This window comes from Sphaerodactylus townsendi, linkage group LG02 (genome assembly GCF_021028975.2).
Source record: "Sphaerodactylus townsendi isolate TG3544 linkage group LG02, MPM_Stown_v2.3, whole genome shotgun sequence".
Taxonomy (NCBI): domain Eukaryota; kingdom Metazoa; phylum Chordata; class Lepidosauria; order Squamata; family Sphaerodactylidae; genus Sphaerodactylus; species Sphaerodactylus townsendi.
In genome coordinates, this window is record NC_059426.1 from 161,570,156 (window position 1) to 161,689,459 (window position 119,304).

Sequence of the window (119,304 nt, forward strand, 5' to 3'; positions counted from 1 at the left end):
CCCCCCCCCACCCCCCCCCCCCCCCACCCCCCCCCCCCCCCACCCCCCCCCCCCCCCACCCCCCCCCCCCCCCACCCCCCCCCCCCCCCACCCCCCCCCCCCCCCACCCCCCCCCCCCCCCACCCCCCCCCCCCCCCACCCCCCCCCCCCCCCACCCCCCCCCCCCCCCACCCCCCCCCCCCCCCACCCCCCCCCCCCCCCACCCCCCCCCCCCCCCACCCCCCCCCCCCCCCACCCCCCCCCCCCCCCACCCCCCCCCCCCCCCACCCCCCCCCCCCCCCACCCCCCCCCCCCCCCACCCCCCCCCCCCCCCACCCCCCCCCCCCCCCACCCCCCCCCCCCCCCACCCCCCCCCCCCCCCACCCCCCCCCCCCCCCACCCCCCCCCCCCCCCACCCCCCCCCCCCCCCACCCCCCCCCCCCCCCACCCCCCCCCCCCCCCACCCCCCCCCCCCCCCACCCCCCCCCCCCCCCACCCCCCCCCCCCCCCACCCCCCCCCCCCCCCACCCCCCCCCCCCCCCACCCCCCCCCCCCCCCACCCCCCCCCCCCCCCACCCCCCCCCCCCCCCACCCCCCCCCCCCCCCACCCCCCCCCCCCCCCACCCCCCCCCCCCCCCACCCCCCCCCCCCCCCACCCCCCCCCCCCCCCACCCCCCCCCCCCCCCACCCCCCCCCCCCCCCACCCCCCCCCCCCCCCACCCCCCCCCCCCCCCACCCCCCCCCCCCCCCACCCCCCCCCCCCCCCACCCCCCCCCCCCCCCACCCCCCCCCCCCCCCACCCCCCCCCCCCCCCACCCCCCCCCCCCCCCACCCCCCCCCCCCCCCACCCCCCCCCCCCCCCACCCCCCCCCCCCCCCACCCCCCCCCCCCCCCACCCCCCCCCCCCCCCACCCCCCCCCCCCCCCACCCCCCCCCCCCCCCACCCCCCCCCCCCCCCACCCCCCCCCCCCCCCACCCCCCCCCCCCCCCACCCCCCCCCCCCCCCACCCCCCCCCCCCCCCACCCCCCCCCCCCCCCACCCCCCCCCCCCCCCACCCCCCCCCCCCCCCACCCCCCCCCCCCCCCACCCCCCCCCCCCCCCACCCCCCCCCCCCCCCACCCCCCCCCCCCCCCACCCCCCCCCCCCCCCACCCCCCCCCCCCCCCACCCCCCCCCCCCCCCACCCCCCCCCCCCCCCACCCCCCCCCCCCCCCACCCCCCCCCCCCCCCACCCCCCCCCCCCCCCACCCCCCCCCCCCCCCACCCCCCCCCCCCCCCACCCCCCCCCCCCCCCACCCCCCCCCCCCCCCACCCCCCCCCCCCCCCACCCCCCCCCCCCCCCACCCCCCCCCCCCCCCACCCCCCCCCCCCCCCACCCCCCCCCCCCCCCACCCCCCCCCCCCCCCACCCCCCCCCCCCCCCACCCCCCCCCCCCCCCACCCCCCCCCCCCCCCACCCCCCCCCCCCCCCACCCCCCCCCCCCCCCACCCCCCCCCCCCCCCACCCCCCCCCCCCCCCACCCCCCCCCCCCCCCACCCCCCCCCCCCCCCACCCCCCCCCCCCCCCACCCCCCCCCCCCCCCACCCCCCCCCCCCCCCACCCCCCCCCCCCCCCACCCCCCCCCCCCCCCACCCCCCCCCCCCCCCACCCCCCCCCCCCCCCACCCCCCCCCCCCCCCACCCCCCCCCCCCCCCACCCCCCCCCCCCCCCACCCCCCCCCCCCCCCACCCCCCCCCCCCCCCACCCCCCCCCCCCCCCACCCCCCCCCCCCCCCACCCCCCCCCCCCCCCACCCCCCCCCCCCCCCACCCCCCCCCCCCCCCACCCCCCCCCCCCCCCACCCCCCCCCCCCCCCACCCCCCCCCCCCCCCACCCCCCCCCCCCCCCACCCCCCCCCCCCCCCACCCCCCCCCCCCCCCACCCCCCCCCCCCCCCACCCCCCCCCCCCCCCACCCCCCCCCCCCCCCACCCCCCCCCCCCCCCACCCCCCCCCCCCCCCACCCCCCCCCCCCCCCACCCCCCCCCCCCCCCACCCCCCCCCCCCCCCACCCCCCCCCCCCCCCACCCCCCCCCCCCCCCACCCCCCCCCCCCCCCACCCCCCCCCCCCCCCACCCCCCCCCCCCCCCACCCCCCCCCCCCCCCACCCCCCCCCCCCCCCACCCCCCCCCCCCCCCACCCCCCCCCCCCCCCACCCCCCCCCCCCCCCACCCCCCCCCCCCCCCACCCCCCCCCCCCCCCACCCCCCCCCCCCCCCACCCCCCCCCCCCCCCACCCCCCCCCCCCCCCACCCCCCCCCCCCCCCACCCCCCCCCCCCCCCACCCCCCCCCCCCCCCACCCCCCCCCCCCCCCACCCCCCCCCCCCCCCACCCCCCCCCCCCCCCACCCCCCCCCCCCCCCACCCCCCCCCCCCCCCACCCCCCCCCCCCCCCACCCCCCCCCCCCCCCACCCCCCCCCCCCCCCACCCCCCCCCCCCCCCACCCCCCCCCCCCCCCACCCCCCCCCCCCCCCACCCCCCCCCCCCCCCACCCCCCCCCCCCCCCACCCCCCCCCCCCCCCACCCCCCCCCCCCCCCACCCCCCCCCCCCCCCACCCCCCCCCCCCCCCACCCCCCCCCCCCCCCACCCCCCCCCCCCCCCACCCCCCCCCCCCCCCACCCCCCCCCCCCCCCACCCCCCCCCCCCCCCACCCCCCCCCCCCCCCACCCCCCCCCCCCCCCACCCCCCCCCCCCCCCACCCCCCCCCCCCCCCACCCCCCCCCCCCCCCACCCCCCCCCCCCCCCACCCCCCCCCCCCCCCACCCCCCCCCCCCCCCACCCCCCCCCCCCCCCACCCCCCCCCCCCCCCACCCCCCCCCCCCCCCACCCCCCCCCCCCCCCACCCCCCCCCCCCCCCACCCCCCCCCCCCCCCACCCCCCCCCCCCCCCACCCCCCCCCCCCCCCACCCCCCCCCCCCCCCACCCCCCCCCCCCCCCACCCCCCCCCCCCCCCACCCCCCCCCCCCCCCACCCCCCCCCCCCCCCACCCCCCCCCCCCCCCACCCCCCCCCCCCCCCACCCCCCCCCCCCCCCACCCCCCCCCCCCCCCACCCCCCCCCCCCCCCACCCCCCCCCCCCCCCACCCCCCCCCCCCCCCACCCCCCCCCCCCCCCACCCCCCCCCCCCCCCACCCCCCCCCCCCCCCACCCCCCCCCCCCCCCACCCCCCCCCCCCCCCACCCCCCCCCCCCCCCACCCCCCCCCCCCCCCACCCCCCCCCCCCCCCACCCCCCCCCCCCCCCACCCCCCCCCCCCCCCACCCCCCCCCCCCCCCACCCCCCCCCCCCCCCACCCCCCCCCCCCCCCACCCCCCCCCCCCCCCACCCCCCCCCCCCCCCACCCCCCCCCCCCCCCACCCCCCCCCCCCCCCACCCCCCCCCCCCCCCACCCCCCCCCCCCCCCACCCCCCCCCCCCCCCACCCCCCCCCCCCCCCACCCCCCCCCCCCCCCACCCCCCCCCCCCCCCACCCCCCCCCCCCCCCACCCCCCCCCCCCCCCACCCCCCCCCCCCCCCACCCCCCCCCCCCCCCACCCCCCCCCCCCCCCACCCCCCCCCCCCCCCACCCCCCCCCCCCCCCACCCCCCCCCCCCCCCACCCCCCCCCCCCCCCACCCCCCCCCCCCCCCACCCCCCCCCCCCCCCACCCCCCCCCCCCCCCACCCCCCCCCCCCCCCACCCCCCCCCCCCCCCACCCCCCCCCCCCCCCACCCCCCCCCCCCCCCACCCCCCCCCCCCCCCACCCCCCCCCCCCCCCACCCCCCCCCCCCCCCACCCCCCCCCCCCCCCACCCCCCCCCCCCCCCACCCCCCCCCCCCCCCACCCCCCCCCCCCCCCACCCCCCCCCCCCCCCACCCCCCCCCCCCCCCACCCCCCCCCCCCCCCACCCCCCCCCCCCCCCACCCCCCCCCCCCCCCACCCCCCCCCCCCCCCACCCCCCCCCCCCCCCACCCCCCCCCCCCCCCACCCCCCCCCCCCCCCACCCCCCCCCCCCCCCACCCCCCCCCCCCCCCACCCCCCCCCCCCCCCACCCCCCCCCCCCCCCACCCCCCCCCCCCCCCACCCCCCCCCCCCCCCACCCCCCCCCCCCCCCACCCCCCCCCCCCCCCACCCCCCCCCCCCCCCACCCCCCCCCCCCCCCACCCCCCCCCCCCCCCACCCCCCCCCCCCCCCACCCCCCCCCCCCCCCACCCCCCCCCCCCCCCACCCCCCCCCCCCCCCACCCCCCCCCCCCCCCACCCCCCCCCCCCCCCACCCCCCCCCCCCCCCACCCCCCCCCCCCCCCACCCCCCCCCCCCCCCACCCCCCCCCCCCCCCACCCCCCCCCCCCCCCACCCCCCCCCCCCCCCACCCCCCCCCCCCCCCACCCCCCCCCCCCCCCACCCCCCCCCCCCCCCACCCCCCCCCCCCCCCACCCCCCCCCCCCCCCACCCCCCCCCCCCCCCACCCCCCCCCCCCCCCACCCCCCCCCCCCCCCACCCCCCCCCCCCCCCACCCCCCCCCCCCCCCACCCCCCCCCCCCCCCACCCCCCCCCCCCCCCACCCCCCCCCCCCCCCACCCCCCCCCCCCCCCACCCCCCCCCCCCCCCACCCCCCCCCCCCCCCACCCCCCCCCCCCCCCACCCCCCCCCCCCCCCACCCCCCCCCCCCCCCACCCCCCCCCCCCCCCACCCCCCCCCCCCCCCACCCCCCCCCCCCCCCACCCCCCCCCCCCCCCACCCCCCCCCCCCCCCACCCCCCCCCCCCCCCACCCCCCCCCCCCCCCACCCCCCCCCCCCCCCACCCCCCCCCCCCCCCACCCCCCCCCCCCCCCACCCCCCCCCCCCCCCACCCCCCCCCCCCCCCACCCCCCCCCCCCCCCACCCCCCCCCCCCCCCACCCCCCCCCCCCCCCACCCCCCCCCCCCCCCACCCCCCCCCCCCCCCACCCCCCCCCCCCCCCACCCCCCCCCCCCCCCACCCCCCCCCCCCCCCACCCCCCCCCCCCCCCACCCCCCCCCCCCCCCACCCCCCCCCCCCCCCACCCCCCCCCCCCCCCACCCCCCCCCCCCCCCACCCCCCCCCCCCCCCACCCCCCCCCCCCCCCACCCCCCCCCCCCCCCACCCCCCCCCCCCCCCACCCCCCCCCCCCCCCACCCCCCCCCCCCCCCACCCCCCCCCCCCCCCACCCCCCCCCCCCCCCACCCCCCCCCCCCCCCACCCCCCCCCCCCCCCACCCCCCCCCCCCCCCACCCCCCCCCCCCCCCACCCCCCCCCCCCCCCACCCCCCCCCCCCCCCACCCCCCCCCCCCCCCACCCCCCCCCCCCCCCACCCCCCCCCCCCCCCACCCCCCCCCCCCCCCACCCCCCCCCCCCCCCACCCCCCCCCCCCCCCACCCCCCCCCCCCCCCACCCCCCCCCCCCCCCACCCCCCCCCCCCCCCACCCCCCCCCCCCCCCACCCCCCCCCCCCCCCACCCCCCCCCCCCCCCACCCCCCCCCCCCCCCACCCCCCCCCCCCCCCACCCCCCCCCCCCCCCACCCCCCCCCCCCCCCACCCCCCCCCCCCCCCACCCCCCCCCCCCCCCACCCCCCCCCCCCCCCACCCCCCCCCCCCCCCACCCCCCCCCCCCCCCACCCCCCCCCCCCCCCACCCCCCCCCCCCCCCACCCCCCCCCCCCCCCACCCCCCCCCCCCCCCACCCCCCCCCCCCCCCACCCCCCCCCCCCCCCACCCCCCCCCCCCCCCACCCCCCCCCCCCCCCACCCCCCCCCCCCCCCACCCCCCCCCCCCCCCACCCCCCCCCCCCCCCACCCCCCCCCCCCCCCACCCCCCCCCCCCCCCACCCCCCCCCCCCCCCACCCCCCCCCCCCCCCACCCCCCCCCCCCCCCACCCCCCCCCCCCCCCACCCCCCCCCCCCCCCACCCCCCCCCCCCCCCACCCCCCCCCCCCCCCACCCCCCCCCCCCCCCACCCCCCCCCCCCCCCACCCCCCCCCCCCCCCACCCCCCCCCCCCCCCACCCCCCCCCCCCCCCACCCCCCCCCCCCCCCACCCCCCCCCCCCCCCACCCCCCCCCCCCCCCACCCCCCCCCCCCCCCACCCCCCCCCCCCCCCACCCCCCCCCCCCCCCACCCCCCCCCCCCCCCACCCCCCCCCCCCCCCACCCCCCCCCCCCCCCACCCCCCCCCCCCCCCACCCCCCCCCCCCCCCACCCCCCCCCCCCCCCACCCCCCCCCCCCCCCACCCCCCCCCCCCCCCACCCCCCCCCCCCCCCACCCCCCCCCCCCCCCACCCCCCCCCCCCCCCACCCCCCCCCCCCCCCACCCCCCCCCCCCCCCACCCCCCCCCCCCCCCACCCCCCCCCCCCCCCACCCCCCCCCCCCCCCACCCCCCCCCCCCCCCACCCCCCCCCCCCCCCACCCCCCCCCCCCCCCACCCCCCCCCCCCCCCACCCCCCCCCCCCCCCACCCCCCCCCCCCCCCACCCCCCCCCCCCCCCACCCCCCCCCCCCCCCACCCCCCCCCCCCCCCACCCCCCCCCCCCCCCACCCCCCCCCCCCCCCACCCCCCCCCCCCCCCACCCCCCCCCCCCCCCACCCCCCCCCCCCCCCACCCCCCCCCCCCCCCACCCCCCCCCCCCCCCACCCCCCCCCCCCCCCACCCCCCCCCCCCCCCACCCCCCCCCCCCCCCACCCCCCCCCCCCCCCACCCCCCCCCCCCCCCACCCCCCCCCCCCCCCACCCCCCCCCCCCCCCACCCCCCCCCCCCCCCACCCCCCCCCCCCCCCACCCCCCCCCCCCCCCACCCCCCCCCCCCCCCACCCCCCCCCCCCCCCACCCCCCCCCCCCCCCACCCCCCCCCCCCCCCACCCCCCCCCCCCCCCACCCCCCCCCCCCCCCACCCCCCCCCCCCCCCACCCCCCCCCCCCCCCACCCCCCCCCCCCCCCACCCCCCCCCCCCCCCACCCCCCCCCCCCCCCACCCCCCCCCCCCCCCACCCCCCCCCCCCCCCACCCCCCCCCCCCCCCACCCCCCCCCCCCCCCACCCCCCCCCCCCCCCACCCCCCCCCCCCCCCACCCCCCCCCCCCCCCACCCCCCCCCCCCCCCACCCCCCCCCCCCCCCACCCCCCCCCCCCCCCACCCCCCCCCCCCCCCACCCCCCCCCCCCCCCACCCCCCCCCCCCCCCACCCCCCCCCCCCCCCACCCCCCCCCCCCCCCACCCCCCCCCCCCCCCACCCCCCCCCCCCCCCACCCCCCCCCCCCCCCACCCCCCCCCCCCCCCACCCCCCCCCCCCCCCACCCCCCCCCCCCCCCACCCCCCCCCCCCCCCACCCCCCCCCCCCCCCACCCCCCCCCCCCCCCACCCCCCCCCCCCCCCACCCCCCCCCCCCCCCACCCCCCCCCCCCCCCACCCCCCCCCCCCCCCACCCCCCCCCCCCCCCACCCCCCCCCCCCCCCACCCCCCCCCCCCCCCACCCCCCCCCCCCCCCACCCCCCCCCCCCCCCACCCCCCCCCCCCCCCACCCCCCCCCCCCCCCACCCCCCCCCCCCCCCACCCCCCCCCCCCCCCACCCCCCCCCCCCCCCACCCCCCCCCCCCCCCACCCCCCCCCCCCCCCACCCCCCCCCCCCCCCACCCCCCCCCCCCCCCACCCCCCCCCCCCCCCACCCCCCCCCCCCCCCACCCCCCCCCCCCCCCACCCCCCCCCCCCCCCACCCCCCCCCCCCCCCACCCCCCCCCCCCCCCACCCCCCCCCCCCCCCACCCCCCCCCCCCCCCACCCCCCCCCCCCCCCACCCCCCCCCCCCCCCACCCCCCCCCCCCCCCACCCCCCCCCCCCCCCACCCCCCCCCCCCCCCACCCCCCCCCCCCCCCACCCCCCCCCCCCCCCACCCCCCCCCCCCCCCACCCCCCCCCCCCCCCACCCCCCCCCCCCCCCACCCCCCCCCCCCCCCACCCCCCCCCCCCCCCACCCCCCCCCCCCCCCACCCCCCCCCCCCCCCACCCCCCCCCCCCCCCACCCCCCCCCCCCCCCACCCCCCCCCCCCCCCACCCCCCCCCCCCCCCACCCCCCCCCCCCCCCACCCCCCCCCCCCCCCACCCCCCCCCCCCCCCACCCCCCCCCCCCCCCACCCCCCCCCCCCCCCACCCCCCCCCCCCCCCACCCCCCCCCCCCCCCACCCCCCCCCCCCCCCACCCCCCCCCCCCCCCACCCCCCCCCCCCCCCACCCCCCCCCCCCCCCACCCCCCCCCCCCCCCACCCCCCCCCCCCCCCACCCCCCCCCCCCCCCACCCCCCCCCCCCCCCACCCCCCCCCCCCCCCACCCCCCCCCCCCCCCACCCCCCCCCCCCCCCACCCCCCCCCCCCCCCACCCCCCCCCCCCCCCACCCCCCCCCCCCCCCACCCCCCCCCCCCCCCACCCCCCCCCCCCCCCACCCCCCCCCCCCCCCACCCCCCCCCCCCCCCACCCCCCCCCCCCCCCACCCCCCCCCCCCCCCACCCCCCCCCCCCCCCACCCCCCCCCCCCCCCACCCCCCCCCCCCCCCACCCCCCCCCCCCCCCACCCCCCCCCCCCCCCACCCCCCCCCCCCCCCACCCCCCCCCCCCCCCACCCCCCCCCCCCCCCACCCCCCCCCCCCCCCACCCCCCCCCCCCCCCACCCCCCCCCCCCCCCACCCCCCCCCCCCCCCACCCCCCCCCCCCCCCACCCCCCCCCCCCCCCACCCCCCCCCCCCCCCACCCCCCCCCCCCCCCACCCCCCCCCCCCCCCACCCCCCCCCCCCCCCACCCCCCCCCCCCCCCACCCCCCCCCCCCCCCACCCCCCCCCCCCCCCACCCCCCCCCCCCCCCACCCCCCCCCCCCCCCACCCCCCCCCCCCCCCACCCCCCCCCCCCCCCACCCCCCCCCCCCCCCACCCCCCCCCCCCCCCACCCCCCCCCCCCCCCACCCCCCCCCCCCCCCACCCCCCCCCCCCCCCACCCCCCCCCCCCCCCACCCCCCCCCCCCCCCACCCCCCCCCCCCCCCACCCCCCCCCCCCCCCACCCCCCCCCCCCCCCACCCCCCCCCCCCCCCACCCCCCCCCCCCCCCACCCCCCCCCCCCCCCACCCCCCCCCCCCCCCACCCCCCCCCCCCCCCACCCCCCCCCCCCCCCACCCCCCCCCCCCCCCACCCCCCCCCCCCCCCACCCCCCCCCCCCCCCACCCCCCCCCCCCCCCACCCCCCCCCCCCCCCACCCCCCCCCCCCCCCACCCCCCCCCCCCCCCACCCCCCCCCCCCCCCACCCCCCCCCCCCCCCACCCCCCCCCCCCCCCACCCCCCCCCCCCCCCACCCCCCCCCCCCCCCACCCCCCCCCCCCCCCACCCCCCCCCCCCCCCACCCCCCCCCCCCCCCACCCCCCCCCCCCCCCACCCCCCCCCCCCCCCACCCCCCCCCCCCCCCACCCCCCCCCCCCCCCACCCCCCCCCCCCCCCACCCCCCCCCCCCCCCACCCCCCCCCCCCCCCACCCCCCCCCCCCCCCACCCCCCCCCCCCCCCACCCCCCCCCCCCCCCACCCCCCCCCCCCCCCACCCCCCCCCCCCCCCACCCCCCCCCCCCCCCACCCCCCCCCCCCCCCACCCCCCCCCCCCCCCACCCCCCCCCCCCCCCACCCCCCCCCCCCCCCACCCCCCCCCCCCCCCACCCCCCCCCCCCCCCACCCCCCCCCCCCCCCACCCCCCCCCCCCCCCACCCCCCCCCCCCCCCACCCCCCCCCCCCCCCACCCCCCCCCCCCCCCACCCCCCCCCCCCCCCACCCCCCCCCCCCCCCACCCCCCCCCCCCCCCACCCCCCCCCCCCCCCACCCCCCCCCCCCCCCACCCCCCCCCCCCCCCACCCCCCCCCCCCCCCACCCCCCCCCCCCCCCACCCCCCCCCCCCCCCACCCCCCCCCCCCCCCACCCCCCCCCCCCCCCACCCCCCCCCCCCCCCACCCCCCCCCCCCCCCACCCCCCCCCCCCCCCACCCCCCCCCCCCCCCACCCCCCCCCCCCCCCACCCCCCCCCCCCCCCACCCCCCCCCCCCCCCACCCCCCCCCCCCCCCACCCCCCCCCCCCCCCACCCCCCCCCCCCCCCACCCCCCCCCCCCCCCACCCCCCCCCCCCCCCACCCCCCCCCCCCCCCACCCCCCCCCCCCCCCACCCCCCCCCCCCCCCACCCCCCCCCCCCCCCACCCCCCCCCCCCCCCACCCCCCCCCCCCCCCACCCCCCCCCCCCCCCACCCCCCCCCCCCCCCACCCCCCCCCCCCCCCACCCCCCCCCCCCCCCACCCCCCCCCCCCCCCACCCCCCCCCCCCCCCACCCCCCCCCCCCCCCACCCCCCCCCCCCCCCACCCCCCCCCCCCCCCACCCCCCCCCCCCCCCACCCCCCCCCCCCCCCACCCCCCCCCCCCCCCACCCCCCCCCCCCCCCACCCCCCCCCCCCCCCACCCCCCCCCCCCCCCACCCCCCCCCCCCCCCACCCCCCCCCCCCCCCACCCCCCCCCCCCCCCACCCCCCCCCCCCCCCACCCCCCCCCCCCCCCACCCCCCCCCCCCCCCACCCCCCCCCCCCCCCACCCCCCCCCCCCCCCACCCCCCCCCCCCCCCACCCCCCCCCCCCCCCACCCCCCCCCCCCCCCACCCCCCCCCCCCCCCACCCCCCCCCCCCCCCACCCCCCCCCCCCCCCACCCCCCCCCCCCCCCACCCCCCCCCCCCCCCACCCCCCCCCCCCCCCACCCCCCCCCCCCCCCACCCCCCCCCCCCCCCACCCCCCCCCCCCCCCACCCCCCCCCCCCCCCACCCCCCCCCCCCCCCACCCCCCCCCCCCCCCACCCCCCCCCCCCCCCACCCCCCCCCCCCCCCACCCCCCCCCCCCCCCACCCCCCCCCCCCCCCACCCCCCCCCCCCCCCACCCCCCCCCCCCCCCACCCCCCCCCCCCCCCACCCCCCCCCCCCCCCACCCCCCCCCCCCCCCACCCCCCCCCCCCCCCACCCCCCCCCCCCCCCACCCCCCCCCCCCCCCACCCCCCCCCCCCCCCACCCCCCCCCCCCCCCACCCCCCCCCCCCCCCACCCCCCCCCCCCCCCACCCCCCCCCCCCCCCACCCCCCCCCCCCCCCACCCCCCCCCCCCCCCACCCCCCCCCCCCCCCACCCCCCCCCCCCCCCACCCCCCCCCCCCCCCACCCCCCCCCCCCCCCACCCCCCCCCCCCCCCACCCCCCCCCCCCCCCACCCCCCCCCCCCCCCACCCCCCCCCCCCCCCACCCCCCCCCCCCCCCACCCCCCCCCCCCCCCACCCCCCCCCCCCCCCACCCCCCCCCCCCCCCACCCCCCCCCCCCCCCACCCCCCCCCCCCCCCACCCCCCCCCCCCCCCACCCCCCCCCCCCCCCACCCCCCCCCCCCCCCACCCCCCCCCCCCCCCACCCCCCCCCCCCCCCACCCCCCCCCCCCCCCACCCCCCCCCCCCCCCACCCCCCCCCCCCCCCACCCCCCCCCCCCCCCACCCCCCCCCCCCCCCACCCCCCCCCCCCCCCACCCCCCCCCCCCCCCACCCCCCCCCCCCCCCACCCCCCCCCCCCCCCACCCCCCCCCCCCCCCACCCCCCCCCCCCCCCACCCCCCCCCCCCCCCACCCCCCCCCCCCCCCACCCCCCCCCCCCCCCACCCCCCCCCCCCCCCACCCCCCCCCCCCCCCACCCCCCCCCCCCCCCACCCCCCCCCCCCCCCACCCCCCCCCCCCCCCACCCCCCCCCCCCCCCACCCCCCCCCCCCCCCACCCCCCCCCCCCCCCACCCCCCCCCCCCCCCACCCCCCCCCCCCCCCACCCCCCCCCCCCCCCACCCCCCCCCCCCCCCACCCCCCCCCCCCCCCACCCCCCCCCCCCCCCACCCCCCCCCCCCCCCACCCCCCCCCCCCCCCACCCCCCCCCCCCCCCACCCCCCCCCCCCCCCACCCCCCCCCCCCCCCACCCCCCCCCCCCCCCACCCCCCCCCCCCCCCACCCCCCCCCCCCCCCACCCCCCCCCCCCCCCACCCCCCCCCCCCCCCACCCCCCCCCCCCCCCACCCCCCCCCCCCCCCACCCCCCCCCCCCCCCACCCCCCCCCCCCCCCACCCCCCCCCCCCCCCACCCCCCCCCCCCCCCACCCCCCCCCCCCCCCACCCCCCCCCCCCCCCACCCCCCCCCCCCCCCACCCCCCCCCCCCCCCACCCCCCCCCCCCCCCACCCCCCCCCCCCCCCACCCCCCCCCCCCCCCACCCCCCCCCCCCCCCACCCCCCCCCCCCCCCACCCCCCCCCCCCCCCACCCCCCCCCCCCCCCACCCCCCCCCCCCCCCACCCCCCCCCCCCCCCACCCCCCCCCCCCCCCACCCCCCCCCCCCCCCACCCCCCCCCCCCCCCACCCCCCCCCCCCCCCACCCCCCCCCCCCCCCACCCCCCCCCCCCCCCACCCCCCCCCCCCCCCACCCCCCCCCCCCCCCACCCCCCCCCCCCCCCACCCCCCCCCCCCCCCACCCCCCCCCCCCCCCACCCCCCCCCCCCCCCACCCCCCCCCCCCCCCACCCCCCCCCCCCCCCACCCCCCCCCCCCCCCACCCCCCCCCCCCCCCACCCCCCCCCCCCCCCACCCCCCCCCCCCCCCACCCCCCCCCCCCCCCACCCCCCCCCCCCCCCACCCCCCCCCCCCCCCACCCCCCCCCCCCCCCACCCCCCCCCCCCCCCACCCCCCCCCCCCCCCACCCCCCCCCCCCCCCACCCCCCCCCCCCCCCACCCCCCCCCCCCCCCACCCCCCCCCCCCCCCACCCCCCCCCCCCCCCACCCCCCCCCCCCCCCACCCCCCCCCCCCCCCACCCCCCCCCCCCCCCACCCCCCCCCCCCCCCACCCCCCCCCCCCCCCACCCCCCCCCCCCCCCACCCCCCCCCCCCCCCACCCCCCCCCCCCCCCACCCCCCCCCCCCCCCACCCCCCCCCCCCCCCACCCCCCCCCCCCCCCACCCCCCCCCCCCCCCACCCCCCCCCCCCCCCACCCCCCCCCCCCCCCACCCCCCCCCCCCCCCACCCCCCCCCCCCCCCACCCCCCCCCCCCCCCACCCCCCCCCCCCCCCACCCCCCCCCCCCCCCACCCCCCCCCCCCCCCACCCCCCCCCCCCCCCACCCCCCCCCCCCCCCACCCCCCCCCCCCCCCACCCCCCCCCCCCCCCACCCCCCCCCCCCCCCACCCCCCCCCCCCCCCACCCCCCCCCCCCCCCACCCCCCCCCCCCCCCACCCCCCCCCCCCCCCACCCCCCCCCCCCCCCACCCCCCCCCCCCCCCACCCCCCCCCCCCCCCACCCCCCCCCCCCCCCACCCCCCCCCCCCCCCACCCCCCCCCCCCCCCACCCCCCCCCCCCCCCACCCCCCCCCCCCCCCACCCCCCCCCCCCCCCACCCCCCCCCCCCCCCACCCCCCCCCCCCCCCACCCCCCCCCCCCCCCACCCCCCCCCCCCCCCACCCCCCCCCCCCCCCACCCCCCCCCCCCCCCACCCCCCCCCCCCCCCACCCCCCCCCCCCCCCACCCCCCCCCCCCCCCACCCCCCCCCCCCCCCACCCCCCCCCCCCCCCACCCCCCCCCCCCCCCACCCCCCCCCCCCCCCACCCCCCCCCCCCCCCACCCCCCCCCCCCCCCACCCCCCCCCCCCCCCACCCCCCCCCCCCCCCACCCCCCCCCCCCCCCACCCCCCCCCCCCCCCACCCCCCCCCCCCCCCACCCCCCCCCCCCCCCACCCCCCCCCCCCCCCACCCCCCCCCCCCCCCACCCCCCCCCCCCCCCACCCCCCCCCCCCCCCACCCCCCCCCCCCCCCACCCCCCCCCCCCCCCACCCCCCCCCCCCCCCACCCCCCCCCCCCCCCACCCCCCCCCCCCCCCACCCCCCCCCCCCCCCACCCCCCCCCCCCCCCACCCCCCCCCCCCCCCACCCCCCCCCCCCCCCACCCCCCCCCCCCCCCACCCCCCCCCCCCCCCACCCCCCCCCCCCCCCACCCCCCCCCCCCCCCACCCCCCCCCCCCCCCACCCCCCCCCCCCCCCACCCCCCCCCCCCCCCACCCCCCCCCCCCCCCACCCCCCCCCCCCCCCACCCCCCCCCCCCCCCACCCCCCCCCCCCCCCACCCCCCCCCCCCCCCACCCCCCCCCCCCCCCACCCCCCCCCCCCCCCACCCCCCCCCCCCCCCACCCCCCCCCCCCCCCACCCCCCCCCCCCCCCACCCCCCCCCCCCCCCACCCCCCCCCCCCCCCACCCCCCCCCCCCCCCACCCCCCCCCCCCCCCACCCCCCCCCCCCCCCACCCCCCCCCCCCCCCACCCCCCCCCCCCCCCACCCCCCCCCCCCCCCACCCCCCCCCCCCCCCACCCCCCCCCCCCCCCACCCCCCCCCCCCCCCACCCCCCCCCCCCCCCACCCCCCCCCCCCCCCACCCCCCCCCCCCCCCACCCCCCCCCCCCCCCACCCCCCCCCCCCCCCACCCCCCCCCCCCCCCACCCCCCCCCCCCCCCACCCCCCCCCCCCCCCACCCCCCCCCCCCCCCACCCCCCCCCCCCCCCACCCCCCCCCCCCCCCACCCCCCCCCCCCCCCACCCCCCCCCCCCCCCACCCCCCCCCCCCCCCACCCCCCCCCCCCCCCACCCCCCCCCCCCCCCACCCCCCCCCCCCCCCACCCCCCCCCCCCCCCACCCCCCCCCCCCCCCACCCCCCCCCCCCCCCACCCCCCCCCCCCCCCACCCCCCCCCCCCCCCACCCCCCCCCCCCCCCACCCCCCCCCCCCCCCACCCCCCCCCCCCCCCACCCCCCCCCCCCCCCACCCCCCCCCCCCCCCACCCCCCCCCCCCCCCACCCCCCCCCCCCCCCACCCCCCCCCCCCCCCACCCCCCCCCCCCCCCACCCCCCCCCCCCCCCACCCCCCCCCCCCCCCACCCCCCCCCCCCCCCACCCCCCCCCCCCCCCACCCCCCCCCCCCCCCACCCCCCCCCCCCCCCACCCCCCCCCCCCCCCACCCCCCCCCCCCCCCACCCCCCCCCCCCCCCACCCCCCCCCCCCCCCACCCCCCCCCCCCCCCACCCCCCCCCCCCCCCACCCCCCCCCCCCCCCACCCCCCCCCCCCCCCACCCCCCCCCCCCCCCACCCCCCCCCCCCCCCACCCCCCCCCCCCCCCACCCCCCCCCCCCCCCACCCCCCCCCCCCCCCACCCCCCCCCCCCCCCACCCCCCCCCCCCCCCACCCCCCCCCCCCCCCACCCCCCCCCCCCCCCACCCCCCCCCCCCCCCACCCCCCCCCCCCCCCACCCCCCCCCCCCCCCACCCCCCCCCCCCCCCACCCCCCCCCCCCCCCACCCCCCCCCCCCCCCACCCCCCCCCCCCCCCACCCCCCCCCCCCCCCACCCCCCCCCCCCCCCACCCCCCCCCCCCCCCACCCCCCCCCCCCCCCACCCCCCCCCCCCCCCACCCCCCCCCCCCCCCACCCCCCCCCCCCCCCACCCCCCCCCCCCCCCACCCCCCCCCCCCCCCACCCCCCCCCCCCCCCACCCCCCCCCCCCCCCACCCCCCCCCCCCCCCACCCCCCCCCCCCCCCACCCCCCCCCCCCCCCACCCCCCCCCCCCCCCACCCCCCCCCCCCCCCACCCCCCCCCCCCCCCACCCCCCCCCCCCCCCACCCCCCCCCCCCCCCACCCCCCCCCCCCCCCACCCCCCCCCCCCCCCACCCCCCCCCCCCCCCACCCCCCCCCCCCCCCACCCCCCCCCCCCCCCACCCCCCCCCCCCCCCACCCCCCCCCCCCCCCACCCCCCCCCCCCCCCACCCCCCCCCCCCCCCACCCCCCCCCCCCCCCACCCCCCCCCCCCCCCACCCCCCCCCCCCCCCACCCCCCCCCCCCCCCACCCCCCCCCCCCCCCACCCCCCCCCCCCCCCACCCCCCCCCCCCCCCACCCCCCCCCCCCCCCACCCCCCCCCCCCCCCACCCCCCCCCCCCCCCACCCCCCCCCCCCCCCACCCCCCCCCCCCCCCACCCCCCCCCCCCCCCACCCCCCCCCCCCCCCACCCCCCCCCCCCCCCACCCCCCCCCCCCCCCACCCCCCCCCCCCCCCACCCCCCCCCCCCCCCACCCCCCCCCCCCCCCACCCCCCCCCCCCCCCACCCCCCCCCCCCCCCACCCCCCCCCCCCCCCACCCCCCCCCCCCCCCACCCCCCCCCCCCCCCACCCCCCCCCCCCCCCACCCCCCCCCCCCCCCACCCCCCCCCCCCCCCACCCCCCCCCCCCCCCACCCCCCCCCCCCCCCACCCCCCCCCCCCCCCACCCCCCCCCCCCCCCACCCCCCCCCCCCCCCACCCCCCCCCCCCCCCACCCCCCCCCCCCCCCACCCCCCCCCCCCCCCACCCCCCCCCCCCCCCACCCCCCCCCCCCCCCACCCCCCCCCCCCCCCACCCCCCCCCCCCCCCACCCCCCCCCCCCCCCACCCCCCCCCCCCCCCACCCCCCCCCCCCCCCACCCCCCCCCCCCCCCACCCCCCCCCCCCCCCACCCCCCCCCCCCCCCACCCCCCCCCCCCCCCACCCCCCCCCCCCCCCACCCCCCCCCCCCCCCACCCCCCCCCCCCCCCACCCCCCCCCCCCCCCACCCCCCCCCCCCCCCACCCCCCCCCCCCCCCACCCCCCCCCCCCCCCACCCCCCCCCCCCCCCACCCCCCCCCCCCCCCACCCCCCCCCCCCCCCACCCCCCCCCCCCCCCACCCCCCCCCCCCCCCACCCCCCCCCCCCCCCACCCCCCCCCCCCCCCACCCCCCCCCCCCCCCACCCCCCCCCCCCCCCACCCCCCCCCCCCCCCACCCCCCCCCCCCCCCACCCCCCCCCCCCCCCACCCCCCCCCCCCCCCACCCCCCCCCCCCCCCACCCCCCCCCCCCCCCACCCCCCCCCCCCCCCACCCCCCCCCCCCCCCACCCCCCCCCCCCCCCACCCCCCCCCCCCCCCACCCCCCCCCCCCCCCACCCCCCCCCCCCCCCACCCCCCCCCCCCCCCACCCCCCCCCCCCCCCACCCCCCCCCCCCCCCACCCCCCCCCCCCCCCACCCCCCCCCCCCCCCACCCCCCCCCCCCCCCACCCCCCCCCCCCCCCACCCCCCCCCCCCCCCACCCCCCCCCCCCCCCACCCCCCCCCCCCCCCACCCCCCCCCCCCCCCACCCCCCCCCCCCCCCACCCCCCCCCCCCCCCACCCCCCCCCCCCCCCACCCCCCCCCCCCCCCACCCCCCCCCCCCCCCACCCCCCCCCCCCCCCACCCCCCCCCCCCCCCACCCCCCCCCCCCCCCACCCCCCCCCCCCCCCACCCCCCCCCCCCCCCACCCCCCCCCCCCCCCACCCCCCCCCCCCCCCACCCCCCCCCCCCCCCACCCCCCCCCCCCCCCACCCCCCCCCCCCCCCACCCCCCCCCCCCCCCACCCCCCCCCCCCCCCACCCCCCCCCCCCCCCACCCCCCCCCCCCCCCACCCCCCCCCCCCCCCACCCCCCCCCCCCCCCACCCCCCCCCCCCCCCACCCCCCCCCCCCCCCACCCCCCCCCCCCCCCACCCCCCCCCCCCCCCACCCCCCCCCCCCCCCACCCCCCCCCCCCCCCACCCCCCCCCCCCCCCACCCCCCCCCCCCCCCACCCCCCCCCCCCCCCACCCCCCCCCCCCCCCACCCCCCCCCCCCCCCACCCCCCCCCCCCCCCACCCCCCCCCCCCCCCACCCCCCCCCCCCCCCACCCCCCCCCCCCCCCACCCCCCCCCCCCCCCACCCCCCCCCCCCCCCACCCCCCCCCCCCCCCACCCCCCCCCCCCCCCACCCCCCCCCCCCCCCACCCCCCCCCCCCCCCACCCCCCCCCCCCCCCACCCCCCCCCCCCCCCACCCCCCCCCCCCCCCACCCCCCCCCCCCCCCACCCCCCCCCCCCCCCACCCCCCCCCCCCCCCACCCCCCCCCCCCCCCACCCCCCCCCCCCCCCACCCCCCCCCCCCCCCACCCCCCCCCCCCCCCACCCCCCCCCCCCCCCACCCCCCCCCCCCCCCACCCCCCCCCCCCCCCACCCCCCCCCCCCCCCACCCCCCCCCCCCCCCACCCCCCCCCCCCCCCACCCCCCCCCCCCCCCACCCCCCCCCCCCCCCACCCCCCCCCCCCCCCACCCCCCCCCCCCCCCACCCCCCCCCCCCCCCACCCCCCCCCCCCCCCACCCCCCCCCCCCCCCACCCCCCCCCCCCCCCACCCCCCCCCCCCCCCACCCCCCCCCCCCCCCACCCCCCCCCCCCCCCACCCCCCCCCCCCCCCACCCCCCCCCCCCCCCACCCCCCCCCCCCCCCACCCCCCCCCCCCCCCACCCCCCCCCCCCCCCACCCCCCCCCCCCCCCACCCCCCCCCCCCCCCACCCCCCCCCCCCCCCACCCCCCCCCCCCCCCACCCCCCCCCCCCCCCACCCCCCCCCCCCCCCACCCCCCCCCCCCCCCACCCCCCCCCCCCCCCACCCCCCCCCCCCCCCACCCCCCCCCCCCCCCACCCCCCCCCCCCCCCACCCCCCCCCCCCCCCACCCCCCCCCCCCCCCACCCCCCCCCCCCCCCACCCCCCCCCCCCCCCACCCCCCCCCCCCCCCACCCCCCCCCCCCCCCACCCCCCCCCCCCCCCACCCCCCCCCCCCCCCACCCCCCCCCCCCCCCACCCCCCCCCCCCCCCACCCCCCCCCCCCCCCACCCCCCCCCCCCCCCACCCCCCCCCCCCCCCACCCCCCCCCCCCCCCACCCCCCCCCCCCCCCACCCCCCCCCCCCCCCACCCCCCCCCCCCCCCACCCCCCCCCCCCCCCACCCCCCCCCCCCCCCACCCCCCCCCCCCCCCACCCCCCCCCCCCCCCACCCCCCCCCCCCCCCACCCCCCCCCCCCCCCACCCCCCCCCCCCCCCACCCCCCCCCCCCCCCACCCCCCCCCCCCCCCACCCCCCCCCCCCCCCACCCCCCCCCCCCCCCACCCCCCCCCCCCCCCACCCCCCCCCCCCCCCACCCCCCCCCCCCCCCACCCCCCCCCCCCCCCACCCCCCCCCCCCCCCACCCCCCCCCCCCCCCACCCCCCCCCCCCCCCACCCCCCCCCCCCCCCACCCCCCCCCCCCCCCACCCCCCCCCCCCCCCACCCCCCCCCCCCCCCACCCCCCCCCCCCCCCACCCCCCCCCCCCCCCACCCCCCCCCCCCCCCACCCCCCCCCCCCCCCACCCCCCCCCCCCCCCACCCCCCCCCCCCCCCACCCCCCCCCCCCCCCACCCCCCCCCCCCCCCACCCCCCCCCCCCCCCACCCCCCCCCCCCCCCACCCCCCCCCCCCCCCACCCCCCCCCCCCCCCACCCCCCCCCCCCCCCACCCCCCCCCCCCCCCACCCCCCCCCCCCCCCACCCCCCCCCCCCCCCACCCCCCCCCCCCCCCACCCCCCCCCCCCCCCACCCCCCCCCCCCCCCACCCCCCCCCCCCCCCACCCCCCCCCCCCCCCACCCCCCCCCCCCCCCACCCCCCCCCCCCCCCACCCCCCCCCCCCCCCACCCCCCCCCCCCCCCACCCCCCCCCCCCCCCACCCCCCCCCCCCCCCACCCCCCCCCCCCCCCACCCCCCCCCCCCCCCACCCCCCCCCCCCCCCACCCCCCCCCCCCCCCACCCCCCCCCCCCCCCACCCCCCCCCCCCCCCACCCCCCCCCCCCCCCACCCCCCCCCCCCCCCACCCCCCCCCCCCCCCACCCCCCCCCCCCCCCACCCCCCCCCCCCCCCACCCCCCCCCCCCCCCACCCCCCCCCCCCCCCACCCCCCCCCCCCCCCACCCCCCCCCCCCCCCACCCCCCCCCCCCCCCACCCCCCCCCCCCCCCACCCCCCCCCCACAGGGGTAGGGAACCTGCGGCTCTCCAGATGTTCAAGAACTACAATTCCCATCAGCCCCTACCAGCATGGCCAATTGGCCATGCTGACAGAGGCTGATGGGAATTGCAGTTCCTGAACATCTGGAGAGCCGCAGGTTCCCTACCCCTGCCATAGGCAGTCCCCCTACTGTGTGCCTATGTGTGCAAAGCCAGCAGGGTGCCTGGTTGCATTCATGTGGCCACTTTCACAACTGCATCCCACCTCTTTGGAAAGTGCCTGTGCAAAGGCAGCAGCATTCCCTACAACAGCAGCCTTTGCAAGGGTTGCTGGGAAGTGTAATCTTTGCTCCTCCAGGAGGACCTGGAACCTGAGCCCTCCTGGATGGCCAAGAACTACACTTCCCAGCAGCCCTTGCCTTTTCTGGTTGTCGGGAATACACTGCTCAATTATATAGTAAGTTAAACTAATGTCCTACGAAGGACTGTCAAAGTGAAACAGATAAATGGCTGAACAGATACAAAAATCTGGAATCGCAAATACTGTTTTTCTTTTCCCTTAACCTTCAGAGATTTAATTCATTCTTACTTGACTTATTTTGAAAACTTAACTCAAGGGGCCGTTGACTTTTTAAAAACAGTATCCTATGTCCCACCCCCAGGAGACATATTCAAATGGAATGAACCATTTCACAAGCCCCTTGCATGAGTCAAAGTGTTTCTTTGGGGCCCTCCTAAGTTAACAGTATATTTCAGTATGAAACTGGTGGTAGGTACTAGAGGACCATAAACAAAATTTCTTCCAGGTGGGTTTTCTAAATCTAGATTAGAAATTGCTTACATTTTCCAATCTGCCTTATGTAGAAGGGCAACCTGGATTCAGATTAAATACGCCAATTGTGCCATAAAGCCGGTTTTCACGCTGGAGGATACAATTTGAACTACGCATATTTCTGAACCACTATTACATGCTTGCTGTTGTGTCTGTTTTGTGGAAACCTGACCCGACCTTTTTTGAAATATTAATATTTCCCTATAGCTATGTTGTCAAATGTCATTGTCGTCCCTGCTAACGAAGAATCTGTGACTTTTTAATTTAAATTTGCCTTGTCTACCTCCATAAAACCTTAGTAGTCCTTAAGTGGTTGTTTACCATTTTTCAGGGCCCTGTAACTGACTGCCCAGCATAAAATGCACAAGTCAGCACCATTTTCTAAATTCTCTTGCTGGCCAAATACGCACATCTGGAATGTGGTCCTTTCTTAGCCTTTACTGGCATGTATGGAGAGCCAGCAAGGTGTGGTGATTAAGAGCGGTGGACTCCAATCTGGAGAACCAGGTTTGTTTCCCTACTCGTTCCCATGCAGCCTGCTGGGTGACCTTGGGCCAGTCACAGTTCTCTCAGAACTCTCAGCCCCACCTACCTCACAAGATGCCTGTTGTGGGGAAAGGAAGGCGTTTGTAAGTCACTTTGGGACTCCTTAAAGATGAAAAAAGCAAGGTAGAAATAAACTTCTATTTTGCTGGCAAGAGATGCAGTTTATACATTGTGCTCACCAATTATGGAACAAGCCCATCCATTTTGAGAATTACGGTGGGGGGTTTTTTTGCTTGTATTTTAGTTGTACTTGAGAAAGGTTCCCAAGTAGGAAAAGGGACCAATTAAGCAGCCCAAGCTCAGGCAAAAATACTGACTTCCCGTGTGTGCGTGGCTCTTTGTGAGAGAGGGGTTGGAGAGCATTTAGCCTGGTCCAGGGGGGAAAGGTCAGATCGCTTGCAGATAAACCCAGCACTGATCATTAAGAATTCATGGAGCTTTGGGAGGTTAGCCTTCCTGAATAATGCATTTCTTTTTGTACATTTTGTATCTATGCCTGAACTCATGCAACTGTTACTCATAAAAAATTAAGGATAAAAAATGTTGATTGTGTAGCTAGTTTCTTTTGTGTGTTTGATCACCCTCAGGTCGCCCGCTGATGTAATTCACTCTCATCGGAGAGCAAGTGTGATTTATTGCTCGTGATAAAAATACTAGTGGGGGGCGGGGGGCGGGAATGTCCACTGGTGCCACACACAAAACGGTGTTGTCAAATCCGCTGTCCTGCAAGCTGTTTGCCTCAAGGCACATTTTATTGCACGAGCTCCTCAATGCAGATTAAGCTACTACATCAACAAAACCACAGAGAAGTGCAAATTTTTATGGAGCTGCAGCAGAAGATACATTCTCCTTTTTTAAAAAAAATAAATCCAGTTATCTTTGTGCCAGTGGTTTTGGTACATCTTCAGCATTCTCTGAGAAACTTACCGCATTTAACCCCCCCCCCCCCCCCCACACACACACACGCTTTTTTGTGCTGTCAAGTCACAGCTGACTTATAGTGACCCTGTAGGGTTTTCAAGGTGAAAGTTATTCAGAGGTGATGTACTGTTGCCTGCCTCTGCATGGGGTTCTTTAGTGGTCTGCCTTCCTTTTTAGCTTTAAAAAGGGCTTGGCCAGATTTATGGAGGAGAAGTCGATCTATGGCTACCAATCTTGATCCTCCTTGATCTGAGGTTGCAAATGCCTTAGCAGACCAGGTGCTCAGGAGCAGCAGCAGCAGCAGCAGGCCATGGCTTTCACATCCTGCATGTGAGCTCCCAAAGGCACCTGGTGGGCCACTGCGAGTAGCAATGTGCTAGACTAGATGGACTCTGGTCTGATCCAACAGGATAGTTCTTATGTTTTAAGTACTAACCAGAGTTAACCCTGGTGGTGATGAGTTTTCTGGGCTGTGTTAACCCTGTTTACGCTTCTGGGATCTGGTGAGATCACGTTAGCCTGAGGCTGTCTAGGCAAGAGCAGCCTATACCTCCTCATTTAGGGTTTTCTTTTCTTTTGGTGCCTTGTTTCTAGAAAAGAAATCCCAAGGCCCCGAGACTTCCCAGAAGCCTTTCTGCAAAATCGTAAATACATGAAGACTTTTCTATGATTAATCAGTCATTCACACCTGCAGGTCATCAAGGACACTTCTATTTGTTCCTGCTTTTCATATAGACAAAGTTAACCCCTAGCATTGAAAACAGATGCTGGGGAGGTTTGCAGAGAAGTCTTGACAGAAACTGAGAGAATCCTTGCCAGTTCCTGTTTTGACATTTTCAGGACAGATCCTGTAAAAGAGCCATATGCTGTTGGGACTTTGCCCAAAAAAACCTAACTTCATCCACTGTAACAAGGTGATGACTGTAATCTGCATTATCGGCTGTGGAATCGATTGGTGGCCAATTGGCCATGCTGGCAGGGGCTGATGGGAATTGTAGTCCATGAACATCTGGAGCACCATAGGTTGGCCACCCCTGCTAGATGGTAACCCCATAGTGTTTTAAAGGCAGACATTCAGAGGTGGTTTGCCATTGCCTGCCTGTGCATTGTGATCTTGGCATTGTAGTCCATGAACATCTGGAGTGCTTAAGGTTCACCACCACTGCCTACAGTAACACAGACTACTGAGTGATAAAAAGGCCCATTCATGCATGAAGGTATGAAGCTGCCTTCGACCGTTGGTCCATTAAGGCCAGTGTGGTCCACTCAGGCTAGTGGTGGCTGTCAAAGGTCTCAGACCTTTCACGTTGCCTACAGGAGATGTTGGGGGTTGGACCTGGACCTTCAGCATGCCACACGTTGCTCTACCACTGGGTCACAGCCCATCCCCATATATTCCAAGGTGTCATGCCCCTACGGAGCCTTTGTTTATTTCCCTTTTAAGATTTAGTTCACCCATAGTCAGTTTGGTTTTGCCTTATTGTTAAGTCTTTCTTGGGAGGGTGTTTTAATTAGACCTTGCCCCTTTAAGACTTTTTCACAGCAGGCAATTTCCTTTTCCCCACCCAGAAACCCTCTGTTAGTTTGTTCAGTTAGTCAATGAGGTGCTAGGGGTGAAGATGTCCGCACTGTTCGTAAAGTCCATATAACCTTAGGGTAGTTTACAGAGAAGTCCATAGGTTTATATCAGGGGTCCCCAAACTTTTAAAACAGGGGGCCAGTTCACTGTCCCTCAGACTGTTGGAGGGCCGGACTAAAAAAAACTATGAACAAATTCCTATGCACAAATGATTGTAAAATGTTTGATTTCACCTTTCAGCCTTTCTGTCATGGTCTATTTTTAGAACAGTGACCAAAGTATGTCAAGTACAGGGTGGGCGCCAAATATTGTTGGGGAGGCTGTGGAATACCTTCCCCTGTAAAAAAAAAAAAAGCAGAACTTTCCCAATGAAGCATTCCATCTAACCCAGGATCAGATATCTTCCTGGGTTCTCGCCAGCCTGGCTGATGCCAATGGGAGTGAGGCGGAACAGAAAGCCTGAGAGCAACACATGGAGTAGCTGAGAGGGAAGGGCGGAGCAGGCGTTGCCACATGTAAGGTTTCCAACTCTGGGTCAGAAAATTCATGGAGATTTGGAGGTGCCATCATGTAATTGCAATCAACAGCCTTTGGGGCCGGTTCCTCCTCTCCCTCGAGCCCCCACGGCACATAAATGGAGCCATCGCCGCCATGTCTGGCAGGCCGGATAAATGCCTTCAGGGGGCCACATTTGGCCCCCGGGCCGTAGTTTGGGGACCCCTGGTTTATATGGTGGGCTAGAAAGAGAACAAGCCAAGTTTATCTACAGTGAGAGCAAAGAGCAAGGATTCCAGAGCTACAAGGAAGCAGAGACTGTCAACCATCCAACAGCAGCCAGATAAAAACCAAGTCTGCAGCTTCCTACAGCCTGAGGATAAGCAAGTACTCTGTTTAGTTAGACCCTGGGAGGAGTTAGGGTCGTCTTTCTTTCCTTGAATAAAGCCATTTTAAGAAATGTAGAAATTGGCTTGCATTCCCCCTTTCTGTCCCAACCAAAAACACGGCACCTCAAGCAGAGACACTTGTGGGGGGGCAGAACACAAGGCAAAGGTAGTGCACTGCCTCAGTATTCAAATTACTGTAAAATGCATGACCGTAGCCAGTTGCTACTCTTCCCCTTGAGATTCAGAGACAGGCCTGGAAGGCACTAAAACCTCTCCTTGTCTTACAGTTTATATAATAGAAGTTAATTTTTTTTTATTTCTAAACCGCCCTCCCCCTAGGGCAGTGGTGGTGAACCTTTGGCACTCCAGACGTTATGGACTACAATTCCCATCAGCCCCTACCAGCATGGCCAATTGGCCATGCTGGCAGGGGCTGATGGGAATTGTAGTCCATAACATCTGGAGTGCCAAAGGTTCGCCACCGTGGCCCTAGGGGCTCAGGCAAGTTCAGGCAAAGTGAACATACCCCAGTTGGGCATTCTTGACCATAAAGCAATGTCCAAATTCTGCAATAGGAGTGTCAGCAATGACTTGTTTTGATATATTCGGATTTGGAATGATTGTGTCTTCAATTCTTCAGAACATTAAAACTTGTAAGCTGCTCTGAATCTTCTGTTCTAGGGCGGGGCGGGGCGGGGGGGAAGCAGTATATATGCTAAATGATTTGTTTCTGCTATCTGGTGACAATTCACCAGACATGAGGTCAACCACTTATCAGTTCCTCCAACTGAGATCTTGTGAAAGAGTGTGCTAATGCTAGTGTACTAAATTCCTGCCAAAATGTGTGCACCCTCTCTGCTAAAAGCCAGTATTTGGAGCACTGAAACAAACAGAGAGAACTGAGAATGTTCTTCAGCTGTGACTCTTCCTTGTCCTCTTGAGTGGTGGTAAGTGAAACCGACAAGTTACAGAATAATGAATTCAAAATAGTACTTGCACAAACAGATGGGACAGGTGTATGAAGGCGAGTTAGGTACCACACAACCTGAACCATTAAGTAAAGATTTTCTCGGGGCGCAGCAGGTGGACCTGGCTTGCATCACCGAGACCTGGGTGCGAGAAGGCGAGACAGTTAAGCCTTTAAACTCAAAGTCTACGCTTCCCGGTTTCGTTGGTAGCCGTCCACTCAGCCTCGAACTTTACAGGAGCTGGGGAGGTGTGGCAATGTTCATCCGGGATGACATCGCCTTCAGGGCAACCCCTGCCCCTCAAATTTCCGGGTTCGAATGTGCTGGTTTGGAGTGGTTGTCGGGGGAGAGGTTGGCCATCTTCCTGGTGTACCGGTCGCCTAGCGCACCCGGCGACGGCCTGCCACGGCTGCTGGAGGCGGTGGCTGAGTATGGGCTTCCCGACTTATTGTCTTGGGGACTTCTAACGCGTCCATGCGTGGACACCGGGCCTCATGTGTTCAGCGGCAGTGGACCTGGTGTCATCCATATGGCTTAACGCTTGGGACTCTCTTTACTAAACACCGGGCGCCCACTCCATGAAGCCGGTCAGCACTTTGAACATGGCTATCTTTACGGGAGTGGATATGGCCGTGATCTGCTCTGTTAGCAGAGTGCCATGGTCCCACCCATTTTGCCCTGAAGGTCCGGATGGATCGGCCGCTGCCTAATCCCTCGCCTTAAGGCGTATCGGACTTATTTATGTCCGCCTCTTCGTGGAGACTTATGCGGAACTCGATCGGGTTCCTGGAATGCCCTGCTTGGGACCACTGAGGCTCCTTTCTTGGTACCCTCGACATGAGCCGCGGTAGACTGGAATTCCAGACTCTCCGATGCCATCGAGGAATTATTGCTTTCCTGCGTTCCTCTTCATGCTCTCGCTCACGGCAGGCTCCTTGGTATACTGGGGAGCTGCGCCAGATGAAGCGGGAGCTCAGATGGCTAGAGCGGGCGTGGAGGAAGTCTCGCGACGAAGTGGCACGAACAACTTATAGGACGTTTATGAAGGCTCTTATGAGTTGGCTTTATAAAGAGGTGAAGAGTGCTTACTTTTCATCACTCCTCGCGTCTCGCTAGCTCTTCGCCCGGCACAATTATTTCGGACCGCTTCGGTCCCTCACACCTCTTTGGTGGAAGAGGATCCACAAATTCTCAATTGACTATCGGCTGTGAGGCATTTCAGAGCTTTTTTGTAGACAAAGTCATGTCACTCCGCCGGGACCTTCCAGCCACATTTGATACAGTAAGGGAACTCGAGGCTCCTTCGCCGTCTTCAGGTCCAAGTTTGGACCAGTTTTCCCTGCTCCGCGAGTCCGATGTTGACAGGGTCCTAGCTGCTGTTAGACCTACTACCTGTCCTCTGGATCCGTGCCCCTCCTGGCTAATAAAAGCCTGCCGGGAGGAGTTACGACCCCACCTGTTGAATATAGTCAACTGCTCCCTTGAGCAAGGAGTGTTTCCGGGTGGGTTGAAGGAGGCAGTGGTCCGCCCACTCTTGAAAAGACCATCCTTAGATCCCGGCGATCTGGCCAATTACCGCCTGCTTCGAATCTTTCGTTTCTGGGGAAGGTAATTGAGAGAGTGGTGTTGGAGCAGCTTCAGGGCTTCCTGGAGGACACATCGGCGCTCGATCCCTTCCAGTCCGGCTTCCGTGCTGGACATGGGACGGAGACCGTCCTCGTCGCCATCACAGATATACTCCGCATGCAGCTAGACCGAGGCGGATCGGCGCTGCTGATTCTATTAGATCTCACAGCAGCGTTTGATATGGTCGATCACGACCTTTTGATCCACCGCCTGGCTACCTCTGGAGTGCGGGGCACTGTCCTTCAGTGGATTGCCTCATTCCTCCGGGGTCGGGGTCAGCAGGTATGGTGCGGGGATGAGGCCTCCCATAGGGCCCCGCTTAGTTGTGGGGTCCCTCAGGGGGCCTTGCTTTCCCCACTTTTATTTAACATCTACATGCGACCCCTCGCTCAGCTAGTGCGGAGTTTTGGGCTGGTCTGTCACCAGTACGCGGATGACACCCAGCTCATTCTGTTGATGGAGGGGGGGGCAGCCTCTGCCCCTGTAGCTCTACAGCATTGTTTGGAGTCGGTTGCTGGTTGGTTGAGGCAGAGCAGGTTAAAACTTAATCCGACGAAGACGGAGGTCCTTTGGCTGGGCCGGGGGGAGAGACCGGGGGATTTTTGGCCGCCGGTCCTGGAGGGGGTTGAGTTGGCCCCGATATCTTTGGCCTGCAGCCTGGGGGTCCGCCTGGACTCTTCACTATCGATGGAGGGCCAGGTGGCCCATGTTACCTGGGTTGCATTTTTTCACCTCCGCCAGGCTCAGCAGCTGGCTCCCTATCTCTCCCAGTCCGACTTGGCCACTGTGATCCATGCGACGGTCACCTCGAGGTTGGATTACTGTAACTCGCTCTATCAGCTGGCCTTCCCTGCGACTGACTCCAGAAGTTGAAGCTGGACCACAATGCAGCAGCGTGTCTTCTGACAGGTGGTGGTTATTCAGATCATATCACCCCTGTGCTGCGCTGTCTGCACTGGCTCCCAGTGGAGTTCCGGATCGTCTTCAAGGTATTGGTGATGACCTTTAAGGCCTTACGCGGCATGGGGCCCTCATACCTGCGGGACCGCATCACCCCTTACGTCCCAAATAGGCCGCTGCGTTCGGCAGCGGCAGAGCTGCTGGAGATCCCTGGCCCTGCGATGGTGCGGCTGGCCTCGACCCGGGCCAGGGCCTTCACGGCCCTGGCCCCTGCCTGGTGGAATTCCCTTCCTCCAGCAGTGCGGGCCCTGCGGGACCGTGGGGAGTTCCGCAGGGCCTGTAAGACTGAGCTATTCCACTGGGCCTTTGGGGGGGCTGGCCGCGGTTTTATTCCCCCCCACTGAAGCTGCCGTTTTCTATCTGGCCGGGCCCTGGTTTCCATCTTGGGCCCGACCTATCCCCTTCCTCCTGGCCTGTAGATCGGGCGCTTTGATCTTTGATGTTTGATGTTTTAACTGATAGGTAATTGAAACTGTTTTAAGTTTTAAAGTTTTAAGTTAAGTTTTAATGAATTAAGCTGCACTCTTGTAATTGATATGTTCTGTTGATTGTCGTTGAATGTGCAGCCATTCTGTGAGCCGCCTCGAGCCCTTTGGGGGTGAGGCGGCTTATAAATCTCATCATAAATAAATAAATAAATAAAGCACTATTTGGTGTGCCTCCTTCACCTTCTTGTGTCCAACAATCTTGCCTTGGGTTTCAAAGTTTGTGTCATTAACTGGTTTAAATGAAACAAAATACTGTGCACTTGCAAAAGTACTAGAATAGGCAGATGATGTGACTTTCTCCCCCTGTTGCTTCTGGTTCCAAGGTTTAAATATAGCTGTATGGCAAAAAAAAATTTGCACATATTCTTGGACTTGCTTTAAAAAGCAGCAACACAGTAAAAGCCAAGACACAGCGGGAAGGCTGGTAGGTAGACAAAAAGAAGCTACTGCTGGCAGCAGCTGTAGTCTATTCAAATCCCAGAGCTTGGTAATTATCTGGATGAGGCTTGAATTGGGCCATCTGACTCTTTATCTGAAGTGTCATATCCACCCGCAGGCTGAAATTATGCAAAATATAAGCTGCAGAACAGGCAAGAAATAAAAGCTTAATGCAGTGCTTGAAAGTACGTTTAGAGACCTGAACAGGGTAAACTCTTTAGTGACTAAGCAGATGATCTCTCTGTTGATCATGCCTATCGTTAGCAAGTGCTGATTTTCCTTCAGTTATGCATTTTGATGCTCACTGAAAGAGACTCTGGGAATTTTTGATGTTACTAAGATTAGGGCTTCAAACTAATACACACCTTCCTGGGAGAAGCTCCACTGTGTACATTGGGACTGAATAAATGCATCTTACAGTGATGGCGAGATAACTCCATGGAGAGCGACAGGGTAACCAGTCTTCATTATGGTAATTTTTCAAGTCTTCCAGGTATGGTCTGCAGAAACCAAATGTAGTAGCCTTACTGAAGTTCTGTAGCTCTGTGTGTGGTCAATGGTGGGATGAAGGAACTCACAGGACTTACATATACTGCCTTGGGTTTCCAGGGTGGAAGAAAGCTGGAGTATAATATTATTTACTTCATTTAAAACCAGATTTTCCCAGTGAGGATCAAGGCAGATTGTAAAACATCTTTAAAAATTCCATTAGCATAAGCCATCTAGCAAATGAAGTAATATGATATTTTTTGCCATCAAGTCGCAGTGATGGTAACCCCATAGATTAGGGGTGGCCAACCTATGGCGCTCCAGATGTTCATGAACTACAATTCCCATCAGTCCCTGCCAGCATGGCCAATTGGCCATGATTCTAGGGGAGATTCAAGTGATTTCTGCTTGTGGCAGGAAAAGGAACGAAGAAAGGCGCAGGAGATTCTTTATTGGCAAGTGATTCCTCGAAAACAGCTCAGCAAAGAACGCGCTGCGGAGCTCAGCGCAAATTATTTTATACACTCAGTTAAGGGGGCAAGGGCAGGAGAGGAGGCAGGTAAGGGGGCAGGTCCCTTACCCTATAACAATAACAAACATCAACACATTAAAAGAAAGATACAGTTTCACATTCATGAATAGAGCTGTGAAGTCTCATATTTCGACATCTTCTTGTGGGTTGTGGAAGCAAGGAGCAGATAGCATCCCATTCATAAAACCTGGGTGATTGATAACACACCCAAGAGTCCTGTTATCAGAGGGTCCTGCCCTGAAGTTCCCACCTCTCGGTCTTAAAACAAAAGGCAGTTCAAATAGTCCAATGGTGGGGCAGGGATGTTCTTCAACGGCTAGGACTTCAGGAATCGTCGTCATCAGGTTTAGTTTGTCCTTTGCTGATGGGATCTTCTGGGTGTTGGCTTCTGCCACATTCCAAGACTAACTTCCTTAAACTACTATTGCCTGCTATAGTATATATATTTTTCCTACCTACAACAACAACTTCCTAAAATGATTACAAACATTATTAAAGTCAAACCAATATTGATGTCACATCAAAGAATCTACAAAGTAATAAAGAGTACCTGTATATTTTGAAACAAAAATAAAGAAAAATGATTGTTTGAGCAACGTTTGTGTCCAATGAGTGGTTTTTGTCACTAACACACAAACCCTTTTATTTTTCTGGCTCCATGGAGGGTGTAGTATGGTCCAAAGAGGTTCATTTATCTAACTTTATTAGAAAGCATAATTTTTCCCAGTGGTAACACATGGCAGAGTGGGGATTCGAACCCAGGTTTCCCAGATTTTAGTCCATTATAACCACTACACCACACTGGCTCTGTACAATATATATAGGATTAGAGAATTAGAAACTGCAATCATACCACAAACAATACAGAAAGTGGATTACAGAGATAGAAGACTGGTAAAAATAAGACGATGTGTATCATAAATGTTGCAAAATAGACTATGATTCTATTCCCTTGTAAAAATGTCCTCCCAGACATTTCTGTTTTGCACATTCTGTAAAACAAGAGAGAAGAAGAGAAAAGTTTGGATTTATACCCTCCTTTCTCTCCTGTAAGGAGACTCAAAGGGGATTACAAACTCCTTTCCCTTCCCCCCTCACAAAAAACCCCTGTGAAGTGGGTGTGGCTGAGAGAACTCCGAAAAACTGATTAGCCCAAGGTCACCTAGCTGAAGAGTGTTGGAGTGCACAAGCTAATCTAGTTCACCAGATAAGCCTCCAAAGCTCAAGTGGCAGAGCTACCACAGTTTTTTAAAGATCACAGATTTACCACAGATTTTTAAAGATCTACCACAGTTTATGCTGGAATAAAATATTTTAATCTCTGCAGTGGCACTGGACCTCTACTTTATTGGGTGCTGGTGGTGGACGGTGCAGTCAGGATACCCACTTGACATTAGTTTCAAGTGGGTAGTCGTGTTCGTGTGCAGCAGCAGAAGAAAATCTAAATCTTGAATCTAATAGCGCTGCGGAGACCAACACAATCTTCCAAGGCATATATTTTTGTCACTTGGTCAGATAAAAGGTGTCAACCGTTTCTTGGAAATATGTTCCATTCTTTCCACTGGGAATTAATACTTAATTCTGTTGGTTTATCTTGTAAACTGCTTGGGTGACTGATTTAAAAAGTAACATTTACCCAAAAAAAAGTTTAAAAGGATTTGTAGACGTTTGTGGGGGGACTACAATTCCCATCATCCTCCCAGTCCAGCTTTCAAGTGCATGCTGGAACTTGTAGTCCTCGGGGCTTCCTTCCAGACTACGTTTCCCAGGATTCCCTGGGGCGGGGCGGCCCAGGAGAGGCGGCGATTAAAGAACAGCCTAGCGGGGGCGGCGCGTCCAGCGCTCAGTCACCAAAGTCGGCCCTGGGAAGAGCCGGAGAAGCGACCGTATCTCTGCCGGGCAGCCGAGGAATTGGCCGGCCATGTCGGATTCGGGGGGCGGCGGTGGTGGAGGCGGAGGGGAGGACGGCGGCTTGGAAGTGACCGGCTCGGCGGTGCAGAATGTGGCCGACGTGTCTGTGCTGCAGAAGCACCTGCGCAAACTGGTGCCGCTGATGCTGGAGGATGGCGGGGAGGCGCCGGCCGCGCTGGAATCGGCGCTGGAGGAGAAGGGCGCCGTGGAGCAGATGCGCAAGTTCCTCTCGGACCCGCAAGTCCACGCCGTGCTGGTCGAGCGCTCCACCCTCAAGGGTCAGTCTCCGCAGGCCGAGGAAGCGCAGCGAGCGGAGGCGGTTTACTCCCGCGTAACGGGACGGTTCGGTGGTGGGGGAGAAGCCGGACCTCGCCCTGCCTCGCGGGAGACCGACAGGGAGGGTGGAGGGGCGTGGCCACGCGGGATGGAGGCTGTCAAAATGGCCGCCGCTTTGTCTCTGACAGGGATGGAGGAGGGAGCAGCCCCGGTCCCGCCGCCTTGTTTGCCAGAGGGAAGGAACCTTCATTGGCATCTGGGGGGAAGAAATTGGAACAGGATCGGGAAGATTTAGTTTCTAAGTTATTACCATCCTCCTCCTTATTAATATATAATATATTTAATATATTTATATTTTTCTCCCACCATATATATGTATATGTGTCTGTCTGTCTATCTGTATGTATTTATACATATATGTATACACATATACACACGTATATTAATATATAAAATATTACATATATTATATGGTGGGAGAATGTATATTTTTCTTCCACCAAGGAGCTCAGCATGGCAGCCATCGTTTCCCTCTCTCCATTGTGTCCTTCCTGACACCAGCCCTGTGAGGAAGATGACAGAGAGTGATTGGCTTTGATAGGGTTGGCCAACTCTGTGTTTGAAAATACCTGAAGTTTAGAGGGTGGAGTGCCGTTGAAGGAGAAGGGAGACCATGCTAAGGAGTAATGCGGTGCAGTCCACCTTCCAAAGCAGCTGTTTTCTTCAGGAGAAGTGAAATAAATGTCTCAATAAATAACTAAATGTAGTCTCGAGACCAGTTGTAGTTGCAGGAGATCCCCGGCTTCCACCTACCAGTACCACCCTACAAGCCTTTATGGCAGAATGGGGATTTGAATCTGGGTCTCCTAGATCCTAGCTAGTGATGGTTGGCAGGGGGCCAGTCACCCGCCTTCAGTCTCACTCCCTTATAGGGTTGGTGTGAGGATACAGTGAAGGAGGGTGAGCTCTGGCTATGCTACCCCACTGTCTGAAGTTCTCTGGACTGGCTAGGAGGAGGTGGTATCTCTTGGAGGGCCAGATATGACCTTTTGCAGCTAATCCTTGGTTTGCGTGAATGAGGAAACTCAGGAAGCAGCTGCTGCTGTTTTCCGAGTTCATCACCTACCCTCTCTGAACCAGCAACACTTGCGAGCAAATCTTTTCTGGTAAAATGGAGATAAAACATTTGGAATATGTCCCTGCTCACACGTTCTCTTACCCACCAGAGATGAAAGCACATCAGCCTCTTTTTCCCAACTGTCTTTGGAAAAGTTATTTCTTTGTTTGTCATCGCAATCCACTTACAGTGATCCCGTAGAGTTTTCAAGGCAAGAGACATTCAGAGGTGGTTTGCCACTGCCTGCCTCTGGGTAGAGACCCTGGTATTCCTTGGTGGTCTCTTATCTAAGAACTCACCGGGGCTGATCTGTTTAGTCTCCTCAGTCTGCAGTTATCTGTGGTTTCCTAGCTTGCAAGGACTTTCAGTGGGGAAAAAAAATCCTTAGCAGATGTAACTACCGTTCTTGCTTATTTCAGTCGGTTTTCCTATCTGATTCTTACTCTGCATCGTCAATGTAACCATAAAGATTAGCTGAACTTAACTGCAAATTGAAATAATAAGCACTTGCTATAGGTGGCTGCAAGTTACTTTCAGTTTGGTTCTCAGACTTCTGCATGTCAAGGAGTCTTTTCTAGGTTTCTTTCCTTCCAAAGAATCTTAGCACGTTGCAGAGGATTTGGAGATGCTGGACGTTGATGGGCACTAACAAGGTCTCACATTTGCTCCTCTGAAACTGAACTGTGAATTAGGGCAAACAGTCACTCCCTCTTCATGGCTGCTCATCACTGAGGGAACTCGGTAGCAGTGAACAACCCTCAGGGCGGTTTGCTTGCTGTTATTGTTCTTCTGAGAGACTGTCAAGAAACTGTATGGTTTCTTTGACTAGCTGGAGAGGAGCCATTGGTCTAGCTTATACATAGAATCTTACTTCTAAGAATTTTGCATATTTTTTCATCTTTTTTTTCTTTTGGCATTTATTACCATTGGGCATATTAAATTGCTCAAATTGCTCTTGCAGACCATTTCTGTGTCCACATTTTTTACTGTTGCATTTTTGTTGCCTTTAACAAAATTAATGGGATATTTGCATAGGTTACCTGGCTTACGGGAAAGTTTGCTCGGCATCAATAAGTGGGGGGAAATGCTGAGAGGCTGTGTTTACACAATTTTGCCTTATTTTCAGAGTTGTGCAGTTGGTTCTAATGCTATAGACAACAGCTTTCTTCTAAACATTCTCTGAACTATTGTCTGAAGGGTATCATGTTAGAAAGCAATTTTTCTAACACAGTATGCATGTTTCTAAACAACTCTGGAGGCCGCTCCCATTATCCAAACACTCTGTGGAAGGGCTTGTCTGTGCCCAGGAAAAATAACCTGGGCCACTTGTCAAGTTTTGCTGACTTTTAAAGTGTTACAGGTCAGGTACCATTACACTACGTGCAACATAATTTTAAGTGTCACATTTAAAAAACAGTTAATTTTAGGAATAATGGGACTGGGTAATTTATATATTAAAGTCCATGGACTGCAAACAGTTTTTAGCTACGCAAGATGAAACAGTCCCAGAGTAAACTTTAAATAAACCTGCTGCTATATTGCGCTTTGAATCTTTCTTGCAGTTAAGTGTAGTTGTTAATAGCATTTGAAATAGAGATGAGCAGCCCATTAATTCTTATTGCCACCCTTCTCAAAACAGCACATTGCAGGATAAGAACATAAGAAAGAGCCTGCTGGATCAGACCAGAGTCCATCTAGTCCAGCACTCTGCTACTCGCAGTGGCCCACCAGGTGCCTTTGGGAGCTCACATGCAGGATTTGAAAGCAATGACCTTCTGCTGCTGCTGCTCCCGAGCACCAGGTCTGCTAAGGCCTTTGCAATCTCAGATCAAGGAGGATCAAGATTGGCAGCCATACATCGACTTCTCCTCCATAAATCTGGCCAAGCCCCTTTTAAAGCTGTCCTGTATGAGGCATCCCAGTTAGTAGTGCAGAGTCATTGGCAAAAATAAATTGTTCTTAGAAATTTTGTGCTTAAAGGAGATGTTTGAGTTTAGCCTGGCTTATAACTCCAGAGTATTTCCATGTGCCCTAGGACTTAAAGTTTAACGGGCAACTGTATGGTTCTTGTGTATAGATGTATTCAAATGTATCGGAACCTTTTTTTGTATACAGTTTTGCACAAATCTTCTGTTTTTGCTGCTCGAGGCTCTAAGTTATGTTTCTGCCAGTTTCCACAAGGGTTTCTTACTGTTCATTGTGTCTGGTGCTTTGCGGGAGGTACAACTAGGCACTCTTTCCTGGGGAGAGAGAGAGATATGCCTGCAGAGACCTGAATGTAGCATTACCTAGCATACTTTCCCTTTCTGTTTCCCCCTTCTGGGTGTACCTCTCCAATGGAAGCGCTGCTGTGCTGCATTGCAGTGGTTTCATTACCGCAGTTGGCTGCCAAAGCAGTGACGCCATCCTCTGAATCACCGCTCACGCCCAACAGGGCCCTTCCACTCTGTCTAATCCTTTGTCCTTCTAGTGTAATTTCTAAAGACGATCAAGGAGCTCAAAGCTGCTTTCAGGGTTTGTTTCTGTTGTATGCCTGTCAGCATTAAGATTAGATTCTGCAGGTCTTGGTTGACTAGCATCCATGCTTAAGAATCTCCAGCAGAAACTGGTCATTGCTTAGCAGCTGTGTCCAGCATACCAAATGCGGAATCAAAGTCCATAGAAAGGAAGATGTCTCAATGTGTACAGTGTATACGTGTTATTCCCACAAATTCTTTGAACTTCAGTTTTTAATGTCCTGCATTCCGGATAATATATGACAAGTAACGTGGGGGGGGGGGGGGGAGGCAGTGGCAAACCACGTCTCTTGCCTTGAAAACCCTTATGCGGTTGTCATAAGTCAGCCTGGACTTGAGGGCAAAAAAAATTCTGCCCACTTGCTTGCTGCGGAGGAACCTTTTGTGGGGTGGAGGGGGAGCAACAGGGCCTTGCCACCGCTGCTGTGAAAGCCCCCTTGCTCTCCAGGGCTTTGAAAGCCGCTTTTAACAACCGGTTCTCTGAACTCAGCAAAAAAATTAGGTGCCGGTTCTACCGAACTGGTGCGAACTGGCTGAATCCCACTACCGGGGTGGGGTGTTTCGAGGGGTGGAGCTGACTTAAGCTGGCTCCTTACTGGAATTGAGGACAGGCAGTGTGATGCATTGGCCCTCTGACTTACGCCTGCCTTTGGTGGCATACATCTATTCAGCCATATGGGGCTTTTTAGCAGTGGGGTGGTCCAGGGCTTTTCCCCATTCCCCATACCACTAAAAAGCCCTTTTGGAGGCAGCAGGGCGGCACTGTGTTGGTGCTATGGCCTGCCGCCTCTGGGTTTGGATGAGCTGTCCGTCACCTTGGAGACTGCCCCACTGGGAGAAGTGAGACATTTTTTCAAAGTGAACACGTGGTAGGGGAGAGAACATAAAGGGTAGTATAGCACCATTTCTTGGCATTGTTTAAACATTTTTTTAGAACAGTTGCCCTTTTTAAAACAGTGGGCTGGATCCAAGCGTCTCTCTCCTTTGGAGAGAATGGTGGTTGCTCTTGCACAGGAAAGGGAGTAATTTTTCTTTTCTGTGCCTTCCAACTGCAAACCATACCATCACAACCCTCAGGATTGGTCTTGTGAGGGGGGAGTGCAGGGGAGTCTGTTCCATAATCCAAGCCGATGTCAAATAGAACTCTGCAGAGAATAGTCGAGTATGTTCATTTGAATAATGGGAACGTCTGACTGTTGATATGAAATATTCTGTCAGTAGAAGATGGGGCTATATTCTTCAAACGAATGCTAACAAGATTTCTTCAATTTTTTACAGAGGATGTTGGTGATGAAGGAGAGGAAGAAAAGGAATTCATTTCCTATGGCATAAGTACTGACATTCATTATGGGATGAAATCAAACAGGTGAGTCAAGGGAGCCAGGGTGGCATAGTGGTTAGGAACAGTGGACTCTAATCTGGAGAACCAGGTTTGATTCTGCACTCTTCCCCAAGAGCTGCAGACTCTTTAACTGGTGAACGGGATTTTTTTCCCCCATGAAGCTTGCTGGATGATCTTGGGCTAGTTAAAGTTCTCCGAGAACTCTGTTAGCCTCACCTTGTTGTCAAGAAGGGCTTGAGTTTGAGACTCCTTTCGGTTGCTTTGAGACTCCTTTCGGTTGAGAAAAGCAGCCGAAAAATCCAAATTCTTCTTCAAGTCTAATTCTACTTTAAGAGCTGATCCCGGAGACTGCATAGCTGAGACTCTTGTCTTATTTGCTTTTCTCACAGGCAGGTTGGTTCTTAGAGAAAGCTCCGCTTTATTATGAAGCTCAGTTTCTGATCATATTACAGATGACTTCTTTTTCACCGATATTGTTGGGGCAGAGGAGACAGCTTGCTGGTGGGCATGACAGAGCATAGCACACTGTGTGGAGAATGTATAGGACAGACTTAAAAGGGTTAAGGGACAAGTGTTTCGTCCACCCTGCTTCATACACCTGAGGAGTGTGTGAGTGAGCAATAAAGGTGGCCTGGAGGGAGCGTGCAGGTCAGAGGTTCTCAAGAGAACTATGGTTCTTTCATGGTATCAGTAACCACAGTTGGTGGATGTTTCCATAGTGTGGTTCATTGAGCGTCCCATATTTATAGCTGAAGGCTCAGCACAAGTTCAGGACTTTTCCCAGCTTTTAGACCAGTGGTGGCGAACCTATGGCACTCCAGATGTTCATGAACTACAATTCCCACCAGCCTCTCCCAGGATGGCCAATTGGCCATGCTGGCAGGGGCTGATGGGAATTGTGGTCTATGAACATCTGGAGTGCCATAGGTTTGCCACCACGGATGTCTACAGGAAAACTGATAGACTTCAAAATGCTGCGGTGTAAGATAGGAGGCCCTTTTCAAACGTAGGTTGATATTTTCATATTTCTTGGGAAGTTTTGCACCCCTTCTCTCCCCCACCCCTGCCCAAATTGGATTCAGCCTTTTTTTTTTTTTTTGGAGTGGGGAGGTGTCAGTGTTCTAGAGAAGGCTGGTATCTGGGAGAGCTGGTAGGAGTTTCTATGGGTTGTTCAGGGGAAGTTAAGTATGAGGCTAGGACAGCCTGACAGCTGATCCACTCATGTATATTTATGGCCAGGGAGCACTTTGACAATCTGTTTTATAGAGAGCCCTTTCCAGTCAGATAATTGGCAGTTTGGTCACAAATGGCCAATCACAAACAACATCAGGGAGTTATGGGAGGAGGGAGGTGTTCCTCCTGGAGGGGGCAGCTCCTAGTGCAAATAGCCTTTATAACCTGAGGCAGTGTCCCCATCCACTTAGACCCTGAGGGGCTCCTGTCATATTTAATCTGCCTTCTGCGTGTAAATCAAATTGTATCTGCAGGTATAGGAGAATAATCTTTAGTAATCCTTAGCATTGGGAAGGTTTGGGTGTTAACACATGAAGCAGTTTGATCTCAGCGATCTTCGCAACAGCTCTGTAAAATGAGCCAGCGTTGTTGTCCCATATTGTGAGTAGGGGACTACGTTCAAGAGAGAATATGGTTTGTCTAACTCTAAGTGTACCTGATGAGACTGTAACTGAGGTGAGACTTGAACCTGCCGTCTCTTGGATCACAAGACACAGCCTAAACTGCCTCTTTGCACCAGCACTGTAATTATTATTTTATTTAGAACAGCCTAAGAATTTTAAAATTAGATCTTGACTTTTAAAAAAAAATCTGAATTATTAAGAACCTGAAAGAACTGAAAGTTGAGTACTTACAGGCTCCTGCTTTCAAGCTGCACAGTCAATTAGTGCTAACCTACATGTCTTCTTTTGTCTCCTCATAATAAATGGTTCAATAGCTGCTTACTAATGTTTCTTTGATTGTTCTCCAGTTTGGCATTCATTAAACGAACACCGGTAATTGACGCAGACAAGCCTGTATCCTCACAGCTCAGAGTCCTCTCCCTCAGCGAAGACTCTCCATATGAAACCTTGCATTCCTTCATTAGCAATGCCGTTGCTCCCTTTTTCAAGTCGTACATCAGAGAGTCTGGCAAAGCAGACAGGTACTTAACTGCTTTGATTTGTGCCAATTCTGGTTACTGTGCACTTGCAAGAATAAAGGGTGGGTGAGAGGGAATCTGCTCGGGAAACATATTGCCCTAGGACCATGGTGGCGAACCTTTGGCACTCCAGATGTTATGGACTACAATTCCCATCAGCCCCTGCCAGGATGGCCAATTGGCCATGCTGGCAGGGGCTGATGTGAATTGTAGTCCATAACATCTGGAGTGCCAAAGGTTCGCCACCACTGCCCTAGGAGTTCTGGGGTTGCTGTTCACTTCATTTGGTAACATCTTCCGTTGTCCTGGGAAGGAGGGAGGTCAAATTGCAAGTGCCAGTTTGCAAGCAATGCTGTTTTTGCATTGAATGGTTATTCTCCACTTCTTTAGGGATGGAGATAAAATGGCTCCTTCAGTTGAGAAGAAAATCGCAGAACTTGAAATGGGACTCCTGCACCTCCAGCAGAACATCGAAATACCAGAGATCAGCTTGCCGATCCATCCAATCATTACCAACGTTGCCAAGCAGTGCTACGAGCGTGGGGAAAAGCCGAAGGTCACCGATTTTGGCGATAAAGTTGAAGACCCGACCTTTCTCAACCAGTTGCAGTCTGGCGTTAATCGCTGGATTAGAGAAATCCAAAAGGTATGACTGTAAAGAAAAATTAATGTTAAATTTGATGTTCTCTTCAGATACATAATTTCCTTTGATGAAACTATTAGGTTCCTTACAAGTATATTTGGCCTCGTTGGTTTGACTGTGGCACTTATTACATTGATATGCTCTTTCATTCATGTGTTCCAGGTGACCAAGCTGGATCGGGACCCTGCATCAGGCACCGCATTGCAAGAAATCAGCTTCTGGCTGAACTTGGAACGTGCCCTCTATCGGATTCAGGAGAAGCGTGAAAGCCCTGAGGTTCTCCTAACCTTGGATATCTTAAAACATGGGAAGCGCTTTCATGCCACTGTCAGTTTTGATACGGACACAGGTACAGTCTTATAGATTTAAAAATATGATTGACAGAACTTTAGCTCTTGGTAGTGTTGGTATGAATGGACAGTTTGCAAATTACTTCTGAGTTTTTGATAAACAGTGGAGATGTGAGATCTGATCTGTTCCATTGTCTAGGTCTAAAACAGGCTTTGGAGACCGTGAATGACTACAACCCGTTGATGAAAGACTTCCCCCTGAACGACCTGTTATCTGCTACTGAGCTGGATAAGATAAGGCAGGCGTTGGTGGCCATATTCACTCACCTGAGAAAAATCAGAAACACCAAGTACCCTATTCAAAGAGCATTGCGCCTAGTGGAGGCCATCTCAAGAGACCTGAGCTCCCAACTGCTCAAAGTCTTGGGGACACGGAAGCTCATGCATGTTGCCTATGAAGAGTTTGAGAAGGTGAGTCTTTGTCGGATGTATACAGGGTGACTGGGTATGAACATCGAGTAAGAAGTTTCAGGAGGAATGCCTCCATCCTGTAAATTGCATCAGACTCCTCCCAGTTCCTGGACGCCTCAAACCAGAAGAGCCCACATCTGGTCATAAAAGTTGGAACAGCAGAGGTGTAACGGGAGGAAATGGCGCCCAGAGACAACTCCTCCTCCGAGCACCCCCCTGCCCCCCTCCACGCATGGAGCTTTGCCCTGAGCCCCGCACTCTGGGCAGGCTGGCTTTTGCCCAAAAGCCGGCCTGCATGGAGGGTGGGGTGGGTGGGGCTTGGTGGCGTGCAGCTGTTTGGTCATGTGCCCCCTCCCACATGACCAAAAGGCGATAATGGCGAGCCTGGGACATGGGTGACCCCAACAGGACGTACGCCTCCGTGGAACAGTATGATACCATGACCTAGCTATCATTTTAAAAGGCAAAGCTTGGGAGGAGTGTACCCACAGTGCACTGGGACTGACAGGCAAGCTTGTTCACTGTCGGTTCTTTTCTCTCCCCACAGGTCATGGTTGCCTGTTTCGAAGTCTTCCAGACTTGGGATGATGAATACGAGAAACTGCAAGTCTTGCTGAGAGACATTGTGAAGAGGAAGAGGGAAGAGAACCTGAAGATGGTGTGGCGTATCAACCCCGCCCACAGAAAGCTGCAGGCGCGTCTTGACCAGATGAGGAAATTCAGACGTCAGCATGAGCAGCTGAGAGCTGTTATTGTGAGAGTCTTAAGACCACAGGTAACAGCCTTTGTTCCCAGTTGCCCTCTTTAGTAATGGCTTTGCTTTAATGGGGGTATGCTATTCTGTTGTGTTTGCAACTGGTTCTCTAAAGCTATGAATAACCCATTCTTTCCTTGCCACAAGTTGTTTTGATTGTGAATGGTTTAGATCACAGGTGTCAAATTCGCAGCTCTCCAGATGTTATGGACTACAGTTCCCATCATCCCCTGCCAGCATGGTCCATAACATCTGGTGGGCCGCGAGTTTGACGCCTATGGTTTAGATTATGGCTATTAGGCGTGTGCACCAAGAAAAAATTCATTATACTTTGTATTTGGGGTTTGGTGGGGTGTATGTGTCCGTAATTGCTTAGGCTTCCTTAGGACATTGCGGTTCAGTATTCAAATCCATGTGTCGCCTAGTTGTGTATTTGTATGGGAGGCATGTTACTGCACTTCAAGGCCATCCCTTACAGTGGGGAATCTATTGTAACAGCTGTTTAGAAAGATAATGGTCACAAATGTGCATAGAACATAGTCTTCCTCCATTCTAAAGACCACCCCCCCCCCACTTTCAAGGGAATTGAACCAAAGTGTTGATTTTGCAGACCCGTGCTTGAGCAGGTGGCATGGCTCCAGCCACTGACATTTTTAAAAGAAGAAGCTGTCTGCATTCATTTCATCTTCTTATTCTTGCAATGACCAACTGACAATAAACAGTTTTTACCTCTCTGCTGAAAACTGCATTTGTCATACTTTCTTGTTGTGTCCCACTCTTTGTTTCCTTTCACAAATGGAGGACTTTTTTCAGGGGTGGGGAGCGGACAGCTGTAGTGGCTGTTTGTCAAACAAGTGACACCAAAATTGCAAGGAAGCTAGTACTGCCTGTCTACTAAAGAGCCCGTGGGTTTCAAGAGGGTTGATTCTAGAGTTTCTGCTCTGTGGGCCCCTGAATGAGGTGGGATGACAAGGAGAACGACAGCTCTCTACAGCTTGACTCCAGAGGTGATTGGCTGGGAGTGCTCTGTATTCTTCCAGTGCAAAAATCTGATTGGAAGGGAGAAATGCCATTGCCCAGGAAATAGGTAGAATCAGAGAAAAACATGAGTGCATGCTGCATTGCTGGTAAGCACCCCAAAATTTTTTTGGGGGTGACTGAACTGTTTGGGGGAGGATTTTTTTCATAATTCCCAAGGATCCAGATTTGTATTCTCATTCCAGAAAATTCCTGTAACAATCTAAACCAGTAAATTTCCATGTATATCTTTTGGCTTGAGAATTTCACACTGCACACCTCTAGTGGCTACCTCTAATTGAGAAAAACAATTCTCAATTCACTCAATGAAAGCATTACTTAAATGATGAAGAGCTCCCCCTACCGGTTGCAGGATAAATGGTATCATCTTGATATCGATGGAACTGTTGGAAAACTTGATACTAAACTCCCATGATAGTGGAGTGCGTGTGCCACATACTGTTAACTAATTTAACACATCCATTAGCCTCCATTCTACCTTCTGGAACTCTGCGTGGCTTACATTGTGAATAGAACACAAAGCATAAAAATACATAAAACACGTGAGAGTCCATTAAGTCACAATTTAAAACTGCCAATAGGCAGAAAAACTAAATGAGTTGAATGCTGTCCCAAATAAAACAGTCTTCAGCTGCCTCCTAAAGTTGGAATGTGGAGGGGGCAGGTACACTTGTGTGGGGAGCTTTTCCCAGAATTGTGGGGTTGCCACTGAAAGGCCCTCCCTTATGTACCCACCAGATGAGCTACCTTGGTTGGTGGAACAGTCAAGAGCACACACACGCACGCACACACACCCCAATCTTAATTCCTGGGCAAGACCATGTGGGAGAAGATGGTTCTTCAGGTACCCCCATCCCAGGGCGTGCTGGAGGGCCCTCATCCCTCATAGCGACCCACATAACTGTATGCTTATAGATAAGATAGCGAGTGTTATTAATATTGCTTGTGTGTATTGTGTCATATCTGCAAAGGTGACTGCAGTAGCCCAGCAAAATCAGGGAGAGGTACCTGAACCCCAGGACATGAAAGTAGCAGAGGTCCTGTTTGACGCCGCCGATGCCAACGCAATTGAAGAAGTCAACCTGGCTTATGAGAATGTCAAAGAAGTAGACGGCTTGGATGTTTCCAAAGAAGGCACCGAGGCCTGGGAGGCTGCGATGAAGCGATACGATGAACGAATTGATCGGGTTGAAACCCGCATTACTGCTCGCCTGAGGGACCAGCTCGGCACAGCCAAGAACGCCAACGAAATGTTCAGGATCTTCTCCAGGTTCAACGCTCTCTTTGTCAGGCCCCACATCAGAGGCGCCATCCGCGAGTACCAAACACAGCTCATCCAGCGGGTGAAAGATGACATCGAGTCGCTTCACGACAAGTTCAAAGTGCAGTATCCGCAGAGTCAGGCTTGCAAAATGAGCCACGTGCGGGACTTGCCCCCGGTGTCTGGGTCTATAATTTGGGCCAAACAGATTGACAGGCAGCTGACGGCTTACATGAAGCGTGTGGAAGATGTCCTTGGAAAGGGTTGGGAGAACCATGTGGAAGGACAGAAACTGAAACAAGATGGAGACAGTTTCCGGATGAAGCTGAATACCCAAGAAATATTCGACGATTGGGCCAGGAAGGTGCAGCAGCGTAACCTCGGTGTTTCTGGTCGCATTTTCACTATTGAAAGCACACGTGTGAGGGGCCGAACAGGAAATGTGCTCAAACTGAAAGTCAACTTCCTCCCTGAAATAATTACACTCTCGAAAGAAGTCCGTAACCTTAAGTGGCTCGGGTTCCGGGTTCCTCTTACAATTGTCAATAAAGCTCACCAAGCAAATCAGCTGTACCCTTTCGCTATTTCTCTGATTGAAAGCGTCCGTACATATGAACGCACCTGTGAGAAGGTGGAAGAACGTAACACCATTTCCCTCCTGGTTGCTGGTCTGAAGAAGGAAGTTCAAGCTTTGATTGGAGAAGGGATTGCTCTGGTGTGGGAATCTTACAAACTTGACCCATATGTGCAGCGGCTGGCTGAGACAGTCTTCAACTTCCAAGAAAAGGTGAGTTTGCTTTGATGTACTTTACATTTGAAGGCTTGCTTTTTTGGATGACTACTGAGAAGGTAATACCTCACTATAGTCTTCGATTCACAGGGAGTTTAAGTGAGTGGAATTTGACTTTCTTACTGCAGGCCCCTGAGCCCTCTAGAAAACTGCTATTGAAAGTTGGAAGACCCTCTGAGCAATGTGGGTAAAGGATTTTTCTAAAGACTCCTTCCCTCCATGAAAAGTTCTCGTCAGACTTGCATTTGCAAGAGCAGATCTAAGAGAGGACTTGGAGAAAAATCTGTAAGGCTGTTCAGGGTGGTGGTGGTCCTCTTGGCTTTCAGTGTTGTCCTTATCTAATAAAACAGTGTATTCAGGTTAAGTCTTCTATTAAAGAGGAGGAGAAGCAATGTCAGATTTGGTTTTCCTGATGGTAGGTTTTGCAATTGTGTCCAGTATTGTAAGGTGGAGGAGCCACGTTGCATAGTGGTTAAGTGCTTGCACTGCCACTCGCACAGTCAGGAGTTCGGGCCCCCTGTGGGTCAGATATCCTGGCAGCTGGCTCATGGCCAACTCAGCCATCCATTCATTCCTTGGTCGGTAAATGAGTACCTAGCTCATAGCTAGGGGGTAAAGAATAGCCGGGGAAAGCAATGGCAAACTACCTCACAAAAACGGCTTGCCTATGAAATCACTGCTTGCAGTGGTACCCCAGGGTCGAACACGACTGAAGGGGAAACTTTACCTTTATTGTAAGATGGGCTTGTTTAACTGGCACCTTATGAAGCGACTGTTTATATCTGTGTAGCACTAACGGTCAGTATTCCCAAGAGAATACTGCTATAAATGTACCTTTGTACCTAAAATGTACTTAAAAATGTACCAACACTGCTAAAAATGTACCTTTGGCTGCCCAAACACTAAGTTGTTTATTAGGGTTCAGAACATTTTTGGCTTACATCTCAAAATTAGAAACATTGCTAATGTGAGTGGGTGGCTTTGTAAAAAAAACACCCTTCTATGCCAAAGTTGCACTTCTTCAAGACGGCTTTTATTTCTGTCTTTTAGGTGGATGATTTGCTTATCATTGAAGAGAAGATAGACTTGGAAGTCAGGTCGCTGGAAACTTGCATGTACGATCACAAAACCTTCTCGGAAATCCTGAACAGAGTTCAAAAGGCTGTGGATGACTTGAACCTTCATTCATATTCCAACTTGCCCATCTGGGTTAATAAGCTCGACATGGAGGTGGGTGTTTCAGGCCGTTGCAAGGAGAGGACAGTGGATGTCAAATTGACTGAGAAGCAGAAATAATGGTGGCCATTTATTCTATACTGTCAAGAAGTCCTAACATTTCTAAAATGACTGGTTTGCATTGAAGTACCCAACTGAACATGTCTGTGTTGAAAATTTAGATGGAAGTTCAATTGAGAACTGCTTTTCATCAGCTCTTCACTTTAGTGGGCTGTGAATACTTCCTAGAAGGCAGATGTTTGGGTGCTAGATAGAGAAAAAGAGTTAAGTAGAATGTGACTAACATAGAAATTACCCTTTGACCCGCCAAGTGAACTATTCATTTAAAACTGGTTGTTGTGGGCTTTCTGGGCTGTGTGGCCATGGTCTGGTAGATCTTGTTCCTAACATGAAAGCCTTCGACAATACATTATTCATTTAAAATTTTACAATTAAAGATTTTCTTTATATCAGTTATATTATTTTTACAATTAAGCAAGATGTTAAAACTGAGCCAACTAAGCTAGATATGAACTTGAGATTATCACCCTTCAAGAGTTGTATAGTGTGTTAAATTCACCAAGTTTCTCTGTTTTTATGAAAATAATTATTCTACCACTCAGGATTAGGGCGGCCATTTGCCAATGTCATTTAGTAAACATGGTAAAATATTTTGTTAGGATTGTTTAGTATTTGTTTGTTAGGTTTAGGATTTGTTTGTTAGGTTTGTTTAGGATGCCTGTATTAACTCAAGAACTACATTTCAGACAGGCCTTAGCTCTTGCTAATAAATGTGTTTCCCAGATTGAGAGAATCCTGGGAGTCCGTTTGCAAGCTGGGCTGAGAGCGTGGACACAAGTACTGCTCGGGCAGGCGGATGAGAAGGCCGAGGTTGACATGGACACAGATGCCCCACAAGTCAGTCACAAGCCCGGTGGAGAACCAAAGATCAAAGTACGTGATGCCCTAACTGAGCTGGGTCTGTGGCTTCGATTATTTTAACATAAATGTTTGTCATACATGTTTTTTTCATTACAAGAGGAAAGTGTAATAGCCCTGCACAGAACAGTGTGATGTAGTGGTTAAGAACGGTGGACTCCAATCAGATGAACTGGATTTGTTTCCCCGCTTCTTACACATGAAACCTTCTGAGTGATCTTGGGCCAGTCACAGTGCTCTCAAAACTTTGTCAGCCCCACCTACCTCACAAGGGGTCTGTTGTGGAAGAGAAGGAGCTTGTAGGCCACTTTGAGACTCCTTATGGTTGAGAAAAACAGGGTATAAATCAAACTCTTCTTCTAAAAGCAAGGTCCCCTGATTACACAGCAAGCTGTGTTTTGAGGCAGTGATTTAAAATTAAGGCCTTTGAAGTATAGCTCCAGGCTGGTTGTTAAAGTAGTCAAATCTGCAGTATTTTAAATATTACACTGACTAGCCAAATTGTGGAAGATATGATTGTATAAATTGTTGATGATTCAAACATGCTTATTTTGGAACACTATCCTGTTTCCCCTAATATAAGACATCCCCGAAAAATAAGACATAGTCGAGGTTTTGCTGAAGTGCGAAATATAAGGCATCCCCCGAAAGTAAGACATAGCAAAGATTTTGTTTGGAAGCATGCCCGACAAACAGAACACAGGAAAAATAAGACATCCCCTGAAAATAAGACATAGCACATCTTTGGGAGCAAAAATTAATATAAGACACTGTCTTATATTCGGGGAAACACGGTACTATTGTTCGTAGTAGTGAGTCCTTCCTTTATTATTGTTTGTTTATGTGTCTTTGTAATTTGTAATTATCCATCCATTTTTGCTAATTAGAGTTGTAAAAATAAATCAATAAAACCCACAAAAGCCAGTTGATTCTGGCCATGAAAGCCTTCCACAACACACAAAATGAAACGAAGTTGGAAGTTTTGTGCAGGCTTGCTGTATCATTGGTACCTTAGAGCCTATAAACAAAAAAGGTGGATGCTGAGTGGTTTCTGGGCTGTATGGCCGTGTTCTATCAGCATTCTCTCCTGACGTTTCGCCTGCATCTGTGGCTGGCATCTTCATCTTCTCTGAAGATGCCAGCCACAGATGCAGGCGAAATCAGCTGAAAATACTGCTACCCAAGTACGGAAACGTAGCTTCAGAAAGCTCCCTAACTACCACAGTGATTCTGGCCATGAAAGCCTTCGACAATACAAAAAAGGTGGGTGTCTGCCCTCCAGGAGCTTAAGAATCCAAGGTTACCCAGGGAGCTTCCATAGCAGAGTGGGGGGTTTGTAGGATCTCCCAGATCCTAGTCTGGCATTCAAACCTCTATACCCCACTACAAATACAGTTGTGGAGAAGTACTCAGGGCAAAAGCGAAAGGTTTTCCAGTTTTGCTATGTGATATAACGTTGATTCATGTTACACTGGGGCTATAAATTTAAAATGGCTATAACATGCAGTCTTATAATTGCTTATAATTTCTAGTTGTGAATGCTGCCGTAAATTTAGAGTAGAGCTGGTTCCTTAAGGGCCAGTGTTTCTGTAATGTATTTTCTGTTACTACTCTGTGTATTAAAACTGAACACTTTGCCTTTATCTTCCTACAGAACGTTGTGCATGAGCTGCGGATAACCAATCAGGTGATCTACCTGAACCCCCCAATTGAAGATTGCAGATACAAACTCTTCCAAGAATTGTTTGCCTGGAAGATGGTGATACTGTCCCTGCCTAGAATCCAGAGTCAGCGGTATCAGGTAAGAATGGTTTTTAAATGTACTTTCAAAGCTAAAAGGGAGAGAGTAGACCTTGCACAAACCTTTAAGGAATTTACCAGGAGCTGTTGTTGTAAATGCATGCATGTGCTCTATACTTAATTCTGAATTTTCTTAGGTTGGTGTACACTATGAACTCTCAGAAGAGGAAAAATTCTATCGGAATGCGTTGACTCGGATGCCAGATGGCCCTTCGGCACTTGAAGAGTCTTACTCTGCAGTCATGGGGATTGTCACAGAGGTTGAGCAGTATGTTAAGGTAAGGTAGGAGTCCTTTATCATTCTGCAGTGATTATGTAACATTTTCTCAGTATCGGTTTGCCTTAAGCCAAAATAGAAGAAGAGTAAATAAAGAACACCACTTCAAATTTTGTTCATTCCTGTGCAGGAGTTTTGGATTTCTTTTAGTTCCTACACTCCAAATTATTCATTTTCTTGACATTTGTATTGTTCGCTGTCAGCTGTGGTGGTCAAGATGTCTACCAATGACAAAATATAAAAAGAATAAAAATATAAGGAAAAATCTTTAAAAAACATGTTTCTCAAATGCTGTTTTTGATCCCTAGGTCTGGCTTCAGTATCAGTGTCTGTGGGATATGCAAGCTGAGAATATCTACAACCGTCTTGGAGAAGACTTGAACAAGTGGCAGGCTCTCTTAGTTCAGATAAGAAAAGCAAGAGGAACTTTTGACAATGCAGAAACCAGGAAGGAATTTGGACCGGTCATCATAGACTATGGAAAGGTAAACACATCAATGTTCCTCTTTGCCTACACTGGTGTTAGCATAAAGCAACTAATATTACATAGCTGTTTCAGATGATCAGGTCAAAGGAGATAACTTTAATTAATCATGTAGTAACGTAGGCCAGAAGGGAGAAGAGGGTGGTACCAGTTTCTTTTTTAATAACCAGTGAATTTTCTTGATGACACTTGCGGCCCTCCAAATGTTATGGACTACAGTTCACATCATCCCTAGCCAGCATCATGCTGACAGGGGATGATGGGAACTGTAGTCCATAACATCTGGAGGGCCGCAAGTGTGACACCCGTGACATAGGGTGAAATGCTGTTGTCGTCTTAACTACATAGGTGCAATCCAAGGTGAACTTGAAGTACGACTCTTGGCATAAGGAAGTGCTCAGCAAATTCGGTCAGATGCTGGGCCAAAACATGACCGAGTTCCATACTCAAATTTCCAAGGTAAGGAGGTGGCTGCAGGGGCCGGGAATTAAACACTCACTCTAGTGAACTGCCTTACGCCAAGAAAGCGGCTCAGACTTTTTAACAATAACATCTTCTTGCGCACATAAAATACTTAATCGTTACATTTCAGTCGAGACAAGAACTAGAGCAGCATTCCGTGGACACAGCAAGCACATCGGACGCAGTGACCTTCATCACTTACGTGCAGTCCCTGAAACGCAAGATCAAGCAATTTGAAAAACAAGTTGAAGTAAGCATTCCATGGCATTCTTTGGCAATACGCTTCTTCCACTTAAGCTTTCATAGTTTGCCCCCCCTCTTTAGATTAAATATTTATCTATCTATCTGATTAGATTAAATAATTGTTGATTAAGGGGGAAGTTGTTATATTTTTATTATTATATTCCTTTGTTATGTTGCATAGTTTTTTATCTAAATTAATTACTGCTATCAACTTCTTGCTCTTATTTTCTCTTTATTCCTCTTACTCATTTTCTTTTTTCTCTATCTTTCTGTTTCCTTTTCTACTGCCATTTTCCCCCGAAAATAAGTCAGGGTCTTATATTAATTTTTTGCTCCAAAAGGTGAGTTAGGGCTTATTTTCAGGGGATGTCTTATTTTTTCCCCATGATTTTACGCCCCCCACATGACCAGATCAGCTGCGCAGGGGAATCTGTAACTAGGGCTTATTTTTGGAGTGGGGCTTATATTTCAAGCTTCTTCCAAAAATCCCGAAAAATCATGCTGGGGCTTATTTTCGGAATAAGTCTTATTTTGGGGGAAACGGAATCAACAGTTTATTGTAATGACCTTCAACACTTCGATGACATTACAATATTGTTATAAACTTAATCAAATAAATATTATTTTTTAAAAAAGCTTTCATAGATAAGATCCAGTCAGATGAACATCTTCGAAACCTGTACTAAAGTGCTTCTTCAACTATGGCGGCAGGCTTCCATGCATTAGGGCACCAGCTGGCTGTAATTTCTGTTTGAAATTGGTCTGGCTATAACCCTCCTTTATTTTTTGCAACAGCTATACCGCAATGGGCAGCGTTTGCTCGAGAAGCAGAGATTCCAGTTTCCCTCATCCTGGCTCTACATTGATAACATCGAAGGGGAGTGGGGCGCCTTCAATGACATCATGCGCCGCAAGGATTCTGCCATTCAGCAGCAAGTGGCGAACTTGCAGATGAAGATCGTGCAAGAGGATCGAGCCGTGGAGAGCCGCACGGTTGACTTGCTGACGGACTGGGAGAAAACAAAGCCGGTCACGGTAAGGCTTCAGCACTACGCCACAATAGTAAAATTTGGTGCATTCATAATCCAAGGCACCCTGCTTAATAGAATAGCCTGAAAATAGGCTGCTCCTACTTAGAATCATAGAGTGGGAAGAGACCCCAAGGGCCATCAAATCCAACCCCCTGCCATGCAGGAACACACAATCAGAGCATTTCTTCACACATACAAAGCACTTCTTCATTTAAGACTAGGGCATGAGGCGGGCTGCAGAATGATTGCATACTAGCTATAAAGTTGGGAAGCGGCTATGCATATAGTCAGTTGATTTCTACAGCTAACTTGTTATATTATTAGCAAGTGTTCTTGGGCTGTATCTCTCTCAGCCTCGTCTGCTTCTAATGGCGGTTGCTGTGAGGATAAAATGGAGGAGAGGACGATGTTGAACACCGCTTCGGGTTTTTGATTGGAAAGGAAAGCAGGAGATAAGTATCTAAATGAAATTTCACTGCTGCTTATTTAAGGGTAACCTGCGGCCAGAGGACGCTCTTCAAGCACTGACCATATACGAAGGAAAATTCGGGAGGCTGAAAGATGACCGTGAAAAATGCGCAAAAGCCAAAGAGGCGTTGGAACTTACAGATACGGGACTTCTTAGCGGGAGCGAAGAACGTGTGCAGGTATGAGATTCCAGGAATTGGATTGGTGAATTTCAGCCGTATTTCTGTAGTGTTCTGAACCAGGCAGTTTCTTCTTTTATACTCATCGAATAACACAAGAACTCTTCGAGTTGTGCCACGTGTGCCTTTTTCATTGGAAGTGCCCTTTGCCCTTGTAGGTTGCTTTGGAAGAGCTGCAGGATCTGAAAGGAGTCTGGTCTGAGCTATCCAAGGTCTGGGAGCAGATTGATCAAATGAAGGAGCAGCCTTGGGTCTCAGTACAACCTCGCAAGGTAGGCTTATTTCGCTGTGCATGCAAAGGGCTCGGTAATGGTAGTGAGTTGTGTGTGCATGCGTGCATAATCTGTTAAAAATGCAAGGGCTAAATCAGGGTGTCCAACTCTGGCGCTTCAGATGTTCATGGACTACAATTCCCAGCAGGGGCTGATGGGAACTGTAGTCCATGGACATCTGAAGCATCAGAGTTGGACACCCCTGGGCTAAAGGGTCCAGAGGGGGGTGCCTTCAGGAACTGCTCTCCTGACACGTCCAGCTTTTTAAACCTTCTGCCTCCATGAAAGGGTTAAGTCAGAAATACAACAAATATTTTCTGCAATGCTCGGTAACTGGAAAGAAGCCACCGTTAAACATATATACAATAGCCCTGTTGTATTCCAAGATCCTGGGGCAATTCAACACTCATGGTTTTTCCCATAGCGCCACACTACTGGGGAATAACTTGCAAAGTTGGAAAGCAGGGTCTTTAGCAGGGCAAAGCGGACGACCTGCTGCTGGTCAATTTATTATGTCATACAGGAAGGAGAGGAAAATAACACTCTTTGGTTTGTAAAGATGTCAATATTTTGTCTGTTTAATTTGTTCCTTTTTTCTCGACAGCTTCGACAAAGTTTAGATGGTTTGCTGAATCAGCTGAAGAATTTCCCCGCTCGCTTGCGTCAGTATGCCTCCTATGAATATGTTCAGAGGCTGCTGAAAGGTTACATGAAGGTGAGTTTACTTGCGAGGAAAATCACCTTCTGGATGTAACGACGTGTTGATTCTAAGGTCAATGGCATACTCTTTTTCCCCCCCTCCTCCTCTCAGATCAATATGTTGGTGATTGAGCTGAAGTCTGAAGCTCTTAAGGATCGCCACTGGAAGCAATTGATGAAGAGGCTGCATGTGAATTGGGTGGTTTCTGAACTCACCCTGGGACAGATTTGGGATGTTGACTTGCAGAAGAATGAGATGATCGTGAAAGATGTTCTGATCGTGGCTCAGGGAGAGATGGCGCTGGAGGAATTTTTGAAGCAGGTTACTACTGACTTTCTAATACTTTTGGTTTACGGACCTGTATTTCTTTTCTTTTTTTATTTATTTAATTCAAGTATTTGATCATGTACAAAAATGAGTACATTTTACATTTTACAAAGTTTTCAGTTCATTATAGGTTCAAATAAATAACAATGTAATAATATACTTGTCTGTATTCCTTTCAATTATGTGACTTCACATTCGGACATAACTAAGACAGTTTTCTAATACACCTTCCTGAACTGAATTTGTGAACTTTTTTACAAGTGGAAGTACAGGGAGGCAGGCCCACATGCTTCAGGTGCTTTTGTACCTGTTCATAGGTTTGTGTACAGAGAGTAAAGGAAAAGACGAGTGTATGAGGATAGGAAAGATGGCAAGAAGCTTACCTCAAACTGCATACAGTGCAACCTTAAACAGTGATATACTTTTCTAAGGCTCAGTGGACTCAGAGAAGGGTGTAACTCTCTTTAAGAATACTCTGATGATTTTCTGCACTCTGTTTCCTGATCTGATCAAAAATGCTTTGAGGAGGGGGCGTGTAGAAGAGGAAGAGGAGTTTGGATTTATACATCCCCCCTTTTTCCTGTAAGGAGACTCAAAGGGGCTTACAATCGCCTTCCCTTTCTCCCCCCCGCCCCCCACAACAAACACCCTGCAAGGTGGGTGGAGCTGAGAGAGCTCCAAAGAGCTGTGACTCTCCCAAGGTCACCCAGTTGGCGTGTGTTGGAGTGCACAAGCTAATCTAGTTCCTCAGATAAGCCTCCACAGCTCAAGTGGCAGAGCGAGGAATCAAACCCAGTTCCTCCAGATTAGAGTGCACCTGCTCTTGACCACTACACCACAGCTGCTAGAGGGGAAAGAAGTTCTGAATTGAGCTTCTAGAAAGCAGTTGTGTTCATCTTTCTTGGTCTTGGAGGTGTGTTTTCCAAAGGCCCTCTTTAGGCATGCAGTCTCCTGGGAAAGGACCCTGCGCACCCACCCTTGCCTCTTGGGTTGGTGGGAGAAGCCATGGGGGGTAGAAACGATGTGATGTTAACCAACACTCTAGAAATCCTGTGGTAATTCCATAGGATTTCTAGGGCATCAGTTGATGTGCTTATACTGTGTCAGGCAAAAACCAGGATGTGACTTCACTTGCCTGACATCACTTCTTGACATCACTTCCACTTATCCCTGCCCAGTATCCCTAACTGTGAGGCTTGTCCCTAAATAGGTGTGTTTGTTCCAAACCACTTAAATACTGTACAGATACTAATACTAGAGAAATCATTGTGGACCCAGTGGGTACCAGGCAATGCATACAACTGAAAAATTTCACGAGCTTTCCATGAAATTAAAGTATCCCTTTTTGTGTTAATCCTTTAAGCTCTCTGTGTGGAAAACAGAGACAAAACTCGTCATCTGAAGACATATTCTCAATCATAACTGTATATTTTCTTTAAAGATCAGAGAAGTATGGAACACCTACGAACTGGACTTGGTGAACTACCAGAACAAGTGTCGCTTGATCCGTGGTTGGGATGATCTCTTCAACAAAGTGAAAGAGCACATCAACAGCGTCTCTGCAATGAAACTCTCGCCGTACTACAAGGTATAGACTAAACACACTTTTTAATTGTTTCTCATTTCCCATATGTTCTCCTTACACTTTTACTTTGTTGCATATCTTTGTCTGACATCCACAAACTAGCAAGCACTGAATAAAACGAGATGCCGCTTAAATCTATTAAACCAATGCTAGCAAAGCTGGAAGAATTGAATTACGGTATGTAGGTAAAACTCTCTGCGCTTGGCATGTAGGTGTTTGAAGAAGATGCACTGAGCTGGGAAGACAAACTGAATCGTATCATGGCACTCTTTGATGTCTGGATTGATGTCCAGAGGCGTTGGGTGTACCTGGAAGGCATCTTCACTGGTAGCGCTGATATCAAGCACCTGCTGCCAGTGGAAACGCAGAGGTTCCAAAGGTAACACATTTGATTGCCATTTTAAATGTGAATAGGGGGATTCTAGGAACTTACTAGTTTGTTCCATCCTATGAAACTGGGGAAGTTAATCAAGCTTTAACCAGTGATGTTCTTACCCAGAATGTGAGTTGGGTGACTTCTCTAATAAACTGTGTCTTTTTGAATTTGTAGCATCAGTACAGAATTCCTGGCTCTCATGAAAAAGGTGTCCAAATCTCCCCTGGTCATGGATGTTCTGAATATTCAGGGTGTTCAGAGATCGCTGGAGAGATTAGCCGACTTGCTTGGGAAGATCCAGAAGGCCTTGGGCGAGTACTTGGAACGAGAGAGGTCTTCTTTCCCCCGGTAAATAATTGTGTCCATTGATTGTATTGTGATCTAAAATGTAGACAGTTTGGCCCAAATCCACTGTTTCTCAGGTTCTTTATGTTTATCAGGCTCCTTGTTCACAGCCAGCATGGCATAGTGGTTAAAAGTGGCAGACTCCCAATCTGAAGAACAGCGTTTGTTTCCCCGCTCCTGTACATGAAACCTGCTGGGTGACCTTGGGCTAGTCACAGTTCCTTTTGGTCTCTCTACCCAATTGACCTCACAAGGTTCCTGTTGCGGAAAGAGAAGAAGGCGATTGTAAGCCGCTTTGAGACTTCTTAAAGGCAGATGTGGAGGAAGACCTGACTGATCCTCCTTATACGTGGGTCTGGATTTTGAATCAACACATAACTCAGGGGCAAAAGTCCTTTTTAAAACATCTTTTTAAAGTTTATTAAATCCTGTTTCCATTCAATAAGGCAGGATATGCTGGTATGTAAGTAGTCACATAAGAACCAGCAACTGTAAAATAAATAAAATAAATAAAAGGACACAGCATTGTTCAGTACATCCAGAATAAAGCAAGCGTAAAAAAATTCTCAGGCTAACAACCTACCTCATAGGGTTGATGTGAGGACAGAATTAGGAAAGAGAGTTGGTGGGGTATGTTTTTCTGGGTGTGAGGGTGATTTGTGAGAGATGATGCTGACATTTGTTTGGTAAATGTTTTGCTGGGGGTGATTTGTGAGAGATTTACATGCTTAATATCCACTTGCACTGGCTTGGCACTGTTTCTCAGGCTAACAACCTACCTCATAGGGTTGGTGTGAGGACAAAATTAGGAAAGAGAGTTGGTGGGAAGAGAGCCATGTATGTTTTGTGGGGTGGGGGAGGTGTTTTGTGAGCTGGTGCAAAAAATCATTGTTTGGTCATGGTGGGGAAGGGTGGCTGCCCATACGGGGGGGGCGGGCAGCTCAGGTTTTGTCCCCAGGCTCCAGTTTGCCTAGATTCGCCTCTGCTGTACAATAAACCAGATTGCCATATAAACCTCTCAGGATTTTCCTTCGATACCTCCACAGAAGCGGCCTCCGCCTTTTCACACAACTCCTTCAAAGTGGGACAAGATCTTTGTTCATTTTTGAACTGCTCAGATATTTCATGAATTACAGTTTCTCCATTCTCAGAATGAAAAGTCTCAACTTCCGTTGCCGGGGTAACTGAGCTAGGAGCACTCCATGACTCACCTCTTTCCTCCTCCAAATGTAACTCAACCGCTCAGCTTCTGCTGTCTGCTGCGACTCCACCCCATTTTTAACCTTTTGCTTGCCTACACTTGGTTTAGGTCTCTTCACCAACCTGGGAACTGTAGTTGAAAACTTTTCATTCACATTTTCAAATTCCCCAATTTGAACATTCTGCTTCTCCTTTTTCCCCACTTTTCCAGCATTACCAACTTCTTTCTTACTTTTAGCCTTTGATCTAGTGACTACTGCTCTTGTTTGACTAGATTGAAACACATCTGCTCCAACTATGAAAGGCATATCAGAAGCGTCATGTACAATGACATGGGTAATTTTCTTGACCCTAGGGGTCTGGATATGGATCATAGCTAAATCCAAACACATAGGGGGGCCCTTCATATGGGGTAACTGGCATCTTTCCCAGCAATTGATGATCTATTTGGTTTAATAATTTTCTATTGATAGAACTTAAATCTGCCCCTGTATCAACAGAACCTTCCACCCATAACTTCCCCCCAAGTAACACTTTCATAGCCCTGAGAGCTCCCACCCAACGTCTCTGCTCCTCAGGTATTACCCAGTCTATATCAATGAGCTGTAAATTTCCCATTCTCACTATGGGCTCCTGTTTGTCAGATTTAATAGGCTTCTCACCATCCGAATGTCTCTTAACTATCAGCTCAGGGTTTCGCCAGGATTTAGTGGAGTGCTTTATCATCCTGGTAACAGGCTCTTCTCCCTCGCTGGAACACACAGAACTACCTGGCGAATCATCCTCACAATCTTCAGCCTGCACCAAAACTCGACTACTTCCAACATATTGCATCCTTGCTTCTTTCTTTATTTCTGCACATTGTGATTTATAGTGGCCTCTTTTTCCAAATAAAAAACATGTGATATTCTTTGGCATAGAGGTCTCAGCAGGTTTGCTGGGCTTTGGAGAAAAGTCTTTTTTTCTTCAGTAAAGTTTTAACTGCTTCCCTGCCGACAGACTCAACCTTTCTCGGATTGGTTTTAAACCAGTCTCTCTTCCCTGGCATGAAGCGTACTGCTTTTCTCTCCTTGATCTTTATGTTAGCCGTCTGGTCTGCAAAAGCAGCCAAGTCAGATAAATCAAAAGTTTATCTGGCTTGAACTAGAGCTGAAATTTCTTCAGGGAGTATTTGGAAAAATTGCTCTCTCACTATAAGATTACAGGAATTGTCAATAGACTTAACTCTCGCAGCTCTATACCATTGCTGAACTATAAGCTTCAACCGGGCCATAAAGGCAACATAGCTCTCCTTTTTCTTAGGGAAAGCTCCCCTCAGTTCTTCTCTTAACTGGCCCTCAGATTTCTCAAATCTGGCTAACGCTTGCCTTTTAAAATTCTCCTAGGTGGCCTCCTCCCCAAGTGTAAGTTCCCCCAACAACTGGGCTAAATCTCCAGCTATGCAAGGCCATAACGCCCACACTTGGTCTCGTCTGGGAACCTCATTTTCTCTTAGGGCAGCTTCAAACAAAGCTAAAAAACTTTCCACAGACTCACCCTGCTGATACCGTGGGAATTGTCTTTTCTGCCAAGCTGCAGTTGACTCCCTCTGTCTGTCTTATATCAACAAGTTCATGGTGGTTTCTTGTGTGCGCATAAGCGCTTGCAACATTTTCGTCCATCCCTCAGTGCTGGTCGGTACTGAGGAATCATCTGTATCCATACTATCCCATCTGGTTGCATTAGCTCTGGATAACCCTCTGGTACGTAACGCAGACATCTCTTGGTCATCCTCACCCATTTCACTCAGCTGCACGCCATCCAACCGCCATCCCATGGCTCCAAACTCTTGAACTGCCACTCCGCTGCTTGTTTCTGGCTCAGCTGATGTGAGTGACACACTTCTTCTAGAATCTCCCAGTGTGACCTGTAATTCATTCACCTTTTGGGGTCAAGGTCTCACTACTGGTTTCGTCCGTCTGCGCTTTCAAATAAAAAAACCTGGTTCTCCATGTTAAAGCAAAAACTCAACACTCTGCTTGCCAAAAAATATCTAACCACTGAGTGTGTTTCAGAATCCACCCGCTGCCAACCATGTAGAGGAAGACCTGACTGGTCCTCCTTATACGTGGGTCTGGATTTGGAATCAACCCATAACTCAGAGGCAAACGTCCTTTTTAAAACATCTTTTTAAAGTTTATTAAATCCTGTTTCCATTCAGTAAGGCAGGATATGCTGGTATGTAAGTAGTCACATAAGAACCAGCAACTTTAAAATAAATAAAAAATAAAAGGACACAGCATTGTGTCCTAATCTGGGGAATTCTGATTAGCCTGTACACTCCCACACATGCCAGCTGGGTGACCGTGGGCTAGTCACAGCTCTTCTGAGCTCTCTCAGCCCTACCTACCTCACAGGGTGTTTGTTGTGAGGGGGGAAGGGCAAGGAGATTGTGAGCCCCTTTGAGTCTCCTGCAGGAGAGAAAGGGGGGATATAAATCCAAACTCCTCCTCCTCCTCCTCCTCCTCCTTCTTCTTCTTCTTCATTATTGTTCAGTACATCCAGAATAAGGCAAGCGTAAAAAAATTCCTCTGCTATATTCTAACAAGCCATCAGAACATAGCTTCTAGTATCTCCAACCCCAGAAGGAGGAAAAGGAAACAAATTCCTCTGATGTTAAACGGGAGTTTTAATTGTACTTATCAGATGTAAGGCTTAACATTTTTCACTTAACAACTTAATCCAGCTGGGCAATGACCTTCAGCCAATTACCATTCAACACCAGGACGGGCCAGCTGGAGAAAGACCAGAGACAATTAAATTTTTAAAAGCACAGTACAAAACTTACAGAGGAGGTCATACTAATACAGCTACGATCAAGCTAATGCCAGTTCTTTCTCCACAGCAGAGAAAACCAACTCTTTTTCTGTGCTGGCTCATTGACTAAATATGTTTTGCCATTAAGTTTTGGCATTCCAGTGCATTCTCCTAAAATTGTGGACTTTTATATGTTTTTATAAATGTTTAATTTACATCATAATCTACCTCAAGTTCCACAATGTAGAAAGGCAGCTAACGAGTTTTAAATAACAATAAATAGATTTTTTTGAAAATCAAAATTATACTGATATTGTTGTTTTTTGAAAATCTAGAAATATCTTGATGTATTGTCGAAGGCTTTCACGGCCGGAATCATTATGTCGTGGTGGAGTCGATAATATGGTTTGCATTTAGCAGAGGCCTTCTTTTCCTTTTTGACGTTTCATTGCATTCGTGGTTGCATCTTCAGATGCAGGCGAAACGTCAGGAGAGAATGCTGCTAGAACACGGCCATACAGCCCAGAAACCACACAGCACCCAAATATCTTGATGGTTTTACATTTTGGGGAAGCGGTATAGATGTAAGGTAACTGAATGTCATACCTTTAGACTGAAGCTTTGCTCGTTTAGGCAGTTCTTGACATCTGTCATATTTTGATACAGTGATGCTCTTTGCCAAAGCAAAACATCTTATGCACAAAGACGCATGTTACTTACAACATTACATAGCATGACAATGTTGCCCCAGTCTTCTAACATTGGTATACTTGATCAGGCTAGCATAAGAATATCATGAATGCAGTGACTGTATTTTTTCACGGTGGCGTGTTTTGCCTATTAAAAGTGTGAGCTTTGCTTTCTGGTTTTACTGCTACATGAAGACGGTTTGAAATCAATGGGAACAGCAAGAATGTCGCCAAACTGCAGAAACACTTCAAGAAGATGTTTGCCGGGGTGTCCAGCATCATTCTGAACGAGGACAGCTCTGTCGTCCTGGGAATCTCTTCCCGGGAGGGCGAAGAGGTACGGCAGGTTTTTCTCAACTGTCGTATACATTTAAGGAGTAACTTAAAGGGGGAAAAAATCAACAAAACTCTTGTCGTTCATTAGGTCCTGAGAGCCTGAAACTCCGTCAATACTGGAACACTTAAGATCACGAGTGGCTCACGCTATCGAGAATGAGAGGACTTCGCTAAAGCTGCTTGTCGAAGTCAGTCACCGAGGGTCAAATCTTCGGGTAAGCTTTGTAATTCCCATCGAGCGCCACCACCTACATCTCCTGGATTGACAAATATCAGGTATCTTCACTTGCTGGAGCTTCTCAAGAGACTTTGTCTCAGGGCAGAAAGGAGGATGAAACCTCCACAAAAGCCCAGTATTGTTTTTATTCCTCACCTCTGTCTGTCTCTCTCTAGGCCCAGCTTGTTGTCCTGTCGGCACAGATTGCCTGGTCGGAGAACGTGGAGTCCGCATTGAATGGCATGGGCGGCGGCGGTGACAGTACACCTCTGCAGTCTGTGCTGGCCAACGTTGAGGTCACCTTGAACGTGCTTGCGGATTCTGTGTTGATGGAGCAGCCGCCTCTCCGCAGGAAGAAACTGGAACATCTGGTAAGCCCTGTAGTCTTCAAGAAGCCTTCCTGGGCCAGAAATTGCACTTCCTGTTCAAGGTTAACTGGGCAGTGCCTACTTGGAAAGTGCCGTCAAGTCACAGCCAAATTTATAGTGACCCCCGTAGGCAAGAGAAGTGATTTGCCGCTGTTTTGCCTTTGTGCAGCAACCCCATTTCCTAGGTGGTCTCCCTTCCTTGGTTGATGTTGCTTCATTGTTGCGCTGATGAGATCAGGTTAGCGTGGACCAACCAGGTCAGGGTAGTGCCTGCTTAAATAACAGCAGATGGTTTGACACAGCGTGGTTGCCTTCTGCTTTTCTTTCCCTTTTGCAAAAGATTACTGAACTGGTGCACCAACGGGATGTTACGAGATCCCTGGTCAGAAGCAGAATCGACAACTCCAAATCCTTTGAGTGGCTCTGCCAGATGAGGTTCTACTTCGACCCGAAGCAGACAGATGTGTTGCAGCAGCTGTCCATCCAGATGGCAAATGCCAAATTCAACTATGGTTTCGAATACCTTGGCGTACAAGATAAACTGGTGCAAACTCCACTAACTGATCGCTGCTACCTGACAATGACTCAAGCGCTGGAGGCCAGGCTGGGAGGGTCTCCGGCTATATGGTTGCCGCTGGGTGTAGGCCCAAGGTCTCAAAATTGTCTGAATGCTCCAAAGTTATGCCCCAGAGAAGCTCTTACTATTTTTTATTAAGTCTCAGTTGTCCCCTGTAGCTGGCATGGCTTCTTAGTTCCCTTTGTAGTATCTAGAAGGGGAGGGAATTTTAGGTTGTGACCCCTGTCCTTTAAGAAATCTCCCTAGAGGCAGTCTTCTTTAATTACCCAGCAATGCCCCTGTTTAGCTCAGTCAGTCTAAGGTGCCAAGGGAGTTGGAAGGCTGCATTATCTGTTACGTCTATGGTGTATAGACTAAGGTGTAAAATCTAGAGAGCACAAAGTTAAGGTGTTAACAGAGAGTAGAACTAGATAGCGACATTGATGAATCCAGAGGAAGTACAGATAGAGTGGACTCTCTGAAGAAGCTCTGTTGAAAAAAGTCTCAAGCTTCAAGTTGTTTTTGTCAAGCAAGTACCTTATATTAGTCAACCCTGGGAGGAGTTAGGGTCTCAATTCTTCTAAGCAATAAATCTTTTTTAAAATTGTTACACCTTGCTTGTGAGTCTCCCTCTCTGTTCTGGCCAAGTACAGGGCACCCAAAGATTGTTGTACTTGGGGAACAGAATACTCTGTGGCTCACCGATTTTAGACTTCCAGACTTTAAGTTCCACTTGGGCATTGCTTTGAAGACATACCACAGCACCCATGTAAAAATTATGATCATTTCAAAGCTGAAACAGGAAAACATGAGGATATGAGCAATAATGGATGTGTGTGACCGTAGTGTGGAAAAAGATTTTCTTCGTTGTGTGACGTGTTTTTCTGTTTTTTACAGGGCCTGCTGGAACTGGTAAAACAGAATCTGTCAAGGCTCTTGGGCACCAGCTTGGCCGGTTTGTCCTTGTTTTCAACTGTGACGAAACGTTTGATTTCCAGGTACATTATAGGCTTTCCCCTACAACGCTGCTCTTTTGGTGTGTGACTGTACAAACTTCAAGAGTCTTAAAGGCAGTAGAACTCTCTACCCTTGTACTCTTTAGATCTCGTTCTGCTCCTTGAAATGCAGCCCCTGAGGATTGGTTGTCCCTCTGGGGGAAGTTGGTTGAGATGCAGCGTAGGAGTTTGCAGAGAAAGGGGGGACTGGCAGAAATCCTTCCCTGGAGCTCAAGCAGATGTGCACAAGCAGAAGAAATTAGTCTCCACCCCCAAGTGTTTCAAACATTAAAATGCAATCGGTTAATTGGCCAGTGCTTATTTCAAAGGTTGAATGTAGCGTGCCCTCAGTGTCTTCAGACAGTGGTATTCTGTGAAGAACCATATGACATGACTGACTTAGCAAGAGAGGTTTCTGCCTCTTTAAGAAGCAGCCCACCCCCTTTTTAAAGCAACCCTCCCAGAAGAACACAGCGTATGTTGGTACGTTGTCTTAATGGCTCAGGACCTCTCAGCATTTATGACGAGTCTTTTCCTTTCCCCGCCTTCAGGCAATGGGCCGCATCTTCGTGGGTCTCTGCCAGGTGGGCGCCTGGGGCTGCTTTGACGAGTTCAACAGGCTTGAGGAGCGGATGCTGTCGGCTGTTTCTCAGCAGATTCAGTGCATCCAAGAAGCCTTGCGGGAGCATTCCAATCCAAACTTGGACAAAGGTAGGGGTGCGTGAGTGTCACGTTAGTAGTTCGTCGTTGGTCTTCTGTGCATCCCCACATTGGAACTTCCATTGCTCTGAGGAGGTGCCCCCCGTCCAGTGGAAGTCCCACTGTTCGTGTGCTGTCAAGCCACGGCTGCCTTTTGGCCACCCCGTAGAGTTTCCAAGGCAAAAGAAATTCTGAGGTGGTTTGCTGTTGCCTACATCCATGTGGGCTGAGGGAGTTCTGAGAGAACTGTGACTGGCCCAAGGTCACCCAGCAGGATTCATGTGGAGGAGTGGGGAATTGAACCTGTTTCTCCAGATAGAGTCCACCACTCTTAACCACTACACCATTACCCTCCCAGTAATTTATCGTCTCTCGTAAATTAGCTGTTCTGTATTGCAGTGTGGTTTGTGTTCATTGTGAGGTCAACTCTGGGTGTGAGATGAGGTATATAAGTGAATCATGCTTTTTCTGAAGTCCTGGAAAGAACAGTGTCTTGTAGATAGATGCGTACACATCCCTACACTTTAGACAATGCTAGTGTAGCATGGCAAGCAACTCCTATTTTATCAGCTTCCATGTTGTCATTTTTGACGCTGTCCTGTTTTTCTGGGAGTCCGAAGACAGCTGGAATAAAAGCAAAAGTTAGCAATAGTGCAGCAAATGGAAATGTTTAGGGCTAGTACACAGTACTCCAGGGGAGTTCTGACCAATGCAGAGTAGAGGTGGTACAATTACTTCCCTCAATCTGGACATTATACTCCTATTGATTCACCCCAGAATTGCATTGGCTTTCTTGGCTGCCATATCACACTGCTGACTCATGTTCAGCTTGTGGTCTGCAAGACCTAGATCCCTTTCGCGATGTAGTGTTGTTGGCCAGGCCAACGATCCCATATCTGCATTTCATGTTGGCCCGTTTCAATCCGTCCAGACCATTTTTTTGAATCTGCCCCTGCCTCCAGGAGATTCATATTGTTCTCCTAATTTATCAGCACTGCGCTATTGCTGATGGTAGATAGCGTGGGCTGTTGTTATTTTTTAAAAAATTAGAAACTGCTAAGACCAGCGTGCTGATGGGCTAATTTTTGCTTTCAGCTTCTACCCCCATTACCTGCGAGCTGCTGAACAAGCAAGTAAAAGTGAGCGCGGACATGGCCATCTTCATCACCATGAACCCTGGCTACGCCGGGAGATCAAACCTCCCCGACAACTTGAAGAAGCTGTTCCGTAGCTTGGCCATGACCAAGCCTGACCGCCAGCTGATTGCCCAAGTCATGTTGTACTCTCAGGGCTTCCGGACCGCTGAAGTGCTTGCCAACAAGATAGTCCCGTTCTTCGCAGCAGTCATGGTTGGTAGAGGTGTTTCTATAATAATAATAGTAGGTGAAGAGTTTGGATTTATACCCTGTCTTTCTCTCCTGTAAGGAGTCTCAAGGCAACTCCTTTCCCTCCCTTTCCCCACAGCAGACATCTTGTGAGGTAGGTGGGGTTGAGAGAGTTCAGAAAGAACTGTGACTGGCCCAAGGTCACCCGGAGGCTTCATGTGTAGGAGCGATGTCAAGGATCCCCTGAATGCTCACCCAGGAGCAAAGTGTGCGTGGGGTTCTTGTTCTGAATCAAACACCTCACGCAAAAAGACATAAAAAAATTTTTGGCTTTATTTTTAAAAAGAAAACAAAGCAATTAATGCACACTGACATCTGCAACTGCAGGTGGAGCAGAGTAGCAGCTGAAAAATTACAATCAAAAACAGAATTATGGCCAGTCCCAATGATATCAAGTCTGGAAAATTCATCTTTGCTCTCGCCTTTGTTTCATGGAGCAAGCTGTATATTTGAAGACAAGCTAGAGTTGAAGAATGCAGAGTTCAAAGGAAGACAGTCATACAAAATGACAGCATGGCTAGCCAAAAAGATCGCATTTTCAATAACATGTTTGTCCGGGGGTGGCCGAGAGCTCATCACCCCAGCTCATCTCATAGTTCGAGTATCCCATGATTGAGAACATTTTGAAGGCACTTATTTATAATTTTTTTCAGATTAGGCCTACTCATCAAGACTGCTATTATATATGAAGCTTCATCAAAGCACACTGTACATTTTAATATTGGTTACCTCTAGAATATAGGTGTCAATAAGCGTCTCTCCAGATGTTGACTACAGCCCTATCATCCCCTGCCAGCATCATGCTGGCAGGGGATGATGGGAATCAGTCCATAACATCTGGAGGCCACGAGCCTGACACCTGTGCCTAGAAATGTAGATCTGCAAAGTGAATTCAGTATGACTTGTTTACTGAGATGTATTTCATGACACTTGAATGAACGCTTTTTACTCCCTAGGTTGTGTGATGAGCAGCTGTCTTCTCAAAGCCACTACGACTACTTATGGGCAATTGAAGATACCGGTCAGTTGGTAACGAAAGAGAGAGAATTCAGAAGATCAAACGCGAGAAGGAAGAGCGGGGCGAAGTGGTTGACGAAGGAGAGATTGCTGAGAACTTGCCAGAACAAGAGGTACAGCGTGGGTTATAGTAAGGAAACCACTGCGGTTTCTGTTGACATTGCTATGCACTGTTAATGCAGAAAAGGACCTTGTGTTACCTTGATCCATTACCGCACTGTGTATCCAGGTACACCATGGGCCCTGGTACCCATGCGTGCCATGACGTCCCCCAGAACCTTTTCTGGAGCCCACCAAGTGTTTTGAGGAAGCGGGTAGGTCCAGGTAGGGCTTTTGCCTAGCAAGGCTTCTGATTGACTACTGGAGATTTATCTGGCCGTGCAGATTAAAAAAAAACAAAAAACCAGCCGCTACCACAGCGCAAGGATCTACACTGTGGTACTGAAGTTAAGCTGCAGCTATCCTTTTGTGGCTTCACCGACCGTGCTGTGTCAGAATTCCACAGGCTCAAAAAGATTGGGAACCCCTGAGGGACACGTTGTTCTGTGCTGCTTTAATGTATCCTTTAGTAACCTAACAGCCAGTGTTAGAAGTAGGACATTTGAATTCCTGTCAAAAATTCATCCCTTTGTGTTACGAGGGTTAATTGTTGTTGTTATTTATTGGGCTTGATATACTGCCCACCACATAATCTGCCAATGGTTTGTCTGAAATATATCTTCTCTGGAAACCTGCTCAACAAGCGCTTCTTGCTTAAAAGGAAAACATCCATATAACTATTAGGGTTTTCCTGGCTGTGTGGAAATGGTTCAGATCTTGTTCCATCGCTTTCATTTGCATCTGTGGCTGGAGATCCCTCAGAGGTGTATCACAGAGGGAAGTCTGTTACACACTGGGGAACAGTTACTCACTGGGGCAGACTTCCCTCTGTGATACACCTCTGAAGATGCCAGCCACAGATGCAGGCGAAACGTTAGGAACAAGATCTACCAGACCATGGCCACACAGCCCAGAAAACCCACCACAGCCAGTTGAATCCGGCCATGAAAGCCTTTGACAATACACTACCCATAAAGCTTTTATTGATTTTAATTTGACACAAAGCTGTCATTTGTTTTTATGTTCTGTGCTGCTGAGGCAGGGCTGTGTTTAAGTACTAAGTGCCTGCGCTCCGATCAGATGGATTGTTGGGGAAGCTGCCTGGTTTTCCCCTTTTATATATTCTTAGAAATAAATCTAATATTTTTCCGCCTAGATCCTGATCCAGAGCGTCTGTGAAACCATGGTACCCAAACTGGTTGCAGAAGACATCCCGTTGCTGTTCAGCCTCCTGTCCGACGTGTTCCCCGGCATTCAGTATCATCGTGGAGAAATGACCGCCTTGAGGGAAGAACTGAAGAAGGTGTGTCAAGAAATGTACCTCACGTACGGTGACGGAGAAGACGTTGGCGGAATGTGGGTCGAAAAGGTAAGCTGCAGCTGTGCTTGCTGGCACTAACAAGGTGTGGTTTTTTTCTCACAACACTGTTCCAGATCAAGATGGAATCATGGGAGAGTCTGAATTTCTCACCCCTTCCCTCACAGGTTCTCCAACTCTACCAGATCACTCAGATCAACCATGGTCTGATGATGGTGGGTCCTTCCGGAAGTGGGAAGAGCATGGCTTGGAGAGTGCTCCTGAAAGCCCTGGAGAGGTTGGAGGGTGTGGAAGGCGTCGCCCACATCATTGACCCCAAAGCAATCAGCAAAGACCATCTGTATGGCACTCTGGATCCCAACACCAGAGAGTGGACCGATGGATTGTTCACGCATGTCTTGAGAAAGTGAGTTGGTGAGGGATGAAATTGAGGCAGTGGCTTAGCATAAACCAGTGGTGGCAAACCTATGGCACTGCAGATGTTCATGGACTACAATTCCCATCAGCCCCTGCCAGCATGGCCTAATTCCTCATTGGAGCAGGGTTCGCCACCATGAGCATAGACGATTTCTGGAGAGCCAGGCCAAGAGTCGAATGTGTAAAATTCAATCTATGCTACATTCTGTCCCGTATCTAGGATTATAGACAACGTGAGAGGCGAGCTGCAGAAGCGCCAGTGGATCATCTTTGATGGAGATGTCGATCCTGAATGGGTTGAGAACTTGAACTCTGTTTTGGATGACAACAAGCTGCTGACTCTGCCAAACGGGGAGCGTCTGAGCCTCCCACCAAATGTAAGACTGACTTCCTTTTTATAGTCACAGGAATTCCTGGCCAGGTTTATGAGGTATTATGAGTGGGCTTATTGGCTCATGGTCTGCAGATAGTGGAAATGTAGGATAAGTTATGAAAAATATGTATAAACACACACAAGCATTTTATCATGTATGTGTTGTCCAGGAAAATGTGTTCCTAGTTAGCATTTCGGTCTATATCCATTACACACACTGTGTTTCCGAACACTTTATGAATGATAGTGCCTTTGTCACACTGACCCTCATTTCCCAGTTGGATTAGGAAGAACTCACTATGAATGGCTGCAAAATAAACAGGAGACTTATATTTTCCTTACAGCTGTGGTTGGCAACAGAAGCCTTCAATGGGTACAGGAACCAGGACTGGGTGGAAGGGGGGAATTCTTGTCAAATACTGGATAGAGAGCCTTAAGTGCCGGTCACGTGTCACTTTCAGGGTATCATCTGCCTTTAATTCTGGCATTTTCTGGTCCCCTTTCGGGGGGTAGGACCAGACGTCATCTACTAAATTGTGGGTGGGAACTTATTATGTCTACTTGATTTTATTGAATTTAAGGAATTATCTGGATTTGTAATCTCTTGTAGTTTATACCTATTTGCTTTGTCTTATGTATGATAAACTGCTCTGAGCCCCTTCAGTGGTAGGAAAGGAAGCTCATCAACAGGAATAAATAATAATAAAATAAAAATAATAAATAATAAAAGTCTGCTTGCTGCTCTCTGTAGGGAAGCATCATGTTTGGAAGTTCAGGATCTGGAAGTACGCCACGCTGGGCCACAGTGTCGTAGGGATGCGGTATGGTTTGTCTGAAAGTGAAGATGTTCTAAGCTAACCGGCTACGATTTTTTCACCAACTTCCTTGCCAGGCTGAGGAGCACGCCTCCTGACTTAGGGTTGTAGAGGAGAAGCCTCAGCGCAGGCTAAGGGCAAAGAAGACAGGGGAGGAAGCCGCCTCCCACTGTTGCAGGTGGGGTTGAGATGGTAGTAAAATGGGCTGCCTCCCATGCTAAAATGGGCTGCTTGCCCTCTCCCACTCCCTCCTCCCATTACTACTATTCCGGCCTAAAGCGAATGAAATATTTTGCCTACAGATTCAGAGAGACGCAGCTACGATTATGCAGCCCTACTTCACGTCGAACGGGCTGGTGACAAAGGCACTTGAACACGCCTTCAAGTTGGAGCACATCATGGATCTCACACGCCATGCCTGCTTGCCTCGCTCGCTTCTTTTCCATATGCTGCACCAGGCTTGTTTAATGTGATGCGAGTACAATGCCAACCACCCGGACTTCCCCATGCAGATAGATCAGCTTGAACGCTACATCCAGGTAAAGTCCTCTTGTTGTTCTGGGGAGAAGGACTGAAGATGGCCGGACTTGTTAATTTCACTGGGTTTTTTTAATACGATGGTGTGTTTCCTGCATCTGCTGATTCGGTTTGTATTTCACAGCGGTATCTGGTTTATGCGATTCTGTGGTCATTCTGTGGAGACAGTCGTCTGAAGATGAGAGCTGAACTGGGTGAATACATCCGAAGAATCACCACCGTGCCACTGCCTACAGCACCAAATATCCCAATAATTGATTACGAGGTAATCAACCGTCTATGAGCACTATATTCCTATCTTCAGACATTTAATGCAGTCTGAACAGTTACATGTGATTCCAGTAGCACCTTAGAAAACAAGGAGATTTTCAGGGTATAAGCTTCTGAGAGTCAAAGCTCCATTCATCCAACATGAAGGGGTATAAATCTGTTTCTCTGATAGAAGAAGAGTTTATATGTATATTCTGCTTTTCTCAAGCATAAGGAATCTCTGAGCGGCTTAAAATTGCCCTCTCCACACACCAGACACTTGAGAGGTAGGCGGGACTGAGAGAGTTTGGAGAGATTTGGACTAGAGCTCTAAGGATGGCCCAGCAGGTTTATGGAGGAGTAGGGGACACAAACACACCAATCGGATTAGAATCCACCACTAATTGAAGAGTGGGGAAACAAAACCTGGTCTCTCCATGTTAGAGTCACGCATTCCAACCACTACCCCATGCTGATAGTGGTATTTAGTGGTATAACACAACAAATACTTCCGGTGACCTAACAACACTATTCAGAGCTTTTCTTCAGTGTATGTTGATTCAGTTGTGTTCCACTCTTAACTTTTAATTTCCCTTAGGGTACTTCCCACCTACCACAGCTCTAGACTCCTGAAGTTAGCAGATTGAAAGCAGCGTGTGCGATTGCCAACAGAAGCAGACAGTGATGGATCGTTTCATTTCCCCGCAGGTGTCAATTACCGGTGAATGGGTGCCCTGGCAATCAAAGGTTCCACAGATTGAAGTTGAGACTCACAAAGTTGCAGCTCCGGATGTGGTGGTGCCCACCCTGGACACTGTCCGCCACGAAGCCTTGCTCTACACGTGGCTTGCTGAACACAAACCCCTTGTCCTCTGTGGCCCGCCGGGTTCTGGAAAGACCATGACTCTCTTCAGTGCACTCAGGGCTTTGCCTGACATGGAGGTAAGGAGCTCTTTGCGCATAGATTTGCATGTTTGTAATCATTAAAACTCAAGTCTAGCAGCACAAGGCCCAGAGGATGTCACTGGCTCCAGCTCATCTGGTCTTAGATGGAAATCTTAGCAGGACTGCACCCCAGTAACCAGAGACAGTTGATATATTTGACTGAGACATAGTAAAAGAGGTGGGTTTTTTTCCAGTTAGCCCTTGAAGTGTTCCTTTGAATTTTTTGCTCTGACAATAGCCAGTCATACAAATGCCAAATATTTTTCTTTTTCTTTTAATGAGGAATGTGAGAAGTTGCTTAATAGAGCTCTGGGGTCCTCTGTTTTTAAAAAGAGTAAAATCTCTCTGGGCTCACACAAATTCTTGATCTTCCATAAAGTATCTCATACTACTGCCTTTTGTCGACTCTAAGCTGGAGTCTCAGATTTTTTTAGAAGAGGTAGGACTAAGGAGTTGGTTTCTTATACCCCTGCCTCATCACCTTTAAGCAATCTTGTAAAGCAGCTAACAATCACCTTTCCCTTCCCCTCTCCACAACAAACACCTTGTGAGGTAAGTGAGGCTGAGAGAGTTCGGAGAGAGCTGTGACTAACCCCAGGTCACCCAGCAGGCTTCATGTTGAGGAGTGTGGAAACAAACCTGGGTCTCCAGATTAGAATCCGCTGCTTTTAACCACTGCACCGCACTGACTTTCTCTTTAACCTCAGGACTATTTTTTCCTAGTGTAGGCTGTTGTGTAGCTATTTCACTGCAAACCTGAGCCCCTTCCGCACATGCAGAATTTCAATCCACTTTCACTATTGTTTGCAAGTGGATTTTGCTATTCCACACAGTAAAATCCAGCTGCAAAATGCATTGAAAGTGCCTTATTCTGCATGTGCAGAAGGGGCCTTGGATTGTATATCTGAAGGTTTTCTCCCTTCCTTTCCCACCCCCCCACCCCCCCATTCTCAAGCACAGGCTTACAGCCATATGCGTCCAGATTTCATAAGCACATCTTGCTTTCCCAGTTCTACACGAGGAGGCAGACACATTCCTGGAAGAAATGCATATTTTTAAAAAAATGATTGAAGACCAGAATGCACAACTGAAATGTTACACTGGTGAAGTGTTACATATGGGTTTCAACTTGTCCTTTGGCTTCCTCAATTTGTGCCCTTGCAATTTTAGGTGGTCGGGACTGGTCTCTCCAGCTGCTATCACTCCCCTTGTGAGCTTCTTGAAAACCTTTTGACCACTATTATAGTACAGGGCTGCGATTTAATGGTGTGGTGCTGGCTCCCGTTCAGCTCGGGAAATGGCTGGTGCTCTTCTGTGATGAAATCAACTTGCCAGATATGGATAAATACGGCACCCAGAGAGTCATCTCCTTCATTAGACAGGCTAGTATGAGTTGCATTTTGAGCTCAGCTCTCTCTTTTGTTTATGTCCATTGACTTCCCCTTGTAACCAACCTTTTTGTTTCCCCAGATGGTAGAGCATGGAGGCTTCTACCGAACATCAGACCAGACATGGGTAAAACTGGAGCGAATTCAGTTTGTTGGCGCATGTAACCCGCCAACAGATCCTGGAAGAAAACCTCTTTCACACAGGTAATATGTCTGCAGTAACAGGTTTACATATACAGCACATACCAATGCCAGATTCTTTTAACATTCCTTGTATGAAGTTTAGAGGTTTGAACCTGCTTCTTGTATTCATACTGTCATGCTTTACCAAGCAGCTAGAATTAACACTGCAAATGGACTATTATAGTAAGAGCTATAGCATATGAGTCTAATCAGCACCTTTTGAAATGTGTATATTGCTGTCAAAAATCTGACTTGGCCCTTGAAGTGGTAGGAAAGTGAAACCAGAACTCCAGACACCATATATATTTTTTAAATGTTATTAAAAGAAAAAGGTAGCATAGGCTTAAAACATAACGGTTTAAAACATAACAGTGAACACAAAATCAAGGCGCAATACAGTTACACAAATAAAACAACAAAACTCAAGTCTGCATACCAGAAAGAAATACTTGCAGGCAAAAGGTACTAGATGTCTTCAGTAGATGTGCAAATTTCCAACAGCTGAGAACAAAGAAAAGGAAAGTAGCTGCTAACATTGAAGAGCTAATTTGTGGTTTAGGCTAACTGACCAGTTCCAGCTGGTTGGAATTAATGAAGATGACTCCTTGCCTCCTAACAAGCCCTGCAACCTTGAAGATTCAAATAGTACACTCGTTTCCAATTATTAAGACCTGCTTTTGAACTCTCTGTGTTCATGAGAAAGTCAAAAGGGTTTTTTTCTAGGCCTTCAGCAAACCAATTGAATTCTTTCTTGACACTTGCTACCGTATTTAACGGAAGAAAGTTTACATCCCTTTCTGTACTGTTTTGATTTTGTGAGGCACCTTGAGCAGGTTCCCTGGAGAGGCACCATAAACATTTCCTTAAATCATTAAAGGCCGTGAAAATTATCCTCCTTCAGCAGCGGTGAAAAAGGGGCTGCACTTGTGCCGAGAAACCAAATAAGTCACTGTCCTTGGTGCATGATGCCAGGCCGGTTTGAAACACTGCATTATTTACTGACACAGAGCGCCTCACAATACAGAAAAGAAATACAGCAGAAGTCAGTGAGAAAAAGTGGGGGGTTCTGAGGGCCAAGCAGGTCTCGTCTCTTTCTGCCAACATCTATCACCCAGCTGCCAAAATATGACTTTTGGTCTGTGTTTCCAAAGGACGGGAATACTTTGACTCTTGCTTGTGCCCAAAGGGTCGTCATGCTTGTGGGAATCCCTAATCCTTAAGTACCTATGAATTCAGCTGTTGCTAGCCAGCTAGCTAGGAAGGTCGTTCCCAGTTCCTCCCCTAAATTCAAAGTATGATGCAAAAAAAAAAGCCATCAAAAGTATTTTGGAGCCTGTCTGAAGCATCAACACTGCAACGACAGCCACACTAGACATCACGGGGCCACAGGTCCAATCCGTGGCTGATGTATTATCTAGTTTGGCCCTGAGCTAGTGCCTTTATTGACGAGGCCACTTTTCTGGACTATATAACATTTAAGACTATGCATACGCAGGCTAATGGAGAAAATACTACAGAGTGTGACTGGGATTAATCTCTTGCACTCCTCTCTAGATTCCTGCGCCACATTCCAGTTGTGTACGTGGACTACCCTGGGCCAGCTTCTCTCACTCAGATCTATGGCACTTTCAATCGGGCCATGTTGAGGCTCATTCCGTCTCTCCGCACCTACGCAGAGCCTCTCACTGCTGCTATGGTGGAGTTCTATACAATGTCTCAGGTAACTTGGCTGCTGCAGCCTTTCAGATTCTTAATCGTAGCTACATCGAGAGCTGCTCATTTGGAAATGTACTTTTAACTTGTACTCATAACTTGACTTGCTTTGGTCCTTCAGGAAAGATTCACGCAGGACACGCAGCCGCACTATATCTATTCACCCCGTGAAATGACTCGATGGGTGAGAGGTATCTTTGAAGCTCTGAGACCATTGGAAACGTTACCTGTCGAAGGCCTTATTAGAATCTGGGCACATGAAGCTTTGCGGCTCTTCCAGGACAGGTAGAAGTGTGGAAATCCCAGCATGTTTTCTTTCAGCTTGTCACTGTTCTGTGAAATAGAGTGAAGCTTCATCAACCAAACTGTTACGTCTGCAGGAATAAAAAATCTCTTTTTTTGGATTGCAGCCTGTTAGCATGTGGGCTTTCAGGTTGCAGAGAACTCCTCTGGTATTTGTATTGTATCAAGTAGGTCCAATAAAAGATTATTTAGTCTCTGGGACGAATACAGATTCGCTAACATGTTTAGACATTTGGATTCATAATTACTGAGCAGAAGGCTGCATGTTACCATGAATTAATTTTTTCTTATGTTTATCAGTGCCTGGTCAAAAGTAGGCTGCTCTTTAGAGCTCTTTGGGGGAAAGCGGTTTATTAAGTAAAAGGTTGACATTGGTGTTAGAGCTTCACAGCAGCGGTTCAGAAATTCTTAGCAGCATTCTCTCCTGACGTTTCGTCTGATGTTTCAGGAGAGAATGCTGGTAGAACACGGCCATACAGCCCGGAAACTACACAGCACCCCAGTGGTTCCAGCCATGAAAGCCTTCGACAATAATAATAATAATAATAATAATAATAATAATAATAATAATAATAATAATAATAATAATAATATTCTTAAAAGACATTGGTAGTGGACAATTCCATCTGTTTCACAAGTATGATCTAATGAACTAAGAAATTATATTGCATTGTTCTGCAAACTTGCCTCATAAAATAGGATGTTATCAGTGAAATCTGATCCTAGATGCTACTTTTAGAGTGATGGAATTCTTCAGTATCTCTTCTTTTTGAAAGAAACTGAAATCAGAGGCTGATTCAACATTTCAAATCATCAAAAGCTATTTAACATTCAGTTTTAAGTGATCAAGAGCCCTATCCAAAGGGGGAGGGAATCTGCTCTTGGGAGCAGCGCACCACCACGCCAATGGATTCACCCTCCTCGGGGCACTTACCCTGGTGGAGGGCCGATCCCACCGGTGTGCGACCACTCACACACACACACACACACACAGAGCACTGGAATGCTATTCTGAATGCCTCGCCAGCATCCCAGGGTCCCTGCTTCCCCCAGTGCCACCAGGGTGGGCCATGGTGTGGCCAGGGGAGGAGCCAACTTTAGTCTGCTCAGTCCTGGCCTGTGCTGGTGTTACACTGGTATCAATTGTTAGATTGTTGTTGGTCCTAAATGCAACTGTTGTTAGCCCTAAATGCAACTGTTGTTAGCAGATGTGTTACTGTTGTCACTCTTCCATCTTTCCTAGGCTTGTGGAAGACGATGAAAGACGCTGGACCGATGAAAACATTGATTTGGTGGCTCTGAAGCATTTCCCCAACATAGACAAAGAGAAAGCGATGTGCAGGCCCATTCTGTACAGCAATTGGCTGTCAAAGGTAAAGGCAGATGATGGTTGTGATCTCTGCAGCTTGCTTACGGCTAAACATGTGAAAGAGCCCTGCTTTATTACTATCTGGGTTGAAAAGCGGATCATTCCCGAAAAGCTATGCTTTCCCTCTGAGTGACTCTTAAATCCCGCTTCTGAACACAAAGATGGATACGCCCTAGGAAAGGAATTGCACCATCAGCTGCAGACAGTTTTCTGTTTAAACCAAAGAGGAGGTATACACAGAGGTGGGATCCAACCAGTTCTCTCCACTTCTCTAGAAGTGGTTACTCATTTTTTCTGAGTGCCGAGAAGGGGTTACTAAAGCAACCTCCCTGCCCAATAGGGACTGGAGGTGTGTGTGCGCGGCGGCGCCACTGTTTGAATCCCACCACCATTGGAACCTGTTATTAAAATTTTTGGATCCCACCACTGGGTATACAAGAACTATAGCATCATTGACAGAGAGAAATTTTTCTCTTTCTCACAATACTAAAACCAGGGGGCATACATTGAAAATGCTGGGGGGAAGAATTGGGACTAATAAAAGGAAACATTTTTTCACTCAACGTGTGATTGGTGTTTGGAATATGCTGCCACAGGAGGTGGTGATGGCCACTAACCTGGATAGCTTTAAAAAGGGCTTGGACAGATTTCAATCTATGGCTACCAATCTTGATCCTCTTTGATCTCAGATTGCAAATGCCTTAGCAGACCAGGTGCTCGGGAGCAGCAGCAGCAGTAGAAGGCCATGGCTTTCACCTCCTGCCTGTGAGCTCCCAAAGGCACCTGGTGGGCCACTGCAAGTAGCAGAGTGCTGGACTAGATGGACTCTGGTCTGATCCAGCTGGCTTGTTCTTATATTCTTACCTCTGCCATCAGCCATGGTTGTGGAGTTTTGGCTGGAAACCTTTCTTCTGGGAGTCCTTTGAGGCAGGAGGATTGTTGCTTGGGGGGGGGGGTCTTCTTCTAATTCCAGTCCCCACTACAGAGCATCATGTCAATATTTTAGCTGTGGGGGATCCCGACATGAAGCTGCTACAAGTATTTTGGTTACAGTAGCATGAGGTTCATGGAATAAGTTTGCAGTCTGGTTTTGTAACTGGAGGTTCTTCACATGGAGGATTCTTGGTTCTACACAATCAGTTCAAAATATAGACAAATGTAGAGTTGTGCCTGTTTTGGCCCACATTCCATGTGGGATAAAAGCTGTCCTGTGTGGAACTTCAGGTGTCTTCTTCGCCAGCACGTGTGTGGCTTTGCCTCACTTGTTCACACCCAGGTTCTGTCCCCATTGGGGGATTCAGTTTGGCAGCTGATTAAAACTGAGGAGGGGGATACTTAATATGTTGCAACAAATGGGCTGTTTGCAGGCTCTGCGCTGCTTCCGGTATGCACAAAATCTTGCTTACATTGGGGTCTCCATTTATCCAGTATGTTTTAACCCATCCTTCCTCCAGCAATCCCAGAGCAGCTTGCTTGACCTACATTTGAAAATCTCTGTTGATCATTGAGGTTGATATTCTCGCGTGTCACTTTTGTTTTGGGAAGCAATGTTAGGCTGCTACCCATAGCTGCCCGTGACTCAGGAAAAGCCTGAGGGTGGGTGTGCCATGTTGAATGCTAACCATTGGCTGTGAAGAGGAAGCTCTTCTTGACTCTCAGAGCATGATTATTGGCAAGAGCAGCTCCAGCTCAAACTGTCTTATTTGAGTTTTATGCCTAGAAAGAGAGAGAACCCGCATTTACTTATCCGGTCTGTCTCCTAGGATTACATCCCAGTTGATCAGGAAGAGCTGAGAGATTATGTAAAAGCCCGGCTGAAAGTCTTCTACGAAGAAGAGCTTGATGTACCACTGGTCTTGTTCAATGAAGTCTTAGATCATGTGCTGCGAATTGACAGGTACAACACGCTTATTATTTAGATGCATTTCCGTTAGTAAGTAATAAATCCATTTTAAAAGGGGGTGCCATTCATCCTGGGTGTGGTGCAAGTAAATGAATGTATGAGAAAGACCTCAAATACTGCCTGGGATTCATCTTCAGCAGTATTGTATACCAGTAATGATCGTATGTTTGAATAGGGAAAAAAGACAGGGAATTTATTATTGAGCACGAGTCAGCCTCTGTCTCTTTTTTCAGGATCTTCCGTCAGCCTCAGGGGCACTTGCTTTTGATTGGTGTTAGCGGAGCTGGGAAGACTACTCTCTCACGATTTGTGGCTTGGATGAATGGCTTAAGCGTCTATCAGATTAAGGTTGGTGTACCCCGCTTTTCCAAACCCCCCAGAAAGACAAAGTTTGCATTCCTTCTTAAATTATGCAGGCCGCATGAAGGCTGTAAGATATTTATCGTAGCTGGTGTTCCTAGGTGCACAGAAAATATACTGGAGAAGACTTTGACGAAGATCTAAGGACAGTGTTGAGACGCTCTGGCTGCAAGAATGAGAAAATAGCGTTCATAATGGATGAATCAAATGTACTCGATTCTGGGTTCCTTGAGAGAATGAATACTCTTCTAGCCAACGGAGAGGTAACTTTGTTTGTAACTATGAGTCAGCCAAAGGCTAGATTTCTGGTACTACAAAATTTGAATTAAAAAATGACAAAAGAAAGAACAAATTGTTCTATCCAAATTGTCAGAAGCGTTGCCATTAAATTACATGGAAAATGGATTACGCCGCTAATCTGCAGCCACACAATTATGTTATCTGTTCTAATTTTATTTATTTTCTTGAAACATTTATTTAAAATGTTCATTAACCACTTTTCTACCTTGCAAAACAGAAGGTGGCTTGAAATATTAATAAAACTATGATAACAACCATTAATTAACCTAGGGACAATTTAAAATCTCCAGTTCAGACTTCCAGTAGATAAAAACTAAATTAGTGAAATCCAGACCTAGATAAAATTCTCTCTTGAAGATTTGAATAGGGAACTTCCTGACCGTCAGGGCTGTTCGACAGTGGAATTCACTGCCTCGGAGAGTGGTGGAGTCTCCTTCTTTGGAGGTTTTTAAACAAAGGCTGGATCAGCATATGTCGGGAGTGCTTTTATTGTGTGTTCCTGCATTTCAGGGGGTAGGACTTGATGGCCCTTGTGGTCTCTTCCAACTCTATGATTCTATGATTGACAGTGAGGAAGCCTGGTGCACCTCTCTGGGGAGGCTGTTAATTGTGGCGCTAACGTGGCTCTCTCCCACCAGACAATCTTCTTTTATTGGTGGGACAGTCAGGAGGGCCTCTTCCCTATAGAAGAAGCCAGTCCTTCAGATACTGTGGTCCCAAGCCATGTATGGTTTGTAAGGGCAAAACCTTGAACTGGGCTTGGGAGCTGGTCACTAGCCAGTGTGATTCCTGTAATATCAGGGTCATATGCTCCCGACCAGCTGTCTAGCCACAGCATTCTGCACTAGTTGCAGCTTCCGAACACTCTTCAAGGGTAGCTCCAAACAGAGCTCACTGCAGTAGTCCAGTCTAGATGTAATTAAGGCATTGAACACTGTGGGTAGATTTGATTGAACCAGGAATGGATGCAGCTGACACCAGCCAAAAGCTCTCCAAGCTTCCACAGCCGCCTGATTTTCTAAGATGACGCTGTGTCTGGCAGCACTTCCAAACTGTGAACCTGCCTGCTCAAGGGGAGCGTAACCCCATCCAAGACAGGAGAGATTTCAAGTCCCCGGTCTGCTTTTCTGCTAACCCAGGGAATCTCTTGTCAGGCCTGAGTTTCAGCTTGTTCATCCTCATCCATCCCATTACTGACTCCAGGCTCAGGTTCAGAACATCAATAGCATCCTTGGAATTAGGTGGGGGAAGAAGGTAGAGTTGGGTATCAAGCCTCCTGATGACCCCATCAAGTGACCTCCTGTAGATATTAAATAGCATGTGGGATAAGTTCAGTTCCTGTGGAGCCCCACAAGCCATGGGGCAGAGCCAAAGTACCCCAGCATTGCCACCTGAGACCAAGTCCCCTTTTACTGTGAATGCTGTATTCCATCAGCGTTTGGAAAGAAAGTCACTCTTTCTTTCTCCTGCTCTTGTGAACTGACTTCAGAGACTCTGGTTCTAATGTCCCTTGTGCTTCATTTGGCCAGATCTCTGTCCTTGGCTTTAGTATCTGCCATCTCCCCCCCCCCCGCCCCCCCCCCGGAAGATTCACCTTGATGCAGCCCCTCTCCAAAAAACTTTTATAAGTACAAAAACCTGTGTCAATTAGCTTTGATAACTTGTGTCTCCCTCCAATTAGGTTCCAGGTCTGTTTGAAGGAGATGAATACGCCACTCTCATGACTCAGTGTAAGGAAGGGGCTCAGAAAGAGGGCTTGATGTTGGATTCGCACGAAGAGCTGTATAAATGGTTCACCAGCCAAGTCATTCGCAATCTCCACGTTGTCTTCACCATGAACCCATCATCTGAGGGCTTGAAAGACCGGGCAGCCACGTCTCCAGCTCTCTTCAACAGGTACACAAGCTTCTTGTCATGGTCTTTGTGCATCACACTGATAGGATTCCTAGTGTACATATGGAGTGCAGCTTTGGAAATTTCCAGAACGAAAAATATTTTTTGGCATAAACTTTTCTAGCAGCGAATATAGACTGCACATTCAACAGTGAGCAGAGTCACTCTCTGCTCAATTCTTTGGCAACTGTTGCAGCAGTAACTTCTTTGGGAATTCTCCCTGTCAATAGTTGCAAACAAATTTTGTTTTTAAAAAATGTTCCTTTTGTTTCTAATGGAATTGATCTGAGATTGCAAATGCCTTAGCAGGCCAGGCGCTCAGCAGCAGCAGCAGCAGCAGGCCATTGCTTTCACATCCTGCATGTGAGCTCCCAAAGGCTCCTGGTGGGCCACTGCGAGTAGCAGAGTGCTGGACTAGATGGACTCTGGCCTGATCCAGCAGGCTCTTTCTTATGTTTTTATGTTCTTAATACTTGGATAACTGAGACAAGAGCTGCCATTTTAGATAAGTTGCATGCCTTTAACACAGCCAAACTTTTTAACCATTTCTTTTGCTTGTGGGGGAAAGTTGCATGGTGTCCAGATACTCATGAATTAAATTAAATTTCAAAATATGAGGCTGGCCATTCACAGATTGCCTTTTCTGGTCCAGGTGTGTCTTGAACTGGTTTGGAGACTGGTCGACTGAGGCCCTTTATCAAGTGGGCAAAGAGTTTACCAGCAAAATGGACCTTGAAAAGCCCAATTACATTGTGCCCGACTACATGCCAGTGGTGTACGATAAGCTGCCGCAGCCACCATCACACAGGGAAGCTATTGTAAACAGTTGCGTGTTTGTTCACCAGACCCTTCACCAGGTGAGTTTTCCTCCACTCTTTTTGTTGTTTGTTCCTCAGATCAGGTTGTATCATTTTGCATTCTTTAAAAGCAGTAGTATAGCTTACTGCTCTTTCTAAAATGGAACATAGAGGATTTCTTTAAGAAATTTTTTTTAATAGACTTTATTCAGTATATGTAAAATACAGTCGTAGTATGCCATACATAGATTTTCCGTCAGAGTTACAAATCATTAAAAAAAAGAGAACCAAAGCCTAATGTCCCTTCTTAACTGCAAGTTACGTCTGTTCTCTTCCCACCCTCTGCCCTCCCCCAGTTGACTTCCTCTCTAATTTCATATTATAACAAGTAATTGTTAACAACCTTAACAATTCCCTCATATTGTTATTTCCAATCTATATCTCATTGTAACTTTTCAATTAATATTATACTAAGCCAAATTAATAATATCAGAAACATTAAGAGAAAAGAAAAAAGCAATACAGTCAAACATAGGTGTATATGAAGGTACTTAATGAAGAGTATTCTACTGGAGCAATAGGTATATCATGAAGTTTTGATGTATATTTTGTCCAAGGGAGCCATATTTGTTTGTAGTTTTGTGAAGGATTTCTAAAGCGGTGCTCCTAGAACAGTTGACGTTCTGTTTCCCCGGGCAGGCTAACGCTCGCTTGGCCAAAAGAGGAGGCAGGACAATGGCCATCACCCCTCGCCATTATTTGGACTTCATCAACCACTATGCCAATTTATTCAATGAAAAAAGGAGTGAGCTGGAAGAGCAGCAAATGCATTTGAACGTTGGTCTTAGGAAGATCAAGGAAACGGTTGACCAGGTAGGAACCTTGAAGAAGCATCAACTTGCTTCACAATTCTTGGTAACTGTTACAGCGTCACACTCTCCTGGACGTTGATGTAACCGAGCATCTGTCGTTCATCACAGGTAGAAGAATTGCGCCGTGACTTGAGAATAAAAAGCCAAGAGCTGGAAGTCAAGAACGCTGCACTTTTACAAGCTGGTTGATGGTGAAGGATCGTGCGCAGGAGGCAGAAAAGTGCCAGGCAGGCACATCGAAAATCTATTAACCCACAACCGCATGCCAGCTGTTTTAAACTCATAGTAGCAGGCATAGCAATCCTCATCTTCTGTAACGTGCTTGTAGGTGATGAGCCAAGAAATCCAAGAACAGTTGCACAAACAGCAAGAGGGCATTGCAGACAAGCAGATGAGTGTGAAGGAAGATCTGGACAAAGTGGAGCCTGCAGTCATTGAGGCTCAGAATGGTAAGTGAATGTTACCTGTATAACTGGTCCCTCTGAGTCCAGTCCAGACTTATGCAGACAGTGGGCCTGTTTGTGTTTTATGATGAACTGTTTTAGTAATAACTCACTCTTAACGCAGACCCTGATAGAAGTTTGACAATAACCTCGTGTATTAACAGGCCCTGAGCAACCAGTATTTTGATTTAAGCTTCACTCTCTTGGGTAATATTTTCAATTATTCATGTTTAGTGTTGTTCTGTCCTGCTGGAACCTTAATGCAGCTCTCTCAGGGCACTACCGGTTGCTCATATTGCTCTAATAAGTTTCTAGGCAGAATTGTAAATTAGCTGAGATGTTTAAATTCACTTTGTTATTTAGAGAAAAGGATTTATCTAAATGTTTGGATAGTTGGAGGTAAAAAAAATTTGGAAAGTTGATGACTTGTGGATTTGAGGAATAAAAGATTGTCAAGAAATAAGACTTAATAAAGAAAAATGGGAAACTTATCAGTAATAACAACTGAGTATTATTTTACATATGTTACTAGAGAGCAAGTGATAATATAAGAACATAAGAAAGAGCCTGCTGGATCAGACCAGAGTCCATCTAGTCCAGCACTCTGCTACTCACAGTGGCCCACCAGGTGCCTTTGGGAGCGCACATGCAGGATGTGAAAGCAATGCTCCTGCTGCTGCTGCTGCTCCCGAGCACCTGGTCTGCTAAGGCATTTGCAATCTCAAATATCTTCATGGGTCAATACTCTGTGCATGTGAAATCAGGATCCTTTTTGTTAAATGTACTTCCTGTGTTCTTTTTTTTCTTTTCTGTGTTTGTAAGCCTTTAAGTCTTAATAATAAAAAATCTCATTCAAAAAATATGTTTCTAAGCCATGTGGCTGATTAATTTACTTTTACTGTGATCCTTTTAAAGACATTCAAAGGCTTTAAACTGTAAAAGACCTATTTTAGAATCACTGATTCTAAATCAGTGATTTTGCTGCAGTGAGCATGACTTCTGCTTCTGTTTGTGAGCTGTTTGCATGCTTGCAGAAAAAAATCATAAGTGAATTGAGCATTTGCATATTTGAAATGGAATTGCTGAAGAGCGAGAATCAAACAAATTTGTGACCCATCTGTGGACTTTCCATTCTTCCTTGCCAGCTGTGATAGTCAGTCAGTGAAAGAATGACCTGTCAGACAGTGTTATTTGATTTTTTTCTTTCCCCTTCCGAATGAGCTAAGTTGATTTGTGCGGAATTTTAAAATCTTTTGGATCTTCCTTCTCTCGACACTTTCTAATCGGCTTGCTGTTTGCTTGTTTTCTCCCAAATCAATGTCCTTTTCCTCTCCTGGTTTGATCGGGGTTTGCTCCTGCCTAGCTGTTAAATCAATAAAGAAGCAACACCTGGTAGAGGTCCGCTCTATGGCCAACCCGCCTGCAGCAGTGAAGCTGGCCCTAGAGTCTATCTGCCTGCTCTTGGGCGAAAGCACAACTGACTGGAAGCAGATACGCTCCATCATTATGCGGGAAAACTTCATCCCAACCATTGTAAACTTTTCAGCTGAGGAGATCAGGTGAATAACGGCAAATACTCAGCGGCTGCTGCTGGGAAAAGAAAGAAATTGTTCGTGAGGGCTTCTGCGAGACAACATGGGAGATATTATATATATAAAGAGGATAGTAATTTCAAATGGGCAGCCATTTGGGTCTGCAGCAGAAGGGCAAAATTTGAGTCCAGGAGCACCTTGAAGACCCACAAGATTGCAAAGGTGTTAGCTTTCAAGAGGCAACTACCTGACAAAGATATCTGACTTTGCCTCTCGAAAGCACATACCCTTAAAAAGAGCCCGCCGATGGTCTTGGAACTGAATTTCCTTTCTCCCGTTCCCAGCGGCAGCCTTCGTACCTGGTGTTTTTGCATGCTGAATGCTCTTTTCCATCCCCCTTCCCAGCCGTGAGCTCTATAAAGAAGCAGCACCTTGTTGAAGTAAGAACCATGGCCAACCCGCCCGGTGCAGTAAAACTGGCTTTAGAATCAATCTGTCTCTTGTTGGGTGAAGAGACAAATGACTGGAAAAAGATCAGGCCAGTTATTCTCAGAGATAATTTCATCAGCAGCATTGTCAACTTTAATATCGAAGACATGAGGTATTTGGGTTTTCTTAGCGTTCTCTACCGTGGTGACGGGATAGTCTCGGTGGTAGCTGCATGCTGAAGGATTCCACAAACTTGTTTGTGCGGTTCCTCAAACTCTTTGCTTCCCTCCCCCCCCCTTTCCAGTGATGCCATCCGGGACAAGATGAAGAAGAACTACTTATCAAATCCCAGTTACAATTACGAAATCGTGAACAGAGCGTCGCTGGCCTGTGGCCCTATGGTGAAATGGGCTATTGCACAGGTAAATATCTCTTTGTTTTCTTTGCTTTTGGTAAAATTAAACTTCATTATTATACAGTATCATGTGAAGCTTGCGGACAACTGTTTGTCATGACCAGGGCTCCCCTCCGCCTCCACCACGGTGTTCCCGTCGCTTCAGGGATCTTCCTGGAGTATCAGGTATTCTCCGCCTGGGTAGTGCCCCAGTGAGCCTTGCAGTCGGCAGCCACCATCTGCCTTTCTCCTCCCTGACCCTCTGGCTTTTATAGTTCATGTCCGAGCTTACAATTCTTAAATTCCATTTGACCCTTTCAAGTCTAAATAAGATCTAAGATCTAACTGCACCATTGTAGTCTTAGACCTGAAACCCTTTGTCCGAGCTTACAATTCTTAAATTCCATTTGACCCTTTCAAGTCTAAATAAGATCTAAGATCTAACTGCACCATTGTAGTCTTAGACCTGAAACCCTCCAGATTTCTCCATCCCAGCAACCCCACCCCAAGCTGTTTAGCTGCAGGACTTGGCAGCCCTAGGACGTGAATGAGCCAGGCAGCAGCTGGCCCTGCAGCAAGGGCAGCCCTTTCCATCCAAGAACCAAAGAGCAAAGGAAGGGCCAGCAGAGCTTTAAAGGCCCAGGAAGGGCCTGGTCAAATGTTGGGGGTGGGGGGGCTCATGGATGGGACTGCAGAGCAGAAGGAAACTATAAAAACCTCAGAGGGTCAAGGAGGAGAAGGCTAGTGTGTGGCTGCCTGCTGTAAGGCCAGTCAACCACTAGCAGCAACTCACTGGGGCACTACCCAGGTTGAGAATATCTGAGACCCGAGGAAGGTCCCTGAGGTGACAGGGAGCTCTGGTCATGACACCCTTGTTGTCCCAGTTAGCCAAGTCTTTGGCTTAAGCATTCCAAAAAAAAAAATCAGTTTTCCTCTGTACATGATGTGTTTGTGTACCGGAGATATCAGCTTCACCATTGTTGATTATTCCATTTGTTTGTTAGTCTACTCTGTAAGACCTGGGTCATGGTCTGCTTTGCATCTTGCTGCAAATACAACTGTGGCAGCAGCCACCATATGTTGGAACAGTTCATTATACATTTTTGGTGCATTAATTTAGCAAAAGGTGCAAGTAAGTACCTCGTGGTGTTTGGGTCACAGGAAGGGGAATGATGCAGTGCTGTAAAAATGCTGTCATATTTTGGAAGTGGTGGGATGGGGCAGAAAACAGCTTGGCGTGGGCCAGTCTTGGTGGTTAACTCTGCAGTCCTTTGGTAGCCCCACAGTCGTTTACAGAACCTCAAAGCTCGGGACCAGGAAGCAGACGTTCTTGGGCGTACGGCTGATGTGTCCTCCTTGTGTTGCAGTTGAACTACGCCGACATGTTGAAACGGGTGGAGCCCCTTCGGAACGAGCTGCAGAAGTTGGAGGATGATGCCAAAGATAACCAGCAGAAGGCTAACGAAGTGGAGCAGATGATCAGAGACCTGGAGGCCAGCATTGCCCGCTACAAGGAGGAGTATGCCGTGCTGATTTCCGAAGCTCAAGCTATTAAGGCAGACCTGGCTGCTGTAGAAGCAAAAGTAAGAGCCCACCCCCACCCCATTCCCCCCCCCCAACACACATTTTGTTTCCTTAGCTTTTCTTGGAATTAATGAGTGGCTTTTATCTTTGGTGCCACTGATTTTTAAAAAAATCATATTGCAATGTTAAAAATACAGTATCGTTATTGATTAACATACACCTTTAATTTGTGGTGGTGGAAAGGGCTGTCAAGTTGCAGCTGGTTTATGGGGACACCGTAGGGTTTCAAGGCAAGAGATATCCAGAGGTAATTTGCTATTGCCTGACTGCCTGCCTCCACATAGTACTAATTTTCTTGGTGGTCTCCTATCCAGATACTAATCAGGGCCAACCCTGCTGTGCTTCTGAAAACCTGTGAGCTCGAGCCAACTTGGGCCCGGTCAGGACTCTTTGATTAAGTCTCCCCTTCATTATTCATGTTCTTATGTGACTAAGGAACTGATAATGAGTGCTTGGTGCTCATCTCCTGGGTTTTTAGGCTGCCTTCAATTAGTCAGTCTTGTGGCACTTACTGCATCCCAAATTTTGGACTGTTACTTTTATTTTCTTTGTGCTCATCGTGATTTTTCAAAATTACAATTTCTATGGCCTCACAAAATATATCCTATCATTGATTGAAGTTCAAAAGATTTGGAGGGCTGCAGGTTAGACCTTAACAGCTTTTTCTGCCCTTCTGTCAAAACGGGAGAAGAGGGCACTGCCCGTGTAGATGCCAGCGATGTCTGAGGGAGGTTTTGTCAGGAGGAGGTATTAAATAGGAGAGCAGATAAGATCAAGCCCCATGCATAATGGATTCCTTGAACTTAAAGGGGCATTAAAACTACATAGAAATGCTTTTTAAAAGATGCTGGCTGGATATTAGAAAAAAGTTTTACAGGAATAATGGTTCAGAAGTGGAATCGACTGCCTAGCGTGGTGTAGTGGGTAAGAGCAGGTACACTCTAATCTGGAGAACCGGGTTTGATTCCCCGCTCTGCCACTTGAACTGAGGTGGCTTATCTGGTGAACCAGATTAGCTTGTGCACTCCACCACACGCCAGCTGGGTGACCTTGGGCTTGTCACAGTTCTTCAGAGCTCTCTCAGCCCCACCTACCTCACAGGGTGTTTGGTGTTGTGGGGGGGGGGAAAGGGAAAGGAGTTCGTAAGCCCCTTTGAGTCTCCTTACAGGAGAGAAAGGGGGGATATGAATCCAAACTCTTCTTCTCTAGGGAGGTGGTGAGCTTCCCCTCTCTTTAAGCAGCTGCTGGACAAACACTTGTCAGGGAGCCTGCATCCTGGTCGTACACTGAGCAGGGGGGTTGGACCAGATGGCCTGCATGGCTCCTTCCAACTCTACGATTCTATGGCTTTAAAAAAGTTAATGTTTTCGGTTTCGGCGAGTAGTGATGTTAGTCTGCAGTAGAATCATCAAGTCCAGCAGCACTTCAGAGACCAACAGGATTTGGGGGGTAGAAACTTACAAAAGCCAAAGCTCCTTTCATTGGTGACACTTTGCCACATCTGCCCCTCCCAATCCCCACAACATGTTTTGTTTTTCAAACTCTTAAAAACCTGGTCAGAGGGTTACTTAGTGGGAAAATATCCCCAACTTTGGGTCTTTGATTTAGCTTTTTCCCTAACCCTGTTGACCCGTTTTGCTTCCAGGTAAACCGTAGCACAGCTCTCTTGAAGAGCCTGTCCGCAGAACGTGAAAGATGGGAGAAAACGAGTGAAACCTTCAAGAACCAGATGTCCACCATTGCAGGAGACTGCTTGCTCTCGGGAGCTTTCATTGCTTACGCCGGTTACTTTGACCAACAAATGCGTCAAAACCTCTTCACGACTTGGTCTCACCATTTGCAGCAAGCAAATATTCAGGTAAGAAGCTATCCCACCTAGATCTTAAAAGCAAGCACTGCTGTTCACCTGAAGGCTTGGCATCCATTCTTCCACTCTCAACCTCAGAACAGCTTATGTACATTTCATATCCAACCAGCTGGATTTGCTTTAGCCTGAGTTGAATCATCATGTGCCTTCAGACAATTGTATGCAATGCCAAAAGATCTGGGGGTACTTGAGCACAGAGGCATAGCTGAGCAAGAGTGTGCCCGGTGCACACTCTGTGCTTTCTGCCCCTCCCCCTCTGCGGCGCAGTTCCCCCCCCACACACACACGCACACACTTACCTTAGATCAGCCTGGAAAAGTGGCCTGTTCCCTTCAGGCTGAAAACGGCCTGGTGGGAACTATACTTCCCATGAGACTTTAGGACTCGCATGTGTAGTTGCAGTTCCCACCAGGCCGTTTTCAGCCGAAAGGAACAGGCCACTTCTCTAGCCTGCACTGTTTCAATAAGGTAAGTGTGGGGGCTTGCGGGCACTGCAGGGGGGGTTATGCCCGCCCCCCAGGCATGCACCTGGTGCAATGCGCACCCCCCGGTCCCCTAGTAGCTCCGCCTCTGCTTGAGCAATTTGGGTTTCCACCCCAACCTAAACATTTGGCTGATAAAACCGCATCTCCTATGAAACACATTTCACGGAGTGGGCCTGGTTTACAGCCAATCACACATTTTCTGCTAAACAATATCTTTGCACAGGATTGCTTTGTTTTCACGGGTAATGGCCAGTCACACCTAGCATGTAACCTGAACAAAGCAGGATTGATTTTCTGAGCTGTAAAGCATCGACTCTTTGGTATTGCTTTACTGAATCGCAGCAAATCTTGGTCCACAGTTCCGCACAGACATCGCAAGGACCGAATACCTGTCCAATGCAGATGAACGCCTTCGCTGGCAGGCAAGCTCCCTACCTGCTGATGACCTGTGCACTGAAAACGCTATTATGCTGAAGCGATTTAACAGGTACTCTTGCTGCTCTCTCTATACTTTTTATGTGTATCTCTGACTTTTCTGGAGGCCAGAAAACTGCCACAAAGTGCTGTGTTACTCCGAAAATAAGACAGGGTCTTATATTAATTTTTGCATCAAAAGATGCATTAGGGCTTAATTTTGGGGTAGGGCTTATTTTAGGGGAAATACGGTACCTTCACAATTCATTGGCGGGCTCTTGGCAGCCCCGTTGCTTCTCTATCACGTGTTATGCAAGCTTCATCCTCATTGGCAGGGAACACCTGCTGGATCACACCATCCTGATCTGTAACTACCGGTAGGGCTTATTTTTGGAGTAGGGCTTATAATATTTTAAGCCTCCTCCAAAATTCCTGAAAAATCATGTTAGGGCTTATTTTCAGGGTAGGTCTTATTTTCGGGAAAACACGGTAGTACTTGATCACTTCTGTCATTTATTGTTATTGTCCAAACTTTCTGGTACAAGAATGTTTTTGGAAATGTTTAGATTGTTGCATGAGCTTCCTATCCAAATGTCAGCAAAGTACTCTGTCCCAGCATTATTTTGTGGAACTTGTTGCCCAGGAATGTTGAGAGAGCCACTAACACAAACTGAATTGAAACCTTTTCAGTTAGTCCTCCTGAATTGAAACCTTTTCAATTAGTCTCTCTAGCTGACCAGTTCCAGCTGGTACAGATGAATGAAGGTGACTGCATACCTTCTAACAAACACCTTGGAGAGATAGTAGACTGATTCCCAATTAATCACCTGCTTTCTAAACCCTCTGGAGCCTATGAAAAGGGGAAAAAAGGATCTTTTACTAGACCATACGGCAAACCAAATGAATTCTTTCTTGACACCATATCTTGAAAAGAAGCATTTTTATCATACATGGAGCAAACTTTCTTTGTGTGTGTAAAATGTCATGTAGTAGCCAACTTACGATGCAAGAGACTAACCAAGGTGGTTTGCCAACTTATGATGCAAGAGACTAATGGAGGTGGTTTGCCATCGTCTGCCTCTGCATAGCAACTCTGGTACTCCTTGATGGGCTCACATTTGAATATTAACCAGACTGAATCTGCTTAGCTTCTGAGAGCCGACAAGATCAGGCTAACCTGGGCTATCCAGGTCAGGGCCTTTTTAGGGCTCCCTAAAACTTAACTAACCTTGTAAGTGATTTTACACTCTTTTTAGGTATCCCCTGATCATCGATCCCTCTGGCCAAGCTACAGAATTCATCATGAATGAATATAAGGACCGCAAGATAACTCGGACCAGCTTCTTGGATGATGCTTTCAGGAAGAACTTGGAGAGCGCCTTGCGGTTTGGGAATCCTTTGCTTGTCCAGGTGAGATGAAGCTACGTGCTGCTTTTCCATTAGCAGCTTACTTTCCAGTTATTTCCCTCTAATAAAACCAAGCCAGGTGTTAATAAATACAAGTGTGTGTTGTGGTCAGTTGTTCAAAGCCCATGCAATCCATGACATAGGTGCTCCTTTGCTTCCTTCTAACTACGCACTGTATGATGCGTGCTTTTTGAAGCCTGCATGCTTTTTGAAGCCAGTGGACTGAATCCAGCAGAATTTTTCACAAATGGAAGGGGAAGCGTAATATCTGTTAATTCTCCGTTCCTACTGCAGAAAAGGATTTGCTCCTTTTCCATTCCCGTCCCCCAGGAACAGAATTTCAGGGAAATCAGGAGGCTGAGGTGAAAGGAAGAGAGGCAAAGGAGTTCTACCTTCCTTTAGCAGAAAACTTTGTCTCAATCCAGCTCAAGGAGAGGCGAGCATAAGTCACTGAATTGGTGGGCAGTTGATAGTCATGAAGTCCGTGGCACGTTGCTCTTTAAATTATGGCGACAGTTTGTGAAATTGCATGAAGGCTTGCCTTGGGTCACTTCTTGGATCCTAAAGTCATGCTTTGGATTCTGGCCCATCTGTGGATTGTAGTTGCTGTTGCTAGCTCAAGAGTTACACTTCATCTGTATTCTGCTGACGTATTTTCTCTCTGATTTCTAGGATGTGGAGAGTTATGACCCTGTCCTGAATCCTGTGCTGAACCGAGAAGTCCGGAGAACTGGCGGTCGAGTTCTTATCACCCTGGGAGATCAGGATATTGACTTGTCACCCTCTTTTGTCATTTTCCTCTCTACCAGGGACCCAACAGTAAGGAACAAATGTTTGTGTGGGAGAATAGAGGGGGAAGAAAGGCTTTCCGGAAGGTGACACTGTTTCATTGTGTCTTGGTAGGTCGAGTTCCCACCTGATCTCTGTTCCCGTGTGACATTTGTCAATTTCACCGTAACTCGCAGTAGCTTGCAGAGTCAGTGCCTGAATGAGGTGCTGAAAGCAGAAAGACCAGATGTGGATGAGAAACGCTCTGATCTCCTAAAACTTCAAGGTACAACATTGAGACATCAAATCTTGAGCATTCTTTTGCCGTGGCTATCACAAACTTAATATTGTATGTCGGCAGCAGGACGAAAAATGATAAACGTATAAAGCAAGAACAAAAGATGTACAAATGTCAAATTTTGTACTGTTTGGCTTGTATTAAACTTGAAGGCACTCTTTTTATCCTCAAAGGTGAATTCCAGCTGCGTCTGCGGCAGTTAGAAAAGTCTCTCCTGCAAGCCCTCAATGAAGTGAAGGGGCGGATCTTGGATGATGACACCATCATAACAACACTGGAGAACCTGAAGAAAGAAGCGGCGGAAGTTACCAGAAAAGTCGAGGAAACGGACATTGTCATGCAAGAAGTGGAGACCGTGTCTCAGCAGTATCTTCCCCTTTCTACCGCCTGCAGCAGTATCTACTTCACAATGGAGTCACTCAAACAGGTATGGGGGGGATGACTTCTCCCTCTACCAGTTCACAACATTTCTAGGAAATCTTACCTGGGTGTACCAGGGCTTGTAGTCAGTAACGGGCTGGATGAGGGCGAACAAGCTGAAAAATCCTGACAAGAAGAAGATCCTCTGGATTAGTAGAAGGGCAGTCTAGGAATTTCAGGCCTCTCGTGTCTTGGATGGGGTTATTCGCCCCTTGAAAAGCCAGGTTTGCCGCTTCAAAGTGCTACTCAACACAGCAGTCACCCTGGCAAACCCTAGCTGTTTTGCTCCAGAGTTCTTTTGCATACCTGCCCATCTTTCAGCTGTATCTGTTCCTGGGTCAGTCAGATCTATCCACCATAATATTGGACTGTTGCAATACACCCTACTTGAGGTTACCCTTGAAGGGTGTTTGGAAGCTACAACCAGTGCAGCACGCTGCAGATAGACTCCTGGTTGGGGTCAGCTGTTGAGAGTATGTGACCCTGATGTTACAACCAATGCACTGGCTACTGTCCACTCCTGAGTCCAATTTGAGGCATTAATTTTGACTTTTAAAGCCCTACATGGCTTGGAACCAGGGCATCTGAAGGACCGTCTTCTCCCTTATGTTCCTGCCTGGGAATTAAGATCACGGGAAAACAGTACCCTGCTGTCCCATCGATCAAAGAAGCTTGTCTAGTGGGCACGAGAGAGAGGACCTTTTGGGGGGGACTCCATTTGATTATAACAGCCCTAAACTGTGATTTTTAAATTTTGGTTTTATATTCTTTATGTAATCTATTTTATTATTACGGTAAGCCCCCTTGAGCTCCTGAAGGAAGAAAGGGAGCTAATAAATATTTTATGATAAATCAATCAACAAATAGATGCAGCAACACCCTGCTTCCTTCCTTCCTTCCTTCCTTGCTATCTGACGACGTTTTGTTGTTTAACTTTTATTTTTCAGATTCACTTCTTATACCAGTATTCTCTCCAGTTTTTCCTGGACATTTATCACAACGTCTTGTACGAGAACCCAAATCTGAAGGGCATTACTGACCATACCCAGCGTCTTTCCATCATCACAAAGGATCTCTTCCAGGTTCAGTAGACGCGTTTCATGCTCTAAAAACCATGCGCCAAAAGTGTTTTTGAATCCATCACAGAGGGCTTGCCTGCCAGAGGCGTTGGGGGGTGTGGAATGGTGCCCGGGACAAAAGCTGCTCTGGGCCCCCGTGCCCCCCTTACCTGGCTGGGTCGCTGCTGGGTGCCCCTCAGCCCCGCCAGGCTGCCCCGCACCCCGTGCCCCATTTACCTGGCTGGGCCGCCGGCTGAAGGAGCAGTCTGGTGGGGCGGGGCCAAGGAAAGGGGTATGGGGGTGATTCTCCACCCCCCACGTGACCAGCTGGTGTGTGCCCGGGGACATGTGGCCCCACATGTCTCCATGAGTGCTCCGCCTCTGCTGCCTGCTGAACTACTTTCTCATTTTTGTATTGATAGGTGGCTTTCAATAGAGTGGCTCGTGGGATGCTCCACCAGGATCACATCACCTTTGCTATGCTGTTGGCAAGGATTAAACTGAAAGGCACTATTGGGTAAACATACAGTTCTGATTTTAAGGGGGTTATCTGCTAAGCTGAAATAAAACCGCTGAGTTGAAATAAAACTGAGGGCAAGAACAGGCGAGATGAAGATCATTCATTTTGGCTATCTAAAAAAAATGTGTGGTGTAGTAACTAAGGTGTGGGGTTAGGATCTGGGAAACCCAGATTTGAATCCTCACTCTGCCATGGACACTTGCTGACTGACCTTGGGCCAGTCACACAGTCCCAGCCTCGACCTTGACAAGTGTCTGGATGGGAGACCTCCAAGGAATACTGGGGATGTGACATGGAAGCAGCTCTGAACGTTGCTTGCCTTGAAAACCCTGTAGGCCAGGGGTTTGCAACCTGCGGCTCTCCAAATGTTCAATTGGCCATGCTGGCAGGGGCTGATGGGAAATGTAGTCCATGAACATCGGGAGAGCCGTAGGTTGCAGACCCTTGCTGTAGGGTTACCACAAGTCAGCGGAGACTTGATGGCAAAACACACACACACACACACACACACACCATGCTACAATTTGCTTTGGGGGCATGGTAGGAAAGGAGAGGGGAATTTAACCAATTAACCTATGTTCAGTTTCACTATTCAAAACTGGACTTCCCGTTGTTAGTATTGAATCTCAGAGAGGCAAACTACGACTTAATAAACAAATAAAATGTTCAAGAGAAATCAGTTGTACAGTCCTTTTAAATCCTCGTACCAAAGTGGTTTAGACAGTTTTGTTGCAAATTTTATACTGGAAATTAGTAATTTTAACTGTATTTCTTAACCTTGTTTTGTTTTAAAATTTTGTCCTGTTTTATATGCCAATAAAGGCTTGTGTTGTGTAGACAGTTTTGAATAGCAAACCAAGTAGGTGTTGAAGGGTTTAAAGCATTTTATTTATTTATTTTATTTATTTATACTTTAAATTTCTATCCCGCCCCGTCCCCGATTTCCTCCCTTCCCATGTGTGTTCAAGGCTGCCTGAGTGGGCCATTTGCATTTTATAACCAAGAGGTATAATCTTCCTCTGTTTGTCCTCATTTTGCTCTGATTAATGGTGTGCGGGGGTGGGGGTGCATTTTCAATTCTGATTCTCTGGATAGTCTTCAATATAGTAAAGTTGCCATAAGCTTCCCTATTTCCATGCAACTGAATTCTATTGTAGTGGGAGCCCACGTGACAAAATCTGGCACTTAATTCATCACAGAGAGTTTCAGTTTGTGATTGGCTTCCAGGACATGGAGATACCATAAGCATAAACATTTTATTGTCATTGTACACGCACAATGAAATTTACAGCAGCATTCCTCGATGCACACAATTTCAGACTCATACCCCATCCTTACTTTCCCCTTCCTCCACCCATCCCTACACAGCCCCAAACACATCAACACGAAGCCGCGGAGTTCAGCATCGCCACAGCTCTAGAGTAGATCTTACTCTTGGGGGGTGGGGGGAGTCAGAAACAAGATTCCCTCCACTGGTTGATGTTCACATATTCGGTTTCCCCTACCCAAAACAAAGTGAGCTGTGAGTGGCACTAGGCATGTTTGCTTCCAAGTGCAGTGTTCAGATTGGATTTTTCCTCCGTAACTGCACAATTCAGACAGCTACAGAGTTTGATTCTTCTGTTGAGGAGCTGGAAGTGCTATTTTTTCCTTGAACACAAAAGTGCAGAAGGAGTTGTTTGTTCTCAACACAAGATTTGTGTTTTCGATTGAAGGGAGCCTGCCTACGACGCAGAATTCCAGCACTTCTTAAGAGGGAAAGAAATCGTTCTCAGCAACACGTCTCTCCCCAAGATCAGTGGCCTGACTGTGGAGCAGCTGGAAGCCATGATGAGGCTGAACTTCCTTCCTTCATTCAGGGACCTGGTTTCCAAAGTACAGGCTGATGACGTAAGTCCATTCTTCAAAGACAGGAGAACTGCTTTTAAAATCATAGAGTTAGAAGAGACCAGAAGAGCCATCCCCCTTCCATGCGGGAAGACACAGTCAAAGCACTTCCGACAGATGGCCATTCAGCCTCTGTTTAAAAATCTCCAAAGAAGGAAACTCCACCACCCTCTGAGGCAGCATATTCCACTGTCGAACAGCCCCAACAGTCAGGAAGTTCTTCCTAATGTTTAGGTGGCATCTCTTTTCCTGCACTTTGAATCCATTACTAGTGTCCTAGTCTCCGGAGCAGCAGAAAACAAGCTTGCTCCATCTTCAAAACATAGTTTTTTGACGCACAGAGACACATTTTGATACAAGGTTTGGCATTAGCTTTTTAGGATCAATTCACACATGTGGTGCTTTCCCTCAGGGCCGAGCACTTGGTAGCCATTGCTGCCTGACCTGCAGACCTGGTAGCAAAATGCCTCTCTGTGACTGAGCACATCCGCTTCCTGCTTCAGCAGTCATTGCCACGTTAGGAAATTGCCAATAGCTCTTGATCTAATAGAAAGGACTTTTGTTTTTGCTGCATCAAAACTGACCTTCTTGCCTGTACTTGATCAATAGCAATTCTGCATCTGGCTTGACAGCAGTTCCCCGGAGCAAACTGTGCCTTATCTTTGGACTGAAGACAAGCCTGCAAGTAAGTTCATCCATAACCTTCTCTTCTTCTTCTGGATGAAATTGTCTACTTCCAAGTACTCGGGGAACTCTCAGACCAGGCGGAGAAATGCACATAATCCTTCCATGTTGCCCTCCCATGTTACTGTACTGCTTAAGACACATTGATGTGAACAAAGCTAGCATGGAATAATTCAAGCCTCTCTGTTTTTACTCCCTCATGGTCTTTCTGTTTTGAGCACTGAAATGGAAACCTTGTGTTTAAGAAGTGGTAGGCCAGGTCGCCAGACCACTTTCTCCTCACCTGATTGGCAGCTCGCTGTTCCCTGGCAACCATGACTGTCCTATTCAGAAGAGCTCTCCCACATCACGTGGCTCTCTTTTGCCGGAAAGGCTAATAACCTAGAGCAGGGGTCTGTAACCTGCGGCTCTCCAGATGTTCATGGACTACAGTTCCCGTCAGCCAATTGGCCATGGTGGCAGGGGTTGACGGGAATTGTAGTCCATGAACATCTGGAGAGCCACAGGTTGCAGATCGTGGATCTAGAGATAAATGCAAGGTAGCAATTCAACAGATGTGGTCCCGATTGCCAGGGGAAGAGGGCCCTTGCTGTTGGAGAACAAGAGAGGTGTGGCTTCCAAGATCAGTCTGTGAGGCAACTGTCACTTGCAAGATCCCGCTGCTTAGTCCTCCATAAGTGGTTCCAGGTGCAGGGTACAAATTCCTTGGATGCATTCACAGCTGCATCCAAGATTCATGTGACTGCACCAGTAAGCTGCACTGGAGTGGATTAAAAATGCCCCCATCTCATCAGATCTCAGAAACTAAGCAGGGTCTGCCCTGGCTAGTATTTGGATGGGAGACCTCCAAGGAATACCAGAGTCAGACACAGAGGCAAGCAATATGGCAAACCACTTCTGAGCGTCTGTCGCCTTGAACATCCCACCAGGGGTCGGCATACGTCAGCTGTGAATTGAGAGCGTTTTCCATCACCATCATATTTGTAAAATATAAATGGAAACTTTTTGCTTTAAAGTTGAAGTGGGGATGGGGAGGGGGGCAAAGCAGGCAGTTGCTTTGCTAAGTCAAGCTCTGACCACCCCACCCTTCCTTCTTCATCAGCCCCCATCGGGCAGGCCATCCACCGCTTGCTCCTGATCCAGGCTTTCCGCCCCGACCGTCTCCTGGCCATGGCGCACCAGTTTGTTTCCACCAACCTTGGCGAGAACTTCATGTCCATTATGGAGCAGCCCTTGGATCTGGCGAACATTGTAGACACTGAGGCAAGTGGGCGTTTCTATAGCATGCCGTGGCCAAAACGTCTTCATGCCAGTTCATCAGGGGGAACTGCGTGGCATAGTGAGCCAACACGGTGTCACGGTTAAGAGTGTCACACTCTGATCTGGAGAACTGGGCTTGTTTCCCCACTCCTGTACATGAAACCTGCTTGGGTGACTTCGGGCCAGTCATCGTTCTCTTCAAAGTCTCTCAGCCTCACCCACCTCACAAGGTGTCTGTTGTGGGGAGGGGAAAGTAGAGAAAATCGGTGTATAAAAAGCAACTTTTCTTCTTCTTTGAAGGACACCCAATATCATCCATTCCCTCCCCTGAATTCTCCTTTTATTCTGCACTTTCATTATTCCTTAAATCTTTGTAGCCCAACATAAATAAGATCCTTGACTCTTTTGCCCCATCCCATCTGGGTCTTGGGAATGGTTGGTGGCCATGTGCACACAGACTGGCTAGTAAGCCAAACCAATATTTTGGGAAGTGGGGAAGAGAGGAATGTCAAGGCTTCGTTCCGTCTCTGCAGGCTCCATTGAAAATATAAGGGATTGCCCTGGAACATGAAAGGAAGGCCTCTGCAAATGCATGGTGTAGTGGTTAAGAGTGGCAGACTCTTGGGCCGATCACAGTTCTCTCAGAACTCGCTCAGCCTCTCTGAACACCCTGCAGGGTCACCACAAGTCACCTGCAACTTGACAGCACTTCCCATCCCCAGAATATTCTGGTAACAAAAGGGACGTCAGCCCTGCTGCTGCACAAAACAGACGGAAGAGTTTCCCTCCATCCTAGTATTGCAAGAAACAAACTTCCTGAGCAGTCTGATAAGAAGGAGAAAAGGGATATTCTGTTGTTGTGGATGATGACAAAAGCAAAGCCACCCGTACTGATTCTTCTCCACTCTGCTCCCTTGGATCTTAGGTGAAACCAAACACTCCCGTGTTGATGTGCTCAGTGCCCGGCTATGACGCCAGCGGTCACGTTGAAGACCTTGCTGCTGAGCAGAATACGCAGATAACTTCCATTGCTATTGGTAAAAAACAAAACCAAAAACCCTTCAGTATGTTTGTTTTTTCAAAATACCGTGAAAGGTTAACGTGCAGTTTCTGACTTTATATCCTAACTTAATGCCCGTAGGTTCTGCTGAAGGTTTCAACCAAGCGGACAAGGCCATCAATACAGCAGTGAAATCGGGCAGGTAGGTTCTGTTGTGCCTGCAGGGCTGTTTGGCTTACAAGAGCCAGATCTGGTGCCTCGTTCTCACCTGCCTGCTTTTTCCTCTGTTCCAGGTGGGTCATGCTGAAGAACGTCCACTTGGCCCCCGGGTGGTTGATGCAGCTCGAAAAGAAGCTCCATTCCCTCCAGCCTCATGCGTGCTTTAGGCTTTTCCTGACAATGGAGATAACTCCCAAAGTAAGTTGCTTGCTGCTGGCAAAATCAGCCGTTTCCCAGATTTCTTTATAGCAGACTATTTTGAAAGGCTTACTCCTCTGACAGGGATATGTTTAAAATAAACAGGCACAAAATAAGCCTTTTTTTCTTTACAAATTGGCTGTTTTTATGTTTTTCACAGAATTTACTTAAGGTATGTTAAGATCTAGGACAGTGGTGGCGAACCTTTGGCACTCCAGATGTTATGGACTACAATTCCCATCAGCCCCTGCCAGCATGGCCAATTGGCCATGCTGTCAGGGGCTGATGGGAATTGAAGTCCATAACATCTGGAGTGCCAAAGGTTCTCCACCATGGATCAAGGATTTCTTGATCTTGGACAAAATCTCCACTAAGCTCAAATGATCAAGAATTCATTGTGTACAACTAATTTTACACATAGTTTCCCTTTTTTAATTTTGGGGGGTGGGGGGCAGCAAATTAGTAACAGGCTTTTGAAATACAACTTTCATCGTGGTTAAACTGTTTTAAATATTTAGGTATTGTTTAATAATGCTGTGATCTTGATCTATAATTTCATCCTTGTTCGAAGAATGAAGGCACCCGATACTAAAGTTAAACTTGTTAAAGTATTCTACTTAAAGCCATGCTGACTTCTAAGTTGATATAAGCCAGGGAAAGAGCAGAGTATTTTGCAGCGTGTCCTGAAAAGAGTTTCTCAGTAATAACGGAGTGACTTATTTCGTGTTCAGGTGCCAGTGAACTTGCTACGTGCTGGCCGAATTTTCGTATTTGAGCCACCACCTGGTGTGAAGGCCAACATGCTGAGAACTTTTAGCAGCATTCCCGTGTCCAGAATGTGCAAGGTAAACTTTTGGTTATAGTGGCACAAACTCTGCTGCACACAAAGAAAAGCATTGATCCTTAGTCTGTGTGTCAGTCACCTAAGAAAGCAAAGGCAGGAAGAGCATGGCATAGTGACCTAAGATCTGGCAGCTACTGAAACCTTTGTACTCAACAACCTGTGAAAATGGTGATTCATCTGGTCCTTATTTCTTTACATCATTTCTGAAGTCTCTGTGCTACCCAAATGTTCATGTGCAATACCTTTATTTGGCTGTGCTTGTTTTCTAAATTTGCCTTTAAAAAATCTAGTGTAAGGTTGTGGGTTTCCCCCTTGTGAACAGGGATCTGGGGATGGGGATATATTTAATCCACCGCCAGAATAGCCAACTGTCAGTCTTGATTTCATTGCATGCAGCGTGAAAGAGTAAACTTCTGTGTTTTTCCTGTCTAGTCACCAAACGAGCGTGCTCGCCTCTATTTCCTCCTCGCGTGGTTCCACGCCATCATTCAAGAACGTCTGCGATATGCTCCTCTGGGCTGGTCCAAAAAATACGAATTTGGTGAATCGGATCTAAGATCTGCATGCGATACAATAGATACATGGCTAGATGACACAGCTAAGGCAAGTAATGGCAAATGTACTGATTTACCATTGCCTAAGAACATGCTTGGCTTTCTTGAGATAAAGAATAGATTGGCTTCTCCCCTGAGCTAGAGGACATCTTGTGAGTGGTTCCCATCGGGGAGGCAGGAAATGAACTTTCTTCCTCTTCCTGTGAAGTGGAACCATCCCCTTTGCTCCAGTTTGATTCCTGCCTCCAAGAGGAGTAGCACTTTTTGGATTACCTGCTCCACCCTGCCTATTTTTTTTTTTTTTGCCTCTTGGCACATTTTCTATTCCTTTTTCCTCCTTCTCTTCTCACCACATTCCAACCCTTCCCAGGATTGCTGGTCTCTCCTTTTTGCCCCTTTTTACCATTTCCCTTTCTCGGACCCATCAGGGGGCTCACCCCTGCCCCTGGAGCCTCTTCTTATGTGGCGTAGTTCCAATTCCAACTTTCTCTCTGAGGACGATGGCAACTGCCTCCTGGAAGCCAGGGCTGCAATGAAGGCCATGGGCACGCTGACAAAGGCTGTCCCACTGGCGAAGAACATGGCTGACTTGCCGCCTAAGGTAAAAAAGCACACGAAAACCAAACTGCTCCAGAAGACGGCCGCTGCCAACCCTCAGTACTGTTCATTTAGTGAATCGCCAAAACCCACAGGCAGAAAATGTCTTGTAGTAACATAGTCCTTGTAGCCTTTACTGTCTCCCCCTACAACAAAAGCTGTCTGCATCTCCAGGGCCGACAGAATATCTCACCCGACAAGATCCCATGGTCTGCTCTGAAGACTCTGATGGCCCAGTCAATTTACGGTGGCCGTATCGATAACGAATTTGACCAGCGCTTGCTGAACACTTTCCTGGAGCGCCTGTTCACCACTTTGAGCTTTGACAGCGAATTCAAGTTGGCTTGTAAGGTGGACGGACACAAAGACATTCAGATGCCAGATGGAATTAGGTATTTCAAGTTTCCCTTTTAGAAGGAAAGGTGGGCTGGGCTGCCTCGCAAAAGTGGGCATTCAAAACTCAGCGATGTCTCCATGATGACGTTAATTGTTCCCTGCTGTTGCGACTTGACAGGCGTGAAGAATTTGTCCAGTGGGTGGAGCTGCTGCCGGACACCCAGACTCCGTCCTGGCTGGGCTTGCCAAACAACGCCGAAAAAGTTCTTCTCACCACCCAGGGTAAAAATCTTACTTTGCTCTACTTCTTCTGTTGCGGTTGATTACAATCAAATGTTCAAAAAACAATTTATGCAAAAAAAGGTGTAGGGGATTTGCCCTTAGAGCCCCGATCCACCTGCATTCCACGGAAGGACACAAAACTCCCAATTTCTTCTAAGGTTAGAGATCATCATTAGCAACCACCTTATGGGTGATAGATGCCTAAGGGAATCCAAAGAAGGCCCAGAGGGTGGGGAGGCATGCAGAGAGAGCTCCAACCTGGACCACAGCTCTGCCACCCTGTCCAAATTAGTCTCAGCAAGAGGTTGCTTTGCGTCCCTGAGCAGTATAGTTATTGGAGGTGGTTCATACAAGGCATGGACTGAACCTGGGAAGGATCCTGTTTAAAGAAGAAGAGGAGGAGGAGTTTGGAAATATATCCCCCCCCCCTTTTTTTTTAGAAGTATCCACTCAGCAGCGGTCGTGGTAACAGCAGAAGCAGTTAAGGAGACTCAAAGGGGCTTACAATCTCCTTTCCCTTCCCCGTCCCCCACAACAAACACCCTGTGAGATGGGTGAGGCTGAGAGAGTTCCAAAGAACTGTGACTAGCCCAAGGTCACCCAGCTGGCATGTGTTGGAGTGCACAAGCTAATCTTGTTCACCAGGCAAGCCTCCCCACCTCAAGTGGCAGAGCAGGGAATCAAACCCAGTTCTCCAGATAAGAGAGCACCTGCTATTAACCACTACATTACACTGAGTGGAATCAGATGGTTTGAGGTCAACAGGTTAATCCAACCCACCCAACGTTCTGCATTTCATAAATGCTTACGAATGCAATAAGAACTTGATTTATTTTACATATTTGATTCAAAGGAATTTAAGGATTCACAGTGTTTTAACAAACCAGCGTAGTCAAATTCAGCTTGATAGCTTTAAGGGGTTGCTGGATTTATTTAAAGTGGGGTGAATTTTTATTGACTGGAGCTACAACACAAAGTGGTACATGGAAACTTGTGGAAATCTTATGAACATAGACAAGAGGGCTGACTCTAGAAAGAGATGACATGCGGAGTTGAACTCAACAATGTCCAGTTAATAAGCCCACACCTGGTGTTGATAAGTACATGAATGCCGCATTTATCCCTGTACTGTAAGAAGCTGTGAACCTTTAAAAGGCTATATAAAAACTTCAGTTTTTGCTTAGATGTTGCAAATCATCCCGGAATCTTAGCAATTATTTTAAAATGGCCAGACAATTCGTCATATCCTAAAAACCGCTTCGAGTAGGTGTCCACATCTTTCCATTTAATGTCACACTTGTTCGCTTTTAGGTATCGATATGATCAGTAAAATGCTGAAGATGCAAATGTTAGAAGATGAGGATGACTTAGCCTACGCGGAGACCGAGAAGAAGGCGCGAACAGACTCCACCTCCGATGGCCGTCCAGCCTGGATGCGGACCCTGCATACCACAGCTTCCAACTGGCTCCATGTTATTCCACAAACTCTGAATCACCTGAAACGTACTGTGGAAAACATTAAGGTAAGAAACGTCCCTCACTAAGGGGCTGGTGTATTTTAGGCTAAGAAGTAGCAAGGAAAAGGGCGATACAGAATCTGTTCAGGAGATTCTTGGCACAGGAGTCGTACAGCAGTCTCCTCTCTTGCATGCCACCCCTTACTCCCTCCCCTCCCTCACTCCCTTTCCCTTGCATACCGCCCCTCCCCCTCCTCCCTCTCTTCCCTCTCTCTCCTGCTGTACAACTTGGCTTAGTACAAAAGCTGAAACCTGGCCGAAGCTTTCTAAGAAGTTGTGTTTAGCTGTCCTTCTAGCTCAGGGGTAGGGAACCTGCGGCTCTCCAGATGTTCAGGAACTACAATTCCCATCAGCCTCTGTCAGCATGGCCAATTGGCCATGCTGGTAGGGGCTGATGGGAATTGTAGTTCCTGAACATCTGGAGAGCCGCAGGTTCCCTACCCCTGTTCTAGCTAATATACCAGATTTCCTTGTCTCAGGGACCCTCTCACTCGGCAAACTAAATCTTTTTTCCTCACATTTCAAATCAAGGACCCGTTGTTCAGGTTCTTTGAAAGAGAAGTCAAGATGGGAGCCAAACTCCTCCAAGACGTCAGACAAGACCTGGCAGATGTCGTTCAAGTGTGCGAGGGCAAGAAGAAGCAAACCAATTACCTGAGGACCCTTATTAACGAGCTGGTGAAAGGTGGGTGTGCACTGAACCTCCTGAACAAAGGAAGCAAGAAGGTAGAGTCTTGAGGCAGGGGGTTTAATATACTTTTAAAACTAAATTTGTCAGATCAGAAACTTGACATTGTGCCCTCTAGCGGCTGAATATGGTAGCCTGATCAGATTCTCTACTTTGAATAGAAGAAGAAGAGTTTGGATTTATATCCCCCCTTTCTCTCCTGTAAGGAGACTCAAAGGGGCTTACAATCTCCTTTCCTTTCCCCTCTCCCCACAACAAACACCCTGTGAGGTGGGTGAGGCTGAGAGAGCTCCGCAGAGCTGTGACTAGCCTAAGGTCACCCAGCTAACGTGTGTTGCGAGTGCACAGGCTAATCTAGTTCCCCAGATGAGCCTCCACAGCTCAAGTGGCAGAGCAGGGAATCAAACCCGGTTCTCCAGATTAGAGTGCACCTGCTCTTAACCATTATGCCACTACTGCTCTATAGATTTGGTGAATACTTCCATTGTAAATTTGAATGGCTCTTCAACTCTGACTGCAGCATATGGCGTTTGTAGATGGAAGTTTGCATCATCTCCCTTCTTTTTTCTTCTTCTTTTTTGCCATCAAGTCACAGTGGACTTCTGGCAACTGTGTTGGGATTTTCAGAGCAAGAGATGTTCAGAAGTGGTTTGCCATTGCCTGCCTCTTCAACATGCCCCTGGTGTTCCTTGGAGGTCTCCCATCCAAATACTAGCCAGGGAGGCCAGATTTAATTATAGGCCCGTGAGCTATTTGCACTGCTTCAACTGACCCAATTGAGAACTTTTGGTTTCATTTTAGCTGATATGTAAATGTGAAATTAAGGGCAAGATCTACACCCATTTGTGCTGAATGCCACTGTTGAAAAGCCATAAGTCGTAGGAGAATCCCATTCTGTTGAGACTGGCATGGTTTTTGTCTAGTTCACAGCGTAAAGAGTCTTGTACTTTCTCTGTAGGCATTCTGCCCCGGAGCTGGTCTCATTACACGGTGCCTGCTGGTATGACAGTGATCCAGTGGGTGTCTGACTTCAGTGAACGCATTAAGCAGCTCCAGAGTATCTCCCAGGCAGCAGCTTCTGGTGGAGCCAAAGAACTGAAGGTAGGCTGCTCTGTGTTAACACTCTAGAGCTTCTTTCATCAAGGTAACTGGGAGCTAAGCCACACATTTCATGGAGGACTTTGCCCAGTTCAGTCAGGAGCACTGAGGAAAAAAATACTTGAGCACAGTGTGGGAAAATACTAGGACTTTGAAGTACTGCTTTTTGAATATATGGACAGTTCTATCAACTCATGGACAGTTCTACCAACTCATACCATTTTGGGCAACCAAAATGGTCAAAGGTCTGGAATCCATGCCCTACGAGGAGAGACTTAGGGAGCTGGGGATGTTTAGTTTGGTGAAGAGAAGGTTCAGAGGTGACATGATAGCCCTGTTTAGCTATTTGAAGGGATGTCATGTTGATGAGGGAGCAAGCTTGTTTTCTGCTGCTCCAGAGACTAGGACCAGGAGTCATGGGTTGAAGGTGAAGGAAAAGAGATTCCACCTAAACATCAGGAAAAACTTCCTGACAGTAAGGGTTGTTTGACAGTGGAATGGACTACCTCAGAGTGTGGTGGAGTCTCCTCCTTTGGAGGTTTTTAAACAGAGGCTGAATGGCCACCTGTCAGGAGTGCTTTGATTATGTGTTCCTGCATTGCAGAGGGTTGGACTTGATGGCCTTTGGGATCTCTTCCAACTCTATGATCCTATGATGCTTTCACACTGCTGTAATGCACGAACAACAAGCTTTCTCTAGAGCCTCTTTATGGGAAAGCGGTGGGAAATCTGTCTCAGTCCCATTCCAGCAGATGTGGCTGTTATTACATTAAAGTTTTTTGTGATGTGAGCATGGTTGAAACCAGAGGGCAGCGGGCAGGGAGTTTCTGAGTTGCACAGATCCCAAAGGGGTTTAGAAAGTAGATCTGAAGGGCTTGAAAAGAGAGGAGGTGGACCGCTCCCAGGAGCGGTTGAAAAGAGAGGTGCAAAGGAATGAGAACAAGAGAAGGAAGCTGGAGGGATGGGGAAGCAAATGAGGCAAGATAAGAGATTGGGAAGGAAGCCAGCTGGATCTATGGCTACAGGTCTCTGGTGCTGACTGTATTGTACAAAGGGGCATCAAACAACTGAGTTGTGTGTTTGCTTCTCAACAGAATATCCACGTGTGCTTGGGTGGCCTCTTTGTGCCCGAGGCCTACATTACGGCTACAAGGCAATATGTGGCTCAGGCCAACAGCTGGTCCCTTGAAGAACTCTGCCTGGAGGTCAATGTGACAACTACTCAGAACGCAGTCCTGGACGCCTGCAGTTTTGGAGTGACAGGTCAGTGGCATCGGCAAGAGCAAGGGGTGGTAAAGCTCATGCTGAGAAATTACCAGATTGTTATGGGGTTGGGGGGGACACCCCATTATGTGAAATGCAAAGTAATTTGGCAACTAGAAGAAGAAGAGCTTGGATTTATACCCCACCTTTCTCTAAGGAGGCTCAATGTGGCTTACAAACTCCTTTCTCTTCCTCTCCCCACAACAGATACCTTGTGAGGTAGGTGGGGGTCAAGAGAGTTTTAAACAACTGTGACTTGCCCAAGGTCACCCAGCAGGAATGTAGGAGTATGGAAACACACCTGGTTCACCAGATAAGCCTCTGCCACTCAGGTGGAGGAGTGGGGAATCAAACCTGGTTCTCCAGATTAGAATCCACCTGCTCTTAACCACTACACCATGCTGTCTCTTAGAGCTTCCAGATCTTCTGGTCACGTCTCTCCCCGTCACCTCTCCTCCATGCTGTTCTTGGGTATCGACTGGCCCCACCTCCTTTCATTCTGTTCCTAATGATCCTCTGTCCTCCAGAAGTAGCATTGGGGTGGGAGGCAGATCAGTGGGAGAAGAGGAGTCAGGAATGTTTTGTTTTTCACACAAAAAGTAACTTGCTTGTATAGAAAACCGGATTCCACTCAGTCTGTGCGAGTGCACAGGAGTTTCACTTCCTGAGGCAGCCGAAATTATCAAGGCTAATTGCCATCCTTCTGCCAATAAGTATTTGAACTCTGCATCTTGAAAAGGGGGGCAATATGTGAAACCATATTTGCTGCCTTAGCTAAAAACCAGCAGCAGCTATGGTTACATCTGATATGGTTATGCTTCACTAGGATGCAAAACAACGCAGTAAAAGGTTCCTCCAATTCTAAATAGCCAATGAACAGAGAATTTCCACTGATGGAAGGAGAGGATACTTTTTCCTGATTCCCAGCCTTCCCCAGAAAAGACACTGCAGATATCAGACTCTCCCGTCATGCTGTTTTTTTTGGAGGGAGTCCCTCAGCAACAATGTTTGGGGAGGCATTTTGAGCTTGCAGCAAGAGGTGGCAGGCAAGGGAGTCCCACTCTGCCGAGGAAAATCTCTTCCATCAGCGGAGATTCACAGCAGGGCTCCGAGCCCTAAAGTCTAATTCCCAGATGAAGGGCGAGCACGCAGAGCAGGGATCCGGACAGGTCCTACAAGCCCAGTCCTGAACTGGGGCTTCTGCCAAACCACTGGGGTTTAAGGGGGAGCTGTCCTTCTGCCTGGTTGGGCTTGAGCAGTTTGAGAACTTGCAGGCCTCACGCAGAATATTTGCTAGACCAGGGGGCTACCTGCGGCTCTCCAGATGGCGGCCATGCTGGCAGGGGCTGATGGGATTTGTAGTCCATGAACATCTGGAGAGCCACAGGTTGCAGACCCCTGTGCTAGATGCTATCATCGGCAGCTCCTTCGTGTTTGTGGTTGGACGATATTCCCCCGCACTCGCTTTTGGCAGCATCTACTGAGATCGGCCCAACATCAGGAGTGTTTTTTTAATCTGGCTGTATCCAGCTGCTCTGCCTGTGAAATGTAAGCTGCCTACGAAGATCTTGTCTGTTTCATAGTCATCTTTTGATGCAGTTAGCATCCGTCACCAGCCCTCAACTAGCAAACTAGCCTTTCTTGTGTGTACTTCATTGAGGCTCTTTAACACCTCTTCCTCTTCCCAACTCAGGTCTGAAACTTCAAGGGGCTACTTGCAACAACAACAAACTGTCCCTCTCCAATGCTATTTCAACCGTCTTGCCCATAACTCAGCTGCGTTGGATCAAGCAGACCAATGCGGACAAAAAGGCTAATGTGGTAAGATCTGCCTGTATAGTCCTGTGTTCCTGGTGCTTTAGTTTCCCATGCTCTTCTGCCTGTTGATGTGCCACCTCCTGCTAACCATCTTGTGAATCCGCTTCCTTTTCAGGTGACTCTCCCGGTTTACCTAAACTTCACCCGCGCTGATCTGATTTTCACAGTCGACTTCGAAATCGCTACTAAGGGGGATCCTCGGAGCTTCTATGAACGTGGCGTGGCTGTTTTGTGTACTGAATAAAAAGCTTAATGCATAACAGTAGTCAAAATGTATGTCTGTATTCCAGTTCTAGAGCATTACTTTAACACTGTGGGGCATGTGGTTAAGTTGTCAGGTGGTTGTGCACAGTGGAGCAGGATGGATGTGGTTGAAAATGACAAATGGTTGGAAGGACTGGTTTTAGAAGGTTGCAGAGAAGTGCATTCTTGTTGAATTTGCTTTTAAATGAAATAAAACTTTGATGTACCATTCGTGCCTTTGTGTCTTTACAGTTGCCTAGCTCAGTTTTAAAGAGCCAGAACAAAGGTTTTGCAGACTATTAAATGGAGTGCAGTTTAAATCTTCAGCAGGGAGTGAAGGGTGGTTTTTAGGGTGGGAAATCTGTTGTTTGAAGGTTCTGCAAAAGGAACAAACTGTATTCAGATTATCTAAAGATGGCAGCCACAGATGCAGGCGAAACGTCAGGAGAAAATGCTATTGTAATATTGGCTTCAGAAGTCAGAGGCACAGCTTCACAAAGCGTGTTCTAGATCGAGGGACATAAAAGTACTACCCTACTCTGCAATGGTCAGACCTTGCCTGGAATACCGTGACTAGTTCTGGGCACCACAATTCAAGAAGGATTTTGACAAGGTGGAACAGATCCAGAGGAGGGCGACCAAAACAGTTAAAGGTCTGGATTCCATGGTGTATGCGGAGTGGCTTAGGGAGCTAGGTATGTTTATTTTGGAGAACAGACAATTAACGGGTGACACGATAGTCATATATTAAATATTTGAAGGGATGTCATGTTGAAGATAGAGCAGCCTTGTTTTCTGCTGCCCCAGAGACACCTAAACATTAGGAAGAACTTCCTGACAGTAAGGGCAGTTCAGCAGTGGAATGTGTGGTAAAATCTGGGTGGTAGAGTCTCCTTAAAACAGAGTGCTTTGATTGTTTCTTTCTGCCTGGAAGGGGTTGGACTGGATGGCCCTTCTGGTCTCTTCCAACTCTATGATCCTATGACCAGTTATACGCCCAGCCCATGTCACAGGCAGTGAGGATAAAACAAAGGAAAATGACATTCATTACACTGAACTTGTTGCAGTAAAGACAGAATGATCTTTCTATGGAAATGTATGGCTATTTGCCTGTGCATTACTTGGGCTCACAGTTCCTACTGTCAAAGGCTTTCACGGCCGGATTCAACTGTTTCTGGTGGGTTTTCCAGGCTGTGTGGCCGTGGTCTGGTGGATCTTGTTCCTAATGTTTCGCCTGCATCTGTGGCTGGCATCTTCAGAGGTGTATCACAGAGGGAAGTCTGTTACACACTGTGTCCAGAGAGAAGTGAATGTTTGGGGTATACATTGTCCATGTCCCAGGGTGGGGAACCAATCAGTAAGTGTATGGGTAGAACTTGTTATGCAAAGATCTGGTTCATAGTATTGTATTGCGGGTGGGGCTCATCAGTCCAGGGAGTGATTCACACACGTTAAGAACAAGATCCACCAGACCACAGCCACACAGCCCGGAAAACCCACCAGAACCAACAGCTCCTACCATGTATCTCTAAAATTAACATGGGAAAAACCTGTCAATATTCGCGTTCGTTTCACAAGCCTGTGTATAAATGTGTTGGAACACCTCTAGGTGCCCTACCGAAGGAAGGAAAAAAGGTACCCTCGCCTTCCACAACAAGAAGAAGAAGAGTTTGGATTTATATCCCCCCTTTCTCTCCTGCAGGAGACTCAAAGGGGCTTACAATCTCCTTGCCCTTCCCCCCTCACAACAAACACCCTGTGAGGTAGGTGGGGCTGAGAGAGCTCCGAAAAGCTGTGACTAGCCCAAGGTCACCCAGCTGGCGTGTGTGGGAGTGTACAGGCCAATCTGAATTCCCCAGATAAGCCTCCACAACTCAAGCGGCAGAGCTGGGAATCAAACCCGGTTCCTCCAGATCAGAGTACACCTGCTCTTAGCCACTGCTCTTAGCCACCACGCCACTGCTGCTCCTTTTCAGAAACCAGGTGGGTAATGCAGAAAAGAAGGGTTCCAATGTTTTCCATAACCTCGCGGGGAGGGTATGGAATCAGCCATGGTAATGTACATTAACGGAAGCAGGGAAATGTTTCCCAGTCACCATTAGTGAGCTTGCAAAGATACCTTCAGACATGCAGGTGTGTGCCTCAGCAATACAGCTTGGACAGGTGAGGTCATTATGAAGAAAAACAACTTTCAGCATGGGAGGTGTCTGGTATCATGGAGGGCCCGGGAAGGTACGGAGTCAACAGTGAAAAACAAACCGCTGTCAAGTTTGGCATGTTACAAATTGTATTGGTTGGCTCCAGAAGGTATGATTTTGCATGTACTCCCCCAAAAAGAGGCGCTATAAGGCAAGAATACCAAAATAAGCAGATGTCATGCCAGTTTATTCAATGAAGTACTAAGTTGTGAAATAAGGTCCACACGTAGTTCACCGCACTCTTTCCTGGGAAGTCCTCAATATTAGGAGTTGAAGGGCTATCAGCCTTCCTCTTAGCCCAGTGGAGAAAAGGTGGTTTATGAAGCCCAGTCTTCCTTAAGACTGCACCCTCCCCGGGGGACGAAGTACATCATTCGTTAAGTTCAGGGTTGCAGAAAACATTTGCATTGTGTCTTTTGAATCATGCTCTAGCAGAAGAAGAAATGCAGCACAAAGCAGTTTTTAAGGTTCAACCAACGTTATGAGCACTAAGGATTTCCAGCAGATAACACCAGGTCAGCAACAGCCTTTCCCCCCTACCCCCAATTACATTTACGTGGAAGTGTGTCATCAGTATATCAAGTTGCTCGCAATTTCTTTCTTAGTCTTTCCCCGGCACACTCTGGAATGGGCTGCCCTTGTTTTCGTTTGATGGCTGCATTGTCACACACTCTTTTGTCACTCAATCTTACAACAGGCTGCAGTACGGAAGGCACATTTTCAGAGAATCTGCCACATTCGGAAGAATCGTGTTGTATGAACCAAGAAGGTTCAGTTTTCAGCTGAAATACGCTAGCAGTTTCGCCTGGTTCAACTTCCTGGGAGAGTCTCGAAGGCAAACACTTCCCGTCGTCTTCTGTGGCATGTTCCGTGAACATTAAGTTATCTCTTGAATTTGTGCAATCGGTCTCGTGAGTGACTGATGTAGAGACTCCCCAATACGGTGGTGCAAAGACGAACTCTTGATGTTTTGGAGAAACATTCTCTTTTACAGACAGACTTTCAGGGATGAGATGCTTCAGGGAGACCCCGCTCCCAGGACATGCCTCAGCAAGTGAATCTACACTACAGTCAGAGGTGTCAGAGAGTTCTTCATAGTCACCGTCATAAGGATCCAGAAACTAAAGCAACAGACACAATTGGATTTTTTTTTCATTTATAACTGGGACAGTCAACAGCTCTTAAGACCACAAACAGCTCTATGCTGATGCTATCAAATCAGTTGACATGGAATTGCCTTCTATTGAAATAGACTACAGGGCTCTCAAGATAGGTACTGTCTACTCTGGGCTCCCCAACCTGATTGAAACTGTGGGTTGACTTGAAATTTTGAAAACTAACCTGGGCACTATAACAGTGGTGGCGAACCTATGGCACGGGTGCCAGAGGTGGCACTCAGAGCCCTCTCTGTGGGCATGCATGCACAGAGTTCGTCATGTGATAATAGTGCAATTATTTCAGGGAGATTATTAGCACTAAACCTAAGACCTAGTTTTGGGGAAGCACTGTTAAACCCTACTGATAGTCATGGAAAGAACTAAAGCATGATCCTTTACCTGGGAGTAAGCTCGGTTGCTGGCAATGGGGCTTGCTTCTGAGTAAACCCTCCTAGGGTTGTGATTCACCCATTCGAAGCGTTGCATAATTGCTTCAAAGCAAAGCCACCGACTACCACCAAGCTTACTCCCAAGTAATGCGTGCCTTGGAGCAAACCATTTTTTCTATACTAAAACCTCAGTATTGAGGTTAAATTGCTGTGTTGGCACTTTGCGATAAATAAGTGGGTTTTGGGTTGCAGGTTGGGCACTTGGTCTCGAAAAGGTTCGCCATCACTGCACTATAACAAAATGGCTGCCAGAGGGTAGGTGAGTCCAATCACAAAATGGCTGCCATGTGGGTTCCATCTAATCTCAAACTGTTGCAGGTTTCCACAAAACGTTAGAAAGTTCCAACACAAACATCTGGATAGAAACAGGACAGTCTGTTTATGTAACCCCCATGCTCAGAATGGGTTGACCCAGAAAGGGGTGGAGACCCAAAGCAGCAAGAGGCTGCAGCAGACCTCATGTAGTTGGAGGAGACAAGGCTACCAGACTCGGACCTTGGTTGTATAAGCCCTTAACACCTTGTTAAGGTAAACTGCAATATTGTTGGGAACTACTGGGAAGGTAGTTGTTTATTTTTGCTATGTTGTAAATGTTGGAGTTTATTGTTTCAGGGTTTCTTTTTGTGGTTGTAATGGGCGAGAGTTCTCCTGGAAACCTTCACCATGTTGAATCCTGTTCACCAAGCCCTTGGAGTCTTCAGGAGCCAACCCACTTGCAAAGAAGAAATGGACTTGGCAGTATCAGTAGACTGTAAATATAAGGACTTGAAAATGCAACCTGAACAAAACCTTGAAATGTGATGTTAAATGTTGACGTTAGATGTTATATGTTATGAAAGTAAACCATTTTGTTTTTAAAAATTGTTGTTGCAAACTCATTCCAAGTTCTGCCCCACAGAACCCACAGATAGAGGTTACATTTATACTATAAGATCTAACAGATTACTAAACATTTAAAGTTTCTAGCCATCGTGGCTCAAGAGAAAGAAGTTGTATTAGCATTCTATAAAGACTTAGGATACAATAATGCTGGTGTGGCTTGAGGGGCGGATTTTACTAATAAGGAAATAAATACCTAACAGCAGCCATGCTGGATCAAACCAGTGATCTGTCAAGTCCAACATCCTGTTTCCCATAATGGCTGAGCACATGCCCTGGAAGACCCCCAGCCGAAGAACAGAGGTGGTAGTATGGTGTAGTGGTCAGTGTCAGATGAGAAAGTCATCCAGGTTCAAATCACCACACTGCCATGGAAGCGTGCTGGGTGATTTTGGACCAGTTATACACAGTCTAGCCACTTCACAGGGTTGTGAGTATTTATAATAGAGAGCAGGAGGATATAAGTTCCTGCTTTGGGTCTGAATAAATAAAAATAAATTGATTATTCAGAAATATGATGTCTTCGAATGCAGAGATTGTATTCAGCAATCACAGTTAACAGTCAATTGACTTATCTTTGATACATTTGACTAATCCCCTTGTATGGTCATCAATACGTCCTGTGGCAATGAGTTCCACATTATGTCATATGAAGTACTTCCTTTTGTCTGCCCTTCGTTGCTCATCAATTTAATTGAGTGCCTCCGAATTCCAGTTTTGTTTTTGCTTTTTGGAGTGGGAGAATAATTCCCACCCACCCCTTCTGAGACCAGACATAAATTATGTTTGCTTTTTGGTACAGTTTCAAGTGAAACGCATAATACAATTTTATTAACAAAATAAATCGAAATTGCAAACTTACTTGAAGTTTTTTGTAAGTAGTTTTCTCAAGAGATCCTCCTGGAAAGGAACTGTTCCATGGAACCTGTTTTAGGCAAGACTGAATTTCAGACATCCGCATCATACGGAGCTTCCATAGAATTCTCAGTTAATGACTGATTAATGTTAGAAACACATTGAATAAGTACAAACAATCTCCTCACTAACAATTGTCCACTGGACTATGGAGTAAAGGGTTTTATCAGATTATACTCATTTAGAATCTAGCTCCTCCACCCCCCAAAAAAACTCACAAAAATTAAACAGTGTGATGGAGCTTAAGAACATAAGAACAAGCCAGCTGGATCAGACCAGAGTCCATCTAGTCCAGCTCTCTGCTACTCGCAGTGGCCCACCTGGTGCCTTCGGGAGCTCACATGCAGGATGTGAAAGCAATGGCCTTCTGCAGCTGTTGCTCCCGATCACCTGGTCTGTTAAGGCCTTTGCAATCTCAGATCAAGGAGGATCAAGATTGGTAGCCATAAATCGACTTCTCCTCCATAAATCTGTCCAAGCCCCTTTTAAAGCTATCCAGGTTAGTGGCCATCACTACATCCTGTGGCAGCATATTCCAAACACCAATCACACGTTGCGTGAAGAAGTGTTTCCTTCTTCTAATCTGTAACATTCTTAGGTTAGAAGTACAGAAGATAGTTAAGGACTAATTAAGGACTAACAGCTATAAACAGAGAGTGGGGAAAATGCTAAGCACTAATATTTGTGAGAGACTTTGTGACTGACTCAGCCCAGTCCGTCATGTTTGACTGAATACTCACTTGGGTAAATATTACCATTGTCACCTTGTGAGTAATAAATGTATTGGAATTGTCATGTATTAATCATAGGGTTTTTTATTTAAAAACTTCATTTTTATGCTTGGTGTAGAAGTCGGGGTTAAAAATGTGAAAGACTTCTGCGGAAGCAGTTAAGATGCTACTGGGTGATTTAAAGTGACAGACTTCTAAGGAAGCAACTGAGAAACAAGGAAGGATTTTGAAACCTCATCAAGTAGTACTGCTTGGATTTTTGAAAAGTTGTTTGCAAAAGTAGCATTGCTTGGATATTTGTTGCAAGTTTAGAAATAGAGTTAATTGTATGAAGATTTTGTATGTTAATCCATGAAGTTAATGGTTAAGCATTTTTAATTGTGAGACTTAAACAAAAATAATTTACGTTTTGTGTAGTGGCAACTTGCTTATTATTTTCATAACTTCTGGCACAGAGCACTCTCTCTGTCTTACGATAGCACTTCTGTTTGTGCAAGGGCTCACCAATCTTGTGGACGCATGATCTGTGGCAGAGTCCATCTAGCGCACACAGAACTCATCCATAGGACACAACCCATACAATTTAAGAGCAAATGTTAGACCTGCCACTACAGTTATGGAATGTTTCGAATATACGTTTAATGCAGAGGTGGGATCCAGCAGGTTCTCACCAGTTCCCGAGAGTGGGTTACTAATTATTTGTGTGTGCCGAGAGGGGGTTACTAATTGGGTCTGCTTTTCCGTTAGAAATTCCATTAGGTCCAAAAATCATAAAGTCCTGTTGTTTCCTATGTGGCTGTTTAGCGAAGGTAGAAAATGGGATAATTCTCCCTGTTGGGCTGTTTTAAAAACATGTTTTAAAAATATGATAAAGTTCCTTGTTTAAGGAAAGTATCCTTCTTTTGATTTCTAGAAACAAAATTAAGTATTTGAAAGTATTAAGTATTTGACAGGCAGTCAATTAGAGGAGAAGTAGTTGTTTCTGTGGGCAGTAGATGATAGGACTTGCTATAATGAGTTTAAATTATGGACAGAAAGATACCAGCTGGAAATTAGGAACTTTTTTTTTACAGTAAGAGTTTTTTACAGTAACAGAGAAATTATTAACGCCCCACCCCCGGAATGCCCCGCCCCGCCCCTTTGATCGGTGACCCCCGGGCCCCAGTCCCATCATGCTAGGCCACATGTTTGAGATCCCACCACCACCATGGGAACCTGTTACTAAAATTTTTGGATCCCACCACTGGTTTAGTGTGAAGACAGCCTTGCAGGACAGGTGGAATGACAATGGATTGAAATAACAGAACAAGAAGAGGAGGAATTTGGATTCAGACTCCCCCTTCCTCTCCTGTAGTCTGAAAACAGCTTACAGACTCTTTCCCTTCCTCTCTCCATAGCAGACACCTTGTGAGGTAGGTGAAGCTGAGAGGGATCAAAGATAATTGTGGCTAGACCAAGGTCACCCAGCAGATTTCATGTGCAGGAGCTGGGAAACTAACCCAATTCACCAGTCCACTGATAAGAGTCTGCTGCTCAGGTGGAGGAGTGGGAATCAAACCTGGTTTGCCAGATCACAGTCTGCTGCTCTTAACCACTATACCAAGCTGGCAGGTAACATTTTAGACTACAGGAGGACAGGATCACTCCAGAATGCTACCCCTACATGGAGAAAACCTCCCGACACATGGAAAACTAACATACCAAGTGAAAGAGTTCTAGTCCATCCCTTTTCTCAGTCTGCTCATTTTCTGTTTTTAGTACCGAGCAACATATACCTATTTTTTAAAGTGATCTTTGCAGTCTGAAATCACACCATCTGTCTTTGTGCACCTGGGTCCAACAGGCATAGTAACAGAACTATAATTTTTAATGTTGAAACAGCTACATACATTACCTCTGCATTAGCGTCAGATTCGGAATCAGTACTGGACTCCACTTTGCACTTCTGCTATGAGCAAGAGAAACAGAAACTGGTAAACACCAAGCGTATGTAATTTTGTTCACTTACTGGTATCTATTCTGCTTCCTGGCAGTTGTCCTTATATTCACATTGCCAAGAATGATTGTTAAAGCTTCGAGGTCAGTTCTTAGATACACTAAAAGATGAAGCTACCCCAAAAGCCCACAGTGCATCAAAGAGCATTGGTTGCAGTTACTTGTCATACTTTTCTAAATTACAGCAATATTATCAGAACATGCCTCACCACAGCCTTCTAAGTTTAAGTTTATAACAAGTCACTGATAATACTGCCATAGTTTTAGGAATAACATTTAAGAAGAAGAGTTTGGATTTATATCCCACCTTTCTTTCCTATAAGGAGACTCAAGGTGGTTTACAAGCTCCTTTCCCTTCCATTCCCCACAACAGACATCTTGTGAGGCAGGTGGGGCTGAGAGAGTTCTGAAGAACTGTGACTAGCCAAAAGGTCACCCAGCAGGAATGCAGGAGTGCAGAAACACATCTGGTTCACCAGATCTGGTTCACTCTGCCACTCAGGTGGAGGAGTGGGGAATCAATCCTGGTTCTCCAGATTAGAATCCACCTGCTCTTAACCGCTACACCACGCTGGCTCTCAACCACAGCTAATTAGGAAATACCTGGACATTTGGGTGGAGCCTGAAGAGGGCAGGGTTTGGGGAGGGGAATGACTTCAGTGCAGTATAATGTCATATAGTCAACTTTCCAAAGCAGAGGCACTGTTCTTGGTTGCCTGGAGATCAGTTATCTTAGTAGGAGTTCCCCAAGCCACCACCTTGAGGCTAACAGCTCTAAAGTATCTTTGAAATACACTACATATTATAATGGATTTGGGCAGCAGGAGGGTATGTTTTTGCATGTCTGAAAACAGATTTTTTGCTAGTGCACAGGGCCTTTCAATTGTTTCAATTGTTTAGCTAGCTAGCTGGAAAGGAAAGAAGAATCCTTGGTTGGGGTCGGCGGGGGGGGGGGGGGACGGGGGGACAAAAGAGGACTTCTTCCTGGGCTCTCTTTACAAATAAAGCTGGAGTCAGAAAAAGGATTTTTGGGAGTGTTGAACTGGTAACCTCAGGTCCAATATCCCAGAGTTACCACCAGTTCTGGCAAATCTCCTAGGAAATTCCTGGAAATTTGTGGATGGTGCAGGGAGTTATTTCACCTAGAATTTATGGTATACCATAGACTCTGCCCTCTCTAAATCTGCTTTTTTCTCCAGGGATACTCATTTTTGCAATCTGGAGTTTAGTTGTAATTATGAACTCTAAGGGTCCCCTTAGATAGATAATGCTAGGGCAGGGGTCCCATGTTGCCCTCCGACCCCTGGAGGTGGGAGGGTAGACGTGTCCCTCCAGAGCAGCCGCCATCCCCCCTCTGCCATCCCCGCAGCCGCCATCCCCCCTCTGCCCCACGGAGCAGGCAGCTACCTGCTCCATTGGGAAGAGGGGGTTTCCCTGCCCGATATCTCTGCCTCCTGCAGCGTGAGAAGTGGCGGCACCAGGCAGGCCGCAGCCGCTGCCCCCCCCGCCCCCCCCCCCGGCTCAGGCAGCTGCCTGCTCTATCGGGCAGAGGGGGTTTCCCTGCCTGGCACTGCTGCCTCCCGCAGCACGAGAGGCGGCGGCACTGGGCAGGCTGTGGCCGCCATCCCGCCTCTGCCCCACAAAGCAGGTGACTGCCAGCTCCGTTGGGCAGAGGGGGTTTCCCTGCCCAGCGCCTCCGCCTCCCAGGGCTGGAAGGAAAGGTGAGTGGAGGGGTCGAATCGGAGCGGAGCCACCTATCCAGCTCGGTAGATCTTCGGGGCCATGGAAAACGGGTCCAAATGGCTCTTTGGGTGGTAAAGATTGCCGACCCCTGTGCTAGGGGTTCACCAATTCCTCTCTCTCACTGCAGCCCTCCATGAGGTTCTTGAGAGAGTCACTGCACCGCGGGGGTACAATCTGGGGAGCACACAAAGTCGCAGGATGGAAAACAGGAAATGTACATGATGCAGCTCTGCTTGTCTTGCATAGGAGCTATCACAGCAGCCAGGTTTCATCATAAAATTTAAGGGATTCCTACGGAAAATCACGGCAAACAGCATTTTAATGAAAACTTCAGGCAAACATAGGTGACAGGCCAATGCAATTGAAAGCAGTGGGCAGCTGATGAAATGGCTCCCGGCCAATTTCTTGCAATAGCTTTTCCCTGGTCCTATTTAAATGCAACACTTCCTAGGGAGAAAGACCCACTGAATAATATGGGGTTTGCTTCTGAACAGACTTGCTTAGGATTCCTCCCAATGTCACAAACAGACCAGTTATCAGCCAAGACTTTTTTTAAAACAGTATTTTGCACATCATGAGAAGATAAGACTCACTGGAAATGACAACAATGTTAAGAAAAGTTGAAGTCAGTTAGGAAAACAAGAAGACGTGACATGACATGGATTGACTCAGTCAAGGAAGCCAAGGCCTTCAGTACGCAAGACCTTAGCCAAGGACATTTGGTTAATGATAGGACATTTTGGACAACATTAATTCATAGTGTTGCCTTAAATTGGAAATGACTTGACAGCACACGATACACACACCTAACACAGAAAGAAAGAAAATCTTACCATGTACTTGTGAGCTAATTGTATCATGTCCGCCAAACTTTTTTCTGACTTTACCGATTCCCATGTGTCTACTGCAGAAGAGTGGGAGGGTGGGGGTGAGAGAAAGAGAGAGAGACAGAGATATTTTGGTTACATCTGAACTTCTGCATTCTCCTTTCTTGCTTTACCTAATAGACAAAGAAGAAAATTTGGATTCATATCCCCCCTTTCTCTCCTGTAAGGAGACTCAAAGGGACTTACAATCTCCTTTCCCTTCCCCCCTCACAACAAACACCCTGTAAGGTAGGTGGGGCTGAGAGAGCTCCAAAGAACTGTGACTAGCCCAAGGTCACCCAGCTGGCATGTGTTGGAGTGCACAAGCTAATCTGGTTCACCAGATAAGCCTCCGCAGCTCAAGTGGCAGAGCGGGGAATCAAACCCAGTTCTCCAGATTGGAGTGCACTTGCTCTTAACCACTAAACCATGCTGGCTCTCATTAAGAGCTACATATGCTGCTCTGAGCACCTCGGAGGAAAGAGCAGGACAAACAAATGTATTTATAAGTAATCAAACAATAGAGAAACAAAACAAACCCTTTTAGAACCAGCCTTTAAATCATGCGAACTTTATAACTATACTGTTGCACATTGAGAACATAATAACATGAGAAACATCCTGCTGGATCAGACCAGAGTCCATCTAGTCCAGCACGCTGCTACTTGCAGTGGCCCACCAGGTGCCTTTGGGAGCTCACATGCAGGATGTGAAAACAATGGCCTTCTGCTGCTGCTGTTCCTGAGCACCTGGTCTG

General features: G+C 53.4%; 1 protein-coding gene across 1 annotated transcript; it reads left to right on the forward strand.

The window, feature by feature from the left end:
* The first annotated feature begins 31,967 nt into the window (after positions 1-31,967).
* On the forward strand, positions 31,968-107,845 carry DYNC1H1 (dynein cytoplasmic 1 heavy chain 1). The gene is given in 81 exon segments (XM_048484636.1): positions 31,968-32,337; positions 37,247-37,334; positions 39,295-39,468; positions 39,856-40,111; positions 40,271-40,457; positions 40,598-40,869; positions 41,417-41,644; positions 43,633-44,709; positions 45,763-45,942; positions 46,732-46,881; positions 48,521-48,667; positions 48,804-48,944; positions 49,252-49,428; positions 49,776-49,886; positions 50,020-50,139; positions 50,928-51,167; positions 51,655-51,810; positions 51,969-52,082; positions 52,687-52,797; positions 52,894-53,103; positions 54,551-54,697; positions 54,907-55,073; positions 55,245-55,441; positions 60,265-60,477; positions 60,567-60,712; positions 60,830-61,024; positions 61,362-61,659; positions 62,475-62,575; positions 63,124-63,283; positions 64,367-64,607; positions 65,610-65,674; positions 65,677-65,786; positions 66,929-67,141; positions 67,258-67,496; positions 67,728-67,884; positions 68,799-68,873; positions 68,998-69,234; positions 69,357-69,497; positions 70,190-70,423; positions 71,597-71,645; positions 71,648-71,808; positions 71,897-72,018; positions 73,552-73,717; positions 73,832-73,995; positions 75,257-75,386; positions 77,146-77,279; positions 77,519-77,633; positions 77,747-77,908; positions 79,627-79,841; positions 80,491-80,695; positions 81,335-81,508; positions 81,616-81,688; positions 81,691-81,734; positions 81,836-81,956; positions 83,314-83,509; positions 84,216-84,333; positions 85,673-85,888; positions 87,535-87,747; positions 88,601-88,728; positions 89,912-90,065; positions 90,735-90,881; positions 90,966-91,116; positions 91,302-91,555; positions 92,496-92,630; positions 93,029-93,123; positions 94,842-95,016; positions 95,623-95,698; positions 96,800-96,960; positions 97,883-97,994; positions 98,099-98,159; positions 98,251-98,374; positions 99,106-99,219; positions 99,651-99,821; positions 100,544-100,761; positions 100,884-100,987; positions 102,299-102,510; positions 103,036-103,189; positions 104,151-104,293; positions 105,385-105,553; positions 107,247-107,374; positions 107,487-107,845. Coding segments are annotated over 81 exon segments (13,836 nt in total). The 5' UTR covers positions 31,968-32,069; the 3' UTR covers positions 107,616-107,845.
* The last annotated feature ends 11,459 nt before the right edge of the window (positions 107,846-119,304 follow it).